General features: G+C 46.7%; 6 protein-coding genes across 15 annotated transcripts in view; 3 read left to right on the top strand and 3 right to left on the bottom strand.

The window, feature by feature from the left end:
- Positions 1-12,212, top strand: part of ANKRD35 (ankyrin repeat domain 35) — a 19,639-nt gene extending 7,427 nt beyond the window's left edge. The window contains exons 3-14 of the mRNA XM_004581838.3: positions 1,512-1,600; positions 1,965-2,029; positions 2,843-2,900; positions 3,017-3,087; positions 3,380-3,486; positions 4,048-4,232; positions 4,779-4,816; positions 4,964-6,991; positions 8,924-9,013; positions 9,252-9,317; positions 11,418-11,519; positions 12,018-12,212. Coding sequence (XP_004581895.2) covers positions 1,512-1,600; positions 1,965-2,029; positions 2,843-2,900; positions 3,017-3,087; positions 3,380-3,486; positions 4,048-4,232; positions 4,779-4,816; positions 4,964-6,991; positions 8,924-9,013; positions 9,252-9,317; positions 11,418-11,480 — 2,860 coding nt within the window. The 3' untranslated portion in view covers positions 11,481-11,519; positions 12,018-12,212. The remainder of the gene's footprint in view (positions 1-1,511; positions 1,601-1,964; positions 2,030-2,842; positions 2,901-3,016; positions 3,088-3,379; positions 3,487-4,047; positions 4,233-4,778; positions 4,817-4,963; positions 6,992-8,923; positions 9,014-9,251; positions 9,318-11,417; positions 11,520-12,017) is intronic.
- A 9,698-nt stretch (positions 12,213-21,910) lies between these two features.
- PIAS3 (protein inhibitor of activated STAT 3) lies at positions 21,911-31,092 on the top strand. Of its 4 annotated transcripts, XM_058660160.1 has the most exons (15): positions 23,793-23,927; positions 24,020-24,139; positions 24,581-24,998; positions 25,129-25,213; positions 25,415-25,465; positions 25,684-25,774; positions 26,307-26,441; positions 26,652-26,757; positions 27,291-27,364; positions 27,453-27,613; positions 28,574-28,707; positions 28,786-28,954; positions 29,113-29,246; positions 29,391-29,428; positions 29,952-31,092. In XM_058660160.1, exons 3-15 carry the CDS (start codon positions 24,584-24,586, stop codon positions 30,216-30,218), a joined length of 1,860 nt encoding a protein of 619 aa, XP_058516143.1. In that variant the 5' UTR covers positions 23,793-23,927; positions 24,020-24,139; positions 24,581-24,583; the 3' UTR covers positions 30,219-31,092. The 4 variants fall into 4 exon arrangements, with proteins under 4 accessions (XP_058516142.1, XP_004581893.2, XP_058516144.1 ...); XM_058660159.1 differs by lacking the exons at positions 23,793-23,927; positions 24,020-24,139 and adding an exon at positions 21,911-22,238; XM_004581836.3 differs by lacking the exons at positions 23,793-23,927; positions 24,020-24,139 and adding an exon at positions 22,791-22,911.
- A 17-nt stretch (positions 31,093-31,109) lies between these two features.
- Positions 31,110-33,616, bottom strand: NUDT17 (nudix hydrolase 17). 3 transcript variants are annotated; one of them, XM_004582115.2, is made up of 8 exons: positions 33,316-33,613; positions 32,961-33,144; positions 32,726-32,751; positions 32,503-32,595; positions 32,162-32,260; positions 31,890-32,026; positions 31,333-31,494; positions 31,110-31,243 (listed from the first exon to the last, which is right to left on the bottom strand). In XM_004582115.2, the coding sequence occupies exons 1-8, from the start codon at positions 33,505-33,507 to the stop codon at positions 31,219-31,221; spliced, it is 918 nt and encodes a 305-aa protein (XP_004582172.2). In that variant the 5' UTR covers positions 33,508-33,613; the 3' UTR covers positions 31,110-31,218. The 3 variants fall into 3 exon arrangements, with proteins under 3 accessions (XP_004582172.2, XP_058516146.1, XP_058516145.1); XM_058660163.1 differs by having other exon boundaries at positions 33,460-33,612; XM_058660162.1 differs by lacking the exon at positions 32,162-32,260 and having other exon boundaries at positions 33,316-33,616.
- A 4,936-nt stretch (positions 33,617-38,552) lies between these two features.
- On the bottom strand, positions 38,553-58,469 carry POLR3C (RNA polymerase III subunit C). 2 transcript variants are annotated; one of them, XM_004581839.3, is made up of 15 exons: positions 58,314-58,469; positions 56,334-56,500; positions 55,531-55,786; positions 55,234-55,419; positions 52,980-53,068; positions 47,590-47,694; positions 47,404-47,496; positions 45,232-45,312; positions 44,946-44,997; positions 44,244-44,304; positions 43,655-43,805; positions 42,880-42,981; positions 42,709-42,758; positions 42,161-42,310; positions 38,553-38,981 (listed from the first exon to the last, which is right to left on the bottom strand). In XM_004581839.3, exons 2-15 carry the CDS (start codon positions 56,478-56,480, stop codon positions 38,900-38,902), a joined length of 1,605 nt encoding a protein of 534 aa, XP_004581896.1. In that variant the 5' UTR covers positions 56,481-56,500; positions 58,314-58,469; the 3' UTR covers positions 38,553-38,899. The 2 variants fall into 2 exon arrangements, with proteins under 2 accessions (XP_004581896.1, XP_058516133.1); XM_058660150.1 differs by lacking the exon at positions 58,314-58,469 and adding an exon at positions 58,147-58,289.
- A 155-nt stretch (positions 58,470-58,624) lies between these two features.
- Positions 58,625-130,145, top strand: RNF115 (ring finger protein 115). Of its 4 annotated transcripts, XM_058660157.1 has the most exons (11): positions 58,842-58,930; positions 84,638-84,696; positions 85,597-85,648; positions 88,547-88,604; positions 107,418-107,629; positions 124,367-124,438; positions 125,561-125,633; positions 126,233-126,253; positions 126,633-126,726; positions 128,761-128,876; positions 129,576-130,145. In XM_058660157.1, the coding sequence occupies exons 2-11, from the start codon at positions 84,687-84,689 to the stop codon at positions 129,705-129,707; spliced, it is 840 nt and encodes a 279-aa protein (XP_058516140.1). In that variant the 5' UTR covers positions 58,842-58,930; positions 84,638-84,686; the 3' UTR covers positions 129,708-130,145. The 4 variants fall into 4 exon arrangements, with proteins under 4 accessions (XP_058516139.1, XP_058516138.1, XP_004581897.1 ...); XM_058660156.1 differs by lacking the exon at positions 85,597-85,648 and having other exon boundaries at positions 58,625-58,930; positions 126,236-126,253; XM_058660155.1 differs by lacking the exon at positions 85,597-85,648 and having other exon boundaries at positions 58,625-58,930.
- A 5,707-nt stretch (positions 130,146-135,852) lies between these two features.
- CD160 (CD160 molecule) overlaps positions 135,853-139,468 on the bottom strand; it is a 17,759-nt gene continuing 14,143 nt past the window's right edge. The window contains exons 4-5 of the mRNA XM_058660158.1: positions 138,368-138,505; positions 135,853-136,129 (exon numbers count right to left, since the gene is read on the bottom strand). Of these exons, the coding sequence (XP_058516141.1) occupies positions 136,101-136,129; positions 138,368-138,505 (167 nt within the window). The 3' untranslated portion in view covers positions 135,853-136,100. The remainder of the gene's footprint in view (positions 136,130-138,367; positions 138,506-139,468) is intronic.

Below are 139,468 nucleotides of genomic sequence, written 5' to 3'. Positions count from 1 at the left end.
CTTTGGTTCTCCATGGTTGGGGTTCTGAGTCCGGCAGTTTGATTGGGGGGAATCCCCAAAGAAATGTCATCTGAAGTGATCCCAGACCTGATTCTTGTGTGTGCTTGCCAGTACAGGGTCTGGCACAGTTCATCGCCCCTATCAGCCTATGCGTATGCTGGTGGTTGCAATTGCTGGGTTAGTTCTGCCTCCAGCCCCATTTTCTACACAAACCAATGGGTATTGGAGCCCATCCCAATCCTGCCCACCACATACTTGGCCACATAAACCAGTAGGAGCTGCAGCCTAATTGGGGCTACTCCCAGTAACCCTCACCAGGCCCTCCTCCTGCCTTGGTTCCCATTCTTGCCAGTATGTACAGCAGACTGGCCCAGTCTGTCCCACATCCCATTCAGCTCTCATACATGTCAATGGGCATTGAATTCTAGTTCAACCCAACCAGCTCCACTGTCCAGCCCACACACTTGGCAATGGGTGCCACTCTGTCTAGCCATGCCTGCCCCAGTCCTGGTTCTCATGCTCACCAGACAGAGACAACCCAGGAGGGAGATGTCCAGTGTTTCCCTACTGGGACTACTCCCACTCCCAGATCATGTCTTCTCCAGGTGGTTCTGCAGTTTGGCTTGATGGAATTAGTCCCTGGTGCTAGCGTCTGCTAGCTGATGCTGCAGCAGAGCCCAACCAGCCAACACACACTCTGACTTACGTTTGCACCAGTAGGAACAGTCAACCCAGCCTGGTTTTTCCCTGGTCCAGCTCACATGAGGCCAACAGGTGTTGGCCAACAGGTGTTGGCCGGTCTGGTCTGCCCCCATCCCAACTCACACTCTCCAGTGTGAGTGATGATGCAGCAGGGGAGCCCTGCACAACCCCCTACCAGTTTTGTCCCCTTCCCATCCCTGGATCTTGCGTGTGCTGGTTGGGTGCCACAGCCCAGTCTAGCGTGGTCTGCCTCACCTCAGCTTTTGCCAGTGGGTACTGTAGCCTATCACAGCCCTGCTTACCCCCAATTCCAGCTCAGGTTGGCGGGGGCGGCCAAACCCAGTCCAGCTGGCACCTAGTCCAAGCTCTCAAGTGTACTGGTGTGTGTTGTGACTGAACCTGGCCCAACCCATACTCTATTCTGGTGCTCGAATTCACCAGTGGGTGATGTGAACTGGCCCTGCCTGGTTCACCCCTGACCTGCGCCATATGAAAAATAAATAACTCTTTTTTTTTTAAAGATTTTTTATTATTATTGGAAAGCCGGATATACACAGAGGAGGAGAGACAGAGAGGAAGATCTTCCATCCGATGATTCACTCCCCAAGTGAGCCGCAACGGGCCGGTATGCGCCGATCCGATGCTGGGACCAGGAACCTCTTCCAGGTCTCCCACGCGGGTGCAGGGTCCCAAAGCTTTGGGTCGTCCTCGACTGCAGAAAAATAACTCTTAAAAACAATTAAAAATGAAAAGATTCTCCCTCTCCTCATCTTCTGGCTTCTTCATCCTGTTGGCCTTCATCCTGGCAGGTTTCATCTGGCAGCTTCTAAAGGCCTGACCGAGTGTCTGACAATATTGCTTGCCAATGGGGCTGACATCAACAGCAAGAATGAGGATGGTGAGTTAGAACATGGGGCTTTCAAGCTATTCGTGTGTCACTTTCTTGCAGCAGGGGAAGGCTCGGTGCTGAGCCCTGCTAGAAGGTCCCGCTGTGGCCCCTTACTTCTCTCTCCAGGTAGTTCTGGCCAGCGTAGTCCTGGGAGGATTCATTTCCCAACCAGCTGGGTATACCTCCTTGTCCCCTGCCACCTCCACCACAGGACCAGGCACTGGGGGAACAGGAATTTCTGGCCCCATGTGGCTGAGAGTTTCTTTCGCTAATCTCCCTCTGATTATCTGTGTGTCTCTTTTGCCTCCCTCCCTGTGAGTCATGAACATGCACTGGGGCCACCTACCCTCCCTCTCCTTCTTTCTGTTTCCAGGAAGCACTGCCTTGCACTTAGCCACCATCTCCTGCCAGCCACAATGTGTCAAGGTCCTGCTTCAGGTGAGAGGAGCCCTGAGGTCCCATTCCTGCCAAGGGAAGAAGTAGACCCAGAGGCTCTTAACTTTGTAGCTACAAATACCAGTCAGTCAAGTGTACTCCTACCATTCGCAATAAGAATGTTGATGATCATTGGCTCTTTCACGTAACACATACCATATGCATCCCTACCACTGCCCTGGAGGGCAGGTCACAAAGCAGTTTCCAGGGACTGTTAAGCTCTTGCATCAGCAGAGCCGCTGCAGACTGACTGCTATGGTGATGGACAGGTCGAAGGAGGGCAGAGGTGTTCAACTTCAACTGCAGCCCTTCTGTTTTGAAGAACTTTCAAAAGAGAAATATATGTAAGAAAGGACATATGGACAATTTATAAAGAGATCTTTAGGAGCAAAACAGGCAGTTATCTCAACCAGCCATTAGACACTTGCCTATCCTGCTTTTGTTCTTTCTGACCATTTTCAAACTTCACAATTACAGTCCTGATGTACCGGCCATGGATTCAGTTATTTTCCTTAGTATACTGGACTGCTTCTGCACAAGGATGACACACAGTTATTTTCCTTAGTATGTTTATTTGCTGATTATCTGGTCCCTCCCAACCCCCCTTAGGCCTTGGGTTTAGAAAGCAGGGCAGAAAGTCAAGACTGCCTCTCCTCTGCAAAGAACGGGCTGGACTTGCCTTGCCATTAGCCTTTTACTGAGGCCCAGTCCTGCTGGCCCTCCCATGTGACCATGGCAGTTGGTGACCTGGTGAGGGAGGGGGATGAGAATGTTAACACCAAATTCCATGCTGCTTCCATTTGTGGCTATTTGCAGCATGGTGCTAATGAAGATGCTGTGGATGCAGAAAACCGCAGTCCACTGCACTGGGCAGGTGTGTGCCAGGGGTCTGGTGGGGACAGAACACAGGGTGGGAAAGGGAAGAGAGGAGAGCACTCATTGGGAACGTCAGCCAGGCCTTAGCCCCACCATCCCTGATTTTATCTCCAGCTTCCTCGGGCTGTGCTTCAAGTGTTCTCCTGCTCTGTGACCATGAAGCCTTCCTAGATGTGTTGGATAACGTGAGTGTCAGATGGATGGCTGGGCAGTGCCCATGCAGGGGAGACCGCTGCTCTCTGGCCACAATGGGCCAAATTCTGTGACCTGGGGTTGTACAGCACCTCCTTTCTGTACCTTCTTCTCCCAGTCCTCTTTTCCTTTCCAGAGAGCCTAGCCCTTCTCTTCTGGAGAGTTTTCAACCCTCATCCAAAGAAGAATTTAGCCCCAGGATCTCGGCATTTTTCTGGAGGGGTATGGGAGAGGGGAGTCGGTAGGGTTGGCTCCACAGGAAGCCCCTCTCTCTGACCTGTGTAGGATGGACGAACACCTCTAATGATTGCATCACTTGGTGGGCATGCAGCCATCTGCTCACAGCTGCTGCAGAGAGGCGCCCGAGTCAACGTCACTGACAAGGATGACAAGTAAGCTCACCCCATCTTCCTACCCCAGTCTTTTTGACTTGTCTAGAAAGGATCCATTGGGAAAAGTGTGTGTGTGTGTGTGTGTGTGTGTGTGTGTGTAGCAGGCAAGGGGATGGTCTCTGTTCTTGGAAATCTTGTTCCCAATAGTGTGCTGCCTGTTGCCGCCACCATTTGCCTGGTATAGATGAACCCAGAAATAGAATCAATACCTCTGGATTTGTTTCTACTGGTTTTCAACTGCTTCTCTAAGCAACAGGGTGTTTCCCCCTTCCTATTTTTTTCTGGTTCAAAAACATATGCAGAACCTCAATGCATAAAGCTAAAAGAAACCAAAAATGAAGCCCTTCTGCTTCATTTGGCCCACTGCTTCTGAGGCTGCAGCTCCAAGGGACGACACTTGAAAAGCTCCAGCTTGGTCTAATGTTCTATCCTAGGCTGGTGTGGTCTGTTATTTTCCCAACCTCATTGAATCAGAGTTTATTTTGTGTTTTTGGAACCAGGATTCCTGCAGAGGAATCCTGTGAGGGGGAGGCCTATGCTCAGATTTGTCTCCACCCACAGGTCAGCTCTGATCCTGGCCTGTGAGAAAGGTAGCGCCGAGGTGGCGGAGCTGCTCCTGAGCCACGGGGCAGACGCCGGGGCAGTGGACAGCATGGGCCATGATGCTCTGCATTACGCACAGCTCACACAAGACAAGGCACTGCGGAAGCTGCTACGGCAGGCCCTGAACCGCCGGCGGCGCGGAGGTAAAGACACATGTGCAATTTCAAGCTTGAAAATGTGTGACCCTTCCTAGGATTTCACCCGCTGCCCTGGGAGCAACCCTCACCTCAGTGAGGGTTTGCTTAGTTATCGCTGCTACACTGAGATGTCCAACTTGGTAAAATGTGACCACCAGATTGCTTCATGCTGTCCCGACTCCCACTGAGGGTGACTCTAGCTCGTGCTGGAGCTGTCATTGTGAATCCACTTGTATGCCTTGACTGTCAATCTCTCTCTCCCCTACCCGGCTACCAAGCCCTTGAATAGCAGACTATTTCTGTCTTTCTCATCTCTGGGGTCCTGGTGCCTGTGACCGTGCCAGGCATGGTGGTTGGCCTGAGGCTCTGATGGGCCAAGAAAGCAAGGTTGCTGTGTAGTTGGAAACCTCTTCTAGAAGACTGGCTTCTGGCCTCCGGAAGCTAAGTGGTGAAAGGTTATCACTATTAATTCAGAGGTCTGAGCATGAGGGCTAGAAGTCACGGACACTGACTTGTCTCATTTTCCCCATTTTTTTTTTTCTTTTCTTGTAGGTCAGGGACTAGTCCAACACCCAGACCTTGTATCCCAGGTAAGACCCTATGTGCCCCCCTCCAATGCTTCTAACCTACCCTAGACCATTCCTGTGACCCTAGGGGCACAAAGACATTTTGAGAAGACTCCTCCCAGGACTGGCTTAACTCCAGGGTCTCAATTCCCTGCTGTGTTTTTGACCTAGGCCTCTTCATCAGAGCCTCAGGTGGGTTCTCCACCAAAAAGCCCCTGGAGAGCAGACCCTGAAGAGGAGCAGGAGGAAGAGGAGGATGAAGGCCAATGCTCAGAAGAGTGGAGGTGCAAGTACAAAGAAGAGCAGAGGAAAGTGTGTCAGTTGGAGCAGGAGCTCGTGCAGAAGACGGAGGAGTGTAAGGCTCAAGCTGCAGCCTACCTGGGCCTGGAGAACCACATTCGAGAGCAGGTGCAGGAGCTGGGGCTCCTCCTGGCCCAAGAGCCTGGAGCCCCAGGAGGGCAGGATTCTAGTGTCCAGCCTGGAGGAGAAGGCATGGAGCAGGGTTGTCCTCTGGACTTGCTGACCGAGTATGTACAAGAGTTAAAGAAGCAGCACCAGGCCACAGCCACAGTAAACTCAGCATTCACTCCCAAGAGAGCTGAGGATTCAGCTCCAGCAGGTAGGGAGATCCAGTGTCCAGTTCAAGGAACTTCCCCACCAAGAGATGGGGGGTTACCCCAGAGCCCAAGGCCAGAGACCATCAAGAAAGCCACAGAACAAACTCTCAGCTCTAAGGGACAGACCACCAACAGAGCACAGATTCTTGGCCCTGCCCATCCTAACCAACAGGGTACTATGCCAGTAGGTCTGGCCCAAGCCCCAGCAGGTGAGCCAGCCGACACAGCGACCAGTCCAAAGGGCACAGCAGCCCTGACCCAGCTCCTGCTGCAACTGAGGGAGGAACTGGCTGCAGTGTGGCGTGAGAAGGATGCAGCCTGGGGAGCTTTGTCAAGACCCGTCCTGGAGGGAGCTCTGGGGACTTCCCGGGCTGAGGCTGCAGCAGCTGCCTGGGAGAAGATGGAGGCCCGGTTGGAGCAAGTGCTGGTGAGGCTGGACAGGGCCAAAGCAGGACTACAGGTGAAAGCCGAGGTTCCTGAGCCAGAGTTCAGACAGGGTGATCCAAAGGCAGCTCCAAGGAGGAGCAGAAAAGATGAAGAGGAGAAAAGGGCCCTGGGGCCCCGAGGGGAACCTCTAGGGGCTGTTGGAGAAGAGCTGTCTCCTGGAGGGACGGTTCTGGCCAAGGGCCAGCTGGAGAAAGAGGTGTCAGCCCTGAGACTGAGCAACAGCAACTTGCTGGAGGAGTTGGGGGAGCTGGGGCGCGAGCGGCAGCGCTTGCAGGGAGAGCTGCAGTCCCTGAGCCAGCGGCTCCAGCAGGAGTTTGTGCCCAAGCCAGAGGCACAGGTGCAGCTCCAGCAGCTGCGACACAGTGTGGGACTGCTGACGGATGAGCTGGCCTTGGAGAAGGAGGCCACCGAGAAGCTACGGAAGCGCCTGGCCTCCCAGAGCAGCGGCCTTCGGGGGCTGTGGGATTGCCTGCCCCCAGACCTCGTGGGCAAGGATGGTCCGAGGAGCCCGGCCGCTGAGCCCCTGGAGGAGCTGCAGGCCTGCATCAGCACGCTGGTGGACAAGCACCGGGAGGCCCAACAGGTGCTGGCTCGGCTGGAGAAGGAAAACCAGCAGCTGCGCGGGTCCCTGTCCCCAGGTGGAGAGCCTGGCTCCTCTTCCAAGGTCGCAGCATCCCCCCAAGTGGCTGCTTTGGAGCAAGACCTGGGGAAGTTGGAGGAAGAACTGAGAGCCGTCCAGGCCACGATGAGCGGCAAGAGCCAGGAGATCGGCAAGCTGAAGCAGTTGCTCTACCAAGCCACAGAGGAGGTAGCTGAGCTGCGGGCCCGCGAGGCAGCCAGCATGCGGCAGCACGAGAAAACCCGGGGTTCGCTGGTGGCCCAGGCTCAGGCCTGGGGCCAGGAGCTGAAAGCGCTGCTGGAAAAGTATAACATGGCATGCCGCGAGATGGGCCGGCTGCGAGAGGCGGTGGCAGAGGAGCGCCGCAGGAGCGGGGACCTGGCAGCCCGCGCAGCTGAGCAGGAGCGCCAGGCCAAGGAGATGCGAGGGCGCTCAGAGCAGTTTGAGAAAACGGCGGAGCTGCTCAAAGAGAAGCTGGAACACCTTATCGGGGCCTGCCGGGACAAGGAAGCTAAGGTGAGGAGCTGCGGGGCCGTGGGCAAGCTCTGGGTGTTTGAGGGAGTGAGTAGACGGAATCGAGCAAACTGTGGTTAGATTAATACCCTGACTTAAGTAACATCGGTGATAGGCAGGGAGCACGCTGCGTTCTCCTGAGGCTCAGGGGTTGGAGTTGGAGGAGAGGTAAGGTGTAAGAGGAAAGCCAACTGAGGCACTGAAAGTGGGGAGTCGGGGTCCACATGCGTTGTGCTCAGGTGGGAACACCACCGGTTGCCAGTATTTTTACTTCAATAGTGGATTAACCTGGAAAGAGGCCCACTAGGATAATGTGCTATGGAAATTTTGTTAAGGTTCCTAATAGGGCCCAGCGAAGTAGCTTAGTGGCTAAAGTCCTCACCTTGCACACACCAGGATCCCATATGGGCGCTCGTTTGTGTCCTGGTGGCCCCACTTTCCATCCCTCTCCCTGCTTGTGGCCTGGGAAAGCAGTCAAAGACAGCCCAAAGCCTTGGGATCCTGCACTCGTGTGGGAGACCCAGAAGAGGCTCCTGACTCCTGGCTTCAGATCAGCTCAGTTTGGCCACTTGGGGAGTCAATCAGAGGATGAAAACTTTCTGTCTCCTCTCTGTAAATCTGCCTTTCCAATAACAAATGATTAAGTCATTTATATGCATATATATAGATAAATGAGCAAAGAGCGTGGTCTCTGGGCTTGGCATGGTAGCCTAGCAACTCAAATCTTGCCTTGTACACACCAGGATCCCATATGGGCACCGGTTCTAATTCCAGCGGCCTCACTTCCCATCCAGCTCCCTGCTGGAAAGCATTTGAGGATAGCCCAAAGCCTTGGGACCCTGCACCTGTTTGGGAGACCTGCAAGAGGCCCCTGGTTCCTGACTTCAGATTGGCGCTGCTCTGACCGATGTGGCCGCTTGGGGAGTGAATCAACAGACGGAAGATCTTCCTTTCTTTCTTTCTTTCTTCCTCTCAACATATTTGACTTTCCAATTAAACAAACAAACAAAACCTAGTCCCTGAGGCCCATGCCAGGGCATAGTAGTTTAAGTCTCTGCCTGCGGTATTGGCATCCCATGTGGGCGGCAGTTTGAATTCCAGCTGTTCCATTTTTGACCCAGCTTCCTGCTGGAAGGCAGTAGAGGATGGCCTGGGTCCTTGGGGCTGGCCTTCTGACCAGTTCAGCTTCAATCATTAAGGCCATATGGGGAATGAGCCAGCAGATGGAGAATTTCTCTGTCTCTCTCCCTCTGTAACTCTATCTTTCTAATAAAAATAAATCTTAAAAAAAAAAGAATGTGATCTTTGAACCAAGATTGCCTAGATTTTGATTTCCATTTTAAAATTTATTGATTGTTCTTTGGAAACTTATTTAACAACTTTAAGCCCCAGTTTTCTCAAATATGAGATGACATAGTCATGAAGATTGCATTTAATAGATATTATATGTATTTAAAGTACTCGGAATAATTTGTGGCACGTGGTCAGTATTCCATAAGAGGTGGTATGGATAATCCTCTTATCACCTTCCCTGTCATTGCTGTTTGCCAGGACTGCCTCTGTGCCTCTCTGAGCAGCTATAAGGAGTCATTCCCATCTCCCCCCAGTGGCCAGAGCCAGAAGGAGGTCAGGATCAGTACTTACTTACTTAAGTAGAATTGGAAAGATTTGGGTTCAAATTAGGATTTTATCATTTATTGAATGCAAGATTTTGATAGATTACTTAGACTTCTTATCTATAAATGTGAATAATGACACTCCCTTCAGAAGTGTTCTCAGAAGAAAAGCTGTCCCGAGTTATAAGAGACAATGTGTGTGAAAGTATCTATTAAATTATCACTGAAAGGAAGTTGACCTTGACCCTGGCTGGCCTTTAGAGAGAAGGGACTCAGGCTTCAATGGTTCCCCCCTCCCTTTTTTCCCTTTTGGCTTCAGATCAAGGAGTTATTGAAGAAGCTGGAGCAACTTTCAGAGGAAGTGCTAGCAGTCCGGGGAGAAAACGCTTGCCTTGCCCTGCAGCTGCAGGTAGGTTTTAGTCCTCAGGGGAATGGACATGGCCGGAGAAGAAGGTGGACAGCATGAGCGGTGTCTGTGTGGAAAAGTCCTGAGAGTTGCAGAGGAGCCCTGGTCAGGCTGGGTCAGTTCTAGCTTCACTGTACTGCTGTACAGTGAGGCACGGTTCCGATTCCCTGTGCTGCTCCTCATGCTTGGGTGAGTGTGGGAAGAATGAGCAGGTGGCCTCCCACTGGTTTCTCACATTCAGGATGCCCAGAAGAACCATGAGGAGATCATCTCAACCTATAGAAATCATCTGCTGAATGCTGCTCGGGTGAGCATGCTAGAGTTCCTGGGGCTGGGTTGGGGGAGGTAAAGATGGAGAGGGATAGGAGGTGATGTACTGGAGGGATCCTTTCTCTTGTCTGTAAAGTGTCATTTCTGAGAGAGTGGGAACTGCTGTCCCATCTCTGGATCTCAATAGAAAGATCGAGGGAGGTTGTGTTTGAATATGAGTGTGGGGCAAGAGATGTTTGCCATTTCTTTTTAGTTGTTTTTCTTAAAATGTATTTAATTATATGAAAGAGTTAGAGAGAAAGAGAATCTTCCATGGCTGGTTCGCTCTCCAAATGGCCCGAATCAGAAGCCAAGAGCTTTCTGCTAGGTCTTCCACTTTGGTGGAGGAGGGGCCGAGGGCTTGAGCCCTCTTGTGCTAGATGCTGGATTGGAAGGGAGCATTTAGGACTTGAGCTGGCATCACAGTCCGTAGCTTAACCCACTATGCCACAACACAGGCCCCAATTTTATTTTATTTTATTTTATTTTATTTTATTTTATTTTATTTTATTTTTAAATTTTTAAAAGTTATATTGTTGACAATCTTTGCATAGTTAATTAGGGAAAAAAAGGTTCAGGAGTATAGGGAAGTGGGTAAGACTATTGTGTCCATATTGTTTCCTTATTGTATCTGAGGTAAAGGGGGATATTGAGGGAGAAGCCCCACCCAGTTTCCCACCCACCCCAAGTCCTGGATGTTGGGCATACTCTGAGATACTTGCTCAAGTGGTTTTGATAGTTGACCAGTTATGAATCACTGCCATTCTTGCCACTCCAGGCGTGATGAGGTCGCTGAAGAATCCACTGATTGACATAGTCCATTTTAGAGTCTCCATTTGCCCAGTATGTCGCTGCCAACATATAGCTGAGGTGGTTGATTGAGTTGTTCTTTCTTCTGTCTTTTCTTGGCTTGGGTTCTGAGTCCAGCATTTCGACTGGGGAGATCCCCAAAGAAACTTTGAGGTATTCCCAGACCAGATTCTTGTATGTTCTAGTAAGCACAGGGCCCGGCACAGTCCATCTCCATGATTAGCTTGTGGTTGCAATTGCTGGGTTGGTTCTGTTTTCAGTCCCGACTTCCACTGGAACCAATGGGTGTTGCAGTCCAGCCTGGTTCTGCCCAGCACATACTCAGTCCTCACATAAACCAATGAGAGTTGCAGCCTAGTCGGAACAACCCACAATAACCCCCACCATGCCTGCCCCCTACCCTTTTTTGCCAGTATGTGTAGCCATAGACCCTTGTACTTGTCAATGGGTATTAAAGCTTAGTTCTATCTAACCAACTCAACCATCCAGCCCTCACGGATGTTGTTGAGTGCCTCTCTGTCTAGCCTCCCCAGCCCCTATCCTAGTTTTCATACCCTCCCACGGGAGTAGTAACCCAAGAGGGGGGAACCCACTATTTCCCTCCCAGGTCTCTCTCAATCCAGGTTTATGCATTCTTTGGATGGTTCTATGGTTTGACTTGACAGAATTAGCCCCCAGTGCCAGCTTCTGCTTCTGCCAGCTGATGCTGTGGCTAAGCCCAAACCCTTACCCACTCTAATTTATGCTTGCACCAGTAGGAATAATCAGCCCAGCCTGGCTTTTCCCTGATCTAGGCCACATGCGGCACACAGGTGTTGTAGCCCTGCCTAGTCTGGCCTGTCCCCATCCCAGGCCACGCTCTCCAGTGGGAGTAGCTGTCCGGCGAGGGGACCAGCCCCTTAATCCCCGTACCAGCTCTGCCCTCTCCCTTCCTGGTTCTCACGCGTGCTGGTTGGGTGCTGCAGTCACATCCAGTACAGGCAACCTCCCACAGGCCCCAATTTTAGTTCTAAAGAACAGAACACCTGTGGTGTCCCGTGTGCTTTGCTTCATATTCAGAGTTTGCAACTGTCCCAGTAACCATGAAAGGTAGCATCATTATCTGCCTAATGAAGATAAGGCAAGAGGCATGGAGAAGTTAAATACCATAGATGAGGGCTCCTAATAAGTAGCATAGCACTCTACCACAGAATCTCTCTCTCTCTCTCTCTCTCTGCTGCTCTCTCTCTGCTGTCTCTCCTCATTTTCTCTTTATCATCCCCTTTAATTTTTTTCCTGCCACCAACAGGGCTACATGGAACAAGATGTTTATAGTATCCTACTGCGAATCCTCAGCATGCAAGAGGAGTGAGGTGGCCTCCCTGCGTGCCAAGAGACAGATTTCTGTGTTGTGAGTTGTGGGTTGAAGGTGGCAGGGGAAGGAGGGAGCTTGGGAGAAAGGACTTGGGAGAGGAGGCTCACAGAGGGGATTTGGCCTCTCCTCTTATCACTGTGATGGCGAACACTGGAGGTCCTGTGGGGCACAGAGCACTTGAGTGAAATCCATCGAGAAGGGACAATATAAGCATCTGACGAGGTGGATGAGCAGGTGAACCAGAGAAGTTGTCTTATGGGATGGAGACTGAAAAGAGGGACTGGGTGACTCCCGAGCTTTTAGAGTTAGGGGGATGCCAGTGAAGATGAGGGATGAAGGGAGAGCAGTGTAAGTTGTTCCCCAGGTGGCACGCAATGCAGTCCTTCACTTCCATTCCAGCTGGTCAAAACGCACACATCCCTCAGTCTTCTGATGCTGTCCAGACGGATGAGGTCCCTTTGAGTACACTGATGTGGGTGGGAGAAGGCACAATGTAAAAGCATGTGTGTTTCAACCTTGAATTTTTCCTTTCAGGGAATAAAAGCATCCTTCCTGATGGCTGTTGGAGGCTCCATCAAGGTGGGGTTGTGGAGGGAGGAGGCCTTACCCAACATCATGGATCCTCAGCCTCAAAATGTAGATCTGGGGATCAGCATGGATGAACCCAGAGGAGGATGGAATCCAGGATGGAGACCAAGTCTGTGGCAAATAAAGCAGGAGGCAGCACGCTGTGGAGTGTCATCCTTGCTTCCGTCAAAGAGGGAGCGGCGGGGAAGGGAACTTTTTAAGGATTGTGTTATTTTTCACATGGAAGTGGGGGATGGAGGAGGAGAGAGAGATGGATATCTTTCATTCACAGGTTCACTCACCAAATGGCCACAACAACCAGGTCTGGGCCAAGTGAAAGTCAGGAGCCAGAAACTATAACCAGGTCTCCCACATGGGCAGGCAGGGGCCCAAGTACTTGTCATCCTCTGCTTCCTTTCCAGGCACATTGGCAGGAGGCTGGATTGGCAGTGGAGTAGCTGGGACTTGAACTAGACTCTGAGACATGGGATACAGGTGTCCTGAGTGGCGGTTTAACCTGTTGTACCACAATGCCTTCCCCAGGTTTCTTTAACTTAGAAACACACATTTACATTTCCTTCATGTCTTTATAGCCAGATAATTCATTACTTTTAAACACTGAATGGTATTGCAACTGTCTGGATGCAACACAATTTGTCCATTTAAATACTAAAGAGCATCTTGATTTCTTCCATGATGTTTCTTTTTTTTTTAAGATTTATTTTTAAATAAAGTCAGATATACAGAGAGAAAGAGAGAGAGAGGAAGATCTTGCGTCCTATGATTCACTCCCCAAATGACTGCAATGGCCGGAGCTGAACCAATCTGAAGCTGGGAGCCAGGAGCCTCTTCCAGGTCTCCCACACAGGTGCAGGGTCCCAAAGCTTTGGGCTGTCCTCAACTGCTTTCCCAGGCCACAGGCAGTGAGCTGGATGGGCAGCAGGGCCACTGGGATTAGAACTGGTGCCCATATGGGATTCCGGTGCATTCAAAGCATGGATTTTTAGCTGCTGAGCTATCATACTAGACCCCCATGTTGTTTCTTTTATATTAATAAATGTCTCTTACAAGTCAGTTTCAATCTTTGATTATGATCCATGATAAGACATGCATTTCTTATCCATCCACTAATGAATGGCTGAAGATTCACTCTTTGTTAAAGTTATTTTCTTTAAATTTTGTCTCTTAATGACATAATTCTACTTTTTCTTCATATGCCTCTAATTTTATTTTTTAAGATTTATTTATTTAAAGAGCTTTATGACATTAGGGGGAGAGAGAGAAGTTAGATGAGGAGAAGGGAGAGAGGAAGCTATGTTCCTCTGTGGCTCACTACCCAAATGTTCGCAGTGTCTTGGGCTGGGCTTGGCCAGGCTGAAACCAGTCATCTGAACTCTATCTGGGTCTTCCACATGGGTGGAAGGAGCCCAAGTACTTGGGCTGTTATCTGCTGCTTTCTCAGCACTTCAGTAGGAAGCTGGATCAGAAGCAGAGGAGCCAGGACTCAAATGTGGCTTAAAGGAGCCTGTTCCTGGGCCTGAGAACTCCCTTATGTGTTTGAATCCCAGGTCGGTAGGAGTTGGGTAGGGTTAGTGACCTAGGTTGGCATGCTGGCATGGTGCACTGGTGGACTGGAGTGGGGTCCCAGGCTAGCACGTGTGCCAGAAGACTGACTCTGGGGTCCCAGGTAGATGGGCAGGACTCTAGTCCAGCATGCCACTCTGCCAGAACTCCAGGCTGGGGAACCCATGTTCTCATGGGTATGGGCGCTGTGGCTTGATCAGGGAAAGGAGTATAGGATGTGTGGGAAGGAGGACCACTGAGTACATTATAGGTGAGGAATGACTTCTGGGGGACTTCTGCAGACAAGGCCACTGTACTTGCACGTAAGTGAGGGAGCTGAGGATGAGCAGTTTGGAGAAGGGAATTTAGAGGACTTCTCCAGGTCAAATTGATGCACCCACCCACATAGGAGACCTGAGCTGGCCTAGTTAGCATCTACCACCACAGACTACCACCCATTGGTGCACACTAAAGTTAGGGCTGAGGGCCTACCTGGCAGGGCTAAATCACCGTATCTGCCAGTGAGTGTCAGAACAGGGGGTGGGTAATGCTAGGATGGCCCATGACCCAAATCGGCACACAAGAGAACCAGGTCTGGGAACAGATTCTGTGGGGGATATGTGGGCTCAGCCCTGTGGAAATGCAATATCTGCTGGTTTGCTCAAGAGTTGATGTGGGTGACAGGCTGAATTAGGCATGATCATGGAATCGCCTGACACTCATGTGTACTGGGTTTGGGAACAGATTGGGCTGTTCCAGGAATGCAGCACCTGTAGGTGCACCCAGAAATAGGGTGTGGGGCAGACTGGGCCACAACATCCAGCAGCACACAGAGGCAGAAACAGAGGGGACAGACTACGTTGGGTAAGGACTTAGCACCTTTTGGCATACCTATTGGACCTGGTAGGGGAATTCCCCAGGTTGGCTATGGCACTTGCTGGGAGCATGTGAGTCAGGCCTGGGTGTTGGTTAGGCTGTGCAAGGATCTCTACTTGTCAGTAGGGTGTGGGCTTCGTCAGGGGTATGCACGGTGTGGGAGGAGGGTGGATTGGACCGGCCCAGGCCAAAGCTTAACACATTAGCATGTACAGGAACCAGATGGAAATGTGGGCTATACTTGGCTAGACTATCACACCTACCGGTTCACATGAAAGCCAGGGATAAGGGTAGACTGGTCATGGGTAGGATACAGCACGCATCAGCGAAAGTTGGGACCGGGGTTGGGCTGGGAAAGGCCAGGCTGCAGCATGCAACAACAAAGGCTGAGGAGGGAGATGGGCTATGCCAGGCTTGGTCAGAGCAATCACTGGCTCACACAAAAGGTATGGCTGGGAGCAGATGATCAGGGAGCTAATGAAATACCCCGGCTGGGGTGTGGTTTCTACTGGTGAGCATGAGATCTAGAATGGGGGTGGCGAACTGGGCTGGACATGACTGCAGTATACCTTGGCACAGGTGTGGACTGGGTCTGGCGTGTGCCAGACTGCACTGGACTCCAGTATTCACTGGTGCTCACAAGAGCCAGAGTGTGTATGGGGCAGGCTGGGCAAGGTCTTGGCACCAGATGAACTATGTGTGAACTGGATCTGAGCATGGACCAGGTGTGACTGGGCTGTAGCACCCAACAATAAAAGCCAGAATGGATGTGGGCTTCAGGCAAGGCCACTGTACCTGCGAGAACAGGAGGTGGGTCAAGTCAAACTGGGCCAAGCACCCACTGGTGTGCATAAGATTTGCCACTGGAACTCCTCTGTCAGGATGCAGTCTCTGTAGGTCAGTGCAAAAATCATGACTGGGAATAACCTAGACCAGCCAGAACATAGTACCCATTGGTATATGTGTGAGTCAGGTCTGGGGGCAGCTGGGTCAGGTCAGTTTATAGTACCCGCTGGCAGATGTGAGAACCAGGATGGGGTGCAGGACAGGTTAGGTTGGGCCACAATACCAACCAGTTCACATTAGGACTGGGACTGGGGGCTGGCTTCTCTGGGCTAGGCTACAGCACCTGCCAGCATGAGCTGAAACTGGGGACAGGCCAGACGGCCAGACCTGGCTACTCTACAGTGCCTACCAGCAAATGCCAAGGTAAAGGGGTCATGCCAGACTGACCGCAGCACATGTGAGACTCAGGGGGAGGCAAGCCTGGTAGGGGAAGGGCACCTCTGCTAGGCCATTGTTTCTGCTGATGAACATGAATTATCGGACCGGGGATAGACCAGGCGGGACAGGACTATAACATCCATTGTAGTGCCTACATGTGAGCTGGTTGAGGGGAAGCGCCAACTGGGCTATGCAACTGTATTCACATGTGCATGGATGAGCCAAAGTAAGTGCAGGGTGGTTGAACTTTGCTGCAGCATCAGCAGCTGGCATGTGCTAGGAATGGCATCAAGTCCTGTCAGGCTAGACCACAGAACCACCTGGAAAGTGCCAGATCTGGGTTTGGGACTGGGCTTTGTAGGGAAACTGTGGGAACATCTCTGATGAGCTGCAGCTCCCGCCAGTGAGCATGAGAACTAGGACTGGGAATAGACCTGGCTGGACAGGCAGTAGCACCCACCAGCATAAGTATGGGCTGAGCTTGGTTGCAGCACCCATTGCTGTGTAGAAAATTTGGTGTGTACAAAAGCTGAATGGGATGCTGGACAGACCAGACAAGACTGCTGTACATACTGGCATGTACAGGAACCAGGATTGGGGAAGGGCCTAATGCGGAAATTGGGGGTCACCTTGACTGGGCTGCAATTCCACTGGTGTATGTGAGGGCTGTGTGGTGGGCAGCGTTGGGTTGAGCTGCAGCATCCACTGATTTGCATGAGACATGGGGCTGGAGACAGAACTGGCCCAGCAACTCCAACCACCAATGTGTGGATAGGCTGCTTAGGTGACACTGAACTAGACCCGTATTGGCTAGTACACACAGGAGTAAGACCTGAGGTCATCTCAGATGAGGATTCTTTGTAGATCTCTTCAACTGAACTGCAGACTCGGAACTCCAACCATGGAGAACTGCAGGATCTGTGGACTGACCATGGAGTGCATGTATCAGAACTGGGCACCCTCAGTAGCTGAAGACAGTGCAGTGCATGGCATGCCCAGATGCACAAGGGGGATATAGCAGTTCATTGGGCCTGAAGAGGACATCTAATACCACAGCAGAGGATGGAGACCAGAGAAATTGGACAATTCTCCCACACAAGCATTACCATCAAGTGTCCGGGCAAGTGGAAACTGCAGGATGAACTATGCTAGCCAATGGACCTTGGAAAGATTTCCTCATAATTGGAACAACAAAACTAAAAATATTTCAGAACTATCAAACCACCTGGGCAGAACTCAGGGCACATTGTCCACATCAGGGACTCTAGGATGATATCGAATGACATTCACCCACCCCAAATACTGATGAGTTTCGGATGCTGGTTGTGGCTCTCCCTTACTCTCCCCTTTCCCCCCAGTTACAGGAAGAAGAAAAGAAAATTGGAAACAACTTGTCAGTCAACTTTGACTATTCCTAAACCCTTCCCACCTTAATCAGTGGTTCTCATGGGCATGTAGCCTTCTCAGCTTGGTAAACATAATCAAAAATATAAAAAAAAAAAAAAAAGGTAGCCTGCTCCTACTTTTATTTTCTTCTCCAATCTACAAAATCCATCATCTTTTTCTCAAGAAGGGATGACTGAGAGACATGGATTGTTTTTCCCATGAGTTACAGCATGATATACTGTATCATGAATTAAATGATGTGTCTGGATTTGAAGCATATGGCCTCATGTGATCACCATTCATTGTCCCAAGTGCAAAGAAGGATGACAAGTCTGATTCCTAGCAAAGAATGAAAGGACACCCAGAGTGGTACCTCTCTTAGCCACTTCCCTGGCTCTTCTCTCCTTCCTCCAAGTCCACCTCCAAACCGCCAGGTAAGAATGAGGCAGTGATGGGCCTGGCGGCGTGGTCTAATGGCTAAAGTCCTCGCCTTGAACGTGCCGGGATCCCATATGGGCGCCAGTTCTAATCCCGGCTGCTCCACTTCCCATCCAGCTCCCTGCTTGTGGCCTGGGAAAGCAGTCGAGGACGGCCCAATGCATTGGGACCCTGCACCCGCGTGGGAGACCTCGGACAGAAGATCTTCCTCTCTGTCTCTCCTCCTCTCTGTATATCTGACTTTGTAATAAAAATAAAATAAATCTTCAAAAAAAAAGAATGAGGCAGTGAGTTCCTTCAAGCTGCAGAATTGTGGTCTGATGGTCACACATTAATTACTCCTTCTTCCTTCTCTCCACCAGCCCTCTGCTGGGTTAAGCTCAGTCAGGCAGCAGTGGTTGGCAATAAAAGGCCTGTGGGTGGGGAGGAGTTGCTGTGCAAGGCATGGCATCTAGTTTCCAGGGTTGGGGCCAGCAGGAGGAAAAGAGCTGTTGAAATGTGTAGACTTTGTCCTGTCAATTGTGGGGAAGGTGCCCAGGCCTTCTTTCAGTGGGGGAGCATGGAGATATGGGGTATGGATGGAGAAGGAAAGAACATTAAATGGGTCGGAGAGAACAGAAACCTTGTTTCCTTTCTGACTCCTGGAGTTACCAAAACATGTTTTAGGACTGCTACATTTCTCATTATTCGTGGGGTGGGAAGAGGAAGAAACTGCAGTGAGAAGGGTCCAGAGAGGGGGAGAGTGTTTGGCTAAGCTTGAGCATGAGTCAGGAAACAGCTTGAGTAATGGATTCCAGGCCTCTGGCTCCCTCTGGAGCTCCTGGAAGCCCATCCCAGGATGGCTGAGCCGTGGGAGTGCTGAGCCATGCTGGTGTTAATGCAGGAGAGCAGCCTTCTTCAAGTTCTCACTTCCCAATCTCCCTCCATGCACGCAATGAACGGTTATCCCAACAGCTCCCAGCCCCGAGGTGTTCCTTGATTTCCTATATAAATATCGCTGGTTTCCCTCCCCTCTCCCCAAGTTGTCTGGTTGAGTAGGACTTTGGTAAGGACAGCTTTGTGTTAGGTGTAGGGCTGTGTGGGGACAGCAGGTGAAGCTCAGTGTGCCCTGCCACATCTTTGTTTGAATGCCCTTGATCTGGAACTTGGTCCTGACTCACAATTTTCTTCCTTTGGGAACATTTACTTATTAAGGAGGCCACCAGGTGCAGGCACTAAGGCTGGAGAGTGGATAGCACAGAAAAGGCTCTAGTCCTCACCAGCTTATAGCTGAAATTAGATTCAGGGGCTCTGGTTCCCATGTTCATCCTGTAAAGTTCAAATGAACTGAAAAATGTGTTTGTGCATTTGATTAACCAGAAAGAGTTATTTCCCATGTGGTTTGTACCCCCAAATGCTGGCCACAGCCAGGTCTGGGCCAGGAGCCTGGAACTCAACTGGTTTCTCCCATGAGCGTTGCAGGGACCCAAGTCTTTGAGTCATTTCAGGCTGTCTCTTAAGGTGCACATTGCAGGCAGCTGGAATCAGGAGCAGATCCAGGAGAGGCGCTATGGGCAGTGGGCAGCCTGAGCAGTGTGCTGAGCACTGTGCCAAGTATCTTCCCCCTCAGTAAACTTGGAGAGCCCTCTTTTATGAAATCACTTTAAATTTTAGTTTTTTTTTTTAAAGATTTATTCATTTTTTTTTTTTTATTACAGCCAGATATACACAGAGGAGGAGAGACAGAGAGGAAGATCTTCCATCTGATGTTTCACTCCCCAAGTGAGCCGCAACGGGCTGGTGCGAGCTGCCAGGATTAGATCCGATGCCAGGAACCAGGAACCTCTTCCGGGTTTCCCACGTGGGTGCAGTGTCCCAATGCATTGGGTCATCCTCAACTGCTTTCCCAGGCCACAAGCAGGGAGCTAGATGGGAAGTGGAGCTGCCGGGATTAGAACCGGCGCCCATATGGGATCCCAGGGCTTTCAAGGCGAGGACTTTAGCCGCTAGGCCACGCCGCCGGGCCCCCTAAATTTTAGTTTTATTGCACTGTAATACATATACAAAAAGTTTTACAGATTTTAAGTACAGAATCCAGTAAGTGTTATGATGGATACAGCCAAGAAAACCTTACATAATCAAAACAATGAGGCAGGTTCCCGACAAGCAGCTAAAGTCCTTACCTTGCACGCACTGGGATCCCATATGGGTGCCGGATTCTAATCCCGGCATTCTTGCTTCACATCCAGCTCCCTGCTTGTGGCCTGGGAAAGCAGTTAAGGACAACTGAAAAATTGGGAGACCTGGAGAAAGATCCTTGCTCCTGGCTTCGGATCAGCACAGCACTGGCTGTTGTGGTCACTTGGGGGAATTAATCATCTTCCTTGTGTCCCTTCTCCTGTGTATATCTGACTTTTAAATTAAAATGAATAACTGTTAAACAACAACAACAACGAGAGGCCAGTATGGTTGCTCGACAGAATAATCTTTCTCCTTGTGTCACCAGTATCCCATATGGGTGCCAGTTGGTGTCCTGGCTATTCCACTTTCAATCCAGGTCACAATTAGTGGCCTGGGAAAGCAGCAAAGGATAGCCCAAGTCCTTGCGACCTTGCATTCATGTGGGAGACCCAGATAAATCTCTTGGCATCTGGCTTTTCGGTGCTCCAGCTTTGGTCTTTGCAGCCACTTGGTGAGTGAAGCAGTGGATGGTTTCAAATAAAAACAAATATTTTTGGACACGGTGCGTAGCCCTAGTGGCTAAAGTCCTAGTCTTGAACACGCCAGGATCATGTATGGGCACCAGTTCTAATCCTGGCAGCTCCACTTCCCATCCAGCTCTGTGCATGTGCCTTGGGAAAGCAGGTGAGCAGACTTTTGGACCTTACACCTGCATGGGAGATCTGGAGGAGGTTCCTGGCTCCTGGCTTTGGATCAGTGCAGCACTGGCTGTTGCAGTCACTTGGGGAGTGAATCATGAACGGAAGATCTTCCTCTCTGTCCCTCCTCTTCTCTGTATACTGAATTTCCAATAAAAAGAAATAAAATCTTTAAAAATTTTTTTCTTTTTAATTTACAATTAATTATTAAAAAACAATAAATTGCCCATCTTGATCCTTTTCTCGTGAAGTTTTGTTTCTGTATATTGGAAAGGCAGATTTACTGAGAGAAGAGACAGACAGAAAAATCTCACATCTGGTGGTTCACACCCCAAGTGGCAAATATGGCCAGAGCTGAGCTGATCCTGAGTCAGGAGTCAGGAGTTTCTTCCGGGTCTCCCACATGAGTGCGTGGTCCCATGCTTTGGGGCCATCCCTGTATACTGCTATCCCAGGCTACAAGCAGGGAGCTGGATGAGAAGTGGAGCAGCCAGGACACGAACTGGTACCCACATGGGATCCCAGTACATACATGCCAAGGATTTAGCCATTGAGATGTCGTCCTGGGTCCTAAAAGAACATTTTTTTTTTTTTTTTTTTTTTAAGACAGTGAACATCTCCATCACTGCCATGAGTCCCCAACGAGACCTTTATTTCATCGTCCTGTGTTCCTCCACTCACAACTACTGGAAATTCTAGAAAATACAACTAATCCATAATCGTTCTTGACTTTAAAGGCACACACACACAAAACAAGTAATTTCAGTGTCTGATGAACAGCCAAGTGCTAGAAGGAGCAGCTAAAATTTAGGACCAAATACCTAGCTCTAGCCGGAGAGGCTCACCAATTCAGGAAGTAAAAGCAGAAAGAACCTGAGTGCCAAGAAAGGGGCCATGGTCCCACTAAACCCAGGGAGTGTTTCTGCCAAGTCCAGTTCCGCCAGCAGGACCTGGGGGTGTCAGTAGCAGGACACCTTCTGTCTTACAGCTACTTATGGTGTTCTTACAGCTACTTATGGTGGTCTTATCGACCACCCTGAAGGGTTCAACCAAGTGAGGGATCATTCCGATGAATTATGAAAGCACTTGTCTAGTGTGTTCATTACACAATGCTTGGAGGTCCCCATACCGATTTGGGGAACTATGCCAAAGACAGGTGATTTCAGGATTGTAAAAGTAGATTTCCTATAGGGTCTGTATGTGTGTGACCTCAGCTTGGTAGAGACAGGCCTTCTGGAGGGTCTCAGGAGGATTTAAAGGCAGGGGAACAGGTAGTTTGGAGAGGGGAGAAGGTTCCTTTGGTGGGTCAGAAGACCCTCTATTTCAGCCGCACCCAAAGGCGCAGAGGCCCCGCTGATGTGTGTCTGGCCAGGAGCTGGAGGAAGGCACATGGGCAGGGCGGGACACAGCTCCGAGTCAGCAGCCCAGGATAGCCCCCCAGGCCGGCCGAGGCAGACCCTCTCCACTGCGTGCCCGCGGGCAGCGCGCCTCTGCAGCTGGTCGGTGCCGGCACCACCGTGTCTCCAAGGCCCGGGAAGCGCGCGTCCCCGCTGCCCTGGCAGAGCAGTGGCTCTCTCCAGCGCCGGCCTCGCCGGGGTCCTCTCCTCCCTCAGCCGCCGCGGGCTCCGCCCCTTCTCCCTCTCCGCCGTCCCGGCGCGCTGACCCCGGAGGGGGCGGCCCCAGGCCGTGCGCTCGGCCGGGCGGAGCTCCGGGCCCAGGACGAGCTGCGCCTCCAGCCGTGCACACCGTAGGAGCGGCGCCGAGCAGCACGCCTTGCCCGGGCCCCCTCGGCCCCACTCTCGGAGCCTCCTGGGCCCCCTCCCCACCCTCCGCCACGCTGCTGGTAAGTCTCACTCTGCACAGCAAACTTTCTGTGGTTGTTGTTCCTGCAGCCTCGCAGTTCGGCGGCGGGACTGAGAGCTGCCTTGAGTGGATGCTGGGGTGGGGGTGGAGCGCCGGGATCAGCGCCTGGAGCTGAAGTGGCGTCGAGGCCGTGGCTCCCCCCTTGCTCGGGATGGTGCCACTCGCGGTCTTGGCGGGTTCAACCCGCGGAGAAGGAGATGCGGAGGCTAGCGGCCATTCGCCCACCTCCCCCATTCCTTTGAACCGTTCCCGATAGTTTTCCCTCCATCTTTCAAGTGTCTTGGGCGCCCTAAAACTCATCGGCTCCCCGGCGTGGCGTGGCACCGCGCTCTCCTCCGCCCGCAGGCACTCCGGGCCCGTCTCCTGCCCACGACCCTCGGGGCCCGCGCTGTCCCTCCGGGTCTGGCCGTCTGGCCGGCGGGCCCTGGACGTTTTAGGGGCTGGTCGGGCCGTGGGAAGGAGGGGCTGCGGCCGGACTGGTCCGCGGCGCGCGGGCGCGCGGGGCGGGCGGGGGTGGCGAAGGGGCCGGACGGGGCGGAGCAGGCGGCGTTGCGGCCGGCGCCGGGGAGGAGAGTTGTGCGGCGGTCCCTGGGCCTGGGCTCGGGCTCGGGCGCCGGCGATGTCTCAAGATGGCGGAGCTGGGCGAATTAAAGGTACCGGCCCCCTCCCCCACCCCATCTGGACTGCGCCCAGCGGCGCGCCGAGTCGGGGGAGGCGACCGAGACTGGGTGCCGTGGGCTCGGGTGGGCGCGGGAGACGTGGCAGGGCCTGGCCGCCGGGGCCGCGGGCGGGGAAGGGCTGCGGCGGGGCTCGGGGGCGGGGCTCGGGGCAGATGCAGGGGTGGGGCGGAGGGGAGTTGCAGCTGTTGGGGGCCGCGGTGCAGGGGGCGGGGACGCGGGGTACCAGTGGGATTTGGTGGAAGGGGCGGCTGGCGTAGGGCCGGGGGCGGGGTGCGGGGGAAACAAGCTGTGACTGAAAGGGGCAGAAGCCCGGGTGGCACCGGGGACAGCCGGAGGGGCGACTGCTGGGGCGCTGGCATCGGGATGGAGCGCCACACCTGGGGCGCTGGCACCGGGATGGAGCGTCTCTGGGCCCGCGGTGGGCGCCGAGCCTGGGGAAGCACCGGTGGGCGGCCGAGGTGGAGGGGCGGGGCCGCGCGGCCACAACCTCGAGGGGTGGGGCCGAGCCGGGCGGGGTCTTGTGGCACCCTGGGAATCTGTGGGACCCTGGGAAGGTGTGTGTGTGGGGGGGGGTGGGCAGAAGTTAGTGGGGAAAAATAAGGACAGGAGAGAAGGGTGATGAGCATGGGGAGAAAGGTCAAGGAGAAAGTTTGTTATGGCACCCTGGAAATGGGGAACAGGACAAGCCTGGGGGGCTGGAGGGCTGGGACCAGGCCTGTAAGGGCAGAGCCCTGTTGGTCACCCAGAGACTTGAGGGAGACCACCTTAGAGGACGCCTGGAAACACTGGCTCCATCTTCCTGCTCCTTGCCCTGCAGGCCAGGCTGGAGATCCAGCCACCTGGAGAGGGGCTGGCAGTTCTGTCCCTGGCTCCAGCACCCTTCCTGCAGTCTCTCAGATCTCTGTGTAGAAGTGTATTTGGGTGGTAGAAACACATCTTTTTTCCAGGGCAGAGGCAGGATTTTCACTCTTGGCAGATGGAGCACACAGGTAAACAGTGGGACACTGGACTTGGTTGATGCCTAGTGATTCATGGGTAACTCCTTCTGCCCAGCCAAGCTTTGGTGCTGTTTCCCTCTTAGAAAAGTAGGACCAAGGAAGGAGGGTGGTTATGCAAAAGATGCCGGAAAGCACTTCTGGGTTATGAGCATTGAACCCTGACCTGAAGGTCCTAGGCACAAAAGCTTGGAAGACTTTGGGGGGTAAGACTTGCTGAGCTGGGTAGGACGGATGAGCTCTGAGGCCCAATCCCCCAGCCACCTGCTCCTGTCCTCCCTGGGAGGCTGTGTGGCCCCAATCCACTCTCCTCTCCCTCCTCCCTCCACTCCTGTCCTTCTCCCAGGAGGCTGGGATGGGTCTGAGAGCCAGAGAAAGCAGGAAGGGGGATAAGCAGCTTACAGGAGAGAGACAGGCTGAAGGCAGGCAACTTCGCACAGGACTCAGAGGTGTCTGAGGAGCGCTTGGGCTTGTTGTCTGCCCTCCCATCTGCCCATGGTGGGGGCCTGGGGTTGCTCCAACCCTGGGTGGTGGTGAGGCTGACCGCATCTTTCCCATCAGGACCGGTTGCTCAGTGCTAGTGTCAACCTGGGAGCAGGTGTCCTGTGTAGGGGAGGATTCTCAAGCTTCCCCGTTCATCTCCACAGCACATGGTGATGAGTTTCCGGGTGTCTGAGCTCCAGGTGCTTCTCGGCTTTGCTGGCCGGAACAAGAGTGGACGGAAGCACGAACTGCTGGCCAAGGCCCTCCACCTGCTCAAGTCGAGCTGTGCCCCCAGCGTCCAGATGAAGATCAAAGAGCTTTACCGCCGGCGCTTTCCCCGGAAGACCCTGGGGCCCTCTGACCTCTCCCTGCTCTCCCTGCCTCCTGGCACCTCCCCTGTAGGCTCTCCTGGTCCTCTGACTCCCATCCCCCCTGCTCTCTTGACCCCTGGCACCTTTCTGGGCCCTAAGCGCGAGGTAGACATGCACCCCCTTCTGCCTCAGCCCGTGCACCCTGACGTCACCATGAAGCCATTGCCTTTCTATGAGGTCCATGGCGAGCTCATCAGGCCCACCACCCTCGGTACGGCTCTGTGTGGTCCCTCAGGTGTTCTGAACACCACGGTCTCCCCCAAGGCCTTGGTATTTGGTGGGCTTTCATCTCGTGGTACCTACAATCTGAAGTGGGAATAACCGTCCCTTTGTGTCCTTAGCATCTACATCCACCCAGCGGTTCGAGGAAGCGCACTTCACCTTTGCCCTCACACCACAGCAAGTGCAGCAGATTCTGACATCCAGGTATATCTCTTTCAACCTTTCTGCCTCAGCGCAGGGTCATTCTTCCCAGAATCTGTCCTTAGCCTTGTCCTCCTTCCCGTCCAGCCTTGTCATTCTGTGGTGTGTCCCTTCTCTGTCCCTGTACACCCAGCTTCCGTCTCTGTCCACTCACCCTCCTGGGAGTAGCAAGCTGACATCTCGCCCTCCGCTTCCCTATTACAGAGAGGTTCTGCCGGGAGCCAAGTGCGATTACACCATCCAGGTGCAGCTAAGGTTAGTTGAGCTTCCTCGTCTCCCCTGCTGGGTGGGCTGCCACCGAGGTTTGGATGGTGTGACTAATAACTCCTAGGCAGTATCGCTGATTTGCCACTGCCCACGCAGGCCCGGGCCTCTTCTGAATGCTGAGGGCTGCTGACATCCACACTGATTTCCTTGCCAGACTCCTCAGGACACTGTCCTCTACACGTCCATCCTCTCTCCTCTCTTGCCAGGTTTTGTCTCTGTGAGACCAGCTGCCCCCAGGAGGATTATTTTCCCCCCAACCTCTTTGTCAAGGTCAATGGGAAACTGTGCCCTCTGCCGGTAAATATTTCTCCCCGTCTTTGGGCACGAACCCTTTCCTGTGTCAGTTTATCATGAGTTGTTTTGAAAAAGACATGCCTGGCATAGTGCGAGACACACAGCAGGTGCTTTGTTGGCTGCATCTATATTATCTAGAGTATTCAGAGAGGGCTGAAGTACACAGCTCTCAGAACGCAGAGGAGGGTTCTGCATGACATAGTTCATGCATAAAGATTTCTAACTAGTTATAACCCAAGAGCTCAGAGTTGGAAGAAGTGAGGCACCCCTCGTCCCCTCTTCCCCTCCTAGGACTCAGTAAGTGGGTGCTTGTTTCCTTGGTCAATAAATAAGCTCTTCTTTCTCCCCAGGAGTGAACCCCACACACAACCCTAGACAGTGCCCCAGTTTTGTGAATGGGCCCCCAGCCCTTTGCTCAGTGAGTGGGCTGGCCTTCCCTCCAGGGAGTGAGTAACCTGACAAGATATTTCTTGTTGCTAGAGCAGAGCCCCTTCCCACAGCGGCTTCTCCACTGACCAGTCCCTCCCTTCCTTAGGGTTACCTTCCCCCCACCAAAAATGGGGCTGAGCCCAAGAGGCCCAGCCGCCCAATCAACATCACACCCCTGGCTCGACTCTCAGCCACTGTTCCCAACACCATCGTGGTCAATTGGTCATCTGAGTTTGGACGGGTGAGCAAGAGCTAAAGCAGGTGCCTGGTGCAGCCTGCAGGGGGAGAAGGGGGAACCATCTAGTCCCCTGGGTTGGGAAAACTGGGAAAGTATCTTTCTTTTATGGGTCTCTCTGCTATAAACCCGCTGTCTCCCATCTTACTGGGATAAATGGGGATGATGGTGGCATAAGAAGTAGAGGCTAACTGTCTCCCTCCCACCTCTAAGTAGAATTACTCCTTGTCTGTGTACCTGGTGAGGCAGTTGACTGCAGGGACCCTTCTACAAAAACTCAGAGCAAAGGGTATCCGGAACCCAGACCATTCCCGGGCACTGAGTGAGTAGCATCCTTCTCTTCTTTCCCCCTCTGATCTGGATCCACACCTTCTTGGTCCTTTAGCTTTTATAATCAAATCCACACCCTCTCTATGACAGCTTCCCTTTCTCATGAGCCCCAACGTTTCTCCTTCCAGTCTTCTTGTTTGAGCAGTTGGCCAACCCCAGTGCATTCTCTATCACACATGTGCTTTTTACCACACAGAGCCCAACCCCAGCCCCGCTAGACTGGATTATCTGGATTGGAAAGTCTTACGGGTCAACTTTTTTCACTTCACATGATGTCCAGCTCTATGTAGATCATTTCTAACATGGTCGCAGGTCCTCTAGCTGTGTGTAAACATCGTTGGGGATGGAGAAATGCCCCCAACATCCAGCCTTCATAATGCAGTTTCTACACCACACCCCTGCAACATCCCCTTGGTCTCCCCACCTGTCCCCCGACTCAGCCAGAGCCATCTGCCGCTGGCCACACCAGCTCCTGGGTTTCTTCCACCTTGCTGGCCCCACCACTCTTCCTCATTGTTGTTTCAGTCAAGGAGAAACTGACTGCTGACCCTGACAGTGAAGTGGCTACCACGAGTCTACGGGTATCGCTCATGTGCCCGGTGGGTAGTAGAGAAGGGCAGAGGGAAGGGGGTAGGGCCGATCCTCTGGACTCTGGGGTCTCTGACTGCAGAACTCCTCTCCTCTCAGCTAGGGAAGATGCGTCTGACTGTACCTTGTCGGGCCCTCACCTGTGCCCACCTGCAGAGCTTCGATGCAGCCCTTTATCTGCAGATGAATGAGAAGAAACCAACATGGACATGTCCTGTGTGTGACAAGAAGGCACCTTATGAATCTCTTATCATTGATGGGTAGGGCCATTCTGCCTCCTTTTACTTCTCTCCTACCCCACTTTATTTAATCTTTGGAGAGAGGCAGTGACAGAGTGCTCCCATTTGCTGGTCCACTCCCTTGAAGGCTCCCACCAGCTGGGCCTGGTGGATTGGTGTGCAGCTGGGAGTTGGAAACTCAGTGTAGGTCTCCCAGGTTGGTAAGGGAAGCCCAACTCCTTGAGCCGTTACTTGTTGCCTTCCAGGGTCTGCAGTGATAGAAGCTAGAATTGGGAAGCAGAGTCAGGAATTGAACCCGGGCACTCTGGTAGGGGGTGAGGGCCTCTTAACCACCAGCCAAACACCTGCCCTGAACCTCCTTTTAATACATACAGCTTGTCTCTCACCAGGAGAACCTCAGCTCTCGCCTTTTCCCTCTGCAAGTCCATGTATATGTATGTATAACATTAAGGGCTTCGTGTAGATAAGGCATCATGATGTTAAGTACTTCGCATGTATTATCTCACTAAATCATTACCCTGAGACAGATACTATCATTACAGATAAGGAAACAGGCTGAGATTCTTACTCAAGGCTGTGTTGTTAGTGAGGGCAGAACCAGTGCGTCACTTACAGCAATTACCTGCCCTCTCCCTGGGCATCACAGTAAGGTCCTTTCTGGGCCTGGGCATGCTGATATGGCTCAGCTCCGGCCCTGTCTGGAGCCTACATTATGGGTCTCATTCCCAGTGCCTTTTGTGAAGTGGTTCATGGAATTCTGAATCTGTTTCTATCTTGTTCCTACATGACACATGATTAGGGCTCAGATGGTATTTGCTTTAAAACTTCAAGTTTATAAAGGTCTTACTTTACTTGATGGTAACAACTGGGGAGGTGTAGCCGTTTGGACAGATGCCTACACTACAGATAAGGGTTCTTCCTTCTATCACAGGCAGGTGAGTACAGACCTCCCCATGAATTCCCATCTCTTCCTTCCCCCAGCTTATTCATGGAGATTCTTAATTCTTGTTCGGATTGTGATGAGATCCAGTTCATGGAAGATGGCTCCTGGTGCCCGATGAAGCCAAAGAAGGAGGCATCTGAGGTTTGCCCCCCGCCAGGGTATGGGCTGGATGGTGAGTGAACCCCTGTCCCCAAGACGAGCTCCATCTCGGATGGCCTCTTCTCTGAGACAGTCTTCCGACCACCTGCAGGCCTCCAGTACAGCCCAGTCCAAGAGGGAACGCCATCAGAGAATAAGAAGAAAGTTGAAGTCATTGATTTGACCATAGAAAGCTCATCAGATGAGGAGGATCTGCCCCCAACCAAGAAGCACTGTCCCGTCACCTCTGCTGCCATCCCAGCCCTACAGGGAAGCAAAGGGTATGAGAAAATAGGCGGAGTCTGACAGAGGGGAAGAAAATCAAGGGTGCTTTCTGCTCACTGGGCAGACCCTGGGCCAAGGCAGAGGACACTGGGAAGCTGGATGGGGTGAGGGCGTCTGGTTAGCCAGCTGCCCAGCGCCTTCTCTTTCCTCACAGAGTCCTGACATCTGGTCAGCAGTCATCCTCGGTGCTACGGAGTCCTGCTGTGGGCACGCTGGGCGGGGATTTCCTGTCCAGTCTCCCACTACATGAGTACCCACCTGCCTTCCCCCTGGGGGCTGACATCCAAGGTATGACCCTGCTGCCCGCTCCCTAGAAACGCAATACAATCCTTACTGCTCGTCTGAGGACAGACTGGAGTCCTAGAGACGGGTCTGTCTTCTAGCACTGAGGTTTGGACAGGAGGCTGACGCTCGGTTTCCTTTTCCTACTAGGTTTAGGTTTGTTTTCTTTCCTTCAGACAGAGAGTCAGGTAAGCCGTGCCCTCTTCCATGAAGATCTGATTGCTGGCGCTTCCTTGCTAGCACTGGTGGGCCCCCTCCTCCTCCCAGTGCCTGCAGACAGCCACAGGATCTGCTTTTCTCCGGGGAAAGTGGGGTGTGGGCAGCTTCTCCCCCTGCCCTACCCTGCTGATACTTCTCAGATTCTCACATCTCCCAGATGCCATTACAGCTGTTCTTTGGAGATCCTAGTATAGCTCTGGGCCTGCCTGCTACCCTTCCCCCACTCGTGTATATTCAGAGCACCCGGCGTGCCCTGACTGGACAGTCCACATATTTCAGACACCCACACCCCGGAAGGGCTGTGTCAAGGCCAGGGAGAGGGGTGGTGTGTGGGGTAGTGGTGGTGAAGAGGCAGAGAGAGGCTTTTTACCTCTTGGACAGTCCCTGAGGATCACCAGGGTTGGTTTTGCCCATGGCATGTCTGTGACAGGAGTGATTGGGAGGTGGCTCTGGCTTGATCAAGTCTGACATGGTGCCCTTGATTCCCCTCAGCACTATGGCCCCTCTGTCATCACTTCTCTAGACGAGCAGGATGCCCTCGGCCATTTCTTCCAGTACCGAGGGACCCCTTCCCACTTCCTGGGCCCACTGGCTCCCTCACTGGGGAGCTCTCACCGCAGCTCCACACCGGCCACTCCTCCTGGCCGGGTCAGCAGCATCGTGGCTCCTGGAGGGGCTCTGAGGGAAGGGCACGGAGGAGCGTTGCCCTCGGGCCCCTCCTTGACTGGCTGTCGGTCAGACATCATTTCCCTGGACTGAGTTTCCTGGATGACGGACCCTTCGCGGCCACCCAGCCCTGAGCAGGTGTGCTTTGTGCTGTGCACTGACCCTTGCCACCTTGACCTCTCTAGGCACTTGGGTCGAAGGTCAGATCCCAACTTTGGTGGACCGGTTCCTTTTGGCCTCATCGTTGCCTGACAGGGCCAACATGCAAAGGGTTAATATTTAACCTCTTTTTAAGGACACTGGGGTCTATTTTTAGAAATGTCCTTCAGATGGCCTGCACATTCCTTTGGGTACCTAGGTAGTAGGAGGCAAATGGATGGGGCATGAGCGGGGAGGAAGGACTGACCACTTGGCCTTGATTTGGGGGGAGGGCTTGTCTCTTGTCCCCAGATGCCCTCTCTTCCTGTCCCCCAAACCCAGACAGTCATTGTCTGTTCTGTTCTCTTGGGTTACACAGACAAGGTGGAAAAATCGAGAAGGGCGGTTTCAGAGAGGGACAGAGAACTCCATTTTGGGTTGTAGATATTTTGTACATAAACAAGAAAAGCCAAAATACTCCAAAGATGAACTCCCTGATCTCCTATTTCCCGGTGTAACTGAGGAGGGGATAAGGCCTTAGCCATGGTCCCCAGGGGTTTGGGAGCAGGGCCTAGCCTCCTGCCTGGGTCTCCTATTTATATATTTAATTCACAGTGCTCCTTATGCTGGCCAGCTTGGGGCCTAAGCTGCCAGAGGCCACAGTCCTGTGGCTGGGCCCGGCTTATTCTGCACCTTTCCTGGGAAGTGGGGGGACCCCCGTGCCCTCCTTTTTTAGGCTCCCCAGGGTTTAGGATATATGTTGTAATTTTACTTTTTATTCCCCAAACTGTGTCAGATTTCTCACCCATAATAAAGGCTGTCAATGTCCTGTGAGTGTCACAGAAGTGAGCCAGAGAGGGGATAACACGCTTTGCTCCCCAGACGCCTGATGTTGGGGAGGAGGGTCTGGGTTCCGTTCTTCCTCTGTCGGCCTGGGTCCACGTGAGCTTCACCTTCATGTAGCAGTGGGAGGTGCCACACTGAGGATTTCCAAAAACAGCCGTTTTTTTTTCCTTCTTTTCTGTCCCATGCCTGGACACCAACCCAACACCCCAGTGCTGCTCCTCACCGTTCCCTGCCCAGATGCTGCAGCCAGAGCCCCAGGGCAAACTTGGTGCCGCTGCTGACCCTCTCCTGGTCCTCCGCCGCCGTGGGAGGGGTTGTGCGCAGCAGCAAGGCCAGGGGCAGGGCCAGGGGCTGGGTTCCTCCCTGCTCCGCGAGTTGCACAGCACTGCAGGGGGACAACTGCTGTCTGGGCTCTGCCTTGCTGCTTGGGACAGACTTTGCTGTGTCAGGTCCTCCACCCCTCCAGCTCTTGCAGCAGGTAGGTGTGGGTGCTGGCTGGCTGGCAACTTTATTTTAGAAAAAAGAAGCAACTTCAAGGAGGGTTAAATGGCTCCTATGAGAGAGCTCCGAGTCCAGCCCAGGATGTCTGTGCTCACCACAGCTGGAGGGAGAACCCTTGTGGTTTTGATGATCAATGTCGTTGATTGCATGTGATTTCCAAGTGAGCAGCAAACCAGTGCACTCCTTATATCTCAATACAAGGTGCCAGAGAGGACAGGGCTGACCTGCACGGTGTGTGTATGTGTTGGAGTGTCAGAGGCTCACAAAAAAGCTACTTACCTGACAGAGAGTGGCAGGTCCTGGGAGAGACTTCCGGGCGTTTCTGTACCATCCTCTGTGGCAGCCACTGCAGCCGCCACATCTGGTCCCAGCCATGTAAAAGCACTCACCTCACTTGGGTTTGGTTGGATCCTGGCCTAGGATTAAAAAAAAGCGATCCCTTGGTCATGGTTTCTCTGCCCCAGGAGGCCTGGGCAGAGACCTGGGCAGGACCTGGAAGAGAACCTATGGGATGCTCCTGGCTACCCTGAAAACCCCATGGCCAGCCCTACCTGCAGCTGCAACTGTGACTCCTGGGAGACCACAAGCAGGTAGAGAACAACGTGGTGGGCTCTGGGGAAACCCCAGCTCAGCCTAGGGGGGTAGGCAGACTGAAGGAAGAAAAAGCAAAAGTTGAGGACTTCCTGTTTCACACCCTCCCCACCCCCACCCTGTAAATCCAGCTCTAGGGTGAATCAAAAATGCTGGATGGGAGAGGTGATGCAGGAGGGACCTGGGCGAAGGTGTGGCTTTGGGATACTGCCTTTTCTCTGGCTAAGGCAGGCTCTGTGGACTTGGTGGTGGCAGGATGTTTGTTGAACAGGGAAGAACTGGCCCTAGGTCCCAGGCTCACCTCCCACAGTCCTAGAGGGACCCAGGAGAACTGGCCCTGGGGCAGCTGTAGTCCAGTCTCCTCCTGAAGCTCCCGAAGTCCTCCCTCCAGCAGCTGGGAGTCAGAGAGGACAAGTCAGGGTGGCCAGTGCCTGGGTCCTCTGGGTACTTCTGCTACCCCTCAGCCCACAGTCACACAGGTTGCAGCTCAGGGAAGGGTTCCCGCTGGACCAGCCGCCCAGTACCTCCTCATCCGCTTCCACGTGCCCACCTGCAGAGGGAGTAGGGACCAAGAGGTTAATGATCTTCACCAGGAATCCCACTCCCAGGTTCCACACTGCCCCATCTCCAAAGTTCCTCCCGAAAGCAGCTGTGGCTCCTGACTGTGGACAGCCCACATTTCTGGGCCTGGGAATCACAGTGTGGTGGGCAGGGCAAATTTCTTTCTTGACCTTTGGGACATGCGCCCTGAGCGCTCACCTGGTGGCACCCAGAGGTTGGGGGAAGTCCTGAGGGTGCGTGTCCTTCTGGTCAACAAGACGGTCTGGTCACTGGACTGCAGGATGATGGCCACACCCAGGTCCACACCTCGATGCGTGGGCAGCTCGACCCCGGGGGACGTGGGCTGCTGTTCCAGGGCGGCGAAAGGGCAGAAAGGGGGTCGCTGGTGGAAGGGAGCCTGGGTTAGCACCTCAGCAGCTGAGCAGGATTTTTCAAGATTCGGGCCAGAAAAAGAAGGCCGGAACCCCTGGCCTCTCGCCGGAGGTTTTCCGCCCGGTCCCAGTCCCACGTTTGGACTTTCCCCTCCCCCCGCGGCGGCCTCCCTCCTCCCGACCTGGAGCGGAAGCTTGGCCGCGGAGCCTGGGAATGGCTCGGCCGAGAGGACGAGCCGTCCTCTTTCGAAGCCGCAGTACGTGGGCCACGGCCCCAGCCCCGGCCCGGCGCCCAGGAGGCCACACACACTGCGCGCGAAGCTTACGGCCTCCGGACGCCCGGACTGGAGCAGCAGCACGCGAGCCGCGGCCATGGCGCCGGCCGAGCTGCCCCGGGGCGCCCTCTGGCGGCCGCGCGGCGCCTCTCGGGCTCGGGAGGAAACCGGCTTGCCCCGACGTCCCGGGAAATGGGAGGCTGAGCTTTAGGAAGCGGACCATGGGTGCGTTGTTAATAGACCTCTAAATCCTCAGTTCCTGTTTTCTTCCTGTTCCTCTCTTCTCTGTTTAAGGACAAGATCCCCAGACCCAAACATTTCCGAGTTCACAGGCGTTAATGCACCCAGTAAGTACTCTACACATGTTACAGCAGGTATCACTTAGAATGAATCCCATGCCTCTAAGCGGGCATCTAAGAAAAAAACATTTTTCAAAATTTATTTATTTTTATTGGAAAGTCAGAAATACAGAGGGGAGGAGAAACAGAGAGGAAGATCCGTCCGATGGTTCACTCCCCAAGCGGCCACAATGGCCAGAGCTGAGCCTGTCCGCGGCCAGGAGCCAGGAACCTCTTCCACGTCTCCCACACAGGTGCAGGATCCCAAGGCTTTGGGCCGTCCTCGACTGTTTCCCAGGCCACAAGCAGGGAGCTGGATGGGAAGTGGAACAGTGCTATGAACCGGTGCCTATATGGAATCTTGGCGCATGTAGGTGGGGACTTTAGCCACTCTGCTACCACGCTGGGCCCCTGAAGAATATTTTTGACGTTCCCTGCTGTCCTGGTATCTTATTCAAATGCCAACAAACTGTTGTAGATTTTACCCTCTCAAATTCAGTTTTCTTTTTCTCTTTTTAGATTTGAAAGGGAGGGCTACAGCAGCTGGTAGTGGGCCAGGCTGAAGCCAGGAGCTTCTTGTGGGTCTCTCATGTCAGTGCGGGGGTGCCGAGCACATGGGCCGTCCTCTGCTGCTTTCCCAGGTGCGTTACCAGGGAGCTGGATGGCAAGAAGAGCTGCCAGTTTTACCAGTTACGCCACAGAGCTGGCCCTCACAGCACTTCTCAACTATTGCCTATGCTTTCTCACCCATACGTCCTAGCACTCGTTTCCTTCCATGAGGCTCAAGGTTATCTTTGGATCCCTAAGGCCTGACCTATAATGGGTGCTCAGCATGTGATGGTCAGTGGCTTGAAGACAGAAAGGACCTCTTATTTGTGTTGGCATTTTTAGTGTAGTAACTGGCACTCATATGGGGTTTTTTTTTATTAGAATGCAGTTTATTTAAAAACATTTTCACAATCCCAACGAAGGTTAAAATATTGCATAGGCAAGTATCTTACAGTATGTATTGTGAATGTAAGCTTTTATACTTAAAAAAAAAATAAACTTGACAGCATAGAAGTGTGTGGCTGAACTTAAAAAAATGTCATCAAATTTGTAAAGTTTGCAGCTGGATCTCAGAAGCCCCTGAATTAAATGAAGCCACCAAGACCTGTGCAGACAGCTTAACAGCCCCTCTTTCAAAGAACTCAGGACTCCACAGGCCCCGGCCAATTATCGGGTCTCCAAGCCTGGCCCTCCGTAGAGGGGCAGCACCCGGAACACGCAGGGTCAGGAAATGACTTGGTTTTTTATGGAGGCTGTTCTTCTGCCTCGTGTTGGTCAATTAGGCAGCAAGCTACATCTGCCAACCCTTATACTAGTAAGGTTTGGCTAAGCTTGCTTAGGAATTCATGAAAAGGCTTGGAAGAGCAGTTGCATTCACCGTGGCCATGGGCTGGGAGACCACCCTTGTGACACGCATCGAGTGTGTCAGAATTAAAATACACCATGATGGGCCCGGCGGCGTGGCCTAGCAGCTAAAGTCCTCACCTTGAATGCACCAGGATTGCATATGGGCGCCAGTTCTAATCCCGGCAGCTCCACTTCCCATCCAGCTCCCTGCTTGTGGCCTGGGAAAGCAGTCAAGGATGGTCCAAAGCTTTGGGACCCTGCACCCGCATGGGAGACCCGGAAGAGGTTCCTGGTTCCCGGCTTCGGATCGGTGAAGTAACACCGGCTGTTGCGGCTCACTTGGGGAGTGAATCATCAGATGGAAGATCTTCCTCTCTGTCTCTCCTCTCTGTATATCTGACTTTGTAATAAAATAAATAAATCTTTAAAAAAAAATACACCATGGTGACCATGATGTCTTCCCTGTACAGCCTCGCCAAGTCCTCAGGCAGCGTTAGCATGGCCATCAGCCACTAGGGCTCTGGCTCCCCATACTCACTGCTCCTGATCAGATGTGTGGCGGCTTTGTGGTCGGAGACAGGCAACCTGTGGGCTTTCCTCTGCAGCAGCAGGCTCTGCATGAGCCCCAGGTTGGTGTGTCCCTGGGCCAGGTCGGACTTGTGCCTGCCCACCTCGGCCAGGTGCCCCAGCCACGAGCTTCACCAGATCCTCATTGCTCAACATGTGCCAAAGGCCATCAGAGGCCAGCAACAGGAACTTATCCTGGGGCCTCAGCCTGTGGTAGGTGACCTCGGGCCTGGCTGTCAGGGGGATGTGTAGTAGTGGAGGGGCGTGAGCTGGTAGATGCTGAGGGCCTCCGTGTCAAAGCCCCTGCCACTGCGATGCAACTCCTGGCTCCACTTGAACTGAACGTCTCTGAAGGCTCTGCAGGGCATCAGGATGCCCAGCAGCCCGTCCTCCATGACGATGGTCCTTCCTGGTTCTCACATGTGCTGGTTGGGTGCTGCAGTCACATCTGGTACAGGCAACCTCACTTTGGCATTCTGTATTGTGCACTGGTTTTTGTTGCGACCAAACCTGGCTTGACCCACACTCTGTTCTGGTGCTTGGATTTGCCAGCGGATAATGTGAACTGATTCAGCCTGGTCTGCCCCCGACCCGTGCCTAATGTATGCCAGTGGGAAACTTTCCATGGCCTATTCTGGGCTGTTTCCTATCATGCTTCTTGTGCTTACCTGCAGGGTCTGTGTCCTGCCAGAGTTGCCCAGGCTCCTCCATCAGAACCTCTCCCAATGCCAGATTTTGCACATACCAGTGGGTCCATTCCAGCCCTACTCAGTCTACCTCCTGTTCTAGCAGGAACAGTGGCTTTTCCTGACTGGCCTTCAGCCCAAACTGGTCCTTGCTGTTGGATGTTTCAGCCCAGCCACGGCTCGTCCATACCCACATACGGCTCACATATGGCTCAGTAGGGGGTTGAGACCCAGCCTAGTCCGTCCCACATCTACCCTGGTTTTCCAGGACACTGAGATGGTGTTGGGGTCTGACCTGGCCTGGTGCATCCAGTCCCAGTCCACACTTGTGCCAAGGGAGACTACAACCATTTCCTGAACAGAACGCAGCCCCCATTGCAGCCCATATGCCCATTGGTGGGAACCTCAACCCAGTTAGGGTGTCCCCTTAGCTCCCCAGCCTGACCTGTTCCCAGCCATAGATCACGCGCATGCCAGTGGTTACTCTGACTCAGCTTAGCTCAGCCCCTCACCTGTCCCGGCCTCTGCCTTAGACACTGTGGCTTAGTATCCTTGACTCACACAGATCAGTAGGTGCAAGAGCCTAGCTCAGCATGACCTGTGCTCCATGCTGGTTTCTAGTTTTGCTTGTGAGCTTGCTCAGTCCTGCCAGTTCCACCCTGTTCCATTACCAATTCACACATTAGCCAGCCATTGGAGCTACTTTGCCCAGCTTGTCCGACCCCAAGGTCTGGACCACATGTTCACCAGCAGAGCTATGACTCGCCAGGGGCGTTTCCCAAGTTTTCTCCACTTGATCCACTCTCCAACCCAGTTCTCATACATGCCAATGTGTTTTACCAGTGCCTGACTCAGTCTGGCCTTCCATTTGGCTGTATGAGCTGGTGAATGTTGCAGCCCGGCCCACCCCACACCCTATTCAGGATGCACATTCGGGTGCTGCTGCCTTGACCAATCCAGATTGTTGTGGGTTCCTTTACCTGTGATTGATGGCAGGCTCCTTGGTCACACCTAGCTTAGTCCATCTTGAGCTAACCAGTGGGGCTAGAATTTCCACAGGTTGTGGCTCACACATCCCCCACAGAATCTACCCCCGGATGTGGTTCTTGAGTGCTAGTTAATGTCATGGCCCTGCCTAATGTGACCCTTCTCCTGATCCATCATCATGTCAGGTAATAGGATATCCTGCTGGACAAGCCCCGAGCCTTAGCTTTTGCATGGACTGGTGTTAGGTGCTCAGCATTATTAAGTGATTACAAGTTCTTCAAAAGAAGAGTTACTGTCATTGGGAATCTTTAGGATTGACTCACATCCCATAAGCACTGCGGGTTCAACCTGGAACTATCTAAGCAGCGATTCAAAGAACCAAAACCCCAGAGCTACCCGTCTGGGCGGCCAGCAGGTGGAGCATGGCGCCAAATGGCACGCTGGCTGCCTGGGGACAGCTCACCATGTGCACATGGTGGCTGGCGTGTGGGATCCAGGCATGAGACGCCCCGTCCTGAGGCCCACCCAGGGTTTCCATTTTGATCAACTGCGTGGAAGACATATCTGGAGTACAAATGCCTGCTCTTCTGCAGTGCAGCAATGCTGTCTCGCAGAGGTTAACATCCAGTAGGACATGGAACTTGACATTCTGAAATTTGACCTGCAGTCCTTCAGCCTAAAGGAAACTGCTTATACCACGGACTCTCCGCCTCCTCGTGCCCAATGGTGCCACCACTGTTGGGAGCTGCTGCTGCAGATGCCACCACCACTCAGGGCGGTACTCAATGTTTAAAGCATTAGTAGAAATACTGGTAAGAAAAAAGAGACTATAAAACCGTAACTTCTTTAAATTTAATGAATTAAAGCTGCGGGGACAATCTTATCCATGATTCTGAGTAAGAACTTAAGAGTTGCCACTTTCAAGGGGAAGAAAAAGGCAACTTATCATGAACTTACTGTATGCCAGCCAATGTGCTAAGTGTTCCACATATGTAACTTCAGACACACTGAAGCCTGGGGCTGGCAAATACTGCTTTTAGCCACACTGAGTTAGTGTGCCTGCTTAGACTATTCCACCTACTAGCCCTGAAAATAGTGTCCCTCCACTTCCTGCCCTGTGCCCTTACAAGATGTCTATGTGTGTTAAATATTAAAGCTCAACATAACAAAGAACAGCCATTGATTTTTTTATTTTATTTTTTGTAAGTCACTGACTTTTGAAAGTGGAACTATTTAGGAAAAACTTTCCTATTGCCAGAGATGCTCAACAGGCTTTGGTGAGATCTTGATGACATTTGACAGATGATTAATTTGGTTTATCCAAATTTCCAGTGCTGAGGGTTTGAAAGAATAAGATAAAAAACAAATCAGTCAACTTTGACAGTTCAAATTCTTGCCACCTAGCTGACAGGTGTGGGGTGGGAGGTATTAGCACAGGAATCGGCAACGAATGCATCCAGGCAACTCCTTGCTTTTCTTTCCACAGCTCCAGAATGTCTAAGAGTGGCTTCTTCTGGGTCACAGTCTCTTCATGGTGCTCTCGATGTAGGACTCCAGCAGGAAGATGGTTTCATCCACCTGGATCTCACTGGCATCCAATCTGTGGGAAGAAGTGAAAACATCTGCCCAGACTGAATCTTAATTAGCATATTTATTTATATTTAAAAATTAATTTATCCTACTGTAGATTTTTTCTTTTTCTTTTTTCTTTTTTTTAAAGATTTATTCATTTTATTACAGCCAGATATACACAGAGGAGGAGAGACAGAGAGGAAGATCTTCCGTCCATTGATTCACTCCCCAAGTGAGCCGCAACGGGCCGGTGCGCGCCGATCCGAAGCTGGGAACCTGGAACCTCTTCCAGGTCTCCCATGCGGGTGCAGGGTCCCAATGCATTGGGCCGTCCTCAACTGCCTTCCCAGGCCACAAGCAGGGAGCTGGATGGGAAGTGGAGCTGCCGGGATTAGAACCGGAGCCCATATGGGATCCCGGGGCTTTCAAGGCGAGGACTTTAGCCGCTAGGCCATGCTGCCGGGCCCTTTTTTTTTTCTTTTTAAAAGATCAATTTATGTATTTGAGAGACAGTTATAGAGAGGAAAGGAAAGAAACAGTAGAGACATATTCTCTTTGCTGATTTACTTCTCAAATGGCCACAGTGGCCAGGGCTGGGTTTTATTGAAGCTAACAATCAGGAGCTTCTTCTGGGTCTCCCGTGCACATGCAGAGGCCCAAGCACGTATCCAGCCTCTGCTGCTTTCCATGCGCATTAGCAGGGAGCTGGATCAGAAGTGGAGATGCTGGGACTGGAAATGATACTCATCTTGGATGCTGGTATCGCAGGCAGTAGCTTACCCTGATATGCCATAACGCTGGTCCCTACTTTATCTTGTTCATTTCAAAGAGAGACGGATTTCTCACCTATCGATTCACTCCCCGAATGCCCTCCACGGGACAGACCAGGCTGCAGCCAGGAGCCCAAGTCAATCCAGGTCTCCCTCATGGGGGCAGGGACCCAAGTGCTTGCCATGTACTGGCTGCCTCCCAGGGTGTGCCTTAACAGAAAGCCAAACTGAGCAGCAAAGCTAACACTTAAGCCCAGGCACTCCTGTATGGGATGCAGGTGTCTTAATCACTGTGCCACAAGCCTACCCTACATTAGCATATTAGAGACTGGAGCCTCTGGCCATGGAGAGTTGCTTGTGGGTAGTATGAAGGAAAATGAACAGCTCATTCGCCCATTTCCTGAGTGTCTCCTCTGTGCCAGACATGGGGGAAACTGCTGAGGATGTTCAAGACAGAAGTTCTGCCCTGTAGGAAGTTACAGTCTGACTTGCAACCAGGAGAACAGTGCATGCAAAGGCACAAGTGTAAAGGACTCATGAGAGGCTGACAGTGGTGCTGAAGCTTAGAATGGTGATCAGGAAGAGAAGGGAACTTCCTTGACCTAATGAAAGTCACGCAGAAGAAGGTCACAGGTTCATGAAGAAAGACTGAAAGCTCTTCCCTAAGACCAGGAATAAGACCAGGATGTCTGCTTTTCCATTTCTGTTTATCCCTTTTCTGGAGCTTCTAGTCAGGACGATCAGGCAAAAAAAGCTAAAGGCATCCACTGAGAAAGGAGAAATAAAATTACTCCCATTCACTGAAGACATGGTCCTATAAGACAGGATTTCAAAAACGGGGGCAAGGCTGTGACCTAGTGGTAAAGCTTCTGCCTGTGGGGCCCGGCGGCGTGGCCTAGCGGCTAAAGTCCTCGCCTTGAAAGCCCCGGGATCCCATATGGGCGCCGGTTCTAATCCCGGCAGCTCCACTTCCCATCCAGCTCCCTGCTTGTGGCCTGGGAAGGCAGTTGAGGACAGCCCAATGCATTGGGACCCTGCACCCGCATGGGAGACCCGGAAGAGGTTCCAGGTTCCCGGCTTCGGATCGGCGCAGCATCAGCCCGTTGCGGCTCACTTGGGGAGTGAACCATCGGATGGAAGATCTTCCTCTCTGTCTCTCCTCCTCTGTGTATATCTGGCTGTAATAAAATGAATAAATCTTTCAAAAAAAAAAAAAAAAGCTTCTGCCTGTGCACTTGATAGGTGTGTTGGTTCGAATTCTGGCTGCTCTACTTCCCATCTAACTCTCTGCCAATTTGCCTGGAAAAGCAGTGGAGGACGATCTGATTGCTTGGATTTCTGCCACCGACATGGGAGACCTGGAGAGAGTTCTAGGCTCCTGGTTTTATCCTGGCTGTTCTGGCCATTTGGACAGTGAACCAGGGGATGGAAGATTTCTGTTTCTTTCTCTCTCTGTTCCTTTGCCTTTCAAATGAAATGAAACAAAACAAAACAAAACAACAACAAAAAACCCAAAATTAAACAAACAGAAACCAAACCATTTTGAGAAGGACTAGGAAAGAGGTGCTGAAGGCCTGCACGGGGACCAAGATGGAAGGCCAGATCAGAGATCCAGTATTGAACTATATTCAGTTGTACTTGGAGAGGGTCAGTGTTGCCGGCTCAATTGCCTAATCCTCTACCTGTAAGCACCAGAATTCCTATGGAAGCCTATCTCCCAGCTGCCCCACTTTCCATCTAGCCCCCTGCTTATGGCCTGGGAAAGCAGTGGAGGATGGCCCAAGGCCTTGGAATCCTACACCTGTGCGTGGAAGAAGCTCCTGGCTTCAGATGGGCTCAGCTCTGGCTATTGAGACCATTTGGTGAGTGAAGCAGTGGACGGAAGATCTTTGTCTGTTTCTCCTTCTCTCTATAAAGTCTGCTTTTCCAATAGAAATAAATCAATCTTAAAAAAAGAAAAAGGAACAGTAGTTAGAGAACAAGAGAATGCATGGTGACAGCAGTGAAGCTGAGGGTATCTTCAGAACTGTTGGTGTATTAAGCTGTTGATAGAGTTGGGAAGACAGTGAGCTCAGGTTTGCTCATATTTATTTCTGATTTATTTATTTTCCAAAAGTTATAGAGAGAAAGAGCCAGAGAGCTCTGTCATTTGCTGGTTCATTTCCTAGATGGCTGCAACAGCCAGTGCTGGGCCAGGTTGGAATCAGGAGCTTCATTCCCATCTTTCATGAGAATAGCAGGAATATAAACATTTGGGCCATTTTCTGTTGCTTTTTCAGGCCACTATCAAGGGCCTGTATTGGAAGTGGAGCAGCTGGGACTTGAACTGGTGCCCATAAGACATGTCAGCATCACAGGCAATGGCCTGCTTTGCTATGCCACATGCTGGTTCCTCTGGGAGGCATGCTGGGATGGATCTGAAGGTTATGATACTCACTTGTTGACATTGCGTTTCAGGGTCTCCAGCTGCTGCCGTTCAGGGGCTGTGATCATCTCCTCTATTTCCTGTAACTGGGCCTCCTCGGCCCCAGTGGCCTGCATAGATGCAATGATGGCCTCCACCCTCTGAGACTTTTCTAATAGACGCCTGTCAGACAAACAGAGCTCTGAGAGCATGTTCTTAAACAGTGGAGATTCCCTTACCCTTCATCTCTGAGGCAAACTCCCCTTTACCACATTCTTGGTCAAAGTCATCCTTGAAGGATGTTTTCCTACAAACTCCATTGGATATAGTAACTTAATGCCTGAAACCTTCACTATCTCTTATTTTCCCTTAAAGTTAGTGCGTTCGTATGTTTCTCAAAAGCATTTCCCTGGTGGTATATTAGAAAAAAGTACACTAATGCATGATGTATGCCAACTTAAGCCAGTAATTTAGTGCAATTACACTGGTTACTGTCTCTTGGATTTCATTTCCGTAAGAAATTTCCCTTCAGGTCTTGGATCTTGAAAAACGCGAAGGACTCAACTGAAAATGCTACTCACTTGTTCTCTTTGGTTTCAAACTGCCTCCTTTCCATCAGGTTGGCTATGCTCTGAGGAAAGAGAAGAGAAACACACAATCTTGTTTCTGTATCTCATGTAAAATGGGATGAAGGCCCACGGGCAAGACATGTCCGTGTGTGGGATACTGGGGAGTCTGTTCAGAGGACTTACCTTGTAGCACCTGTGCAGTAACATCCGGGCAGCTGAGAGCACATTCACAGTATACAAGTAGAAGGTCCTGGATGGAGCATGATCTGGAGTTTTGGGGATTTCCTAATAACTCACAGAAGGAAAAAGAGAGCCAACAGTGTTGCTCACAGCTGGCATGGGTCCCACCTGGAGCCACTCAGCGCTCTCTTTCATTGACACTCTCCCCACCCTTGTCATTCAGCCCGTGTTCATTGTACATGGAGAGCTGTGTTGTTCTCCCATTTCACACCAGCATCTCGAGTGGGGAAGAACAGAAAGGCAACTAACATTTGCTGAGCAATTCTGTGTGTCTGGTAGTATCTGATCTTAAACTGATATCCTTGTTAGTCCATCTATCACTCTTTTACAGATGTGAAGATGACGGTAGGTAACTTGCTCAGTAACTGGGTAAGAGGCTAAACCACTACTACAAAATGTGTTCTTTTTACTTCTTCACAGAGTCTACTACAGTTGTCCAAGGACCCAGCAAATACTGTTAACAGACTTAATTTAGGAAAGGGCAGAAGTGGCAGGGAAAAAGGTGGCCTTCTTGTGCTTTGATTTGGCTGTAACTCTTTCCTATCAGGCCAGCTAAAACTATAATAACCTTCAAATTCTTTTTATGTCCTGTGAGCCATCTCCTCTGTCTCTAAGCTGGATCTAGAGCTTGTTTCGGGGTTTTGGAGATTTTTTGTCTCAAAGTTTTTCTCACTGTAGGCCAGCTTCAGTGATTGCCGATTTTTACACCATTGGTTACCTGGAGTGATACGAAATTTTCAGAGAGCATCTTATATAGCATATCTTTTGCCTCCTTTGCAGGAATCATTGCGAAATCTTCTACCTGCTTCTGCTCCAAGTGTTTCTTTTGCAAAACTAGACGGAATATTCTGGCACAGCGAGACCCAAACCTGGAAAGGAATAAAGAAAGCGAATAGGAATGCCGACCAAGAGCAGCTTCAGCTCTAATCACAGATGGTGTTGTCCTAGTCCACGTGTGCAGCCAGACAGGAGAAGCAGTGATTAGGTTCTTCTCACAGCTCCACAGGCTGGTGATGGTACTGTTAATCACAGCAAGGTATGTCACCAAGTGCTGACTTGTCTGAATGCCACAGTTCTTGCCTGTGTAAGCAAAGGTTTAGGGACACTAGCTAATTTGCATCATTGGGAACTGAACGGATTTGCTAGGGTACAAAGCAGTACACGAGGGATCCATGGCAGGCCAGTGGGAAAATGGGGCAAAGTGTACAAAGCTGGGCTTATATTAGCTGCTCATATAGTGACCAAGTTACATGTTCAAATAGGGTATAGACAAGGAGGGTTTCACCCCAACCCCAATGACCTCTTACCTCTCCTGTACGACGGACTCCAGAGTGGCTGTGGCCAAAGATGCCAGTGCCTTGTGGAGGTCTTTACGTGGATGATTAAGGTCACTTACTAATGCTTGGTCTGGTTGCTGGGATCTTAGTTTTATTTGTATGTTTCTGTTTCTAACTTACAACTAAAATTTAAATGCTATCAGCATGTAAGCCTTATGGATTTTGTTTACTGAGCGTGTCTAAGTAAGGGGCTGGCTTAACTATGGTTTGGTTGCCAATAAGCCCTTTTAGGGGTAGGCATTTGCTGCAGTAGTTGGCATGCTGCTTGGGCTGCTTGTGTCCCACATGGCAGTGCCCAAGTTCTGAGTCCTGCCTCTATTTCTGATTCTAGCTTCTGACTGATGCAGTCCCTGGAAAACAGCAGTGATGGCTCATATGGCTGTGAGCCTGCCACCATGCATGAGAACTTGATTGAGTCCTGGGCTCCGAGCTTCAGCTTGGATGAGCCCAAACTGTTGTTGAGTGTTTGGGGAATGAATCAGTAGTTAGGAGATCTGCCTCTCTGTTTCAAATAAAATAAATTTATAAAAGCACTTTTTACTTCACCATCAATGTAGTTCACTGAAAATTCACAGAAAAATTTTATATTACTAAATCCTTTTTTTTTGGTAAGTTGCTTTCTGCTTCATAGTGCAGGCTGCCTGACCACAAAGAAGTAATCGGTAAGGATACTGATGACGTACACTCCTCCGCCACTGTCGCCAGACTTCCCAACAAACTCTAGCTAGGAAACAGAGAGAGAGAGAGAGAGAGAGTGTTGAGTGGGAGGCAGAGTGATCCTGAGCCCACTGGAGCAAATCTGGCCAACGGTCTACAGCAGGTAGACTTTTTACCAGATGATGCTGGGGAAACTGAAGTGGCTGGGCATAAAATAGGGCCTGAAGAGAACGATACACAGTACCGGTAAATTGCAAATCGAGCACAACAAGGGTAGGGGGAGAAACAAAAATGAACTTACAGGATCATCTGCCAGCAAAGTGAGGTACTGATCAAGAACTTGCTTAGAGATATTGTAGCCCACAGGTAGGGATCTGAAGATCTATATAGGAAAAAGGAGAAATGGGCTGGGGACTCTGAGTTAATGAAACAGAGAGGTTTTGATTTTAAAATGTATAAAAAATGCCTGGAAACAATCACAATATATCTGTTTGCAAGACTGAAAATAGAGAGCCACTCCAAATGTCTAGTAATACCAGCTGATGTCAATGAATGGAACACGAAGCAGGGAGAGAGCAGGAGAGAAAAGAAATGCATGCAACAGTTTTATAAATACTGGCAAGAAAAGAAGTTTTATATATATTATCATGAAAAAAAGTTATACAACAGCATGCATAGTCTTTTTTTTTTGGAATTAAGAAATACATATATATCTGCTGGACTCTATGTTTGGTATATGCTTGCAATGAGGGAATCTCAACTGAACTTTAACTGTGGTTATGTAACAAGGTGGAGGAATCCACCATGGGGGGAGGGTTTGGGGAGGGGTGGGGAGAATCCCAGTGCCTATGAGACTGTGTCACATAATACAATGTAATTAGTGAATAAATTAAAAAAAAAGAAATACATATATCCAGATATAGCCAGCCTATGCATATAAAAAGTATAAATACACACTCTGAACTATTAACAAGGGTTTCTGGGTTTTGGATTTAGTAAAATTACATTTTAGATTGAGAGATGATCAGACAATAAAAGCACAAATCTTAAAGGTTAGTTTAATGAATGTTCACAATTGTATACAACAAGATTATTCCACCACTCTTGAAAGTTTGGGAAGTTCTCCCTAAACTATGATCTTTTCAACCCTGATCAACCATGTATACATTATCAAAGAACTGAAATTTATTTAAAAAAAAAAAAGTAAGTAAGTTTGGGAAACTGTAAGTTTATTTTTTTTAAAAAAGATTTATTTATTTTTATTGGAAAGGCGGATATACAGAGAGGAGGAGAGACAGAAAGATTTTCCGTCTGATGATTCACTCCCCAAGGGAGCGCAACAGCCGGTACTGCGCCGGTCTGAAGCTGGGAGCCAGGAGTTCTTCCGGGCCTCCCACATGGGTGCAGGGTCCCAAGGCCCTGGGACATCCTTGACTGCTCTCTCAGGCCACAAGCAGTGAGCTGAATGGGAAGCGGGGCTGCCGGGATTAGAACCGGCGCCTATACGGGATCCCGGCGCGTTCAAGGCGAGGACTTTAGCCACTAAGGCCACTGCGCCAGGCCCTATATCCGCCTTTCTAATAAAAATAAATTAAAAAAAAAAACACACACACACACACAAAACATGCTAGCTGGAATGCTTGCATCCCATGCTGAAATGTCTGCATGGGAGTCTCAGCTCTGTGTCCCATCCCAGCTTCCTGTGAATACACACCCTAGGAGGCAGAAAGCTGAAGTCCATGGCTTCAGCCTGGCCCACTTGCGGTGCTGCAGGTGTTAGAGGCTGAGCCAGTAGATACAAGGCATCTTCCTCTGTCTTTGCGATTCAAGTAAGTAAGTAAGTAAGTAAGATAAATAAATAAATAAAAGACCTCCTCCCTGCAAGAATAAGTTATACTTAGTGGATAGGTACTCTGAGTAACAAAATGGTTTAACTTGTAAAAGCTTGATCCCAGGGTCTGTGCTGTGATGCAGTGGATTAAGCTGCTGCCAGCAGTGATGTTGGTTCAAATTCTGGCAGCCCCATTTGTGATCCAGCTCCCTACTGATGTGTCTGGGAAAGCAGTGGAGGATGACTCAAGTGCTTGCCCCCTGTACCCACATGGGAGAAGCCCACGGGTCCTGGCTCTGGATCGGCTGAGCTCTGGCTGTTGTGGCCATTTGGGGAGTGAACAGTGGCTGAAAAGCTCTCCCTGTCTCTTCCTCTCACAAGCTCTGTCAAATAAATAAAACCTTGAAAAGAAAAGAAAGGAAAAAAAAAAAAAAAAAAAAAGGAAAGGAGAGGTAAGGAAAGACAAGGGAAGGAAAGGAAATAGGCTGGATTCCAAGAGACCAGACCTTTTAGCACTCGCCACTTAAGAATCCTTATCAAGCACTTACCCTTTTCTTTCAAGCTCAGGCTTCCGACTAACCCCACATTCTGTGTGTACTCCCTAAGAGTCTATCAGAAACATGCACAAGAACCCAAACCTACCTCATTGGAAGATAGTGGCTGGGTGAAGGTAGCACTGGAGGGTGTGGTGATCTCACTCATCCGGAGCATGGTCCGCACAATCTCGCTGCTTGTCTGGGTTTGAGGGGTACAAGGGAGTTCAGAATTCACTGTGCTGCCCTGGCTCGGGGCCAATGGCTACAAACAAGCTAATGCCCCAGATATTACCTGGTCCATCCTGTTGGCAATCGCGCTCACGATGGCTTGATTACGGAAATGCTGATGGAACCTGTCAAGGTTGGCCTGCCAGTAAATCCCATCATCCGGAACGGGCTGAGAAGACAGTGATGAGAAATGGATGTGCTCTGAGTTGTCGGTGAGGGTCCGCTCTGTAAATATTTGCCATTTTTCTTCTTGTCCAGTGGTAACTGATAGGACACCAATCAATCACGTGCCCTGACAAACCTCAACTGCAACAGGTTCTCTGAGCTCACCTTCAGTTTTTTCTTCCTAATTAAACTCTTCTCCACCTGAGCCTACCCTTCTCACTTCCAGCATGACCTTGCCTCTGATTTCAGAGAAAATGGAAATTATCACGTCAGACTTAACCCAGCTTTGTGCAGACATTCACTCACATCGATCACCATGGAAAATGTTCTTCCTTTTGCTTACAGTTTGTGCCCATGCTGATGACACCCTATGGCTTGTTCATTCTCAGGGACCCAGCTGTTTTCCATCCTGCTCTGGAAATCCTATAACATCTCCTGTTTCTTTTCTATGTTTTAAAAAAGATTTACTGGGCCCGGCGGCGTGGCCTAGCGGCTAAAGTCCTCGCCTTGAAGGCGCCAGTATCCCATATGGGCGCCGGTTCTAATCCCGGAAGCTCCACTTCCCATCCAGCTCCCTGCTTGTGGCCTGGGAAAGCAGTTGAGGACGGCCCAATGCATTGGGACCCTGCACCCGTGTGGGAGACCTGGAAGAAGTTCCTGGTTCCTGGCATTAGATCGGCGCGTATCGGCCTGTTGCGGCTCACTTGGGGAGTGAATCATCGGATGGAAGATCTTCCTCTCTGTCTCTCCTCCTCTCTGTATGTTTGACTTTGTAATAAAAATAAATCTTTAAAAAAAAAAAAAGATTTACTTATTTTTATCAAAAAGGCATATTTTTACAGAGAGAAGGATAGAGAGAGAAATTTCATCTGCTGCTTTACTACTCAAATGACTCCAATGGCCAGAGCCAGGAGATTCCTCCAAGTCTCCTATGTGGGTGCAGGTCCCAAGGACTGGAGCCATCTTTTACTGCTCTCCCAGCCTAGAGGAAAAGAGCTGGATCGGAAGCGAAGCAGCCAGGGCTCAAACCAGCGCCCGTATTGGATGCCTGTGCTATAGGTGGAAGCTTAGCCTGTTAAGCCACCACACTGGCTCCAGCTTCTTTTTTTACTTGTTTCTTTTGATGCGCTTTTGCCTTGTCCAGTGTCTTCTAGAATTCTTTCTGAACCTTATACCATCCCTCCACTTCCTTCCAGTCAGAGCCAAACTTCTCAAAGTGGTGATCATCCTAGCTATATACTCGTCCTTGAGGAGATTCTTGTTGCTACATTCAAAATACAGTTTCTAGTTCTGATCTCCTTTGAAGCAAATAACTGAGTTGAACACTTACCTCCTCTTAGGAATTAATGTGCCCATTAGATTTTATGACAATTTTTCCCAAGGTTTACTTCTAACCTTCCTTAGTCTTCACAGATTCCTCTTCCAGATTATCTAGAAATACAGGTTCTTCAGAAGTCTGTCCATAACCCTCCATTCTTTGAAATCATATGCTGTCCTTCATGTGATTTGACCTGTGTTCCAGGCTTCAACTATTTGGATACCTTTCCAAATCTCTTTAACCTGCTGCACTCCAAAAGCACAGATTCAACTGTATCTGACACTTATACCTGTCCCCCTAAACTTCTTTTTCCATTTTTAAACTTTTTTTTTAAATAACTATGCTATTATTAACAATTTCTTAAGCTACAATCTTGGGTAACATCCCTAGCTTTTTGCTCTCCCACTTCTGTTATTTCATCATTACACTTTGTATTTTTTCTTATTTGTTAGATGTATAGTTTTCTTTATCCTGCCATTATCTTATTTTAGGCTCTATGGTATAAACTGATTTTTACAATAGACTGCTAGCTGGTTTTCTTCAAAAACAAAAACAAAAAATAAAACAACAACAGAAACAAAAAAACAAACCAGAAGATACTCCAAAGTTATGGAGTGTTCTGCTGAAAAATAAAACTATTCAAAGTCTGCTCTGGTTTGAATAGGACATGGCTCCCAAACTCACGCAGATGTTTAATATCCAAAATTACAAGAGAATGCAACCAAGAAGGTGGGGGTTGTACGTATCTATGGTTTGGGAGGTCCATAAGTCCCTAGGGTGGACTCTGGGACAGTAGTTCTCATGACAAGGTTGGGTAAGGACCTGTGAGTTGGGCGCAGCCTCTCTCTGCTTCCGGGTTCACCATGAGATTGCTCCTTGGCATACGCTCTACAGATGGCTGAACCAAACACCTTGGACTATGAACCTCAAAATTGTGAGGCAGAATAAATCTCATTCCTTCATAAGTAGCTCACTAATACAGAGTCTCACAGTTAAGACCTTGTGCTGTGGTAATCTTTCAAAAATATAAACCCAGGCATGGGTGTTATGACACAGAAGGCAAAGTTAATGTTTGGGATGATCACACTACGAACTCGAGTGCTTATGCAAATCCTGGCTATTTTGCTTCTGACTGAGCTTACTGTTAATGCATTAGGAAGGCAACAGCTGATGGCTCGAGACCTTGGGTTCCTATTACCCACCCAAGTAGAAGACTCGGAGGGAGTTCCTGGCTCCTGGCTTCATAGCCCCAGCTGCTGTGTTTTAGGAGTGAACCAGCAGGTTAAAAACTATCTTGGCCTTTTCCTTTCTGTCACTCTGCCCTTCAAATAAATAAACACGTAGATAAATCCATACACACACACGAACACAAATACATATGTCTATACAAATCCAGTAAATTAATTTCCCTTCAGAGGCTTTCCACTGACTTCAGGGTGTAGTTCAAACTTCTCTGTCAAGCAAATAACATCTGTTGAGGTGCTGCCAATATTCCAGTTATGAGGGACATGGTACTGTCCTCAATGACCTTATTTTCTATTGGGAACAGGAAGATGAACACATGGGACTAGCACCATGACTCAACAGGCTAATCTACCCTCAAGTGTTACCAGCATCCCACATGGACACTGGTTCCAGCTGCTCCACATCCCATCCAGCTCCCTGCTTGTGGCCTGGGAAAGCAGCAGAGGATGGCCCAAAGCCTTGGGACTCTACACTCATATGGGAGACCCAGAAAAGCTTTGGCTCTGGTTTTGGATCAGCTCAGAACCAGCTGTTGCAAACATCTGGGGAATGAACCACCAGGTGGAATAATCCTCTTTCTCTCTTGCCTTTTCCAAATTAGCCTTGCAAATAAAAATAAATCTTAAAAAAAAAAGAGATAAATACAAGTACAAAGAATAAATCATTTTAACTATAAATATAAAGCTAGGAAGAAAATGGAATGGGAAAATGTGGTAGAGACGAGAGCAGGAGTGGGTAGCAAGTCTTCTAAGAAAACAGCATAGAAGTGAAGATCTGAACGAAGAAAAAGAAGCAACTCTATGAAGATGTGGGCAAAAGGAAAGGGAATAGGGCAAATTCTGAAGACTAGCAAGAGTTTAAGAGGGTTGAGGGACAGAAAGAAAACTTGTAGCTGGAACACAGAGAGCACGTGGGAGAATGGAAAGAGCTGAAGCTAGGGAGCCTTGTCTCCGGCAGCCCATGGAAGGGCCTGGATCTATGAATGTCTGTAGCTTGCATTTCCTTTAAATGGCAATGTGGTAATGGCAGTCTAATCAGTGATATTTCTGCTTGGTTTTTTTTTTTTCTTTTTTCCGTTTAGTAGCTACAAATGCAGATAGGAAGACACCATTAAGGGGTACACTGATGACGTACTCATAGGAGATGACAGTGCCCTGGGAGTAAGGAAATAGCAATGGAGAAGAAATGGTTGGGTGTGAGGTAGTTTTGGGAACTGGACTGACAGGTTTCACTGTTAGATCAGAGGGCTACAAGGATTTTGGCCTAAGCAAATGGTGGTGTACCAAGGGGCAAGCCTAGTGGTAGTTCCCTTTAGGACTAAGATGAAGAAGCTTAGGAGAGCAGCTGGCAGCTAGCAGGTTAGCTGCCTGCTGTGGTTTTGGCATCTCATATGATCCCTGGTTCATGTTCTAGCTGTTCTGCTTCCAATCCAGCTCCCTAAGAAAGACTTGGGAAAGCAGAGGAAGATGGCCCAAGTCCTTGGGCCTCTGTACCCATGTGGGAAACCCAGAGGAAGCTCCTGGCTTCAGACTGGCCCAGCTTTGGCTGTTGCTCCCATTTGGGATGTGAACCAGAGAATGAAAGCTCTCTCTAACTCTGCCTTTAAAGTAAAAATAAAATAAAAGCTTAGGAGGAAGAAGTTGGGAATGGGGGAGGGTATTATTTATTCTTTTTTGGCTATACTATTTTTGTTAAGGAGTATTTGCTTATTTTACTGTAAAGGCAGTTCAGATTTATGGAGAGGAGAGACAGGCAGAAAGATCTTCCAGCTGCTGGTTTATTCTCCATATGGCCGCAATGGTCAGAGCTGAGATGATCTGGAACCAGGAGTCTCCTTTGGGTCTCCCATGCAGGTGCAGGGTCCCAAGGCTTTGGGCCATCCTCTACTGCTTTACCAGGCCACAAGCAGGGAGTTGGATCATAAATGGAGCAGCCAGGACAGAAACTGGCACTCATATGGGATCCCTGTTCCTGCAAGGTGAGGATTTAGCCATTGAGACATTGTGCCTGGCCCTTGGTCATACTAATCTTGAGATGTAGTTAGATATCTTCATAGAGATGATTTGTATGAGAAGGTATTTTAAAACAGTTCTGTATATCATTATAGACTCATTTCTCACCACTGGGGCTCATGGTGCTATAGGTTCTAGCCACATAAAACAACCTACTTTTTTTTTTTTTTTAAGATTTATTACTTATTTTTATTGGGAAGTCAGATATGCAGAGAGGAGGAAAGACAGAGAGGAAGATCCTCCGTCCAGTAATCAACTCCCCCAGTGACCGCAACGGCCGGTGCTGTGCCAATCCAAAGCCGGGAACCTGGAACCTCTTCCGGGTCTCCCACACAGGTGCAGGGTCCCAAGGCCTTGGGCCGTCCTCAACTGCTTTCCCAGGCCACAAGCAGGGAGCTGGATGGGAAGTGGAGCTGCCGGGATTAGAACTGGCGCCCACATGGGATCCCGGCGCATTCAAAGCAAGGACTTTAACTGCTAGGCCACAGTGCCGGTCCCGAACAACCTACTTTTTCAAGGACCTGTTTTGCATAACTATTATTTCTGGTCAACAACTGAATCAATTAAGTCTCAGAAGGGAGACAGCAATGGAGTTCACTCTCTTTGTTGGTGTATTCTTGGCAAAACTGAACCAAGTTCATGATCTTGGGACTTGTTATCTGAGTGCTTTCTGGCCTGCTGCAGGGAGAAGACTCCTTAATCAAGTACTATTACCTCTTTGCTGTCTGTGCTGTGCTTCGCCTTCTTGGCCTTGGGCTCCCCGGTAGCATCTTCCTCAGACGATCTCCTCCTCTTCCCTTTTCCTGACAAATACAAAAACTCAACAGTTAGGTGACATCTTGTGTGATGACAGAAAGTGACCACCCCTGACAAGGGCTCTCTCTTCATCTCAAAGACATCTGTAGCTGCTGTTAGGTTAAGAGTTCTCTAAGCTTGGACCCGGCGGCGTGGCCTAGTGGCTAAAGTCCTCACCGTGAACGTGCCAGTATCCCATATGGGCGCCGGTTCTAATCCCGGCAGCTCCACTTCCCATCCAGCTCCCTGCTTGTGGCCTGGGAAAGCAGTTGAGGACGGCCCAATGCATTGGGACCCTGCACCCACGTGGGAGACCTGGAGGAGATTCCTGGCTCCTGGCTTTGGATCGGCGCAGCACCGGCCGCTGCAGTCACTTGGGGAGTGAATCATCGGATGGAAGATCTTCCTCTCTGTCTCTCCTCCTCTGTGTATATCTGACTTTGTAATAAAAATAAATAAATCTTTAAAAAAAGTTTTCTAGGCTTTGGAACCATAAGAAACTCAAGTAGATGATGAAGTTACATAAAATTCAGCAAGTTCAAGAAAAAATTCCTCATCTTTCTCCTTCACACTGGGTTCTCTTGCAATGCTTCCTTTTATAACAAATGGCACCATCATCCCCCCACATGCACAGGTCAGACACGCAGATGCTTCTGGACACCTCTGCCCCCCTCATCCCTTCTGAATTGAATTTTCCAACAGTCTGTTTACATTTTCCTTTGTCTATCCTCCCCTCCTTTCTTATTTTTTTGAATTTATTTGTTTTTTATTTATTTGTTTTTATTTTTATTGGGAAGTCAGATATTAATAGAGGAGGAGAGACAGAGAGGAAGAGCTTCTTTCCGCTGATTTGCTCCCCAAGTAGCCTCAACAGCCAGAGCTGAGCCGATCTGAAGCCAGGAACCAGGAGCCTCTTCCACGTCTCCCACAAGGGTGCAGGGTCCCAAGGCTTTGGGCCGTCCTCTACTGCTTTCCCAGGCCACAAGCAGGGAGTTGGATGGGAAGCAGGGCTGCTGGGATTAGAACCGGCGCCCATATGGGATCCTGGTGTGTGTAAGATGAGGACTTTAGCTGCTGGCTACCACACCAGGCCCCCTCCCATTCTTGCTAAAACCAGAAAAAACTCTTTAAAAATGCAAATTAGACCATGTCACTTCCCTGCTTAAAATCATTTAGTGATTTTTCCTTTGCTCTGTTAGGATAAAAAGCAGACGTTCTGTTTGAGTACTTCAAACATTTTGTAAAAAATGAAATTAAGAGGGCCTGGCATAGTAGCCTAGTGGCATGCACCAGGATTCCATGTGGTTGCTGGTTCTAATCCCGGCAGTCCCACTACCTGTCCAGCTCCCTGCTTGTGGCCTGGGAAAGCAGTCGAGGACGGCTCAATGCCTTGGGACCCTGCACCCATGTGGGAGACCTGGAAGGGGCTCCTGGCTCCTGGCCTTGGATGGGCTCAGCTCTGGCTGTTGTGGCCGCTTGCAGAGTGACTCACTGGACGGAAGATCTTCCTCTCTGTCTCTCTTCCTCTCTGTATATCTAATAAAACTAAATAAATCTTAAAAATGGAATTAAGAGCTAAGTTCACTTGGATTCAAAATTTTGAAATCTGTGTATACGGTCTCCATAAAATACATTTTCCACAAACTTTTAGAACATAAGGTGTATGAGGGATATAAGGTCTTGCTTGACTCTTATCTCATTTCTCTCCCTTTCCTTGTTCACCTTGTTTTAGCTACACTGACCTTGTGTCTTTTCAAATGCCAATTTTTTTTATCACTATTCCCCAAAAATTTCTTTACTGAAAATTCTCATCCTATTACTTTGTTGGTAGTTTCTACTTGGGCTTCAGCTCACACTCAAATGTCACTTTTTCAAAGAAACGTGTGCCTAAATCCCCAGATAAATCCAGTTCTATCACATAGTTTTACAACGCCTCCTACTCTTCCTTCCTAGTCCTTATCAGCTTGTCATGTATCTAGGTGATTCTTAGGTTTATGTGTATCTTCTGTCTGACTTGGGCTCCATGAGGGCAGGTAACATGAAATTTTCATTATTATAGGCCATAATGTCTGGCACACAGTGGCACAGTCTCCACTGATTAATTCATTAAATAACACATCAAGGAGAGTTTATAATTAGAGCAAGTCATAATTTCAGGGGTTAAAATCCTTACCTATCAAGTTGAGTTTAGGAACCAGGTACATGTCTTTTTCATTAATAACAAGTGTGGGGGCAGGTGGTGGCGGCTCGGAATCTGAATCCGCAGTGGCAGTCACCAACGGGCAGCGTTGTACAAAGTGCGTGTCTGCCAGTCGCACAAATGTGTTTGATACCTCCGCATAGTCCATTGTCTTGCCATCTGTACAATGGGAGGAAAGAGGCAGGTGAGATAGCTCAGGAGAGCTGAAGAGTCACTCCAGTAGCCAGCCAATCTGTGCTTTTTGACAACAGCTGGAGACATGGTACTGACCCTCCATGGTCTCTGTGAGCCGATCTGCCACTTTCTTCACAACAGCAGACATGGTCATTTTGCCATTCAACAGGAGCTCCTCAACAATCAGTTCTCCAGTATCACTGTACAGGGTTTTGATGGTGTAGATGTACCGGGGATACCTGAGCATTCGCAGCATGTGGCTGCACTGGGCTTCATACTCCACGACACCACGTTTGTGCACTTGGTATGTCACCAGGTTATGTTGGATGAGAACACAAAGGGCTTTCTTCACCTACATGGGACTCAAAAGACAGGAAGGATCTGGAGACAGAGCTCGTCACTGCTGCCAATTTTTCTATTCAACCACTTACTGAGCATCAGGAGCTGGTTAGATAACAGCATGGGCTGATTCCCATTACCGATGGAGAAGCTGGTAACAGCAACACGTCAATGGAAGAAATCGGGGCATTCATTCTATGTTCTACGCCTTCTGACGATTACCTTTCAAAGTGTAATGTACTTTCCTCCCATCATTTTCATTTCTTAGCTAGTACTGAGATTACTAGACAATGTGAATAAACAATATATGGGATGGGAAGGGCAAAGATTTACTTAAGAAGCCATGATGAACTGGGAATACCTTGAAAAGTAAAACCATGGGGCCTAAGTTCCACCCTCTTTACCCCCAGGTAATACTGTTCTAATCCTAGGGCAGCCTTTCTCCATCCATTTTCTAGGGAAGAGAATAACAGTTTTCAAAGGCAGGTGAAAGAAACTGATGAAAGAGGAAAAGTACAGACATTTGGGTTGTATAGCTAATTCAGTTATGGATCACATACCTGATCTAGAGATGTCCCTGTGTCATGCACAATTACTCTTAGAGGCTGGCTGCCGGTTCTGATTAGGTGGACTCCAATTTTCTCTACGATCTCTCCAAAATGCTCTTGCAGTAACAAAGAACACAGTTTAATTTCAGCTTGAGTCATTGTCCTAGGGAGTCTCAGAGCTGGAAAAAAAAAAAAACAGAACAAAATTGTATAATATAAAGTTTTCACGTTTGAGGCAGAGCTGGTTATTATAAATTGATGTATTTTTTCTGGAAAACATCTGGACTATACATAACAAGAGCTTTGGAGTCTTGCATAACTTCTACCCAACGATTTTATTTGGAAATTCTGTTCCAAAGATATAATTAAGTGCTATCACTATTCTCTTTATAATGCTGAATCCTGGATCCAATCTAATGTCTTATAAATTATGATATACCCATACAATAGGATACTCTGCCAATAATTAAAATGACTCAGTATAACACATATCCATAATGTATTAAATGACAGGAACCATTGCAAAAAAATACAGACTAGGGCCCGGCGGTGTGGCCTAGCAGCTAAAGTCCTCGCCTTCAGCGCCCCGGGATCCCATATGGGCACCGGTTCTAATCCCGGCAGCTCCACTTCCCATCCAGCTCCCTGCTTGTGGCCTGGGAAAGCAGTCGAGGACGGCCCAATGCATTGGGACCCTGCACCCGCATGGGAGACCTGGAAGAGGTTCCAGGTTCCCAGCATCGGATCGGCACGCACCGGCCCGTTGCGGCTCACTTGGGGAGTGAATCATCGGATGGAAGATCTTTCTCTCTGTCTCTCCTCCTCTCTGTATATCTGACTTTATAATAAATCTTTAAAAAAAATGTAGATTAATTTTGTTTAAAAAAAAAGTATATATAGGATAAAAAGACTGGAAGATTATACATCAGCTTGACGGGATTATAGGTGACTGAGAGACCCAGGATAAGCTCCTAGCTCCTGGCTTTGAACTGGCTTAGCCTGGCTGCTGCAACCATTTGGGGAATGAACTAGCAGATGGAAGATCTTTCTGTCTCTTTGTAAATCTGCCTTTCCAATTAAAAAGTTTAAATAAATCTTAAAAAAAAAAAAAAAGAGAAAGGGTTGGGTACAGGGGCCAGGACTGTGACAGAGGGGGTGAAGCCACCCTTGGTGGCACTGGCATCCCAGGTGGGCACAGTCCTGGCTGCTCCACTTCCAATCCAGCTCCCTGCTAGTGCTGGTGCACTTGGGAAAGCAGGATGGACTTCCCAGGTACTTGGGCCCCTGTACTTAACTGGGAGGCCCTGCTGGGGCTCTTGGGTTCAGCCTGGCCCAGCCCAGGGTTGTTGTGGCCGTGTGGGGAGTGAGCCAGCAGATGGATGATTTTTAACTCTGCCTTTGAAATAAATAAGTAAAAATTAAATAAGTAAAAAATTTTATTTTTCTTTTAAAAAAGAAAGATGAATGTAGATGATTTTACAGCTTATTACTTAATTGTGGAAGAATTACGGTCACCATCACAGCTCGCTGGGGGCCAGCAATTCCCAGTCCCCAAAGAAACAGACAATTGAGAAGGGTACATTAGGAAATGAAGGAGAGCCCCTAATTAGGGTGTTTGCAATGGGAAGTGAGGTGATATTGCTTTTAAGGAAGTATTTAATTCTGACACTTCCACCCCTGGACAGAGGAGACACAGACACGGGCATAGTGGCTTTTAGGATTCCTCCCTTATCACTGCTGCTACCCGAATTCATTTATTCCTGCCAATTCCTTAGAAGCCACGTGTTTGCCCCCTTAAAGCCTCAGGGTTGCCGCAGAGACATACTTCATCCCGTCACACACTGTGCAGAAGCAATGCCCAGACTCCGTACCGACCCGGGAAAGGATTTACAAGACGCTCGGCTCCCGGCTCTGCACTCCTCGCCTCTCGCAGGCTCCCGTTCCGGCCCTGGTCTCCTGTGTGTGTCCAGATTCAGGGCCCCTTGCACTAACCTCAGGGTCCGTGAATCCCGAGGCTGCAAGCCTAAGGCCCCCCGACTTGCCCTCGTCGGCTTCTGAAGGTTCGCGGGAGCCGCCGGGGCAGAGGGGGAGCCCACGGCCCTCTGGTCGGAAGAGGATGGCCACGAAGGAGGACGCAGCTAGGGGGAAAAACGCGTGCCGCTCTACCCCGGCGTGTCGGTGGTTTCCGGGACGCTCTTCCTCTCTCTTCTCGCTGGAAGGTCGGAGGACTGGTCGCGGGCTGTGGGAACCAGCCGGCTGGCTGGCGGGCGGGCCTGGCGGGCGGGCCGCGGGGGCCGGACGCGCCTTCCTGCGCTCCTGGGAGCCGGAGGCGGGACTCGAGGGCTCCGTCCGCGCCGCCCGCCTCTCCGGGCCCGGAGGACTCACGTGACCGAGGCGGGCTGTGGAACGGCGGGCCGCGTTGAGGCGGCGACCGCAGTCCGGGACGTAGCGGCCTGGAGAGGGACGGACCGCTTGGCCCTGTCGGACAGCCGCGGCGGAGGAGAAACATGGCGGAGGCTTCGGCGGCCGGGGCGGACGCGGGCGCCACCGTAGCCGCGCACCGGTTTTTCTGCCACTTTTGCAAGGGCGAGGTCAGCCCTAAACTACCGGTAAGAAGCCCGAGTCCTCTGCGCCGGGGACCTGCTCAGCTTCCTGGCCCCGATATTCCGGAATTGGGTCCTAAGCCTCCCGGTATACACCTGACTGCACTGACGTCGGTCACCCGAGTGCCTGCCCTGTACCCGAGCACCCTCCCTACCACGAACCCCTACCTCCCACCCCCCCCAGCGTCACGACCCTGGCCCCCCGCATTCCAGCCCAGTCCTCATTCCCTCTCCGACTCCTCCACCTGCTCCTCATTCCCTGCCCCTGGCTACCTGTCGTCCTCTTTGTGTGTGTCCCTTAGCCAAGTCCTCCCCTGACAACTTTCCCCTTATGTGCCCTCTTCACCTTGTCTACTTCTCCCGATGCCACCCCCTCCCCCAGTACGCTTTCCGCTGCTGCTTCTCGCCTTCTCTCGTTTCCTTTTCCACTTTTTTTTTTTTTTCACCAGATCCTCTTCCCCCCCTCAACCTCAGTGGAGCAGAATAGCGGATGGCTGAGGCTGGCCCCTCTTCGGCCGCCTCTGGGGAGGGTACAAGAAGCACCAGACAGGTTTGGCAGGTACCTGGGGAGAGGGGGTTTCGTCCTCCTTCTGGGGTGTTTGTGAAAGTGAAAACAGCTCTGTGCTAATGACTCTGAGACTACCAGCGCGCCTCTCTCGCCTTTCTCGAAGGAAATGGCTTTGGGATTGAGGCAAGACATACTGCTGGAACTTAGTGTCTCTGTTGGTTGTCGCCCTTGCCGAGCGCCCTCTACCCCCACCCCCTTTACCGAAGAGGAAGATCCAGGACAGATGTTGGGACGGCTTCCTCTGACCTCACACTGGTTGTTTTTGCCACTTTCTGCCAGACTGTCAGCCCCCTACAGAGGTAGTGTTATGGTTTGTAAAGAAAACGCTTCGGCTGCAGCCTAGCCAGCCCCCGTGCCCCGGATCCAGAAACTGTTTTGGGTTGGGTTCTAACTACTGTGGGGAGACCCTGCAGGTTGAGTGTTAATCCTGCGTTTGGCTTAGTTGCCTTTAAGTAGTCCTGGTGGTTCTTTTCCTTGCTTGTGGAAGTGTCCTGGTTCAGTGTGTACTCGGAATATCTCATGCAGTTTTGAAGTCCTGCTGAAGTGTGTCCCTATCTCTTCTTAGAAAACACTGTGGACTCCAGTGAGTGGGTGTTTGATAGCCTTTTCACCTAACAGCTCCCCCCCCAGTGGCGTTTGCTTTCTTCTAGTTGCCTCATTCCCCTACTGCATAATCATAGTTTCATCTGCACGCTGCTTAGTGTTGCCTGTGGATTTTGATGTGCTTCTCTGCGGTTTTTGGCATATTTCAGTGTTGGGAAGAGCAGTGCCTCCCCCGCCCCCACCCGCAGTCGACGGCAGAGCCTCCAGGATTCTCTGACTACAGAGAGGGACTCTGGAACTCAGGCAGTGTGTGTGTGACCAGTGGCATGTCGTTCACCCGTGTGCCCTATTGAACCGCAGCCTTGGCTCTGCCTATCTCTAAGTGGCTCTTCGCTGTTTTGCCTTCAAAAGCAAGGAGACTTGGTTTCAATTTCCATGGCTTATTATATCTTTTCTTCTTGTTACACATCTTGGAAGGGATCATTTGAGAAGGTTTTTTAGGTGTTTTTCTAGGCTTTAGTAAACTGCCTAAAGAAGTTCTGAGTGTTTTTAGTCTGATTTATTAATTTTGAGTCTTATTTGTCAGTTGAGGGACAATTGAATATAACCAAGTGTTTCTTATACACAAATGGTGTTTCCTGCTGGCTGTCGTAGGAGTGACATGGAGGAATATGTAATTCTTACTTTAAAGGACCTCATAGTTTCTTTGGGAAGACCAGACAGACATAGAAGTGGCCCCCTAGTCTGCAGCAGTGTGTTGTAAGGAATGAGGACGGCACCATGAGGTGATTTTTGTCATCCTGTGAGCATCAGAGTATATTTAATCACAGTGCAGCTGGGTGACAGGGTTATGAAACCACCATTGTGTATATGATCTGTTATTCACTAAAATGTTGTTACATGGAGCATGGCTGTCAAGTGGTTGAGGATGGACGGTACTCTTGTGACTTTAGAATTCAGAGAGAGGTATTCACGTTGTGGAGCAGCACGGTAAGCCACTGCCTGCCCTATCAGTTGGTTTGAGACTTACCGTTCCACTTCTGAGGAGCCTCCCTGCTAATGTGTCTAAGAAGGCAGTACAAAGTGTCCCAAGTATTTATCCCCTACCACTCCTGTGGAAGCCGCAGATGGAATTCCTGACTTCAGACTGGTTCATCCCTGGATGGTGTGGCCATTTAGGGAATGAATCGGGATGGAAGATTTCTCTTCTCCCTGTTTCTCCCTCTTTCTGTCACTCTGCATTTTAAATGAATGAATGAATGAATGAATGAATGAATAAATAAAATGTTGGTGAGGGGTATGGTGGTATTATTGTGGTTATCCAAAGTGTGGCAGATAAGGTGGGATTTAAATTGAGTCTTAAGGCCTGGTGAGGTAGCCTAGCAGCTAAAATCCTTGCCTTGCATGCACCAGTATCCCATATTAGCATTGGCTCGTGTCCTGGCTGCCGCATTTCCCATCCAACTCTGCTTGTAGGCTGGGAAAGCAGTTGAGGGTGGCCCAATGCTTTGGGACCCTGCACCTATGTGGGAGACCTGGAAGAGGCTTCGGTCTTCTGGCTTTGGATCAGCACAGCTCTGGCTGTTGCAGTCACTTGGGGAGTGCATCATCGGATAGAAGTTCTTCCTCTCTGTCTCTCTCTCCTCTATATATCTGACTTTCCAATAAAAATAAATAAACCTTTTTTAAAAAAATGAAGTCTTGAAGTCTAGATAGAATTCAGACGGAGAATACCAAATATTGGGAGGCAGAAAAATGAAGGGAAGGGGATTCAGTAAATTTTTTTTTTTTATAGGTAAGTGGACTTCTGTACATCATGTTTATGTTGTATATATACATTGTGGGGTGGCTAAATCAAGCTATTTAATATATCTGTTAGCTCACAAACATCATTTTTAAAAAAGATATATTTATTTTTATTGGTAAGTCAGATTTACAGAGAGGAGGAGATACAGAGAGAAAGATCTTCCATCTGATGCTTCACTCCCCAAGTGACCATAATGGCTAGAGCTGAGCCGATCTGAAGGCAGAAGTCAGAAGAAGCCTTTTCCGGGCCTCCATCGTGGGTGCAGGATCCCAAAGCCTGCTCTACCAGACCACAGGCAGGGAACTGGATGGGAAGTGGAGCAACTAGGATACAAGCTGGTGCCCATATGGAATCCTGGTAGTTGCAAGGCGAGGACTTCAGCTACTAGGCCACCACACTGGGCCAATGACCATCTTTTTTTTTTTTTTTCTTTTTTTTGTGATAAGAACTCTTAAACTCTACTGTCTTAACAATATTAAAAAATACAATATCTTATTGTTATTTGTGGTTGTCATGTACAATAGTGATTCATTGCTGTTAGGCGTTTTAGGGAAAAGGCACAGTGAGGTCAGGATTAGGTGAGTCAGTGAGTTTGGTCTTGTTTCATGGTCATTGTTATATACTTAATCTCATAAGAAAGAACAGGTCAGTAAGTGGTTGGTTCAGTGCAAATCTCTCTCTGCTACTGAAAAACCAGTTCTAACATTGATAAATTACTAATATCTCTGTGTACATACACGCATACACAAACACATACAATGTTATTTCATTTTTGTTTAAAGATTTATTTATTTATTACAAAGTCAGATATACAGAAAGGAGGAGAGACAGAGAGGAAGATCTTCCATCCGATGATTCACTCCCCAAGTGAGCCACAATGGCTGGTGCGCGCCGATCCGAAGCCGGGAACCAGGAATCTTCTCCGGGTCTCCCACACGGGTGCAGGGTCCCAAAGGTTTGGGCCGTCCTCAACTGCTTTCCCAGGCCACAAGCAGGGAGCTGGATGGGAAGTGGAGCTGCTGGGATTAGAACCGGCGCCCATATGGGATCCCGGGGCACTGAAGGCGAGGACTTTAGCCGCTAGGCCACGCCGCCGGGCCCATACAATGTTATTTCAATTTTTATTTTCATTTTATTTGAAAGAGGGGTGGAAAGAGGGATAAATAGATGGGTGAGCAAGGAGAGATTGTCCATCTTCTGATTTACTTCCCAAATGCCCACAACGGCCAGAACTGGACCAGACTAACGCTGGGGATCTGGAATCCTCCCTGGGTCTGCTAGGTGGGTGGCAGGGACCCCAGAACTTGGCTCTTCACCTGTTGCCTCTCAGGATATGCCTCACCAGGAAGGTAGCATTGGAAGTGGAGCTGGGGGGCCCTGTTAGGTAGCTTAGTGGTAAAGTCCTTTCCCTGTATGCCTGAGATCTCATATGGGTGCCAATCTGTATCCTAGCTGCTTCGCTTCCCATCTAACCCCCTTCGTGTCACCTGGGAAAGCAGGTGTGGGAGACCTGGAAGAGTCTCCTGGCTCCTGGCTTTGGATTGGCTCAGTTCTAATTGTTGCGGTTATTGGGGAGTGAACCAGCAGATGGAAGATCTTCTTCCCTTTCTCCTCTCTTTGTAAATCTGACTTTCCAATAAAAATAAGTACATCTTAAAAAAAACAAGTGAAGCTGAGACTCCCTCCTAGGCACCCCGCTATGGACTGTGAGTGTTCCGAGTGCTGTGCTTAGTGTGTGATCTAGGAGATGGTCTTCCTGTAGGTCCAGAGCATGTAGCAGGCATGCATCGTTTCTTGAATTTGTTGAATGTTATGGAAAATCGGGGTGTGTTTCTCAGGATAGCCAGGCCCAATTTGCCATGAATGAAGATTTTCTTAGTCTCATTTTAGTTTGTGTCTCAAGAGGATTCTAATTCTTGTGCATAGTTAGATATTAGCAGCTCTCACCCATGAGTATAATCTTCGCCACCAAACATCAGAGATGGGGTGCTGTGTTTACCCGGGTTTTCTTTTTTTAATTAAAAAAAAACTTTAATCAGAGACAGGAAGAGGGAAGAGAATGAATGGAGGAAGGGAATGAGTGGGGGGAGATAGAGAAATAGTAGGGGAGAGACAGAAGACAAGGCTAGAGAGAGGCATGTGAGAGCTCCCTGTGGGTCCCCGGGCCACAGGATCTGCAGTAACAGGGAGCTGCATTCAGGAACTACAGCCGGGAATCGAACCCACACACTCTGGTGTCAGACATGGATGGCTGTGGTGTCTTCACTGTGCTGCTGAGCCGAAGTGAAAATTTTTTTTTTAATTTATTTATTTTTATTGGAAAGGCAGATCAGATTTACGAAGAGAAGGAGGGACAGATCTTCCACTCCCTGGTTCACTCCCCAAATGGCACAGTGGCTGGCCAGAGCTGAGATGATTCAAAGCCAGGGTGCAGGGGCGGCTTCCAGGTCTCCCACGTGGGTGCAGGGTCCCAAGGCTTTGGGCCATCCTGGTTTCCTAGGCCACAAGTAGGGAGCTGGATGGGAAGTGGAGCAGCCAGGACACAAACTAGGACCTGTTTGAGTCCCCAGCATTTGTAGGGGGAGGATTTAGCCGTTGAGCCATCGTGCCAGGCTTGCCAAAGTGTTTTAATCAGCTGTACTTGTTTTATGCACTCATTAAGTAGGGAGAACTGCTTCAGAGCTGTTCTTCCCTTACTGGTTTATTCACTCTATTGCAGAGCTGTACATGCTCAGTGGGCCTACCGCACAGGATGTTACCCTCTCATTTCTTCTCCCTGCCCCAGTCCCTAGGGTTATAGCACTTGTGGATACATTTGGGTAAACAAGGATTTGCTCAAGATGCCTCTCTAACTACCCATAGGTTTTTGTTTATCATTTCTTTTGTCCTTTTACTTTGAATGATTCATGGGTCCAGCTAACTCTAATGTCGGTGTCAGAAGAAATAATTTTGTTTCTAGCTTCCGAAAGATATGGTATGATGCTTGGTGCCAAAAAGGGTAGTGGGCTGAGTTCAGTGCAGTAACACTGCCGCTGCTCATCCTGACCCTCCTGTCTTCGCTTCAGAGGAGGAGATAGAGCTTTTGTTTGGATTCTCCCAGGTAAGAGCACACTAAGAAATGAGAAATCAGGAAGAGGATTTAAAAGTGAAAATATATTTAGTGGAACTATTATTTGCTTGACTTTAAGACTCTCCATTCTAAGTGAATATGGATTTAGAAATTCCCTTGTCTTACTAAAAGATTTTCTGAGGTGGGAGCTGAGGAACAGCGCATTGAGCCATTACCTAGGATGCTGAAATATCCCAGAGAGGTATTTAAGTAACAGTAACAATGTTATTGATGAACTAAGGGAAACAGTTTAGCAACTGTTATTGGTTTCCATTATAGCAATTGCATATAAAACAGTTTTTTTTAAAGTAGTGACAGTGTTTGCGTTCTTTATCTAAAAGGTTACAGTGGTAAAATACAGTGGTTGCCTTATAAAACTTGAAATACCATATCAAGGCCTTCGCAGTGGCATATCACACTAATCCTCCACCTGCGTCGTCAGCGTCCCATGTGGTTGCCGATTTGAATTCCAGCTGCTCCATTTCTGACCCAGCTTCCTGTTAATGGTCTGGGAAAACAGGAGAGGATGACCCAACTCCGTAGGCCCCTACACCAATGTGGGAGAATGTGAAGCTCCTGGCTCTCAGCTTTGGTCTGTCTCAGCTCTGACTGTTACAGCCATTTTGAGAGTGAACCTCAATTTCAAATAAAAAAAATTTTTAAATAAATAAAGTATCAGTAATTGTACTGTCTGTAAGATCTAGCATAAGAAATAGGTATTCATATGGTAGAAGGGTAATCCAAGCCTTGACATTTTACTAATAAATAGATTTCTATATTGGGGGCATTTGTGGGACTTTTTCAGTATCAGGAAGTTAAAAAAAATCATAAACTCACTACAGATGAAATTCCCCATTTTTCTGTGGGGAAGTTCCAACTGAATACAAATGCTTTGTGCTTCTTTATGGTTATTTGGCTTAGGATGACCTATGTGTGTGTTTAGGAAGTGAATCCTCCAGTCTGAGGCAGCCACGTCATAGCAGCGGCCTGAGCGCGCTGCCTTGCGGTTCCTCTCCTCAGCCATGCTAGTGAGCGACAGGGCAAGCAGTGCAGTGCAGCGAGTCAGGCTGGCATTTGGGATGCCCACATCACAGATGGCTTTCTAGTATTGAGTCCCACCTCCACTTTTTTTTTTTTTTGGAAAGTTTATTTAAAAAGTGAGGAAATCACAGACATACTCAGGGATACGATGGGCAGAGAGGGGAAAGGTAGGATAGAAATGATTCCACTGTGATCTTGTGTCTACAGCGAGAGACAGAGTGCCCCTCGTGAGCCTGGAAAGGGGACTAGTTATGTGAAAGCACCCCCAAGTCCCAGGAGAGGAGGGACATCCTGGGTAAAGGGTCCTTTGATTGGCAAGTAGGCAGACTTAGGTAGGTACGGTTACCAGTTCATGAATCTAAGCTCTACCTGCCTTCCCGTATCATCCCCTAAGAGATTTACCATCCCAATTCTTTTCTTTTTTTTTTTTAAGATTTATTTTATTTTTATTGGAAAGTCAGATTTACAAAGAAAAGGAGAAACAGAGAAATCTTCCATCTGCAGATTCACTCCCTGAATGGCTGCAAGCGCTGAAGCGGAGCCGATTCAAAACCAGGCTCAGGAACTGAGTCCCAAGGCTTTGAGCCATCCTCCACTGCTTTTCCAGGTGACAAGCAGGGAACTGCATGGGAAGTGGAACAACCAGGACATGAATCAGTGCCCACATGGGATCCCAGCACATACAAAGTGAAGACTTAGCTACTAGGCTACTTCACCAGGCCCATACCACTCCAGGGTTTGTTTTTGTTTTTGTTTTTGTTTTTGTTTTTAATTTATTGTATGTTTTACTGGAAAGTCAGATATATGGATAGGAGGAGAGACAGAGAAGAAGATCTTCGGTCCACTGATTCATTCCCTAGGTGGCCACAGTGGCCGGAGCTGAACAGCTCCGAAGCCATGAGCCAGAAGCTTTTTCTGGGTCTCCCATGCAGGTGCAGGTTTCTAATGCTTTGGGCCATCCTAGACTGCTTTCCCAGCCACAAACAGGGAAGCAGGGCTGCTGGGACACAAACCAGTGCCATATTGGGTCCTGGTGTGAGTAAGGCAGGGACTTTAACTGCTAGGCTACCTCAATGGGCCCACCACCCCAATTTTTAAGGGTTGCTAAAGAATATAGATTCTTCTCATCTTCTGTAGCTAATTCCTACTTATTAGGGGTATAGGCCTTGCATGTCCCAGGTTTGGAAACTTCTCCCAGTCTGATCTGATGGCTCCATCTCATGAGCCAAGCAAGTCTAGTTAGCGCCAGTGACTCTGTCCCCTGCATCATTATTGCCACTCTGAGAAGTTACTGGCCTTTTTCGTCTTTTGAAGTGACATCAGGGACCTTCAGAACAGGCCAGCTCATCCTTCATTTGCAGCTGGGTGTGATCCTCTCCCTTCACAGGAGTTAGCATAGGAGGGGACTCAACATACACTGTGTGTTCTAATGCCAGGACACACACCTTGGTCTCTAGTGCCTGAAATTGGAGATCCTATCCTGTCTGGGACCAACTGGAAATGAAAGCCCAAGTTTCTTGGTGACAGCAAAGGCCATCAGTGGCGGGTAGCCCTTCCTAGGCCCCTGGGTGTGGGTGCATGCTGTGAGTCTGACGGCATAGAACCCTTAGGCCCTGGCCTTCTGTCCCAGTCCAGAGCAGTGTTGCACATTGGATGCAGCCTCCCAGAAGCCATCAGGCACTGCCAAAGGCTGCCAGTGCCCTTTCGACCCTCAAAACCTTTGGCATGGGCATCAGGCCTATCACGGTGTGCTGCAGGTACGGCCTGCCTTGGACTTGTGCGGCCCTTGGCTTACTGCTCCCAGACCAGTGCTTTGGCTCCTGGTGGGTACAGCCTCCCTAGGACCCCAGCGTCAGAAGCTTGGGCTGCTACTCCCAGATCAGTGCATTGGTGCGCTGGAGGTTTGACCTAGGAGTCTGGTGTCCAACCCTGGCCTGCCGCTTCCAGATGTGTTGGTGTGCTGTGGATGTGACTCGCCTAGGACCTGATGGGTTCCTGGCCTGCCTGCTGTCAGATCAGTTTGTTGGTGCACTGCAGGTGTGGCCTGCCTAGGTCCTGTGCCATGTCCGCTTCTAATCCATCTTCCTGCTAATGTGCTTGGGATGCAATGGATGATGCATCCCAAGTACTTGGGTTCCTATCAACCCTTTAGGAGACCAGATGAAATTCCTGGCTTCTGACTTCAACCTGATACAGAACTGGCTGTTGTGGGTATTTTAGGAATGAGCCAATGAACCAGAGGTTGGAAAATCTGTTTTCTTACATGTGTGTGAGAAAGAGAGAATCTACCTTCCAAATGAATTAAAACAAATTAAAAATATAATGAACAATAGAGAAGATATAATGTAGAGCAATGGTTTTCAGTTGGAGGCAGTTTTTTTTTTTCTTTCTCCAGGGAACATTTGACAGTGTAGACGTTTATGATAGTCACAGATGCAGGATGGAGTTCGTGTCAGCTAGTGCGTAGCTAGTGGGTAGAGGCTGGAGATGCTGCTGAAGATTATTTTGCTCAAGATGGTCCTCCTTCCCTCCCAAGGTAAGGAGTTACTGGGCTCAAAAGGCCAAACATGCTAATGTTGAAAAGCCCTGGTATGCGTAAAAGGATAGATCAATGTCTTCTTGTACTACTGGTACTTAGGGTTTTGTTTTCTAATTTTGGGACTATGATGAGATTTTTCAGTAAGATAATTGAGACTGCATAATTTTAGCCAAAGCTCTAAAGGAAGGGATTGTTTAGAATAGAGGCCAGTGCTTTGCAGTGGTTAGTGGCTATTGTCATTCTGTTATAGCAGTGGATAGATTACTTTCTGTCCTTGTGGTTACTGAGACCAGAGAAATTGGTTTACTCCTCTCAAGTTACACATGGTAGGTCAACTTGTAAAAGAAAAGTATCCGAATTTTTTGTCAACTGGGAATTGAGGTAGTAGCAGTTCAGGTAATTTATTAAGATAGCTGGAAATTCCAGTTTGAAAACAAAACAAAAAGCAGACAAGAAGCTTGACTTAGTTTTTCTGTAGTATACTTTAGCATGCTTTATTTTCTGTGATTCTCTTACGTCTTTTAGAGTTTGTGCTTAAGTTGTAGTTTCTTTGCACTCTTGGTCAGGAGGGTGGATTGAAGTCATCAGTCCTTGTTCTGATACGAACTCTTCATGGAGCTAAATAATCTGACCCTCTTTAATATATCTCACTGTGAAATTGTACTTAGATATACTTATTGGAAGCTTAAATGAGCATTCAGATGCTTGAAGCTAGTACTTCTGATTAGAGGCAGGGCAAGAATGAGTGATCCTTATTTAAGGAGAAAGGGTCTTTTGTAAGTTGGTGTATTTCAGGCTTCTTTATTTAAATCGACGTCATGGGATTAGAATCAAGAATGTCATTTAGCTTCATTTTCCCTCCAACCGGTTTCCCCCTAAAAACTCATTACCCCACCCCTCATGGTTCCAGTTCCTGCCTTCCTGAATGATGAACTTGATCCCCAAAGCCCCAGTTGTAGACTTTGCCTAGCCTTTCCCCTGACCTCTGCCCCCCATTGCTGGGAGAGAAGGGCCGGCAGCTCAGTTTGAATGCGTGGAGAGCCCAGAGCAGCAGTAGGCTCTGAGGGGAAGGCTCCCCGCCGTGGTGAAGTGAGGGCTGCCATAATCAGGGATAACAAAGTAGGCCCCCAGAGCCAGAGCGATCTGGCAGCTTCAAACTCCTCAGATCCTCTCGTTGGGAGCAGTCACTGCTTGATGGTTCTTCTCAAGCCCCAGCCGCTGAGTGAAGTGGCTGACCTGCTGCAGCAAGGGTTTTGGGCACTGCAGCAACATGTTCTCCAAATTGCCTCTCATTCAGGTCCCAATACTGGTTTGTTTTCTCTTCCTGGCCTGCAACAGGGTCTTAGGCTTTGCAAATCTCTTAGTTTCCTCCATCCACTTCTGCAGCAGTGACCACAGCTTACACATGTTCTTGAAGCTGAGCTGCAGGGGCTCAAATTGGCAGATGATTGTTTGGCTGAACATCTTTCCAAAGAGAACCCCCAGGATGAGCCCCACTCCCCCCATCGGCCTGAATGTACCCAAGAGTGATCCTTTTTTTGCTTCAGAAGCTTGGCGAACTGCTCGAGTTATCTTTGGAGATATTTGATGTCCCAAGACTCCTCAGGGTTTTGCTCCAGATTCTGCTCCTCAGCTTCCTGGCACTGAGGGAGGTCCCCTTGCAGGTGCTCCCCCTTGATGGCTCTTTACAAGTCTGGGGGTCACCCAGAAAACCCTCGTAGCTCCAAGCCCGGCCCAACTCTCAGCCTGAAGGCGGGCCCACCAGGAGGGCCTTGGGAGCTGAGATCCACCTAGCCTTGGTTCCAGCAATCCCAGTCCATTGCTGCCTCTGCCCAGAGGGAGTGGGAAGGCAAAGTCTGAAGTTAGGTGTCCTGCCTTGGGGGAGTAGGGAAGCCAGGTGAAATGAGGAGAAATAGGCTCTTTAGCCTACTAAAGCCAATTTAATTATTTTACACGGAGGAGTTTAGGTTAGGCACCGAGGATTTTTCTTTTAAAAGACTTCCTTTTGAACTGTTAGTATGTCAGAATTTCTCTTTTTTATTTAAGATTGATTTATTTGAAAGTCAGTATTCCAGAGAGAGAGAAGGAAAGACTCAGAGAAGGAGATCTTCCATCTGCTGATTCACTCTGGATGACTGCAGTGGCCAGTGCTGGATGAGGCTGAAGCCGGGAGGAAGGAGCTTTTGTCAGGTCTTCCATGAGAGTGGCGGTGGCCCAAGCACATGAGCCATCCTCCACTGCTTTCCAAGTGCAAGGAGCTGGATTGGACGTGGAGCAGCTGGAACAGAATTCATTGTCCAGATGGGATGTTGGTGTCCCAGGTGGTGGTTTTACCCACTGGGCCAACCCCAGTATTTGAAAATTTCTTAGAGGTCTGTAGATGTGTTTATGCCAGGTTGAAGTGTGTTGGATCTGGTGCGTTTAACCAGGCATATTTCTCTTGTATCATGACTATGTTGTTCAGCTCATTGCTACATCACGGCTCAGGCCCATTAGTTTTTTAGTCTCTACTAATTACTGAAATAATGTCTGTCAAATGTAGGGGCAAATTCAGTGAGGGAACTTGTTTTAGTACTATACTGGCATTTAGTTTTGACATATAGCCAATATTAGATGGATAGATCCATACTTGCCAAGTTTTTTTTTTTTTTTTTAAATAAGGTTAGCAGTATATTATATCTATCTCATCCTGAAACTCTGAGCTCTGAAAGTATATCTGTTTCTGTTTCGGTTTCTGATTGTGGTAGAGACTGGATGTTTTCTTTGAGGCCACCCACACATTCTGTATTTGTAAATTGTATCCCTTTGAAATAGTTTTGTGTTTGGTTACAGCAGTAAATAACAAGTACTTCTGGATTATGCAGTAACAATAGTAGTTCATTTGCCTTCATTCAACAGTTTTATTGGTACCTTTAATATTCCAGGAGTTGTTCTAAGTATTTGGATTATATTCACAAAGAAGTAAACCAATTGATAAAATGCTGGGAAAAATGAGTATGGAATTAACATTCATATATTGTTCTCCTTTTGCTTTGTTTAAAAAGCAATATTTGAAAGGCAGGATGATAGAGAGAGAGAGACGGAAGGGGGATCTTTCATCCACTCGTTTATTCCCCAAAACCAAACACCTGCAAAAGCCAGGGTTGGGCTAGGCTAAAGCTGATTACTGGGAACTCCATCTGGGTCTTCTCTGTGGATGCAAAGATCCCAAGTATTCCAGCCATCATCTGTTGCCTCGCAGGAGGCTGGATTAAAAGTACAGAATAGCCAGGACTCCTACCTGGGGTCGGCATCCCAGGCAGGGCTTAACTCACTGCGTCACAGTGCCCACGTTTATTTCTTTATAGTTATTGAGAGGGAGAGACAAAGACAGAGGTCCCATCTTCTGGTTCCCTCCCTAGATGTCTGTAGCAGCTGGGCTTGGACGGGGGCTGAAGCTCAGTCCGCATCGTGAAGCTCAGCCCCCGCTACGTGATCCTTTGCTGCTGCGTCCCAGAGTCTTCGTTAACAGAGAGCTGGAGTCAGGAACCTGGTAGGGGGATCCAATCCAGGGACTCTTACTTGGGGCATAGGTGTTTTTTTTTTTTTTCTTTAACATTTATGTATTCTAATTGGAAAGTCAGATATATAGAGAGGGTGAGAGACAGAAAGATCTTCCGTCTACTGATTTCCTCCCCAAGTGGCCACAACGGCTAGAGATAGCTTTACTGAAAAAATTAAAAAATTTTTTTTCTTTTGAAGACTTGGGAATTAAAACGGATACATTTGGCCTGGTATAATTTTCTTTTTAGAGCTATTTTATAAATATTTTGCTTTGGGGTTGCTTTTCTTCTTATCCTGTTCAGTTAACTCATACTGTTTACTTATGTATTTTATATGAAAGCAGAGAAGACTTCAAAGAGATGGAAAAATATCTATTTACTGATTCACTCGCCAGATCCCAGATGCCAACAACAGCCTGGGCTGGGTCAGGTCAAAGTCAAGAGCCAAGTCCTCAATCCACAGCTTTATGTAGATGGCAGGGATGCAGGACCTTGAGCCATCACTTGTTGACTTCTAGGGTGTACATTGGTAACAGGAAGTTGAGCCCCGGAGTGAGCAGGGACTGGCAGCCAGATACTCTGATAGGGGATGGCTGTGTTCCCAGCAGTGTCCTCACCCTTGGGCCACATACTGGCTCCAGACTTAATGTTTTCTTACTCTGTGAGATGGTCAGTGGCTACTTTTGAACAACTGTTACTATCTGATTTTTCAGACTGAATGTCCCTGCTGGGAAGGGGATGGGATCATACTTAGAAAGTTCTCTTGTCACCTTTGATGGCAGATCAATACTAGAATTCCAAGCGATATTTGTGTTTGAAACTCTGGAGTGTATCAGAGGTTCTGGATTGCAAAAGGGGGCAACACTAAATATATTTGGCATAAAGCTCTGCTCTTTAGTTAATGCAATAACTGCACCTTTATTTCTGCCTTCTTGGTGTTTTTTTTTGTTGTTGTTGTTGTTGTTTAAAGATTTATTTATTTTTATTGGAAAGTCAGATATACAAAGAGGAGAAGACACAGAGAGGAAAATCTTCCGTCCACTGATTCACTACCCAGCTGATTGCAAAGGATGGAGTTGAGCCGATCTGAAGCCAGGAGCCTGGAGCTTGTGGGTCTCCCACTGGGTGCAGGGTCCCAAGGCTTTGGGCCATCCTTGACTGCTTTTCCAGGCCACGAGCAGGAAGCTAGATGGCAAGTAGGGCCTGAAGGACACAAACTGGGGCCCATACAGAATCCCTGTGTGTGCAAGGCGAGGACTTTGGCCTCTAGGCTACCATGCCGGACCTGCCTTCTTGGTTTTAAAATGATACTTTTAAAATGAAATGATAGCAACAGGCATTGTGGTGCAGTGAGTTAAGTCACTGGCTGAGATGCCTGCATTCCATATAGGAGTGCCTAGCTAGTGTCTGGGCTAGTCCAGGCTTCCTAGACAGCTTCTGATTAGTGTGCGTGGGAGGCAGCAGGTGGTACCCAAGTAACTTGAGTTCCTGTCACCCACTAGGGAGACCTGGATGCAGTTCCTGGCTCCTGACTTCAGTCTGGCAGTGACTTAGCTTTTGCCAGCATTTGGGGAGTGAATCAGTGGGTAGAAAACCACTTTCTTTCTCCTTCTCTGTCACTCTGCTTTTCCAATAAAATTGTTTTTTTTTTTTTAATGGAACAATGGTGATTTTATTAAAGAGACTTTTCATTTAGCAAAATAAAGAGGCTGATAAAATGTGTGTGTTCCCAATTTTTTAGTTTTTAAAATTGAACTGTCTTGTGGAATCTGAAAGTCTTGAACAGTTTAAATCAGTGTTTTCCAAATTGGGTACGAGGAGAGTTAATGGGAATTCAAAAATACTGCATTCTAAGCCTTCTCCGTACCTCCACTTCTCCATCATGATACACAATAACAAATTAATGGTTCTGGAACATACTTACCCTGTTTCTTTTTTCTCTTTTCTTAAGATATTTTTTTATTGGAAAGGCAGATATATATAGAGAAGGAGAGACAGAAAGAAAGATCTTCCATCTGCTAGTTCACTCCCCAAGTGGCCGCAACAACTGGAACTGAGCCAATCTGAAGCCAAGGAGCCAGGAGCTTTCTCTAAAGTCTCCTGCATGGATGCAGGGTCCCAAGGCTTTGGGTCATCCTTTACTGCTTACTCAGGCCACGAACAGGGAGCTGGGAACTGGAAGGCCGGGATGTGAACCAGTTTCCATATGGAATCCCAGCAGATTCATGGTGAAGCTTTAGCGAATAGGCTACAGTCCCAGCTTGACCCCAACACCTTCTTCTTCTTTTTTTTTTTTTTTAACAGACCACTGCTTAATACTTTATGGAGCATGACTTGAGAAATATTATATATGCAAATTGCTCAGGAATTTATTAAAACCTTGGACTTATTGAGAAGTTAGTATGATCCTGATCCTGGGACTGTTTGATTGAGATGAAGTGATTTACTCAACACCACACAGCTGATTTGTTATTATGTTTTTAATATGGGGTGTGTGTATATTTAAGATGGATACCATATGCTGCCAGTAAATATGAAAGTAGTACCAGTTCACCTGTGTTTTAGAGTCTTTTTTTTTTTTTGAGAGGCAAATTTACAGTGAGAAGGAGATAAAGAGAGAAAGCTTTCATCCACTGGTTCACTCCCCAGATGACCACAATGGCTGGAGCTGAGCCAATCTAAAGCCAGGAGCCAGTAATTTTTTTAAAAATTTTTTTAAAGTTTTTTTTTCTTTAAATTGCAAAGTCAGGTGTATATATAGAGGAGGAGAGACAGAGAGGAAAATCTTCCGTCCACTGATTCACTCCCCAAGTGACCACAACAGTTGGAGCTGCGCTGATCCGGAGCCAGGAGCCAGGAGCCAGGAGCTTCCTCTCCAGGTCTCCCACATGGGTGCAGGATCCCAAGGCTTTGGGCCATCCTTGACTGCTTTCTCAGGCCACAAGCAAGGAGCTGGATGGGAAGCGGGGCGACCAGGATTAAAACCTGTGCCCATATGGGATCCTGGCGCCTGCATGGCAAGGACTTTAGCTGCTAAGCTGCCATGCCAGGCCAGGAGACAGTAACTACTCTTTTTTTTTAAAGATTTATTTATTTTTGTTGGAAAGGCAGATATACAAAGAGGAGGAGAGACAGAGAGGAAGATATTCCTTTAGATGGTTCACTCCCCAAGCGGCCGCAATGGCTGGAGCTGAGCCAATCTGAAGCCAGGAACCAGGAGCTCTTCTAGGTCTCCCACGTGGGTACAGGGTCCCAAGGCTTTGGGCCTTCCTCGACTGCTTTCCCAGGCCACAGGCAGGGAGCTGGATGGGAAGCAGGGCTGCTGGAATTAGAACCGGCGCCCATATGGGATCCCGGCGGCATATGCAAGGCAAGAACTTTTAACCACTACACTATCCTGCCGGGACCATCAGTAACTTCTTCTTCTTCTTCTTCTTCTTCTCTTTTTTTTTTGAAGATTTATTCAGTTTATTACAAAGCCAGATATACAGAGAGGAGGAGAGACAGAGAGGAAGGTCATCCGTCTGATGATTCACTCCCCAAGTGAGCCGCAACAGCCGGTGCGTGCTGATCTGAAGCCGGGAACCTGGAACCTCTGCCGGGTTTCCCACTCAGGTGCAGGGTCCCAAAGCTTTGGGCCGTCCTCGACTGCTTTCCCAGGCCACAAGCAGGGAGCTGGATGGGAAGTGGAGCTGCCGGGATTAGTACCAGCGCCCATATGGGATCCCGGGGCTTTCAAGGCGAGGACTTTAGCCGCTAGGCCACACCGCCGGGCCCTGTCAGTAACTTCTTATGGTTCTCCCACATAGGTACAGGGTCTCAAGGCTTTGGGCCAACCTCCACTGTTTTCTCAGGCTGTAAGCAGGGAGCTGGATAGGAATTGGAGCAGCCAGGACCTGAACCAGCAGCCATATGGGACCCCAGCATATCTCTAAGGATTTAGCCACTGAGCCATCACACCCAGCCCCTGATTTGTTGCTGCTAACCACATAGACTGTTCCAAAGCATTGCTGAATTCTTATTTTGAGGCAGGTATCTAAGATTAGGAATTTCAGAGAAGTTTGTTTTGTGTGCTTTTGCTGTTCTAACTACTGAAATATAGGTAGTGAAAGAGGATCTTGCAGAACATACAATTTATAAGTGATTTCAGTGACTTTTTTTTTTAAGGATTTATTTATTTTACTTGAATTAGAGAGGGAGAGTTAGAGATTTTCCATTTGTTCTTCACTCCCAAATGGCCACACTGGCCAAAGTTGGGCTGGTCTGGGTCTGATGTGGGTGCAGGGGCCCAAGGTCTTAGGCTTTTTCAGGCCATTAACATGGAGCTGATCTGCAAGTGGAGCAGTTGGAACTTGAACCAGAGGCCACATGGTATGCTAACACCACAGTCTGAGGATTCATGTGTTACACCAATGTGCTGGCCCCCACTTTCAGTCACTTTTAACCCTACATTATTTTTCTTCACAATGCTTGGAATGTAGGACAAAATCATAGTGATTGATTGAATATGTATTGTCAGTTTGTGACACAAGATTCTATCAGCCTAACCTGAAAGTAGGAAAGTAAATTTTACTTCCCATCTTTTATCATCTATTATAACATACACCAGAGCAGAAGGTGTACTATGGGTCACTTGCCATTTTATGTCTTTGCCAGGTTAATCTTCCTTTTTCCTTTTAGTATGAGCAAGGAAAAAAAAAAGCAGCGTTAAATAAATCTTCCCCGGCTGTGTATGTTGTTTGAGGTTTTTTTTTTTTTCTCATAATTCTCAGCTGGAAGTAGGATGTTTGGTGCAGCAGTTAGAATGCTGCTTAGGACACACAGTATCTGGTATTAAGTGCCTGAGTTTGAATCCTAGTGCTGCTTCTGACTCCAGCTTCCTGCTGCTGGGAGGCAGCAAATGATGGTCGAGTGTTTGAGTCCCTGCCACTCAGATGAGCCCTAGATTGAGTTTCAGGTTCCTGACTTTGGCTTGACCCAGCCCCAGCTGTGGCAGGCATTTGGGGATTTAAGTAGCAAATGGAAGATACTTCTCTCTCTCCATCTCAAATAATGTGAAAACAAACAAAACTTAACAAATTATTGCTGTTTGATTTTTATCTAGAAAATTTGACTTCCTGTCTATCTGAACAAGCTTATAGCGTCTAACACTTTGTCTTGTGACCTAATTTTCTGCCCCATACACAATGAGCTAAAAGAAGGTCGGTGATTATACTCTCTTGGAGTCAATTCAGGGCTTGGAATGAAGGAGCAAGATGATGAGGATTGAAAATGTTGCTATTCTTAGTGACATATAAATCAAGGCAGATTTATTGGTCTGAAACTGAATCATATCTTTTCAACAGTGTTTAATTTATATGTGTAGTTAGCATTGTATATAGAACCGAAACTGTCCTCGTGGTGTCTTTTTTGATAAACGGGGCTTATTTCTGAGGAGTAAGTGGAGAAGAATTGCTTAAGTCTTCTTGAGCTTGGAAAACTAATTTCAAAATGCTTAAACCACAGAGTTTTCTCTTCCTTTTAGATGAGGGCCTGACCATGTGAATGCAAGAGTCTTGTTTTCCTGAAGGAGAATTGAGGGAGAGCAGTGATAGAGAAGAGCATTTGTGCTCTGGAAACAGGTCTCCAAATACAGTGTGTACCAGGGACAGAACTCGGGAGTCTGTTGTTCTTTGTTTAGGGGTTCATCTGATGCTTTTGAAAAGGGAGGAAGTGTAAACTTGACTGGAGAAGGGACAGCGATGGGGATTATGGAATCAGTCCCTAGAAGAAGGCAAGGCCTTTGACAGAGATTGATGTTGAATGGGTATGATGCATACTGGGAACATTTTGTGTTCCTAATCCTTCTAATTAAAGCTTTCTGAACTGTTTTGCCATGTGACAAATAGAATATAAACATTAGGATGTCACGGCAGCTCTGTCAGATTTGGAAGAAAATAGGCTTATTTTGTTTTAGGTAAATTAAAAATTGAGCATTTAGAATTGTAACATAGATGTAGAAAAGTAGAGCTATGGAATTAGGAAATTTTTAAAATTACATTTGTTGAACAAAATCAATATTGGATATAATTTTTTTTTAAATCTTCTGTCCGATTATTTATGCCCCAAGTGACTGTAACTGCTGGTCCTGCGCCAATCTGAAGCCAGGAGCCCAGATCCTCTTTACGTCTCCCATGCAGGTGCAGGGTCCCAAGGCTTTGGGCTATCCTCGGCTGCTTTCCCAGGCCACAAGCAGGGAGCTGGATGGGAAGCAGGGCTGCTGGGATTAGAACCGGCGCCCATATGAGATCCTGGTGCATGCAAGGCAAGGAATTCAGCTGTTGGGCAACTGCGCTGGGCCCTCTGCCATGAAACTTCTAATGCAGTACTGCGCCAGTTACAGTCTTTGTTCCCTCCATTGAAAACATGGTTAGTTCCAGTTAACATGATTTAATAGAAAGATACGGAGTTTGAATTTTACACTTGATCTTAGCCAAAGGCCGAGAAGCGATTGGAGTTTGAATTTGAAAAAGGCCAACATTTAAAGTTCATATTACAGATTACTCAGAAATTAATGGCTTCAAACAATGGTTTGTTGTTACTCTTCGTATTTCTGTTGATTGATACAGTCTGATTGGTTGGGTCTCACTTTATGATCTTTCATGTGGATATAGTCACGTAGTGTCTGCATATAGTGCCATCTGAATGATGAGGCTGAAACTAGATTTTTAAAATTTTGACTATTGATTTTTCTTTTTTGTTGTTGTTGTTGTACAAGTTTTGTTTATTTAAGAGACAGAGTTACCTAGGAAGGGAGGGAGGGAGGTGGGAGTGGGTAGACAGAGACAGACAGACTTTTCGATCCGCTGGTTTACTCCCCGAGTGACTGCAGTGGCCAGGATTGGGCTGGACTGTCTCCCATGTCAGAGGGTGGACCATCTTCTGCTACTTTCCCAGGCAGGGAAGGTGGATCGGAAGTGGAGCAGGCGGGACTGCCAGTTCTGCAGCTCGTGGCTTAACTCATGATACCACTGCACTGGCCCACCACTGTTTTCTAATGTTTTAGTGCCCTTCAATATTTCTATTCTCTATTCATCACGGTAACCTGGACTTACCATGTGTCTACTGAGAGTTCCAACAATTAGGAAGCAGAAGCTGCTTGGCAGTTATGGACTCGAACTGGCATAATGTTCTGTCTGTTAAAGGAATCCAGGGCTTCCCAGATTCAAAGGGTTGGAGAAATAGACTGTTACTTAAAAGGAACCAAAAGACACATTAAAGGATACATGGATTAGAAGATTTGTTTGAAGCAAATGTTTGAAAAGTTATCTGCCACAGACAGTTTTTCTTGTAAAATAGCAATAACATTCACCTCACACAGAGGTAAGAGAAATATTGCAGTGTCCAGTATATCATGTTAAGCAACTATAGTAGTTTCCCCCTTTAATTCTCAAATACAGTAAGTTATTTTTTATTTTTACTTTTACTTTGAATGGTCGTAGTTTAGTGCAGTTTGGTTAACAGTTTCTTGACCTGAATGTATTTCTCAGATTTTTGTAACTTAAAAATGAGACAACAGAACTCATCATGGAAAATATGAAGTACCTCTTAGTAGAGAGACTACCACATTACAGATGTACAGAAAATTACATGATCATGGCATTTGATGCAGAAAATATGTTGGTAAGATTCAGTACCTTTTTCATGGTAAAAACACTCAAACTAGTAATAGAAGACTACTAACTCTATACAATAAAATCCAAATTTGAAAAGCTCATAGTACATATCATACCCAGTGATAGAATATTGAACTTTTCCCTCTTAAGGTACAAAGCAAAGATTCCTGCTCTTGCCATTAAATGTAGTATTGAAGTCCTAGGGCGTGAAAAAGAAGTAAAAGGCATCTAAAACACACACACACAAAGTGACTTAAAGGTTCAATACAATCCCTATCAGAATTCCAGCAATTTTTTTGTGTGAAAGTAAGATTTTTAAAAATTCATGTAAGTTTTGGACCCAGCGGTGTGGCCTAGCGGCTAAAGTCCTCGCCTGGAACTCGCCGGGATCTCATATGGGCGCCGGTTCTAATCCTGGCAGCTCCGCTTCCCATCCAGCTCCCTGCTTGTGGCCTGGGAAAGCAGTAGAGGACGGCCCAAAGCCTTGGGACACTGCACTCGCATGGGAGACGTGGAAGAAGTTCCTGGATCCTGGCTTCAGATCGACTCAGCTCCGGCTGTTGCGGCTACTTGGGGAGCAAATCAGCGGACGGAAGCTCTTCCTCTCTGCCTCTCCTCCTGTATTAATATCTGACTTTCCAATAAAAATAAAAAAATAAATCTTTTAAAAAAATTCATGTAAGTTTCAAAGGTCCCTGGATGTCTAGAATAATTTTGAAGAAGAGAAATAAGGGTGGAGAGCTCATACTTCATAATCAAAATATATTGCAAAGCTGCAGAAATAAAATAGGACTAGCAGCAGACACACATAGACCAACAGAGTCGAATAGAGAACCCTGAAAGAGAACCCTGAAATAAACCCTCACATGTAGTCAGATGATCTTCAACAAGGGTGCCAAGAACACTCTGTTGGGCAAGGACAGTCTGCAGCAAATGGCCTTGGGAAAACTTGATCTCCACCTGCGTGGCAGTGAACTTAGATCATTATTCTATATCATACACAAAAGCTTACTCAAAAAGATTAAAGACCTATACAAGAAACACAAAACTATAGAACCCCTAAAGGAAAAGCTTAATGGCTTTGGATTGAGCAGTTATTTCTTGAATACAACACCAGAAGTTCAGAGAAAACAAAACTGGAAAAGTAGAGCAATGTCAAGGTTAAAACTTTTATTCATCACAAATATAATCAGCAGTGTGAAGACAGCCTGTGTGCTGCCCGACAGTTATGGATTTGGTACATGTCGCCAATAATAACACGGTGTAGACTGCTGACTTCAGGAGCTGAAGTTTATTAGTACATCAGGCTTTTCTAGACAGAGGTTCACATAGGATAAGGGAGGAGGCTTTGAGGAGTTTACTTAGTTCCCATAAGCCTGTCTATGGAACCCATCAATTGTTTCCACACTCTTGTCTGAAAATATCTCTTTCTTTTGTATATCCAGTCAATTGACCCCATTCAAATGATATCCAGTTGGTTTGCTCTCATACAAATGATATCCAATTAATTGTCCTCTGCAACAGCCTATGATGGGAATAGGGGAATATATCTGCAAACCATGTATCTGATTATAACTCGACAACAGAAAATTAAATATCTGGGTAAAAAATAGATGCCTTGAATAGGCATTTATCCAAAGATACTGTCCAAATGAACAATAAGCATTTTTGTTCAGTTCACCTGTCATCAGAGAAATGAAAATCAAAACTATAATGAGACTACATTAAAAGCAAATGAAAGCAAAGCCAACATAGACTGGTAAAGATGTATGGAAATGAAAGCACTTGTGTGCTGTTGATGGGATGGCAAAATGGTGTGACCATGTTGAATGACAGTATGGTGTTTCCTGAAGGTGTTTAGAAATACCTTATGACCCATTGATCTCACTTCTGGATATATATCCAAAAGAATTGAACCATAATCTCAAATGCATTTGTGTACCGGTATTCACAGCAGCACTATTCACAGTAGATAAGAAGTGGAAACAACTCAAGTACGCTTCATTGAATAAATAAGCAAAATGTGTTATATATAGCATTGCATTCCTTGACATGGGAATATGTTCTGAAAAACGTGTTGTTCAGTGCTTTTTTTTTTCTGTGAATCTTAGGAGTGACTTGTACAGACTAAACCAGAATCAAGCAGTTAAGCCTCAAGACTCCTTAAGATGGAATGTTGTTCAGCCTTAAAAAGGAAGGAAATTCTGTCACATGCTTTGATTATGCTAAGTGAGACAGATTTGTCACCAAAACATAAAGGCTGCGTAATTCCAATTATATGTAGTATCTAATACTATCAAATTCACAAAATAAGTAGAGTAGTAGTTATCAGGGAGGGGAAGAAATAAATGTTATTTAATTGGTATAGAGTTTCAGTCTTCAAAGATGAAAGGTTTTGGAGATCATTTTAATGGCAGTATGAGCATGTTCTATACTCTTAGAAAGGGATGGTGGTGGTAAGTGTCTGGCCTAGCAGTTGGAGTGTCTGCATCCCTTATGGAGTGCCTGGGTTCAAGTCCTGGCTCTGCTTCCTATTCCAGTTTCATGATAATGTGAACCTTGTGGGCAACAGTGATTGCTCAGGTTTGGGTTCTTGCCATCTATGAGTGAGAGCTGTTTGACTTCCTTGCTCCCAGCTTTGGTGCCCTGGCCATCGTGGGCACTAGGGAAGTGAATGTGTGGATTGGAGCTCTGTCTGCTTCTCAAATAAATAACAAAAACATTTCTTAAAAAGATTGATTGGTTTTTATTTGAAAGGGATGTTTTCAGAGAGAGAAGGACAGGCAGAAAGGAATCTTCTACCCGCTGGTTCATTCCCCAAATGTCTGCAAAGGCCATAGCTGGGCCAGTCCAAAGCCAGGAGCCTGGAGTTTCTTCTGGATCTCCTATGTGCGTGTGGGAGCCCAAGGAATTGGACCTTTTTTTGCTGCTTTCCCAAGTACATCAACAGGGAGCTGAGTTGGAAGTGGAGCAACCAGGAATCAAGCTGGCACTCATATGGGATGCTGGTGCTGCGGACAAAGGCTTACCTGACTATACCATGGCACTAGCCCCAATAAGTAAAAATTTTGAAATGTGATTAATATGGTAAATTTTATGCATGTTTTCAAGGTTTATTTTGTTTAAAAGTCAGAATGATAAAGAAGGAAATATGGAGAGAGAGAGATTGATCTCTGCTGGTTTATTCCCCCAAATGGCCTCAATAATTAGGTCTGGACCAAAGCTTAAGCCAGGAGCTATCTGCTGCCACCTTCTCCGGCTGATTGGTAGGAAGCTGGCACTCCCTTTTCCTTTCCTCTCTACTATAAGAAAATATACACAGGGATAGGTGCTTAACCTAGAGAGTAAAATGTGTGTCTCATCAAAGTGCCCACGTCCTGGGCCTGACTGGCTTCTGATTCCAGCTTCCTGCTAGTACGGACCCTGAGAGCCGATTGCTCAGGTGCTTTAGCTCCTGCCGCTTGTATAGTTAACCTGGGATTGAGCTTCTGGCTCTTGGTTTCTGATTGACTCAACTTTGGCCTTTGTGAACTTTTGGAGATTGAACCAGTTAATGGGGATGTACAGACTCTTCTTGCTCTTTGTATGTGTCTCTCTGTTTTTTTCTCCTGTGTTGGGGAAAAGCAGGGAGGCTGTTGCTTGCCGTCAGACTACATCAGCAGTCATTTGATGATGCTTTAGAGAGATGTGGGGAGGAATGTTCTGAGGGTGTTACTTGAGTGGTTTTGATAGTTCTGAGATGTTGTCAGCTTTGTTGCATCAGGGCTGAGAAAATCTTCCCTAGGTCTGTTGGCTGACCAAGTCCACTTTAGTGCATCCACAGACCCAGACTGTTGCTGCAAAGCTTGGCCAGGAGAGTGTCCTATCTGTTCTGCTTTCCATCCTCTGACAAGGCCCTGTATGTGCTTTACTGACCTAGATGGGCTGGCTATCATGTTCCCCATGTGCATCTGGGTATGTTCTCTACTGCATGAACATTAGCAACTGAAGAGGCCCAGTCCTGAGACAGGCACTCCAGACCAATACAGTTTTTTGGAAAGATTTGTTTCAAATACAGAGGGGGAGGCAGAATGAGAAATATCTTTCATCTACTGGCTCAATGGCTGGACTACGCAGCATCCAGAAGCTTCTTCTGAGTGTCTCATATAGGTGGCAGGGACCCAGACACTTGGCCCAGCTGCTATTGATTATTTTCCCAGGCCACTGGCAGGGAGCTGGATTAGAAGTACTGTGTTAGTGATGCCAGAACTTGATGGTGGGGTGTGGAAGAAAAAGTTACCAGGAATGACTCCCAGGTTCCAATAGGAGTGAATTGGTTTGCCACCTCTTAAAACAATGCATGTGTTTTATATTACAGAGAGTGAGTACTTGCACTGATAATGGAGAATACTTTTGATAATAAGACTCGAGTTCAGATGAGTGGCCTGAGCGAATATATACATTGGAGAGTTGTTGGCATAAAGGGATATATATTTAAAGCAATGGGTGGTAGAGCAGATTAAGCTACTGCCTGCCATATTGACATTGCATATGGGTACTTTTTCAAGTCTGTGCTGCTCCACTTCTGATCCAAATGCCAGCTAGTGCGTCAGGGAAAGCAGTAGAAGCTGGCCCAAGGGAGACCCAGATGAAACTCCTGGCTTTATCTGTCCTGGCCAAGCCTTGGGTGTTGCAGCCACTTGGGAACTGAACTAGCCCCTGATCTTCCCCTTTAATATCTGAGTAGGAATCATATAGGTAGCTATGAAACCTTTCTGCAAGCGTCTTACTGGGCTCTATTTGCCAGAGCATAGTAGAAAAAACTGCTTGGAGTCAGCAGGTACATAAAAGATTTAAAAGCATAAACTCTGTATATGGTATTATTGGAACTGCTTAGATTTCTAATGAGAATTTTTTCTTTCTTTTATAGGAATATATTTGTCCCAGATGTGAATCAGGCTTTATTGAAGAAGTGACTGATGATTCCAGGTATTGTATAAGCTCAGGAATGAATCAGGCATTATGTTGTTTTAATAATATAATTATTCAGTTGATGGACATTTGTTTTATAGCTTTTATTCACAGCTGGGAGTGAGTGAAAGAAGAAAGGAGAGAAGAGGTGGGAGGGGAGGGTCTGTATACACAAGAAAAGATAGAAGAATGGGAGGGAGAAGGAGAAGTGGAACAGTTTGGAAGGTGATAAAATAGGGATGAAGTGGTCTGGTGTTCCTGATTATGTGTGCCATTCCTTGGATACCCCTATACTGTGTTAGAACAAAGCTGGTACATTTTCATTTTTAGTTTGAGACTTGGGATTCTCTTAGATTATTGGCTGGATTTTAGTGACAACTCCGTTATCTATAGGTATATTGCTATTACATTTCTTTGGTGGGCTGGGGAGTGACTTCTGATAAAGGTGTCTAGTAGGGTAAACAGGCTGGTCTTGCCAGGAAACTGGGTTGTTACTTTGCATTTGGAAGTCTTGGATTCTTTGTATGTATTAATATAATTGCTGTCCAACTTACTCCATTTGCCACCATAAAATTAATATTTGGGTTTGTAATGCTTGGACTTTGTTCTCTTGGCCACACCAAAGGTATAAAACTGATAAAAAGGGAAAATATTTTTGGAAAGTGGCAAAATTATGTATTCTTTATTGGTTACTGTGAGTAAAATTGTAGAACTAAGTGATAAAATAGTATTTGATATTGCTGTTGGTCTTTTTTGGTAAACGTAACGTCATTTTTCTTTGGGAACTGATTAAACACTGCTAGACAACTGTAGCAGTACTCCTTGCTTAAGAGAATATGTAGCTTGAATGTCTTAATCTTGGAGTGACTTTGGAATTGTTACGGCAATAGATAATTCCTTTACCATTGCTGTTGGCAGACTCTAAAGTTGAAGGTCCTTTCCACTACCAGGGAAAACTACACATTTTACAGTATGTACTATTAGTTTTACTTTAATGATTGGTGATTATAAGTGTCAGTGAGCTGTAACTTTTAAGGCAATATGTGGCATGAGATCTAGTTGAGCCTAGACACTTATGTTGATATAATAATTTTGGCTTTAAATAATTTGCAACAGCAAAATTAGCAGTTTTGTGTAAACAGCATGCTAACTTGGGATAGCTTTTTATTTGTGCTGTTATAATTGCATCAAATACTTCTTTCAGGCATGTATGCTTTGCATGTGTTAAAGAGTCTCAGTTGGAGAGCAGATATTTTTTAATTGTATTTTATTTATATGAAAGATAGAGTTAAAAGAGAGAGGAGACAGAGCGAGAGCTCTTCCATCCACTGGTTCACTCCCCAGATGGCTGCAGTGTCTGGGATTGGGCCAAGCTGAAGCCAGGAACCTGGAGCTTCTTCTGGGTCTCCCCTATGAATCCAGCCCTACCTAAGGACTTGAGACATTTTCTGCTGCTTTCCCAGCTCATTAGTAGGAAGCTGGATGGGAAGTGGAGCATCCATGCCTATTTGCGATGCTAGTACTATAAGTAGCGGCTTTACCCACTAGTTATAGCACCAACCCAAGTTTTTGTTTGTTTGTTTAAGTTTTTAAATAGTAATCCTGGTTTCGTTAGGCAAATAACTTTTATACAAACTTTTTATGCAAAAACTTTTATGCGAATCTTTGTCCAGCAAGGAAATATGAATTCTATGGGTTATGTTTTCATTTGAATTAATAATTCTTTTATTTGTGTTTGTTAGCTCAGAGGTTGTCTTGTGTAGATGGTATTGGTAACCACTACTGAAATACAGATTGTTTGTTCTAAGAGATCACCAGTATCTTAAATTAGTACATTAAAAATCAGTGTTTTAGAGGCAGCATGATATTATAAACATTTGCTGATTGCTTAGCAATTAGACTGATAAGTAATTGGTGGTAGAAATTAGTAAGAAGTTTTTATATGCAAATATTGGATAATGAGCCCCTCTACTTCTAAACATATATCTTAGAGAGACACTGTCTAAGTTTGCATTAGTTTTGGAACATTTCTCAGAACAGTGTGGCTGTTTTTATTATCTTTTCTCCATTATAAGGTCTTAAGTATAAAGGAATTTTATGGGAAGGAAAGGTTGATGGAGCGTCAGGGAGTACAGTCCCAATAGGTGGAGTTGATGATTTTAGTCAGCAACATTTGAATACCAGGATCCAGTCAGTAGGGGAAATAAAGAGCCTGGGAACCTCGTGTAGGCTTGAGCTGTAAAATGATACACATTCAACTTTGTTTTTATGGTGTATGGTATTCTTACCAGTTATTTAACATAAATGTACAGGTAGAATTTCTAACTTTTGAAACGAATGTGTTAAATGGCTTCTAATTAGAGAATAAGGTGTGAGAGTGATTGCACAGTGAATGGCATTGCTTTGCATTTTGGTGTGTGATTTGCATAACCAGGTGTGTCTCTATCCCCCCCCCCTCCACCCCGTGAACTTAGCACAGTGCCTGGATTGGTATTGTAATTCTGCTAAATGAATGTTACTTGCAGTAGTCTGTGGCCTTTTGATCACTGGGATGTGTTTGCATCTATGTTTGTGTACTTACCTATGTTTCTCTGTGCTCTTCAGCAGTTCTTGTGATTCTTTCCACAGCCTTTCTCCTAAAGTGTTTGCCAGTTTCTTTTCTTCTTTGCAAGTTTCATGGGAATGGTGGAGTTTAATACATCTTTCCACTCTTCAGAGTCTTTTGGAATAGGTATTTTGTTGCTTACATATGTGATATGGAGTTATTAGTATAGGGTATCGCACTGTAAGATTTTCAGTGCTCTGTGTACTGTAATAAAACACCACACATACATGAGTGTTTGAATTATTTGCCTTTAAAATCTGTATCACAGGAGAAAAGGAGTTGACATGATGGGACAAACCCTGGAGATATTGATAATATAGAGAACATAGGATCAAAGTGAGCATGCAGAGGGGTATGGGCGAATCTCATTTGGTTGGGTGAGTTCAGTAAAGACTTGGTGGAGGTAGGATTTGACCCAGGCCCTGAAGCATCAGTAAGATAAACTTAAATAAGGAATTATTTATTGGAAGTCAGTTATTTATTGGAAGTCAGGGGAAAGAAAGATTTCCCATCTTACAGTTCATTCTGCAAGTGGCTGGAACAGCCAGGAGAGGGCCAGACTGGAGCCAGCAATCAGGAGCTTCACAACCAGGTCTTCCACGTTGGGTGGCAAGGGCCCAAGCCCTTGTGCCATCCTCTGCTTTTTTCCCAGGCTTACTTGCAGGGAACTGGATCAGAAGTGGGACATCTGGGACTCTGGCACCCCTTTAGAATGCACACACTATAGACGGTGATTTAACCTGCTATGCTGCAGTATCAGGCCTAAAAAATACTTTGGAAATGTGCTGAATACAGAGTCGACCCCTTACATTACTGTATTTAATTGTCCCTTCAAAATCCTAATTATTGTAGCCTCAAATGTTAACCACATTTAATGATGGAATGTTTTTTAATGCAAACATTATTCTATTTTCTTAGCCTGTTCAAAGGTAAATTTTGTTTTGTTTTGTTTGGGCTAGGTCAGATTTGGATTGCATTACTGGCAGTGAGTCTTGCTTCGTTCTATGTGATGGTCCGTTTCTGATTTTTCGCTTGACATAGCCTTGTTCTACCTGAAAACCTCCTGACCTTGTGGTTTTTGTCCTGGTAATTTCTGGTGAATTGATTCACTTGCCCTGTCTTCGTGTTTCCTTTGTGGGTGTTGTGCTGGGATGAGTTACTTTTCCGTGTTAGGCATTCTCATTCTGCCATTCTATATTTAGCTTCTGGAAGGGTAACTTGTTCCTGGGAATAGAATCAGCACTCACTCCTCTTTCTGTTTAGTTTTTTAGGTGGTGGTGGCAGCCGGATAGACAATAGCACATCCACACATTTTGCAGAGGTAAGTTTTTCTTTGGCTAAAAGGGATTCTTCAGGAAGTACATATTAAAATCATGGCAGCTGTTTACTTCCCAATGCAGCAGAATATTTAAGTTTTAACTGAACATATAAGAAAAATGTGGACAAGAGTAGCCCTCGGGAAGATTTACGTTTTCAGGAGCTGGGGCTTTGGCATGCTACCTTTGATAAACTTTTAATTAGGAGAAAGTAATAGCCTCAAGCTGTAAAATTCTGAGTCTGAGAGTGTTTTCATTTCTGTTTTCTGCTTCTTCATTGTGTATATGGTGTGAGAATAAAAAGCTTGTGTTGTTTTAAAAATAACAGTGTTGTGCCCGGCATGGCAGCCTAGTAGCTGAATCTTCTCCTTGCACACGCCAGGATCTCATATGGGCCCTGGTTCGTGTCCCACCGGTCCCCCTTCCCATTGGCTCTCTGCTTGTGGTCTGGGAAAGCAGTTGAGGACAGTGCAAGGCCTTGGGAACCTGCACTGGTATGGGAGACCCAGAGGAATCTCCTGGCTCCTGTCTTCAGATTGTCTCCACTCAGGTCGTTGTGGCCACTTGGGGAGTGAATCAGCGGACGGAGGATCTTGTCTTTCCTCCTCTCTGTATTAACTGACTTTCCAATAAAAATAAATATATCTTTAAAAATTAATTAAAAAATAACAGTGTTGCAGACTCTACTTTAGTGGCCTGGCAGGTGAACAGGCTAGAAGAGTGTTGATTCTTCGGGACCAGGGAGGAGAGCTTTCTCTGGTCCGAGCCTAGCTCTACCTCTGGACCCCCGCCCTCCCTCGCAATGACCATCGGGATCGCTTCGAAAACCCCTCACAGCAAACAAACAATCATACAAACTAAAAAAAACTAAAATAAATAGACAAACAACAGAAAGTAGAGCTTGAAATCTGACAGGAAAGAGCTGGCGTGGATTGGCTCATGCCTTGCTGGGTGGGACACAAAGATTAGTTGCTCCTCACCATGGTGTTGAGGATTTTCCTGCACACCCCCCCAAAAAAAAGTTCTGCACTTTAAATGTCGACAAATATCTTGTTAGAGTTACAAGCCAGTCTAGATTATCCTAAAATCTGCCAAGATCAGCAAAATTATACTTCAACACAACAAATGGCTAAATACTAAAATGAAATAGACACGAGACAGCTGAATGGTACCTTATAGCCATTTTAAGGTATATAGCAGCCGGTCCTGTATATAAACTAAAATTGAAATGTCAATGAGCTAATCATAGGTTGTGGTTAGGACTTGCTTTTTTTTTTTTTTTAACATACTGGTTATTCAAAACCATGTCAATTCCATAATATTGCAAATTGCTGTTGATGTTATATTGGGACTCTTAATTGACTGGGATGATATTCTACCAGCTCTAACTTCGGACCAGAAATGGTCTCCCCAAGAAACTGTTCAACCCATCTGGACAATAAGTAGCTGGACTCTATGCTTGGTATATGTTTGCAAGGAAAGACTCTTGATTGAATTTGAACTGTAATACTGCAACAAGGTGGAGGAATCCACCAGGGGGGAGGGGAGGGGGAGGGATGGGAGGATTCCCAGAGCCTATGAAACTGTCACATAATGCAAAATAATTAATAAAAAAAGAGTGTTGATTAAAATCATGGTGAGGTACTGTCTGCAAGCTTGCGCAGGTCTGATTTCTAAAGTTTACCTCTAGTCAACATGGTATAGTTTGACTTAGGTAAAGGATAAAATATTTGCTTGCGTTTCAAATGCCAAAATGAGCTATATAATTTCTACTTATTTATTTGTCTGCATTTTGGGGGAAAAATACCAATCTTGATTATGATTTGAAAATAGGTCATTACTATTCACCCTTGAATATCACTTTATATTAAATTTAGAGTACTCCCCCTCACCATCCATTGACCTAAAAATCTCCTGTTTGGTATTATTTGTTTTTTGGCTGTTTTGATCATTTTTTAAAAATTTATTTGTATTAGAAAGGCAGATTTACAAGAGAGAAGAGACAGAAAGATCTTTCATAGCTGGTATACTCCCCAAACAGCTGCGACAGCCTGAGATCAGCTGATCTAGCCAGGAGCCAGGAGCCTCTTCTGGGTGGGTGCAGGATCCCAAGGCTTTGGGCCATTCACTGTTGCTTTCCTAGGCCACAAGCTGGGAGCTGAATGGGAAGTGGAGCAGCTGGCACATGAACCAGCACCCATATGGAATCCTGGTGCTTGCGGTGGGAGAATTAGCCAATTGAGCCATCATGAAGGCCCTGTTTTAATCATCTTTTAGGAGTGCCAGCATTTGTAGTTTTTGTATGAGAGCCCAAATGGGACAGACCAGCTCAGCCTACAACAAGTTCTGATTTGCTTTTGCTTCTGTGTTTGTACAACCTATTGCTATAAACTTGTTCAATTCTAGAAAGCTGACAGATGTCAAAATCCCTGAAGTTAAATCCCTTAATCAGTATTTCTTTGTGTTTCAGGATCATATTAGCTTTTTCCAGAGATAGATGAAGTGCCTTGGAGAGTTAGCAAAAATATTTTACTGTTTATTGTTTCGTATGTAAATTCAAAACTGTTAGCAGTGCTTTGAACATAAGAAGCCCCTGGATTTTCAAATTGTCTCCTATAAAGCTCTCTGAAAATTTTTCTAAGATCTGTAATTTTTTTAAATTTTGGTGATATTAGATTTATCATTAAAGAACTTGGTGAATGGTTTGTTAAAATTTTTTTTACTTATTGTCTGTGGCAGTTATTAATATCTAATATTAAGGGTTTTTGTTTACTTTGGTTAACTCTGAATAGACTTGTTAGATGGGTTCACTGTAAAGTTATTCCCAACAGGTTACATTTGGAAACTCCCAATTTTTTGTTTGTTTCAAATTTATTTATTTGAAAGTCCATTCCCCAAATGGCTGCAGTGACCAGGTCTGGGCTGCACTGAAGCCAGGATCCAGGGAGGAACTCCACTCAGCTCTTCCACACGGGTATTGACCATCATTTGCTGTCTTCCCAGGTGCATCTCTAGGAAGTTAGAATGGAAGTTGAGTAGAATGTTGAACCAGCGTTTGCACAGTGCTGGTCCCAGTTTCCTCATTTTGATGGATTAAACATCACTATTGAAAATTCTGCTTTCAGGCATGGAGGCCTTCCTGATTTCAGCACTTTGGAGTGCTATTCCTGATAACACAGATTGTCTCTTACTGGTTATGCATATGCAAAAGAAATTTTGTTTGGTTTTCCTTAAGTGTTCTCTGAGGAAATAGAAAGTCAGTTTTATAGGTGTGACTCACCAGGAGGGGATGCATTGAGTAAGAAGAAAAACAAATAGGTGCAGTCAGGTTCCTAACTTTAGTAATGCCAGATGTGACACTGACGGCATGAGCTGCCCTTCAGGTGGTAAGTAATTTTGCTGAGTCATAGCCAGTGACTTCGTGTTAGCTGGAACATTTAGCAGGGATACGTCCATGCCCAGTTTTCTCTCTGTAGAGCCTCGTTATTATTACTCTTTTGAGTTTTTCTTTTGAGTGAGATTTTTGTATTTTGAAAATTTAAAATCATAATATAGAAATTGCCAGGGATTTTTAAAAATTTTTTTTTTTTATTTATATTTTTGGGGGATTTTTTTTTTTTTTTCAGTTAGAAAGCATTTCCTTCAGTTCATGGAGGGGTGAACAGTTGGCACTGATGGGACTCTCACGTCCTACCCTGTTTCCATTTCCACCTCCCTCCTAATGTACACCCGGCCAGGCAGCAGGTGATGGCTCAAGCCAATTTAATTCCTGCTATATGGGAGTAACGGTGGGGTTCCTGGCTCCTGGTTCCAGTTTGGCTCAGGCCTGACTCAGCCCTGAGTACTGTGGGTGTTTGGGAGACTGAGCCAACAGATGGAAGGTCTTTCTGCTTGTCTTTGTCTCTCTTCCAGATAAGTAAAATTAAAACTAATTATAAATTTAAAATTCATAGACAATGAAAATTTGAAAAGCTATGCATGGGTTTCAAAAATTTTGCATCAAACATCTTTATTTTTTTCAACAAGGTTTTAGAAAGTACTCTCTTAAATTCATTTTTATATATATCCCCATCTTAAAAGTAGAGTTAAGAAGCAAATGCTGGGCCCGGCGGCGTGGCCTAGCGGCTAAAGTCCTCGCCTTGAAAGCGCCGGTTCTAATCCCGGCAGCTCCACTTCCCATCCAGCTCCCTGCTTGTGGCCTGGGAAAGCAGTCGAGGACGGCCCAAAGCTTTGGGACCCTGCACCCGTGTGGGAGACCCGGAAGAGGTTTCTGGTTCCCGGCATTGGATTGGCGCGCAACGGCCCGTTGCGGCTCACTTGGGGAGTGAAACATCGGATGGAAGATCTTCCTCTCTGTCTCTCCTCCTCTCTGTATATCCGGCTTTCCAATAATAATAATAAATCTAAAAAAGAAAAAGAAAAAGAAGCAAATGCTGCTGTTTCCTTGCCTGTAAGGACCTTAAGATTTAGTTGAGGAGCAAGTGCAAGCATGTATGAAACAAAACAAGGAAGCATGTACACAGAGTAATAAACTTTCGGTGGGGTGTATGTAACAAGGACTGTAGGAAGAAGTGCTCTGTTAGGTGTTCAGTAAGGGAGAGGCCATGTAACATAGTGATCAAGAACACAACCTTTCGAATCAAATTACCTGAGTTCAGATCCCGAGTCAGGCACTTACCTGGCCATGTAACCTGAGGAGAACTGCTTAGAATCTCTCAGTGCCTTTCTGTTTCCTTGTCCGGAGAAAATAAGACTTACCTCATAGGGATGTTATGAGAATGTAAGTAAGTTACAAATGCATTTGCTAGGTATAAAGATTTCAATGTGCCTATCATAGTGAGTGCTCAGAATTTTTGGTCATTATTAACAGATTTTGTAAAGAAGATAAAAAACTACATTGAAGAAGAGGTAGAATATAGATAAATGAAAATATGAAATCTATCTCAAAATAGTATTCATAATCAATATGGTTTTATATTCATATCCCTGGAGAGGGAAGCCCCTTAGAAATAAAATTATATGTGAAAAGGTGCGCATTGTAATGCTTAAGATGCCTGCATCCCATATTTCAGTGCTGGTTTGAGTCCTGCTCCAATCCAGTTCCTGTGAAAGCTTTCCACGATGCAGTGGGTGATGGCTGAAGTGTTTGGGCCCCTGTCACCCATGTGGAAAACCAGGGTGGAGTTGTGGGCTCCTGGCTTCAGCCTGGCCCAGCCCTGGCTAGTGTGGACATTTGGAGAATGAGTTGGTGGATGGATCTCCTTCTCTATGTGTCTCTGCCTCTTTCTGTCACTCTGCTTTTCAAATGGATAAACTAATAAGTAGACAAACATTTAGAAAGTTATGTGATAAGACAGATTATTTTTTTGTTTCCGTATTTTAGTTGACAATTCCAGTGAAGACTTTGTACTTACTCTATACTTTGACCAAAGTCGCTTATACGATGAGGTCACTTTCTGTAATATTTACCAATAGCTTAATTTTTAAATACTGCATGTATTAAAAGAGGCTTAAGTCCAAGAAGATTTCTGACAAAATTAGTAGTGATTTTCTTTTCTGAATAAGTGGGATTGAGTGGGAAATAGGATAAATGGAATGATTTAAAGTGAGGGTGGATGAGCTGGAGAGTTAAAATGGATGGAATGGCAGGAAGATGAGAGAAAGAGAGAAAGGTTGCCAGTTAAATAAGAACAATGTGTGAATAATGTTAAGGGTCAGGGGAGAGTGAATCTAAAAGTATTTCTAGTTGTGTGTAAAGAGAGAAGATACTGCTCTTCTGAGGTTCTTGATGCTAACCTGGAGAAATGAGCCCTTAGCTACGTGAGTGTTTGTAGCCTGCATGAAATGACCTGGTGCCAGTGAGACATCTGATCTCAAGGGTCTCACCTTACGTGAAGGATCACTGCAATACAAGAATGGCTGTGGTCAGATTAGCAAAAATCAGACATTTTTCTGGCAAAAAGTATCCATGTATTTACAACAGGACAGCATGCTCTGAGCAGTCTAATTTGAATTTATTTAAATAAAATTTCAGTTTTTTAAGCGGCAGTTTGACAAAATGGATGTTAAAAATATCTTAAATCTCTCTATTCTAGAACTCCTTTTCTCCATATATTTTCTTCGCAGATTGTTTTCTCCTCTGCTCAGTCATAGATACTGAAAGATGTTCTAACAATATTAAGAATTTGGAAATGAAAAATTTGCCATATATTTCTTTATTATATATTCTTTTGACATAATACTTCCCACTTTTTTCCAAGATCTCTTTACTATTTTTTGAATATCAAAATTTTCGGACATTTATTCTTATTAGAGAGGCAGATTTACAGGGAGGAGGATAGATGGAAAATCTTAGGTAGTGCTGGTTCACTACCTAAATGGCCACAATGTCTGGAGCTGAGCCGATCTGAAGCCAGGAGCCAGGAGCTTCTTCCAGGTCTCCCATGCAGGTACAGAATCCCAAGGCTTTGGGCTATCTTGTACTGCTTTCCTAGGCCACAGGCAGGGAGCTGAATGGAAAGTAGAGCAGTGGGACATGAACCAGCACCTATATGGGTTGCTGATGCTTGCAGAGGGAGGATTAGCCAGTTGAGCCATTATAACAGTCACCTCCCCCTTACTTTTTATTTGAAAGGCAGTTACACAGAGGAGAGAGAGAAATTTTTTATGCTTGCTTAACTCCTCAAATGATTGCAATTGCAAAACCTAAGCCAATCTACAGCCAGGAGCCAGGAGCTGCTTCTGCATTTCCCACGTGGTTGCAGGGTCCCATGGCTGTGGGACCTCTGCTGCTTTCTCAGGCCATAAGTATGGAGCTACATAGGAAGTAGAGCATCAGGTCAGGATACGAACTGGTGCCCATATGGGTTCCCAGGGCTTGCAAGGGGAGGTTTTAGCTAAAAACCTAAATGGCCTAAAAATGGCTATTTTAAATACTTCAGTGCAATAAAAGGAAGTTAGCTTCAAACCAAGATGAACTCTCCTTTTCTTTCTTTCTTTTTTAAATATTTATTTATTTTTATTGGAAAGGCAGATATACAGAGAGACAGAGAGGAAGATCTTCCATCTGATGGTTCACTCCCCAAGTGACTGCAATGGCGGGTGCTGCGCCAATCCTGAGCCAGGAGCCAGGAGCTCTTCCAGGTCTCCCACGCAGGTGCAGGGTCCCAAGGCCCTGGGCCGTCCTGCATTGCTTTTCCCAAGCCACAGGCAGGGAGCAGGATGGAAAGCAGGGCCTCCGGAATTAGAACTGGCACCCATATGGGATCCCAGTGCGTTCAAGGCGAGGACTTTAACCACTACACTATCGCACCGGGCCCAAACTCTCCTTTTCTTTACCTGTTTGCGGTTCTTTTCAGTCTCAGCTGGAGGACTGGCCTAAAAGCACAGCTAGATTAGGATTCATTGAGTGATTACACTTCAGATTGGGTGTTTCAGATTAAATTAAATTAAGCATATCTTTCCTGTCTCACTCTTGGAGACTACAGAAGGTTAAAAGGACACACAGTACATTACCTGTTTCACATACCATTTGGAAATATCAAATGAAACTCCTGCGCTTTTGAAGAGTAACAGTGTTTTCATAATTCAACATGTATTAAATTCAACCCAGGATACTGTTGCTAATCAGAGGCCTTAACACAAACGCCAGAGGGTAACTGAAGGAAGAAAGGTAAAACAGAAAATGCTTGTGGTGTGAGCCTGCTTTGCCACTTTTCTGGTCCGTTGCCAGGATCTTTGGGTTATAAATTTGAACTCCATTCCAGTTTCTGTGGTTAGCAGGACCCCAAGTACTTGGGTCATCTTCTGCTTTCCTAAGTACGTTAGCTAAAAAAGAGCTCTTTCACAGAATAGCCAAGCCTCTGATACATAAATTTAAACTTATTTAGGAAAATGTGCTTTAAAAAGGACTGCCTATGCCACAGTGTTTGCATTATAAACACCGAGGGTGGAGGTGTACATCACATACTTTCCTTGTTAGTACCATTTGAATACTTTGTGTCCTTGCAAAATTTAGAAATGTGCCATGGTGATAGTCATGGTCTTGAGTTTGTTTTAAATTTAAGAAGCGGAGAGAGACAGGAAGAACCTTGATGGGTCTTTCCCCAAATGCTGACCAGGGCTAGGGGCTGGACAGGGGCCAAAACTGAGAGCCAGAACTCCACTTGCATCTGCCGCATCTGCCACATAGGTAGCAAGAACCTAATTACTGGGGCCGCCACCACTGCTTCCCAGTGTCTGCGTTAGCAGGAGACTGGAGCCAGGAGCCAGAGCCAGGCATTGAATCCAGTCACCCTGATGGGGAAGTGGGCATCTCAGTTGGTGTTCCAACCAAGTGCCCTCCCCTTGGGATGTTTTTAAGAGCTCTTTATTCTGAATCCAGCGTATTATATGCCTCTTGTTTTCTGTTTACCTTTTAAACCTTTGTTCCAGGAACTGCAGGGCTGGTTTCAGAGTGAGCTCTGTCATTTGTTTTAGTATCCCATTGTTCCTGTTCTAATAGTCATTCTAAGCGGTTTCATTAAAAACAAACAAACAAACAAACAAACACTGTAGAATTTTTGAACAAACCATTTCCTAAGGACCTTTTAAATTATGCTCTTTGCTCCTGGCTGGCCCAGCTCTGGCCATTATGGCCATTTGAGGGCATGAACAAGAGGATGGAACATCTGCCCCTCCCCTCAAAAACTTTGACTTTCAAATAATGCCACTTCCCAAAAGAAAATTCACAAAATTCTACACGTATTTTTTTTTTTTAAAGATTTACTTTATTTTTATTACAAAGTCAGATATACTGAGAGGAGGAGAGATAGAGAGGAAGTGGAGCTGCCGGGATTAGAACCAGCGGCCATATGGGATCAAGGCAAGGACCTTAGCCACCAGGCCATGCCGCCAAGCCCTACACGTATTATTGATGAAAACTTCCAGCAAGCTAGAAATAATTTCAAAAAGTGCATCTACTAAAACCTGTGACTAATATTATACCTATTAGTGAAAGATTCTGCTTTTGCCCCAGATCAGAATAAGACCAATATGCTTACACTTGCTCCCTCTGTTCCACATACTACTGAATGTCCTTATCAGTGCCATAAAGCTAGCTAGCTAGACACACTAACTTTAGTGCCATCCAGATTGGAAAGGAAAAAGCAGACAGACCTGCTGCACTTTCGATCCATCTGCCTGCTAATAATGGCCTGGGAAAAACAATTGTTGGGGCCCCTGCAACTCACATTGGAGACCCAGATGAAGCTCCAGCTCCTTGCTTTGGCCTGGCCCAGCCCTGGCTACTGTGGCTATTTGGAAATTGAGCAAGTGGATGCAAGAGCTTTCTCCACTCTCTCTGTAAGTCTCAAGTAAGTAAATCTTATAATAAAGGTTTTTAAGAACTCCAGAAGCATCTATAAAATAAATCAATACATTAAACTTTAGCAAAATTAAAAAATTGTTCTTTGTGATAGTAAATAATAAGCTGTAAGAATCAGTGTTTGGCACAGTGGTTAAGACATTGCTTGGAGGGGTGAGTTGAAACTTCCAGCAGCCTGCTGGCTGCTGGTGGGTGCCAGGCTGGGGCCGTCTTCATGCTAGGAGCTCTGATTCCAGCCACTGCGTACATGCGGTGAGCTGACCCCGGGCTTACCTGAGTTCCATAGGCTGCTCCCTTCTTGGTGAATACACTGAAGGGGGAAGTCTGGAAAGCTGCGTGGGCCGGGGCCTCACCCACCACCATCATTGCTCTGTGGATGGGATTGGGGAGGAGGCGACCTTGGAGTCTAGGGGTTGAAACTTCCTGCAGCCTGCTGGCTGCTGCTGGGTGCCAAGCGGGAGCTGTCTTCATGCTTGGAACCCTGATTCCAAGCACCACACACAAGTGGTGAGTTGTCCCTGGGGTGGCCAGTGTGCCATTTGGCGCCAGGCTCTGCCTGCTGTCTGCCCTGCGGCCAGTTCTGGGGTTTTGGTTCTTGGAATTGCTGCTTAGGTAGCTCCATGTTGAACCCACTGTGCTTCTGGGATGTGAATCAATCATAGATTCCCGGCAAGAGAGTAACTTTTCCTTTGAAGGTAAGCGAGGGTGATGAGACATGGTAGGTTGGAGGGGAGGGACTAGATGATACTTATGGATAAGACTGATATACCAAATTCCTTCAAATCCTGGGTAGAACTTGTAATTACTGAACACCAGTCCATGCAAAAGCTAAGGCTCAGGGCTTGTCTAGCAGGACCGTATCCTATCACCTGACATGATGATGGAACAGGAGAAGGGTCACATAAGGCAGGGCTATGACATTAACTAGCACAGGAGAGAGCCATATCTGGGGGTAGATTCTGTGGGGGATGTGTGGGGCAAACCCCGTGGAAATACTAGCCCCACTGGTTAGCTCATGAGTTGGAGTGGTAATGGATAAGCTAGGTGTGGCCATGGAGCCTGCCATCAATCACAGGTAAAGGAACCCACAACAGTCTGGACTGGTCAAGGCAGCAGCACCCGAATGTGCATCCTGAATAGGATGTGGGGTGGGCCGGGCTGCAGCGTTCACCAGCTCATACAAGGCCAGTAGGAAGGCGAGACTATGCCTGACACTGGCCTAAAATCCACTGGCATGTATGAGAACTGGATCAGGGAGTGGATCAAGTGGAAGAACTTGGGAAACTCCCCTGGTGAGTCATAGCTCTGGCTGGTGAACATGTGGTCCAGACCTTGGGGTCGGACAAGCTGGGCAAAGTAGCTCCAATGGCTGGCTAATGTGTGGGTTGGTAATGGAATGGGGTGGAACGGGCAGGACTGAGCAAGCTCACAAGCAAAACTAGAAACCAGCATGGAGCACAGGTCATGCTGAGCTAGGCTCTTGCACCTACTGATCTGTGTGAGTCAGGGATGCTAAGCCACAGTGTGTAAGGCCAGGGCTGGGACAGGTGAGGGGCTGAGCCAAGCTGAGTCAGAGTAACCACTGGCATGCGCGTGATCTATGGCTAGGAACAGGTCAGGCTGGGGAGCCTTATAAGGGGACACCCTAACTGGGTTGAGGTTCCCACCAAGGAGCACATGGCTGGAATGGGGGCTGTGTTCTGTTCAGGATACGGTTGTAGTCTCCCTTGGCACAAGTGTGGACTGGGACTGGAGGCACCAAGCTGGGCTAGACTTCAACACCATCTGGTGCTCTGGAGGACCAGGGTAGATGTGGGACGGACTAGGCTAGGTCTCAACCCCCTACTGAGCCATATGTGAGCTGTATGTGGGTATGGACGAGCCATGGCTGGGCTGAAACATCCAACAGCAAGGACCAGTTTGGGTTGAAGGCCAGTCAGGAAAAGCCACTGTTCCTGCTAGAACAGGAGGTGAACTGAGTAGGGCTGGAATGGACCCTCTAGTATGTGCGAAATCTGGCATTGGGAGAGGTTCTGATGGAGGAGCCTGGGCAACTCCTCTGGCAGGACACAGACCCTGCAGGTAAGCGCAAGAAGTGTGATAGGAAACAGCCCAGAATAGGCCATGGAAAGTATTCCACTGGCATACATTAGGCACGGGTTGGGGGCAGAGCAGGCTGAATCAGTTCACATTATCCGCTGGTGAATCCGAGCACCAGAACAGAGTGTGGGTCGAGCCAGATTCGGTCACGACAAAAACCAGTGCACAATACAGAATGCCAGCATGAGGTTGCCTGTACTGGATGTGGTCGCAGCACCCAACCAGCGCATGTGAAAACCAGGAGGGAGGGGGCGGAGCCGGCAGGGGGGAATATGGGGGCAGGCGGTTCCCCTGTTGGACAGCTGCTCCCACTGGAGAGCGTGAGCTGGGATGGGGGCAGACCAGACTAAGCAGGGCTACAACACCTGTGCACCTCATGTGGACTAGATCAGGGAAAAGCCAGGCTGGGCTGATTGTTCCAGCTGGCGCAAGCAAAAATTAGAGTGGGTGAGGGTTGTTTGGGCTTTGCTGCAGCATCAGCTGGCAGAGGCTGGCACTGAAGGCTAATTCTGTCAAGTTTAACTGCAGAACCACCTGGAGAGTGCATAATCCGGGAGTGGGAATGGCCTAGAATGGAAATACTGGGCGCCTCCCTCTTGGGTTACCACTCCCACAGGAGGGCACAAAAACCAGGACAGGGGCTGGGGTGGCTAGACAGAAGGGCACCCAACAGCACGTGTGGGCTGGATGGTGGAGCTGGTTGGGTTGAACCAGGATTCAATGCCCATTGTACATGTATGAGAGCTAATGGGATGTGGGACAGACTGGACTAGTCTGTAGTACATATTGGCAAGCACAGGCAATCAGGGCAGGGAGCAGGCCTGGTGGGGGTTATTGTGGGTTGCTCCGACTAGGCTGCAGCTCCCACTGGTTTATGTGAGGGCCGAGTGTGTGCTGGGCAGAATAGGCTGGACTGCAACACCCATTGGTTCCAGTGAAACACAGGGCTGGAAACAGAACCGACCCAGCAGTTGCAGCTACCAGCTGATCATGGTGATGGACTGTACCGGGCTCCGTACTTGCAAGTACACACAAGAAACTGGTCTGGGTTCACCTCAGACAAAGTTTCTTTAGGGATCCCCTCAATCAAACTGTGGGAGTCAGATCCCTAACCATGAAAGACAAAGGACATAACAAATCAATTACCCCAGCCATATGTTGGTAGTGAAAAACTGGGCAAACGGATACTCTAAAATGGACTATGTCAACCAGTGGATTCTGCAGCGATTTCTTCATGCTTGGAGTGGCGAGATGGGCAGCGATTCATAACTGTTGAACTGTCAAAACCACTTGAGCAAGACCATTGGAGCATGCCCCAAATCAGAGACCTGGGATGGGTGGGAGACTGGGTGGAGCTTCTCCCTTTACCTCCCCCTTTACCCCAGATATAGAAAAAAAAATGTGTGGAAATGATAGTCTTACCCACTTTCCTGTCGCCCTTGAACCTTTATGCCCTAATTAACTATGTAAAGATTGTCAAAAATGTAATAAAAAATGGAAAGAAAAGACGTTGCTTGGGACTCATATCTGTATTGAAGTGCTTGGGTTTGAGTTTCTGTCCCACTCCCAGTGGCAGCCTCCTGCTAATGCACATCCTGGGAGGCAGCAAGTGATGGCCCAAGTGTTGAGGCTCTGCCACCCGCATAGGAGACCCAGACTGAGTTTCCAGCTGCTGGCTTTTGACCTTGTCCAGGCCTGATTTTGTATAAACTAGTGGATCGTCAATCTCTCTGTTTCTCTTTGTGTTACAAAATAATGAATTGAATAAATTAAAGCAAAATGAGTCAAAGAATAGAGAATATTGAAATTATTTATCTAGTAAAGAACTAAAATGTAATAATAAGAAAATTATCTAATTTTATAATTTTTGAAATCTGAGAGATGGAATACAAAGAGACGGAGAGAGACCTTCCATTTATTGGTGTGCAGCTCTTACACCTGCAGTAGATGGTGCCCGGCTGGGGGCCAGTTGTGGAGCTGAGATGTTAATCTAGGTCTCCTGTGAGTGGCAAGAACCCAGTTGCTTAAGTCATCACTGTTGCCTCTCAGGGTCCATTTCTGCAAGAAGATGGAGACAGGAGCTAGAGCTGGGAATGGTACCCAGGTACTCTATTGAAGGATTTGGGCATTTTAGCATCTTCGTTGCTAGTGTAAAGGGCTCACCAGAAAATTACCAACTTCGAAATAAAATGACAAAACATTTAATGATTTGTTCACCAGTTAAGATGATCAAATGGCAAGTACATATACAAAGAGAAGGTTAGCATCATTAGTTAATAGAGAAATGCAAGTTGAAACCACGGTTAGGGCTGACTAATCCTCTTCCCTGTGTTGCTGGTTTGCGTCCTGGCAGCTCCACTTCCAATTCAGTGCTCTGCTTATAACCTGGGAAAACAGTGAAGGATGGGCCAAATCCTTGGACTTCTGTACCCATGTGGGAGACCCAGAAGAGACTGGTCCCAGCTTGAGATCAGCTCAGCTCCTGACGGTTGCAGCCATTTAGGGAGTGATCCAGCAGATGAAAGACCTTCTCTGCCTTTCTCTCCTCACTGTAAATCTGCTTTTTAAATAAAGATAAGTAAATCTGGGCCTGGTGTGATGGCTCAGTGGCTAAATCTTTGCTTTTCCACATGCCGGGATCCTGTATAGATGCCAGTTCATGTCCCGGCAGCTCCACTTCCCATCCATCTCCTTGCTTGTAGCCTGGCAAGGCAGTCAAGGATGGTCCGAAGCCTTGGGACCCTGTATCCGTGTGGAAGACCTGGAAGAAGCTCTTGGCTCCTGGCTTCAGATTGGCCCAGTTCCAGCCATTGCAGACCACAGGGATGGGTGATTATGTGAGGTGGGAGAAGCATGACGAAGTTACCAAGGGCACAAGGGAAGCTTTGAGAGTGATGCTTTGTCACTCAACTAGATTTAATATTTGCATAGTCTTGTGGATTTTTAAAATTGCATTTTGAAGGCTCATTTGACATTATCCTTAAATGACTCATTTGTGTAGACCACAGTGTGTTTTAATTGAGCTTATAATTCACATACCATGTAATTTATTTAAAGTATACAGGTCAGTAGTTTTGGTATATTTACAAAGTTGTATAACCATTACCAGTAACTCTAGAGCCCATACCCATTAGTAACCTCCGTTTATTGCTTCACAATTTCCCCTGCCCAAGGCAGCTCACTAATTTATTTTCTGTCTCTATAGGTTTGCTAATGTAAGACATTGGATGTAATAACACCATAAGATTTGTGACCTTTTGTAACTTTTTCTGTTTAACAATGTTCCAAGCCTCATACATGTTGTTTTGTGTAGAGATTCATTGTTCCCTTTTAGGGCAGCATTATATTTTATTTTTACCACATTTTATTAGTTGATAGACAATTTGTACGAATATTTTTGTACAACTTTTTTGGTTTGACACTGTTTTCAGTTTTCTTTAATATATAATTAGAAATGAAATTGCTGGGCCTGGCACGGTAGTCCTCTACTTGCACGCACTGGGATCCCATGTGGGCGCCGGTTCATGTCCCAGTGGCCCCACTTCCCATCCAGCTCCCTGCTTGTGGCCTGGAAAAGCAGTGGAGGATGGCCCAAAGCCTTGGGACCCAGCACCCACGTGGGAGACCCGGAAGGGGCACCAGGTTCCTGGCTTTGATTCAGCACAGCTCTGTTGTGGCCGGTTGGGGAGTGAATCATCAGAGGGAAGATCTTCTCTGTCTCTCCTCTCTGTATATCTGACTTTGTAATAAAAATAAATAAATCTTAAAAAAAGAGAAAGGGTTCTATTACATTAAAGAAAAAGTCAGATATACAGAGAGGAGGAAACAGAGAGGAATATCTTCCATCTGTTGATTCACTCCCTATGTAAGCGCAACGGCCAGTGCTATGCCGATCCGAAGCCGGGAACCTGGAACCTGGAACCTCTTCCAGTTCTCCCACACCCAAGGCTTTGGGCCGTCCTCAAATGCTTTCCCAGGCCACAAGCAGGGAGCTGGATGGGAAGTGGAGCTGCTGGGATTAGAACTGGCGCTCATATGGAATCCCAGCGTGTTCAAGGTGAGGACTTTAACCGCTAGGCTACAGCGCCGGACCCTATATCTGACTTTCTAATAGAAATAAAATAAATATTAGAAAAGTGAAATTGCTGGGTCATACAGTGACTTTAAGATTTTGAGAAACTTTTAAGAGGAGCAGGTGCAATTATGTTTAATTCAGAGCAAATTCTGCTGAATGAGAGATTTTGGCCATCCTAGTATTTATATTGAAATCAGAGCTATAGTCTTTTTACTCTATTTAGGGAACTATTTGGTTTTTCAAGACAAATTGTGCACAATAAACTTTCTCTCTGATCAGTTTGGATGTTTCACCGAAACTCTGTGGTAGAATTCTCCATTTTTGCTTACGTAAGTCACGTCCTGAATACCCACTTTTGTCGTATGAACTATTTCGCTTAGACTTCTCTGAGTCTCCTGAGAAACAGATGACCTGAGCTATTTTTATTCTTAGTGTTGATTTGATGTGAATTTGTTAAGTGTGCTTTTTTTATTCTGTGTTGTGTGACCAGAGTACTCTATCATTTTGGGATGAAAATATGCTATAGATATAATGATTGTTGCTATTAGTCTGCATTATGTACTGCTCGAGCCAATGGCCAAATGCTTCATGCTGATATGGAAGCTACTTCTAATCCTGAAACCTCCAAAATTATTATGTACCATTGGGTTTGATAACAATTTAAAGTCATCTAAGAAATATAATTTTAAAACAGATTATTGATTTTAGAAGCTTGGTGCATAGCTTTTCTTCTGTTCAAAATTTTAAAACATTTTGGATGCAGTATCATGAGTTAGTAGGTTACAATACAATTCAACATTTTCAGAGGCTTTCTTTGTGACCAGATGTGGAATTTTGTGAGTAAGGGACTGTGGATTTCTTTCTATAGTTTATGTTGCTTTTTGTGAAGTAGATGATTGAGCGTATGAAAGACTCAGCTACTATTCTTTCATTTATTGGAAGCACATGTAATTTTGGAATTATAAATGTGACATTTGCTTTGGAATGTTGAATAAAAAAATTGTGTCGTAGATTATTTTTTTTTTTTTAAAGACTTGATGGGTTTTTTTATTTGTTTTTTTTAAAGATTTATTATTATTGTGTCAGTGTAATTCTGTACATTAAAAATGAAAAATTAGGGTGGTTACTTTATTTTAGTTTTTTATTTGAAGGTAGAAAAACAGATATCTTTCATCTGTTGGTTTACTGCCCAGATGCCCACAGCAGCCAATGCTGGGCCAGGCTAAATTCAGGAGCACAGAACTTAGCCAGGGATTGAGTGTACCCTACGTGATGGCTGGGACCAAATATTTGGGTCATCACCTGCTGTCTTTTGTATTATCTGTTAGCAGAAAGTTGGCTTGGAATCAGTGGAGCTGGGACTTAGACCAGGCCCTCTGTCATGAGATGTAGATGTCCCATGTGATGTCTTAGCTACTGACCAGTGATTAAATGCTGGTTAAGATGCCTACATCCCTTGCCAGCATATGGTGCAGTGGATTAAGCTGCTGTCTTCTGGCAATGCACTTGGGCACTGGTTTGAGTACTGGCTACTCCATTTTCAGTCTGCCTCCCTTGCTAATATGTTTGAGAAAGCAGCAGAGGATTTTTTTTTTTTTTATTGGAAAGCTGGATACACAGAGAGGAGGAGAGACAGAGAGGAAGGTCTTCCATCTGATGTTTCACTCCCCAAGTGAGCCACAACGGGCGGTGCGCGCCAATCCGATGCCGGGAACCTGGAACCTCTTCCAGGTCTCCCATGCGGGTGCAGGGTCCCAGAGCTTTGAGCCATCCTCAACTGCTTTCCCAGGCCACAAGCAGGGAGCTGGATGGGAAGTGGAGCTGCCGGGATTAGAACCGGCGCCCATATGGGATCCCGGAGCTTTCAAGGCGAGGACTTTTAGCCGCTAGGCCACGCCGCCAGGCCCTTGAAAGCAGCAGAGAATTACCCAAGTCCTTGGGCATCTGCACTCACATAGGAGAAGCTAAGGTGGGGAGCTGCATAGGAAGTGGAGCAGCTGACATTGTAGGTGGCTGATTAACTCTTTGTGCCACAACACTGGCCCCTGTCATTCCTGTGCTGCTTTGGCATGGCCCCTCTTATCATAGAGGACTTTGCAAGATTTTATCAAGAGATTTTGCAGCTATATCTATTTTCTTTTTTTAAGATATATTTTTTTTTATTGCAAAGTCAAATATACAGAGAGGAGGAGATAGAGAGAGGAAGATCTTCCATCTGATGATTCACTTCCCAAGTGAGCGCAATGGCTGGCACTGCACTGATCCGAAGCCAAGAGCCAGGAACTTCTTCCGGGTCTCCCACGTGGGTGCAGGGTCCCAAGACTTTGGGCTGTCCTTGACTGCCTTCCCAGGCCACAAGCAGGGAGCTGGATGGGAAATGGAGCTGTTGGGACTAGAACCAATGCCTGTATGGGATCCTGGTGCTTTCAAGGCGAGGACTTCAGCTGTTAGGCCACCACACCAGGCCCCAGCTATCTATTTTCATCTTGAGGTGGCAGTACTTTTTTTTTTAATAGCATACATATTGTTTAATTAAATCCTAAATTCTACAGTGGGAGTTGGATGTCATTTTTATAGAATACAACATTATGAAATTTATCTGAATGACTGATTATGTTTAGAAGTCTATGATAGGACCCGGATGGTAGCCTAGTGGCCTAGGTCCTCACCTTGCATGTGCCAGGATCCCATATGGGCACCATTTCTAATCCTGGCAGCCCCACTTCCCATCCAGCTCCCTGCTTGTGGCCTGGGAAAGCAGTCGAGGACAGCCCAAAGCCTTTGGGATCCAGCACCCATGTGGGAGACATGGAAGACTCCTGGCTCCTACCTTTGGATTGGTGCAGCTCCAGCCATTGTGGCCACTTGAGGAATGAATTGGTGGATGGAAGATCTTCTCTGTTTCTCCTCCTCCTCTCTGTATATCTGACTTTCCAATAAAAATAAAATAAATGTTGAAAAAAAAGTCAAGTCCTAGTCAACATGACATATTGTTCCTGGTGCTGCCCTGTGAGGCAGAAGCCAGGTCCCTGGGTTTGAAGAGCTGGTTTGTGCTTATAGTGGCCATGGACAGGTGAAGTTATTCTTACATAATGATAAACTATATGTCTACTTATCTTCTTGTGTGTGTGTACTTCAGAAACGTCTGTTTTCCATGAAATTGAGGAAATGTATTGTTATTTTAGAGCTGATGAATTGCAGAGTCTTAAAAGTTATTTCTTTGTCTTTTCCCTATCTCTTCTTTGTTCCTAACACATGATTTATTTCTGGTTTTACTAGCTTTGGGACCATTTGGATCACACGATGTTTTTCCAAGAGTTTAGACCATTTCTAAGTAGCAATCCACTGGACCAAGATAATAGAGCCAATGAGAGAGGTCAACAGACTCACACTGACTTCTGGGGAACCAGTCGGCCTCCCCGGCTGCCAGTGACTCGGAGGTATAGATCCCGAGGCAGTACTCGTCCTGACCGATCACCAGCTATTGAAGGGTGAGTTGTTTTTCAGTGATTTATAAGAGTACTTTTGGGGGCCTTTGGTGATGTAGATTAAGCTGCTTCCTTTGTCTGAGTGCTCTTTGAATCCTAACTGCTCTGCTTCCAATCCAGTTCCCTGCTAATGCAGAAGAGGATGGTCCAAGTGCTTGGACCCTTGTCACCCACCCCAGATAGCTGGCTCCTGGCTTCAGCCTGGCCCAGCCCTAGCTGTTATGGCTATTGAAGAACGAACCAGTGGATGGAAGTTCTTTTAATTTCCCTGCCCTGCCTTCCACCCAAATAAGTAATTTTTAAAATCTATATAAAGGGAACAAGTTTCATACATTTTAAAAAGATTTGCTTATGTGAAAGGCACAGTTAGAGGGAGAGTGAGAGAGATATATCTTTTATCCTTTGGTTCACTCCCTAAATGACTGCAGTGGTCAAAGCAAAGCCAGGAATTTTTCTGGTCTCCCATGTGGGTCCAGGAGCCCAGGCACTTCACTATTTTCTCAGACACATTAGCAAGAGGTAGATTGGAAATGGAACAACTGGGATTTGATCTGGTGCCCATATAGGATGCTGGCATAACAACACTACCCTCCCACTAATGCTTTTTTTTTTTTTTTTTAAGAATACTTTGCGATTAAGGACTTGTTGGTGTAATTGAATTCTTGCAAGGTCTTCATAGTTAATACCTTTGTGGACATAGTAGATATACATTAGTAAAATGAAAATGAAGTATGTTGAATGTCTAATATAAGTGTTAAGAAACTGTTTCAGATATTGACTTGCTTGTTTCTAGGTGAAAAAATTATTTCTCAGTTTATAAGTATTTTTCCTTATATGTGTACCTCTCAAAGTCCTCTCTTTTCTGTAAAATTGTGGAAATATACTTAATTATTTTGGAGTTGTCTACTTTCAGATAATGGTGATTAACCAAAGGATAAGACTGATATAGGTCTAATTGACATTTTTATGAATATCTCTGGTTAACATATACATGTCATTTTTCTGAATTTTATAAGGTGCTAAAAGTGATATCAAGTATACATTAGAGACATTGTTTCAAATCTTTCCAAGACCTCAGCAGATTGAGTAATGGATTATATATGAAAGTTATTAGAAGGAAATAGTCTTGTGGCTTGGCGTTCATGCCACAAATGTCTAATGAGTGTGTTTTATGAAAGGGACACTGTACTAGGCACTGAGACAAAATAATTACCTTTGCCATTTAGTAGGGATAATAAGCATTGGTTTGAAGTGTTTGCTATATATGTGTAACTGTGCTTTATGCTTTGTCTGCTTTATCTCATTTAATCTACATCAATAAATATTAAGTTTGTTTTCGTTTTGTATAGGAATGAATTGAAACTCAGAGAAATAAAGTTAGCAGTAATAGTGAATGCAGGATATGAAGCCAAAATTGCATGAATCTAGTGCTACACTAGTAACAGCAGCCACGGATGGCCATATCAATTTGAAAGTAATTAACAGTTAATAAAATACAAAGCCCTGCACTCTCACTAGCCACGTTGCAAATCTCCCTGGCTACATTTAGCTGTTCCATATTTGATAGAACAGATACAGAATGTTTCTATCATCTCAGAAGGTCTTACTCAGCTGTGCTGTTCTGGCACCTGCAATCCCCCCCTTCCCATCTTTTAGATTTTACTGTCAGCCTGTTGCTTTACTCACTTTATCATATATGTCTGTTCACCTATTAGTCTGGTTCTTATGTTTTGTGCATTTGAAGTTATTATTGGAAAACTACTTTAGTGAGATTATCTAGGACAAAAATCAATGAAATCCCCAACATTATGATAGTTTATAGTCCCCGGAGGTAAATCTGCTGTATCCTATAGCTATTCAGCTGCTTCTACATTATTTTCCATTCTCTGCCTTTTTGGGACTCTGTTGCTGAGCTTCCCAAGAGAACTACAGTTCATCTAACTCCAGTGCAGCTTTTTTTCTCTCTCCACCCACCACCAACCAGCTTGTTAACTTTGGATCAGTGGTGTGATCTCCTTTTCCTGGTCTCTACTGTGCACTAGCACAGTTGTGGGTGAGGCAAATCACATACATGTGCCTGTTGGCTCCCTGGAATAAAATTGTGCATTTAATCAACATTAGACTATCAGTGCTTGTAATTAGTCTATTGTTTTGCATTTACTGAGAAAATATTTTGAATTTCCATCTAATTCTTTTTATAAAGGAAAAAAAGAGAGGCCTGTCTTCAAGCGCCAGCGTCCATGTGGGCACCAGTGTGTGTCCCAGCTGCTCCACTTCCCATTCAGCTCCCTGCTTGTGGCCTGGAAAAGCAGTGGAGAGTGGTCCAAAGTCTTGGGACCCTGGACTCATGTGCTAGACCTGAAAGAATTTCCTGGCTTCAGATTGACTCAGCTCTGGCCATTGTAGCCATTTGGGGGAGTAAAGCAGCAGATGCAAGATCTTTCTCTCTGTTTCTTCTCTCTCTGTAAATCTGCCTTTCCAATAAAATTAAACAAAATGTTTTAAAAAAAGAAGAAGAAGAAAGAAAGGTTAACTATTTGAAAGGCAGAGTTACAGAGAGAGGGAGAGACAGAGGTCCTCCAACTACCAACTCTCTCCCAAATGGCCACAATGGCTGAGGATAAACCAGACCCAAACTAGAAGCCAAGAGCCTCCTCCAGATCTTCTGTGTGGAGCTGAACCGATCCTAAGCCAGGACCCAGGTGCCCGTTCCAGATCTCCCACGCGGGTGCAGGATCCCAATGCTTTGGGCCATCCTTGACTGCTTTCCCAGGCCACAGCAGGGAGCTGGATGGGAAGTAGGGCCGCCAGGAGTATAACCAGTGCCCATATGGGATCCCGGCACGTGTAAGGCAAGGATTTAGCCAATAGGCTACCACGCCAGGCCCTATTTCTGTTTCTTTGGGTCAAACACTGCAGAGTTTCTTTACTTCAGGACTGCCAACATTTTGATCTGTATAACTCTTTGTTAGGTGAGGCTCTCCTATACATTGTAGGGTGTTTATCAGGATCTCTGGTGCAGATGGGCCTTGATCCTGGATGTTCCAGTATGAGATGCAGCTGTATCAAGCAGTGGCTTCATTTGTTGCATCACAGTGCACACCTTTCTGCACTCACTCACTCACCTATCTGGTGGTTAATGATTATTAGTAGCTGAGGATTGTGTTTATGTTGACAGCTGGAAAACATACATTTGACCTCCATTAATTTTTAGGAGTCCATGATAGGTAGTTTTTTCAGGATTAATTTGGATATGTCTGATTGTTTCTTCATTCAGATTAAAATCTGGGCATGGATACCAAATAGGTGATTTTGTATCCTTCCCAGGATATCCCGGCAGAAGGTACATGATGTTGGATTGTCATCATGAGTAATGATGAACTTTTTCTTATAAAGGTACCTTTTTAAGGAATTTTTTTTGAGTGGGAAAGGCAGATTTACAGAGAGGAGAGACAGATCTTTTCATCCACTGGGTCACTCCCCAAGTGGCTACAGTGGCCAGAACTGAGCTGATTCAAAGCCAGGAGCCAGGAGCTTCTTCTGGGTCACATACATGGCTACAGGTTCCCAAGGTTTTGGGCCATCCTCCACTGCTTTTACAAACCACAGGCAGGGAGCTGGATGGGAAGTGGAGCAGCTAGAACATGAGCTGGCATCCGTATGGGATCCCAGCACTTTGAAAGCAAATGGTTAGCCATTGCGCTGTGCCTAAAGATACTTTTCTTAAGAGGTTTGTTTTTATTTATGTGAAAGGTAGAGTTACAGAGAGAAAGTGAGAGATAGAACGATCTTCCATCTTCTAGTTCACTCCCCAAATGGCCACAGCAACGAGGGCAGAGCCATACCAAAGCCAGGAGCATAGAATTTCTTCTAGGTCTTCTGCTTGGGCGCTTGGGAGCTTGGGCCCAAGCACTTGGGCTCTTTCAAATTAAAGGACACTGGATCAGTGAGGAGGAGGGCAGCAGTCTCCACAGAAACCTCATCTGAGGTGACCCCAGACCTGACTTCTGTGTGAACCAGTCAGTTCAGAGTCCAGCTCAATATGTCACCCATATCAGCTTACACACACTGGTGGTTGCAGTTGTTGGGCCAGTTCTGTCTCCAACTCTCTCTCTCTCTCTCTCTCTCTCTCTCTCTCTCTCTCCAACCCTGTCTCTTACACAAACCAGCCAATGCTGCTGCTCAGCTTAACCCTGCCCACCACACAGGTGGCTCTCATGTACACTAGCAGAAACTGAAGCCTAGTCAGGGAAATCCCAAATACCCCCCACCAGCCCTGGTTCCTGCACATGCAGGTGTGTACAGACTTGTTTGGTCTATCCAGCATCCCATTCAGCTTTTGTACACACCAATGGGTGCTGCAGCCCAGCTCAGCCCGACTAACCCTACTATCTAGCCCACACTTATGCTGGTGGGTGCTACTGCCTGTCTAGCCAGGTCTATCCCTGGTCCTGGTTCTCATGTTCACCAGTGGGAGCTGCAGCCCATCAGAGATTTCCTACCAGCTCCAAGTTCCTACTAGCTCCGAATCTTGCACTTTTCAGATGGTTCTGCAGTCTGGCTTGATGCTGTTCTGAACACTGGCCAGCCTGCACTTACTCTGAATCGTGCATGTACCAGTAGATACAGTCACTTAGCCCAGCCTGACACTCCCCTTCAGTCAGCTCACATGTGGACCAACAGACGTTGTAGCCCTTCCTAGCCTGGTTTGGTCCCCCTCCCAGTTCTCAAGCTCATCAGTGGGAGAAATGGCCAAGCAGGAGAGCCCCTGCTGCTTCCCTACTGGCTCCACCCAACACGGGTCTTATGTGTACTTGTGAGTGCTGTGGCCCAGTATGGCATGACCCTTGTCACTTCGGCATTTGCCGGCAGGTGCTGCAGCCTGGCTGGGCTTGGCCTGCCCTAGTCCCAGTTCATGCTGGTAGGTGCTACAGCCTAGTCCAGCCCAGCCAGCCCCTGGTCCTGACTCTAATGTGAACTGGCCTGTTTTACTCCCCATTCTGATTTCTCACATCTTCCAGTGGGTGTTATGAATTGGCCCAGGGTGTTTATGAATTGACTGGGCCTGTTCCCAGACCTGACCCACGCATATGCTGGCAGGTACTGAAACCTGGCCTGGTCTGGGCAACTCCCAGTCATGATTCTTGCTCTCACCTTCAGAAACTGCATCCTGACAGAGGAGTTTCCCAAGTTCCTCTATCAGGTCACCTCCCATTGGCAGATCTTGCACATACCAGTGGGTGCTTGGCCCAGTCTGACTTAGCCCACCTGCTGTCCTCACAGGTACAGCAGCCTTGCCCAACCAGCCCACATCCATTCCTGGTTCTTTTTGTTGGGTGCTGTTGTCTAGTCACACCTGGCCACACTCAGATCCAGCTCACATGTGGTTCAGCGGGTGCCAGTACCTAGCCCAACCTGTCCTACACCCACTCTGGCTCTTGTGAGCACCAGTGGGTGCTGGAGCCCAACCCAGTCTGGCACACCCCAGATTCAGTCCATAACCATGCCAAGGTACAGTGCCTTCGTGTCCAGCCCAGTTCGCCACCCCCATTTCATCTCTTCTGCTCACCGCTTGGAATCCACAACCCAGCCAGGGTGTCCCCTTAGCTCTCTGACTAGGCCTGCTCCCAGTCATACCTCTTGCGTGTGCTGAGGGTTGCTCTGTCCCAGCCTGGCATTGCCTATCCCTTTCTTGGCCTTTGCCATTGTATGCTGCAACACTGGTGGGTGTTGCAGCCCAGCCTTGACTAGCATGGCCTACACTCCATCTTGGCTTCTACACATGCTAGGGTGCTAAGATTTTGGCCCTGCCTCTTTCGTAAGCCCCCACCCCCTCCAACCCTGAACAAGCCCACACCTTTGCTTTCTTGCCCAGTCTAATCAGTACCCAGGCCTGACTCACATGTTCTCTAGCAAGAGTTACAGCCCACCAGGAAAGTTCCCCAAGTTCTCCCATCTGGGCATTCCTAGACTCAGATCTCACCTGTGCCAATGGGTGCTAGGTTCTTACCCAACACAGTCTGCCCCCTCTGTCTCGTCCTCTGTGTGTGGTGATGGATGTTGCGGCCACGCCTGCCCTATACCCCATTCCTGGGTGCACCTGTGGTTGCTGCCTCCCACCCAGCCTGTTCCCAACCCCAGTACCCGAGTGTCAGGGTGTTCCATGGTCATGCCTAGCTCAGCCTGTCACCCACACCAGCTATTGAGCAAACCAGCAGTTATTGCAATTTTGCAAGGCTGAGCTCACGTATCTCCCACAAAATCTGCCTCCAGACCTGGTTCTCTCACATGCTGGGTAGTGTCATGGCCCAGCCTAATGTTACCCATCCCCTGTTCTGACACTGCTGGGATCTGACCCTGCCAGGTAGGCTTCCAGCCCTAACTTTACTGTATGCCATTGGATGGTGTTTAGTGGTGGTCAGTGCTAACTAACCCAGCTCCCATGTGGGGGGGAGGGGGCTGTATCAGTTCTCTAGCTTCCTTCCTCCAAAAATTTAACCTCAGCCCCTTGCTTACCTGCAAGTACAGTGGCCTTGTCAACAGGAGTCATTCCTCACCTGTAACATACTCCCTCAGTGGTCCTCCCTCCCATACATCCTAAGCCTTCTTCCCTGATGACTCCATAGCCCCCACATCCATGGGCACCCCAGCCTGGACAGCTGGTGGGGCAGTGTGCTGGCCTGAAGCCCTGTCTGCCCACCTGGGACCCTAAGCCAGTCCTCTGGCACATGTGCTGGCCTGGGACGCTACCCCTCTGCCCAGCTTGAACTCAAGCATATTAATGAGTCCATAATCCCAGCCCACCAGCACACTATGCCAGTCCAGGGCCCAAGAATTCCCCCCACACACACCTCGGACCCAAACACTTGCAGGAGTTCCCAGGCCTGCTGTACCCCGCCAGCCCCTAGCTCGAGTCGCTAGGCCCCTTGAAGCCGCCACATTGGAAGCAAGGGGCCTAAGCCATGCTGTTACACTTAAATTTACATTTTGTCAACACAGGTCATCTTAAATTGGATTTCAGTTATTGCCCAAGGGACAATGGAACAGTAGGGGATAATCTTAAGAGTTATTATTAATTTTCTTAGGCAATTGAGTATTTGTGGAAAACAATTGGGAATTGGGGTTCTCAGGCTCTTCAAATCCCCAGTAATGCCATTTTGTAACACCACCTGACAAACAAGGAATGTGGAATGTGACGAGCTCTTATGTTAATACAAATGTGTAACTGTTGAATTTTTTTTTAATGTCCCTGTTATAAATGTCCCAGCACGGTAGCCTAGAGTCTGAAGTTCTCACCTTGAATATGCTGGGATCCCATATAGGTGCCAGTTCTAATCGCGGCAGCCCCGCTTCCCATCCAGCTCCCTGCTTGTGGCCTGGGATAGAGTCAAGGACCGCCCAAGGCCTTGGGACCCTGCACCCACGTGGGAGTTATAGGAGAGGTGATTAAAACTGACGCCCATATGGGATGCCTGCAGGTGCAAGGCGAGGACTTTGGCCACTAGGCTACTGCGCCAGGTCCAAAACACTTGTTTTTAATAAACACTTGTGTATTAAAACTTTTTAAATAGAATTTATTTGGAAGGCAAAGTGATAGATACACAGAAACAAAGAGAGCTGCCGCATCATCTGGTTTATTCCTTTACTGCCTGCAGTGGCTGAGACTGGGTCAGGCTGAAACTTGGACTGGGAACTCTCTAGGTGACCCATGTGGATGGCAGGAACCTGGTTTACCTGAGCCATTGTTGGTTCCATGGTCTGTATTAAGAGGAAACTGGAATCAGGAACATGTACATCCACCCTAGGCAGTCTGATTTTTAGGACATAGGCATATTCATTGCTAGGTGAAATGCCTACTCCTAGATTTTCTTTTCTCATCTTCATAAACTATACTGCATTGAACATGTTACCCACTTAGATGTTCATCTCCTGGTTTACTCCTCAAATGCCCACAATAGCCAGGACTAGGCCAGGCCAAAGCCAGGATCCCAGAACTCTGTCTGGGTCTCACATATGGGTGACGGAGATCAGAGTATTTGAACCATCACTGCCTCCTGGGGTGTGCATTAGCAGAGGCTTAGATTAGAAGAGGAAGAAACTTACACCAGAAACTCTGACATGGGTATGAGTGTTCCAGAAAGTAACTTAATTGCTGAGCCAAGTGTCTACCATAAAAGATGATGCTTTAATTCCTGAACATTTTATTTTTAAAGATTTCTTTGTTTCAGAGGGTTACACAAAGAATGGAAGACAGAGAAGGAAAGGGATCTTCCATCTGTGAGTTCACTCTACAGGTGGTTGCAATAGCCAAAGCCGGAAACCAGAAGAGCTCCTATCTGGTCTTCCGTTTGGGAACAGGGCACAGACACTTGGGCCATATTCCACTGCTTTTCCCAAGCAATTAGCAGGGAACTAGATCAGAAATGGGTCTTGAACCAGCACTCATATGGGCTGCCAACATCCCAGGAAGTGGTTTAATCTGTTATCTCATAACACTGGCTCCTGAAATTCATTTGACGGCTTTATTCACATTTTCTGCTAAAATTATCCATGTTTAATATACTGGATATAATTAAAATCCTTGCTTAAACACTTTCCTCAATGTTTTCTAAAAAGATTTATTTATTTTTTTTAATTGGAAAATCAGATGTACAGATATGAGGGGAGACAGAGAGGAAGATCCTCTGTCCTCTGACTTGTTCCCAAGTGGCCCCAATGGGCGAAGCTGAGAGATCTGGAGCCAGGAGCCCTTTTTGGGTCTCCCACGTGGGGGCAGGGTCCCAAGGCTTTGAGCCGTGCTCAATTGCTTTCCCAGGCCACAAGCAGGGAGCAGGATGGGAAATAGGGCTGCCAGTATTAGAACCAGTGCTGTTTTGGGTTCCTGGTGCATGCAAGGCAACGACTTTAGCCACTATGCTACCACGCTGGGTTACATATATTTTTTTAAAGATTTATAGAATTTAATTGGAAAGGCACATCAGATTTATGGAGAGAAGGAAAGACAAAAAGACCCCCCATCTGCTGGTTCACTCCCTAAATGTTCTCTAGCCTAAGTAGAACTGATCTGTAGCCAGGAGCCTCCCCCAGGGTCTCCCATGTGGGTGCAGGGTCCCAAGGCCTTGGGCCAACCTTTTTTTTTTTTTTTAAGATTTATTTATTTTTATTGCAAAGTCAGATATATATATCTGATGATTCACTCCCCAAGTGACCACAATGGCCAGTGCTGTGCCGGTCTGAAGCCAGGAGCAAGGAGCTCTTCCAGATCTCCCACGCGGGTGCAGGATCCCAATGCTTTGGGCCGTCCTTGACTGCTTTCCCAGGCCACAAGCAGGGAGCTGGATGGGAAGCGGGGCTGCCGCGATTAGAACCAGCACCTGTATAGGATCCTGGCACGTTCAAGGTGAGGACTTTAGCTGCTAGGCTACAGCGCCGGGCCCTTGGCCAACCTTTTCTACTTGCTCCAGCAAAGAAAGTGGAGCAGCTAGGACATGAAGCAGCACCCACATGGGATCCTGTGAATGCAAGGTGAGGATTTAGCCGCTGAGCTGCTTTGGGCCCCCATATTTCTATTGTTTATCTTTTCCTCCTGGTGTTTAGTCATTGGTCATGTTATTTGATATACCTAGTAATTTTTTATTAAATGCAGACAGTTTGGGAAATTTTAGAGGCTCTAGGCAATGTTATTTTTTCAGGAGAATTTATCTGCTTGCCAGGTGTATACAGAATAGTGGGTGTTCGCTTGATTCGTTCGGGACTGTGCCTAGACAAAACTGGTTTATATCCCCGATTAGGATAGTCTCTCTTTTTTTTTTTTTTTTTTTTTGCAGACAGAAAAGTTTATTTTTTTTTTAAAGATTTATTCATTTTATTACAGCCAGATATACACAGAGGAGGAGAGACAGAGAGGAAGATCTTCCATCCGATGATTCACTCCCCAAGTGAGCCACAACGGGCCGGTGCGCGCCAGTCTGATGCCGAGAACCTGGAACCTCTTCCAGGTCTCCCACACGGGTGCAGGGTCCCAATGCATTGGGCCGTCCTCAACTGCTTTCCCAGGCCACAAGCAGGGAGCTGGATGGGAAGTGGAGCTGCCAGGATTAGAACCGGCGCCCATATGGGATCCCGGGGCTTTCAAGGCGAGGACTTTAGCCGCTAGGCCACGCCGCCAGGCCCCAGAAAAGTTTATTTGCGAAGGGACCAGGTGAGCAGGGAAGGGAGAGGAAGGGGAAAGCACTTCCGAAGAGCCGGGAGGTGGGGTGCCTCTCGAAAGAGGAGGGAGAGACATCTAGGATAGTCTCTTTAGGGTTCTCCCTTGACTTCCAAAGTTTTCAGTTTAGAACCTAATGTATTTTGTGAGATTTTAACTCCTAATGGATCCTGAACTGTTAAAATCTCGGTCTCATGAAAGTGCTGTAACACCCCGCTCTATTTCCCATTGGCTTCCACGTATTATATTTACCGCCCTGTGTAGCCGAAATGTGACACATATTCCCAGGGAAGACTGCTGTGTGTGTGTGTGCTGTAAGCTGTGTGTGCCTCCTTAGTCTTTGCCAGAAGATCTTTGTTCTTTTTCTCAACAGTGTTTCTTCACTGAAATTTTGCACAGGAGTCTTAGCTTTATGCTCTTGCCCAGCTGGTCACAGTAGCTAGCTCCTCCTTTCTGGGTTATTCCCTCCCTTTCTGGAGCCTTTACCCACTGTTTGTCATTGCTTAGCTCCCTGCCCTCAGTGTGCTTTCTGTATCACCTAAGTTGTTCTAGGTGTGAATTTTGTTCTGCCACCATCTATCTGCTTTATCTCCGTTGAAATTGGAAATGTTTCTGCCAAGTCAAGTTCTAAGAGAAACAGTGTTCCAGACAGAGTGATCTGAGAGAAAAAAGAAAGAAGTGAAATGTAGTAATGCCTTTCTATATTGGAAAACACATAGTATTGCTTCTGCCATATGGAAAGGTCACCTGCAAAAAATCAACTCAGAATGTTCAGCCCACATTGGAAGTGAAGAGAATTAAGGCCCACGTCTTTTTCTGTTTGTTTATTGTTTATTTGAAAGAGTTAATAAAGGCAGAGGGATAGACACAAATCTCCCATCCCTCATTTCACTCACCAGACAGCTATAATGACCGGAGCCAGACCATGCCAAAACTAGAAGGCAGGAACCAGGGGTTTTATCTGGGTTTCCTATGTGGATGGTAGGGCCCAGGCACTCAGGCTGTGATCCATCATTTTCTCTCAGGCCATTAGCAAGAAACTGGATCAGAAGTGGAACGGTTGAGGCTTGAACAGGCACTCATATGTGATTCCAGCGGCTCAGGCTGAGGTTTAATTTGTGACACCAAAACACTGCCCCTAAGCTCCACCTGTTGAAGAGAGGAGTATTAAAAACATGTGTGTTTGTATTTAAAAGCCATTCGAGTTATGTGTACACTTTGGACGTATTCAAAATACACTCAGTTCCTCCCAAGAGCCACCAAAAGCTCCTTTTATAAGCCTCAGCTTGAGATACTAGCTGTCTTTTAATTAGGTTCAAATGTGGTTGAGGCTGAATATCATTCCTCTGGTTTACTTCCCTGCAATGTGAAGACCTCTATAAAAATACAAGTTATTTACTGCCACATGCCCAGCATTCAGGTAGTGATTTTGAGCAGGTGTAGATTCCTGTTCAAAATAGGGAAAGGCAGACATTGGAAGCTCTTTGATTAGGACTGACATCTGCCTCTACCCCTGAGGAGGAGGGGGAGGAGAGGTACTGCTTCTCCTTCTCTTCTCCCTACTCCTTTTCATCTATTTTTGAGATTGATTCATATATTTGACAGAAGAGAGATCGATTTTTTTAAAAGATTTATTTATTTTGTTACAAAGTCAGTTTTACAGAAAGGAGGAGAGACAGAGAGGAAGATCTTCCATCCGATGATTCACTCCCCAAGTGAGCTGGTGCGCGCCGGTCCGAAGCCGGGAACCAAGAACCTCTTCCAGGTCTCCCACATGGGTGCAGGGTCCCAAAGGTTTGGGCCATCCTCAACTGCTTTCCCAGGCCACAAGCAGGGAGCTGGATGGGAAGTGGAGCTGCCGGGATTAGAACCGGCGCCCATATGGGATCCCGGGGCTTTCAAGGCGAGGACTTTAGCCGCTAAGCCACGCCGCTGGGCCCCGAGATTGATTTTCTATCTGTTGTCTCACTCTAAACAGCTATAATAGCCAAGGCTAGGCCAGCCTGAAATCAGGAGCCCAGAATTCCATGCAGGCTTCCACATGGGTAGCAGGACACAAGCACTTGAACTGTCTTCCACTACCATCTCAAGAATTAGCAGGGAGCCAGAATTGAAACAGAGCATCTAAAACTCAGAGTAGCACACTGAGAGGACGTGTTGGCATCACCAGCAGCTATCACAAGGCAGGCCCTCCAGAGTGCCTCGGAGTGGCTCTTGTTTCCTCTTTTTAGGTTTTGAGTCTACCCTATGAATCATTTTTTCTTTTCTGTGAAAAGTAATCCACATATGCTATTGCATGGTTTTCCAGCTTGCTGCTTGTCAGAAATTTGAGGGCCCAAACGCCTCTTTCATTTTGTACTATCTCTGAACCTTTTGATATAAGCCTACAATTTTCTTTTAAATTAAAATTGTAAGAATCCTTTTAATATTATTTGAATTCATGCCATTAGGCAGTAGCTACACCCAGGAATCTCTTCTGGATAATGTGTGCCTTGGTATGCTTGTGTTTGAGTTCAGGTTCTAATTCTTAGTACGTATTTCAAGCTTATGCTGAATGATTTCACACTGGAACAGAGTCTGGCTTAAATCAGTGATTGGCTGCCTTGTAAGAGAGGAATTTAAAGACATGAAAGATACTGGGAAGAAAGTTATATGAAGTTGATAGCAGATGTTGGGATGATGATGTCTACAGACCAAGAAATGCTAAGGATTATTGGCAACCACTAGACCCAGGAAAGGCATGGAACAGATTTTTTTCTCAGGGCCTTCAGTAGAAACTTACCAAACTGAACACTTTGCCCTGGGTTTACTGTTCGCTTGAAATCTAACCCTGTCCTTCATTTTAGTGTCCTTTATTGTCTAGAGACTGTGTAAATTCTCAGAATTGTAACAGGAGTATACTCCTAACTCCTTGTTTAACCATACTTCCTTTATCCCTGTCCTCTTGCCTTCCATGTCGCAAGCAGAAAAAAGTCTAAAGGTATCTTCAGCACTGAGCATCACTTTAGCTAGATCACTAGCCAGGGTATGAACTACAACTTGACTTTCCATATGGTAGTGAATAGTGTTTGCCAGTGTAACTAGGATCTCTTGATCTAATAAGATTTTTCCCAACAATCTTAAAACTTTTACCTGTAACTTCCTCTAAGGCTTTCATCATGCCTTTATTCTTTTCTTTTTTTTTTTCCTTTTCTTTTTTTTTTTTTTTTCTTTTCTGTCTCTCTTTTCTCTCTCTCTCTCTCTATTTTATTTCTTTTCTAAAGATTTATTTATCTTTATTGGAAAGGCAGATACACAGAGAAGAGCAGAGACAGAGAGGAAGATCTTCTATCCAAGGATTCACTCCCCAAGCTGCTGCAATGGCCGGAGTTGAGCCAATCCAAAGCCAGGAGCCTGGAGCTTCCCCCAGGTCTCCCACGTGGGTGCAGGATCCCAAAGCTTTGGGCCATCCTCAACTGCTTTCCCAGGCTGCAGGCAGGGAGCTGGATGGGAAGCAGGGCCGCCAGGATTAGAACCGGCACCCATGTGGGATCCTGGCGCATTCAAGGCAAGGACTTTAACCACTGTCCTATCGCACAGGGCCCACCTTTACTGTTTCGTTAAGGATCTTCAAAATTTCACCAACGGTCTACTTAAAGTCCTTCTGGCTTAGCTGTTGGGTTCCAAAGATACTCCCACTTCTAAGCAAACTATTGTAGAAAAAAGTGGCTTAAAACAATACACATTTATTATGAGAAGTTCAGTGCATCAGGAATTTGAGAATAGCTTACGGGTTGGTTCTGGCCCAGCTCTGGCTCAGGGGCTTACATTCAAGATACTGGTCCTTGCTGTAGCAGCTATAGGTTGGATAGGGTTTAGATATATTTTGGCAAGTTTGTTCTTACTATTTTCAGGAGACTTTAGCAGTATGTGTGTGTGTGTTTAACATTGATTTATTTGGACCTGGTGCAGTAGCCTGGTGGCTAAAGTTCTCGCCTTGCACATGCTGGGGTCCCATATAGGTGCCGCTTCATATCCGGCTGCTCTGCTTCCCATTTAGCTCCTTGTTTGTGGCCTGGGAAAGCTGTTGAAGATGGCCCAAAACCTTCGGACCCTGCACCCGTGTGAAGACCTGGAAGAAGTTCCTGGTTTCAGGTTGACTCAGCTTCGGCTGTTGCATCCACTTGGGGAGTGAACCAGCAGTTCTCTCAGTCTCTCCTTCTCTCTGTAAATCTGACTTTTAAATAATAAATCAATCTTTTTAAAAACCCATTTATTTATTTATTTAAAAAGCAGAAATACAAGGAAAGGAAGAGAAAGAGTTCTTCTAACTGCTGGTTCACTCCCTAAATTGCCATAGCATTGGGTGGGTCAGGCCAAGACTGGGTGGCTGGAACTCCTGCTGGGTCTCCAGCATGGATTCAGGGCCTCAAGGACTTGGGCCATGTTCTGCTGCTTTCCCGGGTATATCAATAGTAAGCCCAATCAGAAATGAAGCAGTAAGGATTTGAACTGGCACCCAAATGGGATTTTGGTGTTTTGGGCAGCAGCTTATACTGTCCTAAAGCAAATGACCTAAGGGGATTTGAGGAGGAATCCATAATGCCTTTTTTTGACTCTAGGTTGGAAATCACAAGCTGTGGCTTTTGCCATGTGCTGTTGTTATTTATTCCCCCATTGTCAACAGTAGCTGGAGTTGAACTTGTTCTCATCCAAGAGCCAGGAACTCTGTCTGGGTCTCCTGTCCTGATGGCAGGGACCCAAATACTTAAGTTGTTATCTGGTACCTTTCAGCTGGATTGGAAGTGGAGAACTCATCTCAGGGGCTCCGATATGGAATATGGGCATCCAAAGGGGTGGCTTAGCCTGAGGTACCACCATATCTGTACCTAAATAGTACCTTATATAAAAACCTAAATGTGGATGACAGATTAAAATGAATTAACTACCTTGTCTACATTGACCATTCAAGGGTAGTGAAAGAATCAATTGCCAAAGACCTGGAAGGCCTAGCTAAGAGAAAAAGAGATTGAGAACAGACGAAAGTGGTTTGAGTCCTGGTGTGATACACCCCCCTGCCTTACTACTTTAATCTCTACCCTACTAGGCCTTTTGATTATTCTAATACTCATATTAAACTTTTGACCTTGTATTATTAATAAATTACTTACCTAAATTAGGGAACGTGGTAGGATACAGTACAATTGGTGGTTCTGAGATCCCAATACTGCCCCTGTCCTGAATCTGATTTAAGAAATAGAGACCTGGGAGCCATGATTGGCTGCCATAGTTACTAGAAAGATGAGGGGAATGAGGAACCTCAGAATCAAAATCCCAACTATTTGTTCATGGCTCATTGCTACTAAGAAACTGTGTGAGCTTGCAGGCCAAACGGCCTATGTGACCTTTAGCACCGATGGGTTCCAATTCTCATGAATCAAGGCCAAAGTCTGGTTATCTCACAGGTGGCTCCAAGTAATTAAGTGGGTGCTTATCTTAATTGCTGGACCAGAGGAGAGCCAGGCATGGACTGTCCAGGTAGGGAATGTATGGTATTTCCCCCTTACCTTGCAGGCTATTGTGAATTTCCCCTTTTCAAGGTATTTTGGACTGCCCCATAAAACCCCTGTAAATGTGCTGTTCGGGGCTGAGCTCCGGTAAGGGGTATTGGTCCTGGCTGGCTGGCTGATCAGTCAGTCAGCTGCCTGCTCACAGCTAAGAACTCAAGCTCGGACATGCCAGGCTTGAATTAACTATCCTTATGCTCTTGCATCGAAAATAAATAGATAGATAGATAGATCGATAAAATGAACTAACCTTGTTAGAGTGAGATGGGTCCAGAATCTCAGTGGCTCAGCATCCCTTTCCAGCCTTTCTCATATTGTGCCAGAGATTCAAGGAACATAATTTGAAACCCGCACCATAACATCAGACCTCTTTCCAACCTTATTCACAAAAACCTATTAACGTTTATGTTAGCAGAACTCAGGAAGGTAGCATAATAGCAAAATAGCACATTGCCAGGTAGCCAACTGATTTTTTTAAGTTTCTTTTTTTTAAAGTTTATTTATTTGAATGGCAAAGTTAGAAGAGATTTTTTTTAAGATTTGTTTTTAATGCAAAGTCAGATATACAGAGAGGAAGAGAGACAGAGAAGAAGATCTTCTGTCTGATGACTCACTCCCCAAGTGACTGCAATGGCCAGTGCTGCGCTGATCCGAAGCCAGGAGCTCTTCCAGGTCTCCCAAGACTGTGCAGGTTCCCAATGCTTTGGGCCGTCCTCGACTGCTTTGCCAGGCCGCAAGCAGGGAGCTGGATGGGAAGTGGAGCTGCCGGGATTAGAATGAGCGCCCACATGGGATCCCGGCGCATTCAAGGCGAGGGCCTTAGCTGCTAGGCCACCACGCCAGGCCCCAGCCAAATGATTTTTAGTGCTACCTGTGTAATAGTGAAAAGCCATTGTAGTTTGGGGAAGTAGTTGATTAGTCAGCCATGATATTTGTAATATTTTTGCTGGTCTGTTGACTTAACTCAATTTTTTTCCCCTTTAACAGAATAATACAACAGATATTTGCAGGATTCCTTGCAAACTCTGCAATTCCTGGATCCCCACACCCTTTTTCCTGGTGAGTAACTAATTGCTTTCTATCTTATTCTGACAGAGTAGCATCATTTTAGGTGCTGTAGTTTTTGTGTAGTCGAGAACAAAGCAAAGAACTGCATAGTTGAGTGTGTGGATGTGCCTGAAAGACTTCTTGACTATTATTGTCTGCTGAGCTCAAGCTTAACTTCTTTATTGTTCAGATTCAGGAGAGCTATCCTGGTCTCTCAAGATATTTGGCTATGTATGATTGGACTTTTATGTTCTTGGTCTAAGGGTTGTGTTGAGTGATCCCTGCCAAACTTGATACCTGATTGGTGTGTTTCCCTTCTGTACCTAAAGATTTTATTCCTTAAGGCTTTCTACAAATTGAAAACATCTGTTTTCCCTAAAAGTAAGGGTTTTCACAAGAAACAAGTGGCTATAATTTAGTGTCAGAGTGACACTTGTGCATGAAATGGCCTAAAGAAGGAATTTCTTCTTGTCTGGACAATTATTTACCACCTCTAGCTCTGTCCCAGGAGGCTTGCTTGGTCCGAGAGACCTCAGTCCTTCCCCACATCCTGTTTTCCCACTTGAGCTCGGTCCTCCATCACTTCAGGTATTGCACCAACAGCTCCAAAAAGTGGTGCTATCTGGTTGCTTTTGGAAGGTTTTAGGCTGTGATTAGAGAGACTGCTTCTGCTGCTTCTCTGCCAGAATTCTCCTACTCCAGGATTGTGGGCAGCAACTTGGAACGAGGGAAGTCTGCTATAGATTTTGGCCCATTGTGAAGAGAAAACTCTCCTTAAAAAGCAGCTCCATTTTTGTTTAGTGTAAGAGAACAGAAAATACAAACTTCCCATAACCAATAGGCAATGAGTCGCTCTTTTTACTCTTATCTGTCATATGGTACTTCAGGTTTCTTCACATTTTGTGTTCCAGTTAAATAAAAGCTGTAAAGAATGAGAGGCTATCTCTGAATGATCTGGTTGACCTTGAAAATATAGAGCAATTCTTTGCCTCCTGATTGGATAGGTATGGTGACTTTCCAGCCTTGAGAGGGAGAGCAGGATATCTCTGCCAGTTTTTTTTTTTTTTTTTTTCTGTGGTATAAGGCAGAGCCTGGTCACTGCATCTAATGCTGTCTGTCTCATCTCATGTATAGGAGCGGGATGCTGCACTCCAACCCTGGGGACTATGCCTGGGGTCAGACAGGGCTTGATGCCATTGTAACCCAGGTGAGGAGCTGCCTTTTGAGGGTGTCTGTTCAGTGTGTCTCATGGTTCCACAGGCTTCCTGCTTTCCTTCTGCTACTTTCTGAAATGGCAGTCACTCTGCTTTCTCTAACATGTTAAGTTTTGGGTTCTCATTTTACTAAAAAGAAAAAAGGTTTATGGGTTTAGCTCAGCATCATGTGCCTACCTCCTAAATCCAAGAGAATTTCTAGAAGATGGTTTCACCTCCATGGGAAGCAAAGACTTTGAATGTAACAAACAATCTATTGTATTTTGCACCTCTTATTTAGTCTTGTGAGCATCCTTTTAATGAGTGTGTCACAAAAAAGGACGGTTTTTACATGTTGAAGCAGGGATTTCTGCTAGGTGGAGCAAAGTAGGGGAAGGAAGCAGAGAAAAAGGTGTTCCCATACATACTATGTAAAATTGCTTCTACTTGTTTTTGTTCATTTTAATTTGATTGGTTTTTTCATTTCCCTTGTGGATTGCTGAGACAAGAAAGCATGTCATTTATATCCAAGTCTTCTTTTAGGCAATGATTCACCTGTTTCTTGGCTTACTTTATGCTACTTTCTATAATCTCACCCATTTTTTCCTTCCAGCAGAATGAAGTTTTTGGACCAGTTAAGTATTACTTTTTGACTGGGTGCTCCAGTGGCACAATTGGTTAGCACACAGTACTTACAAGTATTACCTTTTATTAAGCTGCAGTTTTATTTATAATACCACACCTTTTGACTAGCCCTAAAGTTGCTTTATGCCCTAAAATGGATGTTATAATCATGTCTGTAGGCTTATACTAATGTCACTCTGAAATTGCAAAGAAATTGTAAGTGTTCTGGCAGCGGGCAAGGGGGACCCCAAGATTGTCAAGAGCCTCGTGGAAGTCAGAGTAACTAACATTTCTAATAACAGCACTGTTTGTTCTCAGCTGGAGCAGTTCCCTCTCTGGGATGTTGAGATGTCTTCTACTTCTTTTCTCTTTCTTTTTCTTTTCTGTAGCTTTTAGGACAACTGGAAAACACAGGACCTCCGCCAGCTGACAAGGAAAAGATTTCATCTCTTCCAACAGTGACAGTAACTCAGGAACAAGTCGGTAGGTTTATTTTCACATTTATTCTATCACCTTCTGATTCTATCAAAATCCCAATGCCTTCTTATTCTAAGGAACTTCAGGTAAAGCCTTGTCCTGAAATGTCTACGTGGACACCAAATATGGAAGGATCCTACCCCATTTTTTGTTGGTCAATGCTTTTTTGAGCATTTTCCCTTTTCTGGATGTCCTTGGGAGTAAAGAGTTACAGAGATTTAAAAAAATTGTTTCTAATAAGTTGAAGCACAACTTTTAAAAACAACTGTTAGAAAACGTGCTAAAAATAGTATTGGACAGGACCCAGCACCATAGTGTAGTGGTTAAATCTTTGCCTTGTATGTGCCGGGATCCCTTATGAGCACCAGTTCATGTCTTGGCTACTCCACTTTCCATCCAGTTCCCTGCTTGTGGCCTCGGAAAGCAGTAGAGGATGGCCCAAAGCCTTTGGACCCAGCACCTGTGTGGGGGACCCAGAGGAAGCTCCTGGCTCCTGGCTTCAGATTTGCTCAGCTTGGGCCGATGTGGTCTCTTGGGGAGTGAACCAGCAGACAGAAGATATTTCTCTCTGTAGACTCCAATAGAATAAGTAAATCTCTTTTAAAAATAGTATTGGACATAGGATACTGACTTTTGACTTTGAAGAATGAGGGAAAATGAAAGACTGGGAATTTGATTCACATCTACTTTGTATCAGCTACTGTTAGGCGTATGAGACATAGATCAAGACTATAAAGTCTGAAGGAAGTTTAGTATTAAGAGACATTATTTTGGACTGGGAGTTTCTTTTTCAAATTCAAATTTAGAGTTAGAGAAGATTTAGAGACTAGATGTACCATCTTAGATCACCTTGTTTTTGAAAAGTTTGAATCAGTATAGTAGCAGCGTAAACCTGGTGTTTGAGCTATGATGAACATGGAACAGTTTTGTTGGACCTGAAAATAGAATCTGTTTTGGAGAGTAGGAGGGGGTATGACTGGATAGGAAGGGTGAGGTCTTGTTATAGAGGACCTTGAAACGTCGAGAGACAATAGGATTAGATGTTTAGATGGTAGGTAAGTTTTATAGGTCCCCAAGCCAAGGAGTGAGAGAATTGACGTGGTCTAGAGGGAAGGTTAGTCCAGAGGTAGTGTGTAAAACAGATTGGGAAGGGGGAGAGCAGAAACAAGGATTTAAGAATCTCTTACAATGGTCTAGGGCACATCAGTTTGGAACAACAGATGGTTCTAGTCCTCACAGAAAGGAAAGGGAAGGTCCAAAAGTCAACTTTGTTCACCGGTGGTCTAATAGGATGAAGGAGGAGAAAGGGTCAATGATTCTTCTAAGATTTTGTGACTTTGTAATTATGGAAATGGTGCTGCCATCATCAAGGGAAGGGAATAGTGAATGGGCCTGGGTTTGAGTAAGGGGATGATGTGATATTTCTTATTGGATTTTAAAGTACCAGCTGACAATCCAAGTGAACGCAAGCAGCGTATTGCTGTGAAGCTGGCTTTAAAGCAAACTAAGTGGTAGCAAAGTGTAGCTCAAAAAGTTCAAGGTATTGTTGCAGTGGAGTAGGCATGAGAGATCGAAGCTAAAATTAGGGTGAAGGTAGGAATCTGAGGCAGGAATGACTGTTCCAAATCCCTTACTCACTGTTCAGGCATGGAACACATACCAGCAGTAAAGGAGCTATACTAGCTGGTATAATCTGTTAGCCAAACTCAGACTGAGACTATAGTTTGTGACCATTTCCTCCCAGAAGAGGGTCCTGAGCTACAGTTCTACATTGAAGAGTGAGCCTTTTTAGTTATTATCTAGGCCTTATTGGAGTAAGCTCCATTCATCGTTCGCCGTTTTCATGTTGCTGTCTACTTCCACCAATATCCCCCGTTTTGAAATACAGTTCACCTTACCTACCCCCTACCTGGATGTAGCTTTTAATTCATCTCTTTTATCTCGTTTTTATGCACTCTTTGGGTTGTTACAGACATTGTGTTATTTTTTTCATCCTTCTTCTGGATTGTTTACTTTAAAAGGTGTTTCTTCCTCCGACAGATATGGGTTTAGAATGTCCGGTATGCAAAGAAGATTACACAGTTAAAGAGGAAGTTCGGCAGTTACCCTGCAATCACTTCTTTCACAGCTGTTGTATTGTGCCATGGTTAGAACTGGTGAGTACTCCCAGCTGTCCTCTCTGGTGGCGGTCCTGTGAGTCACATCGTCTGAGGGGCGTTATTCAGAGTGAAGGTGTAGTTCATGGAGATCCAGGTGGGTCAGAGTTTAGTTCCATAAATCCCTGGCTAATTCCTAGCACCCTCAATACTCTCTGTTTGGGACTTCCCTGATTAGGACCGGCCAGCTGTAGTCTATAGGCCATTGTAACCTGCTGTTTTTGTCAGTAAGGTTTTGTTGGAACATGGCTATGCTCACTTGTTTACAAATTGTCTGTAGCTACTTTTTGCTACATCGGCAGAGGTGAGTAGGTATGTGGAGGTGGTGTAGTTGGCAAAACTTAATATGTTTACTCCCTGTCCCTTGAATGGAAAAAAGTTGCTATCACCTGCTTTAGACCATATAAAAAGTCATGTCCTAGCTCAATTCATTGTTTCTGGTGAGCTGTGTTTGATGGTCTTTGTTAGTGATTGTTAAGTTGCTGACTTAGAATTCAGTTCTGCCTGAAGTTCGATTTGGGAACTCTTCTGACATACTGTGAAGCCCCATGTGTACTGTGTGGAAGAACATGCTCTTTTGCCTTTCTAGCTGCCAGGTTATAGTTTTTGATGTGCTTACTCTTATGATTTCTTAGTGTTCAATACCCCCTAGCTTCTCAGGTCAGACTGTTGACAAGCACTGATATCTTTCTGTTACAGCATGACACATGTCCTGTGTGTAGGAAGAGTTTAAACGGTGAAGACTCTACTCGACAACCCCAGAGCTCTGAGGCTTCTGCAGGCAACAGATTCAGCAGTGACAGCCAACTACACGACCGATGGACTTTCTGAAACTGAAGAACACATCTGAGCCAGGGCTATGGTGGTCTGCTTAACCATAGCTGCAGATTATATCACAACAAAAAACAATAGATGGATTTAGGAGTCACATAAGAAACCCCAACTCATGATATTAATGCAATGAGTGTTTTTCTTCTCTAAATTTAAAGTTAGTATCTGCAGTTGAAATTGTGTTTACACCAAATGCCTCTTATTCCTGAATTCAGAGTGATAATTTTCTAAGTGTGAAAATTATGTGGGTTTTCCTTTCCTGAATAGATTCAGTTCCTTAAAGTCTAGCTAGGGGCCTGCTGCCTGTCATGTCGCCTTGTAATGGATGTTCCTCCTCTTTCCCAACCTCTGCTCCACCATTAGTGTGTTTTATAGTAAATACGGTGGAATCAGAACCTGGAAGTCCTACCAATAGAAGGTCCTTTTGTCTTAATTGTACATAGCATTTATTCTTGACCACATTAGATGCAAGGTGAGGTCATATTAATTCAGGAATCTAGACTGGGTATTTTATTTTGTCTTGATCCTCTGAGAGCAAATCAAAGAAAATTTACAGTAAGAAGGGAAAAGTGGCTTATTGTCATACACTTGGGTTCTCATATTAAAGTTTAAAGACTATTTCAGGAGATACAGTTTTCCCAGGAACTGGCATGATTTAAGAGTCTTAGGTTGGTAGGAATCTGATTCTGGTTCCCCTTGGGGATTGAGTTGGATAGCATATAGGCACAGGAAGATATATATGTTTGAAATCCATGGTTTTGAAATTAAAAAAAAAAAAAAAAGATCCCCAATCATTGTTTACTATCTTTTTCTCCAAGAACCTTAAAATAATTTCGCTTATAACAACAGACTTGTCATTATTCCTTTTACAGCTGTTTGACTGTTTTTGGCTGCTCTGTGGTCTTTAGAAATTGACATTTTCATTGCCTTACTTTGATTTTTTTTAAGCCCATTTTTCATCTCTGAGGCTTTGCAGTTCTGGTTGCTTCTGGCTGTATTTGGAGTCAGAGTAATTGATATGATCATGCCCAGAACAATTTAACCTGGGGGAGATAGGCTTTATTTTTTTCAGCCTGACAATGTCCCATGCACATGCTTTTTCAAGTATTTGAGTGTTAAGAGTTGAATAAATGAAGAAGATCAAGAATACTGTTGGAACTTCCGAATCTCAGAAAAAAAGTGATGGCAACATGTAACAACTACTGATGTCCCAAAAGGGTTGTTAATGTGCAAATGGGCATCATTTGTGTGGTCAAACCAGCCTTACTTGAATTGGAGTGATAGAAGCCAGAATGCCACTTTTTCTCAAGTCTGTTTCTTGGCCAGGAGACTCTCCTTGGTTTTTGTTGACTATCATACACTGGGTTGGGGACGGGGGGGGGGGGGGGTTAGTGATATCTTTGTGTTTTGACAGTGAATGAAGGTATCGGGGTGGGAGTGTGATTTAGATTGGGCCCAGAGGGAATAAAAGATGTTTTCTTGTGCACCTGCTCTCATAACTGACAGTTTTGGGGTGGGGGGAAGAGATCTATTTATATATCTAGCCCATGAAATGTGCCCTGAGAGTACACACTGGTTTCAGAATTGGGGCAAAAAGGAGAGAGAGGTGAGACAGTATGGGGATATGCCTGAACATGCAGTTGTCTTTTTGCTTAAAACTCAGGAAGGGGCAAACTAGTGTCTAGGGAACTAGAGAGGATCTGAGAACTTCATAAAGGATGGAAACAGTGTTAGATAGGGATCAGCCTTGTTAGTGCAATGTGTAGCAAAGAGCAACAGACTTACGTTATCTGGAATTTTCCCCATTGTTTTTGCTCTCATGGCAGATAAAGGACACATTTTCATTTTGTTGTTTCCCAAACTTACTGAATCTGCAGGGTGTCTTACTCCAGTGAAAAGCATCTTAGACTTCTAGATTAAGGAGTTTGTGTTTTTCACAGAAACAGAACCAATAGGCTATGTATGTACATCTAGAAGAAATTGGCTCACACAGTGTGAAGGCTGAGACATCCTGAGGTCTATATGGGTCAGCTGGAAACGCAGGGAAGCTGCTGGTACATTTGCAGTCCAAGGCTGAAGGTCTGAGCACCAGCAGGGCCCATCGTGTAAGTTCTAGACTGCAAGCCAGCAGGCTGGCAATGCAAGCAGAGCTGATGTTTCCAGTCAGAAGGCAGCAGAGAGGTGGACATCTCCAATCACACTGTCAGGTAGGAGGAGTTGCTTCTTACTCCCAAAAGAAGGCCAGGCTTTGTGTTCTAATCAGCCTTTAGCTGCATGAGAGAAGGCCACCCATGTTAGGCAAGACAGTCTGCTTCATCCAGGCCTACTGATTCTTCATCACGGACATACCCAGAGTAATGTTTGACCAAAAACCAGGCATCCCATGACTCAAACTGACTCATAAAAGGATCATCATAAGGAGGAAAAACAAAACTGATGCACACAGAGTGATCCTCATCCCACTTAAGTTTTGCTGAGTTAGCAGTGTGTCCCTGTGGGAAATATGCCTTGGCTCAGAGGTTTCAATACTGCATTTAAACAGTGGAAGAAATGTGTGTGGGTCATGGATCAATTTGTTGTAATGCAGTTTGATTTTCCTCCTTTTTAAGAGATACTAGTTTATTTGAATGGCTGAATGATGGGGAGAGAGAATGATCTTTCATCCAGTAATTCTAGGCCAAAACTAGGAGCCTGAAATCCCATTCAAGTCTCCCGGAAGGGTAGCAGGGGCCCAAGTACATGGGCTATTTTCTGCTGTCTGCACATTAGCCAGGAGCTGAATCAGAAGCAGAGCGGTCAGGACTGTTTTTCTCCTTAGCCCAACTTAGCCTTGAAATCTGAAGCACCTCCTCTTCTAGGAAGAAACATTTTAGATTCAGTAGTCTAGCTCAAGAATATGGCTAGGGTTCAGAATCCTTTTCCCTCAAATGTTTCAAGCACAGCTTAGATGTAGTATTCAAGGAAGAGGGCTAGATAACTTGAACTTTTGAGGTGTTCATTCCTTCACAGCCAATAGGCTTACAAGAGGGAATTTAGCCTTCCCTGATTGTTAGAAGGGAAAACTGGTGATTTCAAGCCTTAGTGTGAACTTCTGGCCCTTACATTCATATTAAATGGCATACGCTTTGAAGTGCACGAATAGACTGTATTGTTAATTCTAAATGTCTTCCTTTTTTGTTGCCCTGCACACACACACATTCACACTGATAACAATTTGAAACGAAGGAAAACAATCATTTGGTTATGCATAATTAAGAAATATCTCTTAAGAGATGAGTAGAATTGGAAGTTTAGAAGCTTAATGCCAGAGCTTTTCTGTCACACCAGATAGGTTTTCCCAACCCATCTTGAGTTCAGCTGCACAGAACTGCAGAATTGGGGAAAGGAAAGAAGTGGAGATGCAGCTGGTATCTCCAACATCTTCAAAGTTTCAGAGCTTATGAGCTGGAAGAACAGAGAAGAAATAATCCTGCCATTAAAAAATTTTTGTCCTTGAAGTTCTCATCACAAGTTCTCTACACAAAGAAATACAGGGACTCTAAAATGACATTTTGTCTCTTGCTGTGTTCCTTGACTCTTTTCTTACAACATTGTTTTATTAAAAGTAATTAAGGGATATAGACATGCTTTTACTTATTTATTAAGCTTTATATTGAAAGAGATCTTTTATCCACTGGTTCACTCCTCAGATACCCTCAATGGGTCCAGAAGCCTAGAACTCCATCCATGTCTCCCATATGGGTGGCAGCAACCCGAGCTCTTGAGCCATCTTCCAGTGCTTTTCCAAGCACGCTGGCAGGGAACCAAATAGGAGGTGGAGCAGCCAGGACTCAAAACTAGCGCTCATATGCAGGCATCATGTGACTTAACTGCTGCACCACAGGCCCAACTCCAGTGGCTGTTAAAGAACTTTGTTCATCATAAAGTTTGTCAAAAATTGCTGTATAGGAGTTGAGCGTGTGCTTTTAGAATATGTTCTTTGAGGAGTACTGTGTTCTAATAATTGGTCTTTCAAGCTAGAAAGAAACTTCTGGGAGAAGAACTTTTTTCTCCAGCAAGTCTCACTTTGATTAAATGGGGTGCTATTCTGTTCTCATGAAATACACCAATCTTAACAAACTCTCTCAGCAGAGGATAACCTGTGTGTGGTCTAAATGACTAAACAGCTGGTCAAGGCAGGCTGCTGGTGTCTGAAGGAAGATAAGTTTTAGGAAGAAAAGGGGCAGGACCTGGTATTCCAACAGGTATTTGAATGTTAGGGAAAGCCTGTGTGACCTCTCTGATCTTGCTGCTTACAAGGATATCCTTTGGGAATTTGTGGTAACTAGTAGACGAGAACTGCCACTGAGTTTCTGAAGAGATGCCCACATGTTCTGATGCAGGGAGTTGGAGGAAAGTGTCACCTTGGGGGTAAATCCTAGCTTGGAGTATATAATATCAGTGTTTTAGCTGTCCATCTCTGCTGATTCACTCTCCAAATGGCCACAGTGGCGCAGCTTGGCCTAGGCAGAAGCAAGAGCCAGGAACTTGATCAGGTCTCCAACTTGGGTAGCAGAGGCCCCAGTACTTAAGCCATTTTCCACTGCTTTTCCAGGCACACTAGCAGGAAGCCAGGGATCACAAGTGGAGGCTTAACTCACTGCTTTTACCTCTTTGTTTAAAAAATTGATTTTTTCCAAAGGCAGAGAGTTACAGAGAGAGGTCTTCCTTCTGCTAGTTGACTGCCCAGCTGGCTGGATCTGAGACAGGCTGAAGCCAAGAGTCTGGAAGTCCATCTGGGTCTCCCACATGGTGGCAGGGGTCCAAGCACTTGGGCCGTCTTCTGCTGCCTTCCCAGGTGCATTGCTGGGGAGCTAGATTGGAAGTGGAGCAACTGGGACTTGAACCAGCTCCCACAGGGGATGCCAGAATGACAGGTGGCAGCTTGATACTTTATGGCACATTGCCAGTCCCCCCATTTATTTTTTTCTTAAGATTTATGCCCATTCAACCCCTTAAATATTTAGTTTTTTACTTACTTTAAGGACGGAGTTATAGAGAGGGAAAGGCAGATCTCCCATCCACTGGCTTAATTCCCTAAATGGCCCCCATGGTCAGGAATGTCAGGATAAAGTCAGCAGCCTGGCACTTCTCTGTCTCCCCGGTGGCTCTAGGGCCCCAAACATGCAGGCCATCCTTTTTCCCATGGGTACCAGCAGAGAACTGGATTGGAAATGGAGGAGCTAGGTCTTGAACCACCACCCAAATGGGATACTGGTGTTGTAGGCAACAGCTTATCCTGTAGTGCTACAACACTGGCCTCCTGTTCAACTCTTTAATAGTTTATTCATTTAAATTTCATGTTTTCAGAATATTGAAAAGTAAAATGTAGAAGATCTGCCTAACCATGTTTGTGTGAAACTTAATTAGAAACAATCTATAGGCAGAGAAAGCTTTGGAGACTTTAAGGTCAGAATTCACATGGCTCTGGTTTCTCGACCCAGAATCTCCTTTGACCTTCAGAACCATTCTGTGGAAACAGAAAGCAGCAGGCGATAGTGTGCTTCACTGATAAACAAGCAGCATCTGAAGATGTGGTTTTCCCAAGGACATAAAACTGGTACATTGCAGGCCAAAATTGGAAGTCCATCTGTTCAGCCTTCTCTCTCTCGATTTCCACAACCTTAGCCTCCTCCATTTAATCCTTGCCAAGGAGCACAGGTAAGACATCTGTTTCTTTTGGTGGCCTGCCAGTTAGCTGCACCCAAATCTCCTGTGTTCCTGCATCTTGATTCATGTAACAGGCTCTGTTGTGAATAACCTGTCCCTTCTCCTTGTTAATATGATAGAAGGGCATCTATCTAGAGAGAAAGGAGGTTGTGTGAGTTTAGGAGTAAAGACTGATGTGGGCATTTATTTAAGAAAAAGGACAAAGGACCAGAGGGGGTTGGTGAGTTGAAGCAGTTAAGGGGGATGTGCCCCCCTTCTGGCCTGCACAGGTCTGCCTTCCGCAGTGCGCGTGGGTGCTGCTAAACACCCACGTCTCGGTTTCCTCACTTTCACGCCAAGTCAGTCACCGGCTCTGGTGCTCTTTATCTTCTCCCTGTGTCTGCCTGTTTCCTCTCTCTTTATAGTGTTAATAAAATTTCAAAACAATTGGTGTTTTCATTCTGTTTGACTTATTTTACTTGATTGAAAGGCATGGGGAGGAGGCAGAGTTCTGCAGACATTTGTTTGGTTCTTGGGCACCTGGCCCGGAGCCACTGCCACAGAAGCTGCAGTGTTTCTTTGCAGAAGGAAGGCGGGTTTGCTTTGGCAGCACAAGGAGAGGGTCTCGGATTTCCAGGAGTCACCCCACTTTGTATTCCCTTCAGACTTGCCATATATAACATCTCCATGCGCTCTGTCTTCTGTTCATATCATGATAGAAAAAGACCCCCAAGCTGTGAAAAGAAAAAAGTTTGTGTTATGGCTTCACAACTTGAAATGCAGCAAAATACCTGATGTCACACAGAGGCTGGCCTCTCCCGGGCTGTGTGTGTGATAGGCCCACAGGACTGGAGGAGTGGAAGAGGAAAGCAGGAACAGGTTATATGTGTTGTGTCTTGCTGGCTGAAGCGGAGGTTGTAATCCCAGGCCATCAGATACTGACGGGAGTGGGGCAGGAGACAACCCCGGGTGCCTCCTTGCTGTAAGGCTGGACAAAGAAGAAACACGCCACTCAAAAAGCCAAAGGTAGGTTTCCCTCTGTAGCACTGTGTTGGTGTAGGGAGGCCAACTTGTTCCATGAGATCAGCTTTCAGGAGCTGAGGGAAGCATAGCAGTCCGGGATATTCCCGGATTTATGTGAAAATGTGACTTAGATTGTCTTTTTGGGCCTGAGAAACATGGAATTGCTACTTGGCAGCGCTACCTATTTAACCTTGAGTTGCAAGAAAAGAAAGGAAAGGCAGCACCTCCTGAGAACTGCTTAATCAAGTCCTTAGCTTTGATTTTGTTCAAATACAGGGGAAAAAAATAATTGGAGTCAAAAGTTCCTTTTTTTTTTTTTTTTTTTTGCCTGACTGGAAGAGAGGAAAGAACTCAGGTTTTGTTTTTTGGTAGAATTTCTTGGGAGTCAAATTCGGTTACAGGTAGCAAGCAGGTTGTGTGGCTAGTCCCAGGCTGCTCTGTTGAGAGTTTTCACTAGAGGTGGGTGAGCAAAATTTATTTTACTCAAAACAGAGTAGCATAACCATCTAAAGGAGTTTAGATTTAGTAGAAGGGGGAAAAACCTTGATATTCTTGTTTTCTCCTGCAAAGTAGCAGTTTCACCTTGACAGGTCCAGATCAAGATGCTGTTTTCAATGGTTTGCAGTTTGGGGGTCAGGGCAGAGAGTGTTTTGCTAGTCCAGATTCTGAAAATGGGGGGAAGGTGTGAAAGAGGTTGCATTGGTGCTTGGCCTACTGTGTGTGTGACTGGGAATACGAAGTTTTAGAGTGAGAAGGACTGTATTCTTGTGAAGGGGGCAGCGTTTTCACTTCCCGGTGCCTGTTTCTTAATGAGTAATGGGGTATTTACTTAGAAGGGTTGTTTGTAAGAGGTTAGGAATTGCATATGTAAACTACCTGACTCATACAAGTTAACAAAGGCCTACTATAATCTGGTATGTATTGTCTTTCTGTTGAGTCAGACAAGATAAAAGCCTCTGAGTTTATAGAGCTTGCATTATGGCGGCACTCAAATAGTGGTTACTGATTTCAGGAATGCCAAGGACAGGCAAAGACCTACATCAGTTGCTTGTTACAGGAAAGAACATAGTGGCAGATTATTGCAAGTTCTAACTCTGTGGTTCTGTAAAGGGAAAACTTGATCAGTGTCTGGTTATGCAATGGGGAAACTGACACGTGGGCTCAGAGACTTGAGCTGCAAGTATTCAATAGACTCATTGGCCTCTGTGGGGAGCGGCATTATCCAAACCCAGCTGCAGATCAAGAATGTTGCCTTCGGGCCCCGCGGCGTGGCCTAGCGGCTAAAGTCCTCACCTTGAAGGCCCCGGGATCCCATATGGGCTCCGGTTCTAATCCCGGCAGCTCCACTTCCCATCCAGCTCCCTGCTTGTGGCCTGGGAAAGCAGTTGAGGACGGCCCAATGCATTGGGACCCTGCACCCGCGTGGGAGACCCGGAAGAGGTTCCAGGTTCCCGGCTTCAGATTGGCGCGCGTCGGCCCGTTGCGGCTCACTTGGGGAGTGAATCATCGGATGGAAGATCTTCCTCTCTGTCTCTCCTCCTCTCTGTATATCTGGCTGTAATAAAATGAATAAATCTTAAAAAAAAAAAAAAAAAGAATTTTGCCTTCATGTAATTGCCAAAGGCCTGTTGCCTCAGGTTGTAGCCCTGAGTTCATACAGTGAGTAGAGGCAGCTGTATCCACCTGCCTCCCACAGGCTTTTCCAAACAAGTCTGACCTCCTACCCAGTGGAAAGTCTGATTCACTTGTCTTCCTCCAGAAGCCGATGTTGGAAATTTTTAAAGTGTTGGTAAGCTGGTTTCACTCACCCTTATAGAGGTTTGAACTTCCCTGTGGACAGCCAGGGTTTAAGGGCATTTCCTCCTCCGACTCAAGTCACCTCTTCCGTTGTCAAAGTGGCATAGGTACAGTGCTGCCACTGTTTGGGACGCAAGGTCCTCTGGACCTACCTGGAGGGACCACCAGGCTGGTGAGCAGCAGCATCCAGACGTTTTCTTGCAGGAAGCCTGTGCTGAGAGAACCTTTGTTGTAGTGGAACTCGGGCTGTTGTCTTTTTTTCAGTCCTGTCACTGTGTAGTTGCCTGTCTCTGGTTCAAAGAGAATCAATAGATCAGGGAGGGTTTCGGAAATCATTACCACCTCCTTTTGCATTGTCTCAGAACATCTCTTTGTGATCTCCAAGGATATCTCCCAGCGTAACTGATTACCCAAGCAGGTATTTTAACCTTTGTGGGTGGTGGTGATGATGATGAACTTAAGCAATAAATAAGGACACACCTACTGTGTGTCAGACGCTGAGGTTGCAGGTAGGCTTGAAGGAAGTAAAGCACCACCATAGAGATAACTGGAACAGCCCAATCGCTTTGGGTATGAGTACACCTAAATTCCAGCTTCAAGCCATTTTCTGGAGAGGGTCAAGCCATTTGGCATGTGAAAATCTTGGAACTTAGAGGCCAGTGCCATGCAGCACGTTAAATTGCTATTTGTGGTGCCAGCATCCCCTATGGGCATTGCTTTGAGTCCCAGCTGTTCCATTTCCTTCCAGCTCCCTGCTGTTGTGCCTGGGAAATCAGCAGAGGATGGCCCAAGTGCTTGGGTCTCTTCACACACATAGAAAACTCAGAAGTTCCTGGCTTCAGAGCAGCCCAACTCTGGCTATTGCTGCCATTTGGGGAGCAATGGATAGAAGATTCCTCTCTGTTTCTCCTCTTGAGTCACTCTGCCTTCAAAATGAAAGTAAAATAATTCCTTTTTTAAAATCTTGAAATTAAAAAGCCTGAAATTTGGAGTGGATATGGATTTTTATTAGACATTAACTTAAATTATCCTTGCACTTAAATTACCACAGGACAATAACAGTTACTACCTCAAAAGGCCATAGACATGAAATGCAATAATAACATGTAAATAGTGCCCATTATTTGAATGAAAGCACTCAGTCAATGCTGGACATTATTTATTAGTATTACCTGTTACCTGTCTGCTCTTACGAGTTTCCCTTGCCTAAAAGGAGCCCGATGTCCACATTTGGGGGTTGTCCAAATGTTAAG

This window comes from Ochotona princeps, chromosome 2 (assembly GCF_030435755.1).
Source record: "Ochotona princeps isolate mOchPri1 chromosome 2, mOchPri1.hap1, whole genome shotgun sequence".
Classification (NCBI taxonomy): domain Eukaryota; kingdom Metazoa; phylum Chordata; class Mammalia; order Lagomorpha; family Ochotonidae; genus Ochotona; species Ochotona princeps.
Note: the sequence above shows the minus strand (reverse complement) of the source record. Positions and strands in the feature narration are given on the sequence as shown.

What these genes read in the sequence shown, in the direction of transcription:
- RNF115 (XM_058660155.1), top strand. Translation starts at nt 58,829, where the DNA reads ATGGCGGAGGCTTCGGCGGCCGGGGCGGACGCGGGCGCCACCGTAGCC. An exon ending in TCCCCACACCCTTTTTCCTG is followed by an intron (nt 124,439 to 125,560) that starts GTGAGTAACTAA and finishes TCTCATGTATAG; the next exon opens with GAGCGGGATGCTGCACTCCA. An exon ending in TTGTGCCATGGTTAGAACTG is followed by an intron (nt 128,877 to 129,575) that starts GTGAGTACTCCC and finishes TTTCTGTTACAG; the next exon opens with CATGACACATGTCCTGTGTG.
- PIAS3 (XM_004581836.3), top strand. Translation starts at nt 22,888, where the DNA reads ATGGCGGAGCTGGGCGAATTAAAG. An exon ending in CATCAGGCCCACCACCCTCG is followed by an intron (nt 24,999 to 25,128) that starts GTACGGCTCTGT and finishes TTGTGTCCTTAG; the next exon opens with CATCTACATCCACCCAGCGG. An exon ending in GGAAACTGTGCCCTCTGCCG is followed by an intron (nt 25,775 to 26,306) that starts GTAAATATTTCT and finishes TCCCTTCCTTAG; the next exon opens with GGTTACCTTCCCCCCACCAA.
- NUDT17 (XM_004582115.2), bottom strand. Translation starts at nt 33,507, where the DNA reads ATGGCCGCGGCTCGCGTGCTGCTGCTCCAGTCCGGGCGTCCGGAGGCC. An exon ending in TCCCTCTAGGACTGTGGGAG is followed by an intron (nt 32,261 to 32,502) that starts GTGAGCCTGGGA and finishes TTCTTCCTTCAG; the next exon opens with TCTGCCTACCCCCCTAGGCT. An exon ending in AGTCACAGTTGCAGCTGCAG is followed by an intron (nt 32,027 to 32,161) that starts GTAGGGCTGGCC and finishes TTTTAATCCTAG; the next exon opens with GCCAGGATCCAACCAAACCC.
- POLR3C (XM_004581839.3), bottom strand. Translation starts at nt 56,480, where the DNA reads ATGACTCAAGCTGAAATTAAACTGTGTTCTTTGTTACTGCAAGAGCAT. An exon ending in GCTCACAGAGACCATGGAGG is followed by an intron (nt 55,420 to 55,530) that starts GTCAGTACCATG and finishes CCCATTGTACAG; the next exon opens with ATGGCAAGACAATGGACTAT. An exon ending in GAGTCCGTCGTACAGGAGAG is followed by an intron (nt 43,806 to 44,243) that starts GTAAGAGGTCAT and finishes ATTCCTTTCCAG; the next exon opens with GTTTGGGTCTCGCTGTGCCA.